Raw genomic sequence first — 144,179 nt, 5'->3', positions numbered from 1 at the left:
GATAGTCTGCCTCATGGCTGGGCCTGGGCATGTAGTTACGGTCGCCATCTTTGTTTTCATCCTGGAAGAACTCTGACAGTCTCCTCCTGGAACTTACTCTGTTCCACTGCTGTGACATCTCTGGACCTTCACCCAGCTTATTAGTAAAAAAGGGCTCACTTTAGGCTGCTAAATTTAGCTAAAATCGATGTTCTGCACGGAGAGCTGTGGAGTCAAGCAGCCATCAGTTCCACGCGCTAGCTACGCCCCTCCCCCATAGACTTACAATGCATTTTGGCAGAGTGCTTTTGCAAGTTTTCCTGTTGCTTTTCCTTGATGCAAAACTTTTTGAAGGTGTAGTGTTGGAAGCTAATTCTAATGCCATTTTTAATTTGCAGCCCTGACAACTTTCCAAAAAGTTACAGGTACTGTTAACCAAAATGCATTCCCATAGACTTACAATGCATTTTGGCAGAGTGCTTTTGCAAGTTTTCCTGTTGCTTTTCCTAGATGTAAAACTTGTTGAAGGTGTAGTGTTGGAAGATAATTCTAATGCCATTTTTAATTTGCAGCCCTGACAACTTTCCAAAAAGTTACAGCTAATGTTAACCAAAATGCATTCTCATAGACTTACAATGTATTTTGGCAGAGTGCTTTTGCAAGTTTTCCTGTTGCTTTTCCTAGATGCAAAACTTTTTGAAGGTGTAGTGTTGGAAGCTAATCCTAATGTAATTTTTAATTTGCAGCCCTGACAACTTTCCAAAAAGTTACAGGTACTGTTAACCAGAATGCATTCCCATAGACTTACAATGCATTTTGGCAGAGTGCTTTTGCAATTTTTCCTGTTGCTTTTCCTAGATGCAAAACTTGTTGAAGGTGTAGTGTTGGAAGCTAATTCTAATGCCATTTTGAATTTGCAGCACTGACAACTTTCCCAAAAGTTACAGCCAATGTTAACCAGAATGCATTCTCATAGACTTACAATGCATTTTGGTAGAATGCTTTTGCAAGTGTTTCTGTTGCTTTTCCTTGATGCAAAACTTTTTGAAGGTGAATGCCATTTTTAATTTGCAGCACTGACAACTTTCATTTTGATTCATTTCCCGTGTTTTGACAGAAAAAGAAATATTCCTTTTGTACCAAAAAGTTACAGGTACTGTTAACCAGAATGCATTCCCATAGACTTACTGTTTCAATAGTTTTTATTGGATTTTTCAAAGATAATTTTTAAACATTTCAAAAAGAAAGGTGTATTATAGTGAAATTAGTAATATTATTTACATAAAACTTAGAATTATATTGATAAGTTACAGCAACAGTAGCAAATAATGTAGATACAGACAATAAAGATATATGCAATAAGAACAATAATAATCCAATATCAACATCCGCATTAGTATTATAGTAACTTCAACATCAATGATTATGCCAAACATAGATTTGACATAGATATCTAATATTCAGGTTACTAACCACTACATTCCTATCTTTATATTAATATTGCAACCAACACAGCCGTGCTGGATAATAGAAATTAATATCGGCTTCTTTAAAGGAGAAGAACGACCTGGAAAATTGGAGGACCTAACCTCCCCACAAATATTCCAGGGACTCTCTCCAATTAAATTACTCAGCACAGTTGTCTACCACATTATTAAGATAGGTATTAATCAATAATTTCTTGTAGGGTATTGATGATGTTTATGGTGTTTATGAAATATCCAACAAATTATGTGTTAAAACTATAACACATATACTAAACAAACTAAACTAAATAACTTACTATTCTACAAGTCCCAATGTCTTGGTAAGTCTCATATTTCTCTCTGTATTGTTTTAACATCATCGCAGCTGGCATCCAATAAGGTTATGTATATCACATATATTGCCTCACACACCTATTTAGTCACAGAACTGTGAGAGGATACATGGAAATTTTTAAAGGATCTCAATTTCACTCTATAAATCTGAAAGTTTGGATTGTGTGTATACCAAAGGCCACAGACTTGCCTTTCTCAAGAAAGACTGGAGATTGCCACATCTTATTGCCCAGGCTTTTTCTGCTATAAGATTAGAATCAACGATTTTCAAGATCTCTTCAAGCTTAAGAGTAGAAGGTGACTTCCAATTAGCTGTTATCAGGTTTTTAGTGGCAATAAATATATGGTTCATGATTAGCCTTTCCTGGGGTGGCAATCCCATGGTTCCTATATGTAGTAATGCCATACTAGGAGGTATTGTCTCAAGTGACATTGGGAGATTTTTTAGAAAAACTTCCACTGCTTCCCAGAGTTTTTTTATTTTAGGACATTTCCAGAAAACATGTAGCAAAGAGCCTGTCTGATCGCAACCTCTCCAACATAAGGGTGAAGAATTTAAATCAAACCTGGAAATTCTCTCAGGGGTCATATACCACTGCCAAGTAATCTTGATTAAACCTTCAAGATGAGAGACACAATGTGATGTTTTCCTCAGGGATCTAAAAGCCATTTCCCATTCCTCTTCTGATATATCAATCTCTAATTTTTCCTGCCAGCTACTCAATTGCCACCTGGGTAAGTCGTTTGTTAGATCTAATAGTGTTCTATAAAAAATGGATGTACCTTTTTTATTACTGTCTTCTGGCCTAATTATTTTATTGATTTGAGGAGTAAAAGTAATAGGGTTAAAGGGATGTTTGGCTAGGAACTTATAGATTTTATCATATACTGTTTTGTCTGATGTTGGGATATTATAATTAGCCACCAAATCATGAAAAGGTCTGATTTTAGAGTCTTCTAATAAATCCTCAATTGTTGCCAGACCACACAACTGCCAGTGATCTAAATTAATATTCTTGATTACGTTATGTAATACTGATAGCGGTGTTGGTGTTTCAACAACCAAGATATCTTTTTTGCACAATTTCATCAAGTCCTTCCATACTCTAAATGTATTGGCTATAATAGGGTTTCTGACATGTTGTTGCACCTTCCAGACCACTCTGGATTCCAAATAGGATTTAAGAGTTCCTGAGGGCAATTGTTCCTCCTCAATGTTTATCCATTGTTTAGTGAAGTCATTTGCCCAGAGTGGTCTGGATTGTTCAAGTATGGCTTTGTAATACTTTTCAATGTCAGGGACACCAAGGCCTAGATTAGAAATATGTGGATTTTTTATTCATTAAGATAAATTTATTTAGTAATTTTTGGAGGGATATAAAAAATGTCTTGGGGACTCTGATTGGAACATTCCTAAATAAATATAATAATTGGGGCAAAATCATCATTTTAAAGGCTGCTGACCTTCCTAGCCAGGAGAATTCAAATTTTTCTAATGATTCTAATTTGGATTTTAATTTGGTTAGCCAGGGGACATAGTTCTCTTTATATAATTGGGCAATTGTAGATGTTAGTGAGATACCTAAATATTTTATAGATTTGTCAGTCCATATATATTGACATGAACTCTTTAAAGTATTTACAGTAGCTAAAGGTACATGGCAGGGAAGAATGACTGTTTTTGTTTTGTTTAGCTTAGAATATTCTCATATATCTTGAGAAGAGATCGAGTTCTAAACTCAAATTTGGCAGAGATATTTGCAAATAAAGTAGGATATCATCCGCATATAGTCCCAATTTAGTGCTAGATGTTCCTATTTTTATTCCATGAATTTGAGAGTTATCCCTAATTTTTTGAGCAAGAGGCTCAAGAGACAATATAAATATCAATGGAGAAAGTGGGCAACCCTGTCTGGTTCCATTGGTAATTTCAAAGGAAGGAGACAATGTGCCCACAGATAATACCTTGGCAGAGGGCTGGGAATAAAGGGCTAGAATAGCTTTAAACAGAAACCCAGAGATTCCAAATTTGCTCAAAACCTTGGCCATATATGTCCAGTTTACTCTGTCGAACGCCTTCTCTGCATCTAAAGAGACGAAGAGCGTAGGCGTCCGACAAAGTTTAATCTTATGTAATAAGGCTAATACTTTCCTTGTACCATCACAAGTAGTCCTGTTCTTAATAAAACCTACTTGGTCCTGATGAATTAATTGGGGAATTAATGGTGTTAACCTATTAGCAATAATTCTTGCATAAATTTTAATATCTGTATTCAGAAGGGATATAGGCCTATAATTACTTGGGTCTGAAGGGTCCTTACCCTCTTTGGGTATGGTGGTAATCAGGGTCGGACTGGGGGGCCCGGGGCCCACCGGGACCGCTGTCCAGGGCCCCCCTCTGGCCCCCGCTACCTACTTTGAGCCGAAGCGCCGACCAGCATACTCTGTCAAGCGGCGCATCGCGCATGCGCAAAAATCACTAAGCGCGCATGCGCAAAAGGCGCGGGTGCGCAAATGGCGCTGCGATGCGCCGAAATAGTTTTTCCGAAAAACTGTTTGGGAGAGGGGGTCTGGCCCGGCGGGGGCCCACTAGGGTCGGGGCCCACCGGGTATTTTCCCGGTGTCCCGCCGGGCCAGTCCGACACTGGTGGTAATGATAGCTGATAAGGATTCTTTGGGGAAGACTCCAAGGGTTGTAACTTCATTGAACATCTCTGTTAACGGTTTAGCTAATATATGAACAAATTTTTTATAATAATCATTGATAAATCCGTCTACCCCTGGTGCCTTATCCCTTTTCAAACTCCTAATAGCATCTTCTGTTTCTTGTTGGCGGAAGGGTACCTCTATTTGTTTTTGCTCAAATTCAGAAAGAACTGGTAATTCAATGCCTTCTAGGTATTTGTCTAGTTCTGAATTAGATGGAATATGAGTCTCTGGGTTTCTCTCAAGATTATAAAGACTCTCATAATATGAAGCCAATGCATCTACAATTTGATTAGGGTGATGTACTTCTGTTTTAGTTCTGGGATCTCTAATTTTGATTATTCTCTGATATATTCTCCTTCCTTTGATTTTTTGTGCCATAGCTTTCCCTGCTTTATTTTTTTCATGATACCAGGTTTCTTTTAACATAGACTGCCATTTATCATATTGCTGATACATGCAATCAACCAGTTCTTGACGCGTTTCCTCTAATTTTTGTATTAATTCAGTTTTGTTTTTATTAAAAATATCAAACTCAAGGATTTTGATTATTTTTAATAAGGAATTAGTTTTCTCTTTAAATTTTTTCTTTTGGATTGAGCTATGTTTTATAAATACTCCCCTCATAAATGCTTTGTGCGCATTCCAAAGTACAGTTTTGGAAACTTCCTTGTTATCATTGAGTACAAAATATTCCTCAAGATCCTTTTTGATATGAGGTAGTGTATGTTCAGAATGCAAAATATATTAGTTTAGTCTCCAAATATTGGAGTTAGAAGGAGGATCCTGCAGTTGCAGTCTGATCAGTAATGGTGAGTGGTCCGACCAAACTCTAGGGCCTATTTCAACTCCTGAGACCAGTGGCAGAGTAAATCTATCAGTCAGAAAGAGGTCAATTCTTGTAAATGATTTGTGAATTGGGGAATAATAAGTATATTGTTTGTCTGTGGGATGTAGACATCTCCAGACATCATATAATTCTGATTTAATTAAAGATGGTTGGATTATTGATGATGTTCTTCTACTTTTAGCTGTGGAATCGGTTTGAGGGTCTGTTATTGCATTAAAGTCACCTGTAATAATTAAACGGCCTTTTGTTATATTTTGAATTTTTTAAATTTTTTTATTAATAAAGTTGATTTGGTGTGTGTTAGGCGCATATATATTTGCAAATGTTATTTCCTCAGAGTTGACCTTTCCTGAAATCACAACCATTCTACCATCAGTACTGCTGAATTGATTTTCTTTATGAAGGATAGGTCATGTCAGACGAATTTGATTGCATTTTATGATGTGGTAAGTAAGATTCTGGATAGTGGGGGGGCAGTAGATGTGATCTATTTGGATTTTGCCAAAGCGTTTGATACTGTGCCCCACAAACGACTGCTTTCTAAACTAAGGTCTGTTGGGCTTAATGAAGTCGTTTGCACATGGATAGGAAACTGGCTACAGGATCGGGTACAGAGGGTGGTTGTTAATGGGACATTCTCTACTTGGAGTAAGGTTCTTAGTGGGGTCCCCCAGGGCTCAGTATTGGGTCCACTTTTATTTAACTTGTTCATTAATGACTTAGGGGAGGGTGTTGTAAGTAATGTATCAGTGTTTGCAGATGACACAAAATTATCCAGCCCAATTAATTCCATCCAGGATGTGGCATCCTTGCAACAGGATCTTGACAAACTGGCAATCTGGGCAGCTAAGTGGCAAATGAGATTCAATGTTGATAAATGTAAAGTCATGCACCTGGGATGTAAAAATATCCAAGCCACTTATACCCTTAATGGGACTGCACTAGGCAAATCCATTATGGAAAAGGACCTTGGAGTCCTTGTAGATGATAAACTTGGCTGTAGCAAGCAATGCCAGTCAGCAGCATCAAGGGCAAATAAGGTCTTGAGCTGTATTAAAAGGGGCATAGAGTCACGGGAGGAGGGGGTCATTCTTCCACTGTATAGAGCACTTGTAAGGCCCCATCTAGAATATGCCATACAGTTTTGGTCTCCATCACTCAAACAGGACATTATTGTATTAGAGAGGGTACAGAGAAGAGCAACTAAGCTGGTAAAAGGTATTGAAAATCTTAGCTATGAGGAAAGACTCGCCAAATTGGGGATGTTCACGCTGGAGAAGAGGCGCTTAAGGGGTGATATGATAACTATGTATAAATATATAAGGGGATCATATAACAATCTCTCTAATGCTTTATTTACCAGTAGGTCTTTCCAGCTGACACGAGGTCACCCATTCCGATTAGAAGAAAAGAGGTTCCGCCTAAATATTCGGAAGGGGTTTTTTACAGTGAGAGCTGTGAAGATGTGGAATTCTCTCCCTGAATCAGTTGTACAGGCTGATACATTAGATAGCTTTAAGAAGGGGTTGGATGGCTTTTTAGCAAGTAAGGGAATACAGGGTTATGGGAAATAGCTCATAGTCCAAGTTGATCCAGGGACTAATCCGATTGCCATTTTGGAGTCAGGAAGGAATTTTTCCCCCTCTAAGGCAAATTGGAGAGGCTTCAGATGGGTTTTTTGCCTTCCTCTGGATCAACTGGCAGATAGGTAGTTAATAAACAAAAAAAAAAAAAAGGTTGAACTCGATGGACATGTGTCTTTTTTCAACCTTACTTACTATGTTACTATGTTACTATGTTCTACCACCATTTCCAGGGAGTCTTTTATGGCCACTAATACACCACGTTTTTTTCTATTTTGTAGAGTAGAATGATATATGTTGGAAAAGTGGTGTAATTTTAGTCTTGAGGCCCCGAGTTTGTTCAGATGAGTCTCTTGAATACAGACAACATCTGCACACTCCTCCTTAATCATTTTTTGAATCAAGTACCTTTTCCTATAGGAATTAAGTCCCCTCACATTCAGTGAGATTAATTTAAGGTCCTTTGGCATTGTGTGTAAACAAATTGCTAAACAGTAGAATTAACATGACTATATTAACCTTATGGATGACACAATACAGACTTACGATCCAGAGAGTTTCCCCGATTAAATGTAGTCGCCTCCTTACTGCTTTCTTAGGAAAGAAATATATTAAATTGGGACAAACACGGTAAAAAAAACAAATTTTTAGAGTCCAAAAATAACCTAGACATTGGAAAAAAGAAGTTAAAGTAGTTACAGCAGTGGTATCCGCGTAAAAAAAATAAAATAAAAAAATAAAAAAAAATAAAGCAAGAAACAAAACAGTTCAGTTTTTGAATGTACAACAGGGCTCATACCAGATGAGCCAGATACCAGACAGACTCCTTAGGGATAAACGTATCCTAAGGGGAAAGTCTATTGGGGGGAAAAAGAAAAAACAGTTTGTGGCAAAGCACCACTTTATTCACCAGATCCTGAAGAAGCCTCTGAAAGGTTTATCCTTGTCTTTTTCTGGTTGTCCATGGGACCAATCCATTGGTTGTTGCTTTTTTGGACGAAATTGCTGGTTAGATCTGTCCTCTTTTTGGGGGATAACAGGGATACCCCATTTCTTCAATAGCTCATATCCCTCGGACACAGTTTTCACCGTATGTGTAATTCCTTGGTTAGTGATCCTCATGCATGTGGGGAACCCCCACGAGTAGGAGATATTTTTCTGTCTCAAGGTAGCAGATACAGAGGCAAATTCCTTTCTGGCTTTTAGTGTTGCTTGTGAAAGATCAGAGTATAAAACAAGTTTTGAGAAAGGCTCAGGTAGTTTCTGCCCTTTTCTAGTTGCAGCCAAAAATCTCTCCTTTATGTGAAAGAAATGTATTCTGAGAATCACATCTCTAGGGAGGTGTTCAGCAATATGGCTAGGTTTTGGAAGTATGTGAACCCGATCAACAATCAGTTCACTCTCCTTAATGTCAGGCAGAGTTGCTTGGATCACATCTGTCATTAATGCTTCGGTTTTTACTGACTCTGGGACCCCCCTGATTTTCACATTATTGCGTCTGTTGCGGTCCTCAGAATCAGTCTGCTTCTCCCTCAACCACTTCACCTCACCCAGTAACTCTTGGTGTGATTCAACAAGCTCATTATAAGCTGTTGTAATGTCAGCCACCTTTTTTTCCACCCTAATCACCCTCTGATCAGTCTCCCATGCGTGCTGAGTTACATGGCTTGCTAAGAGTTTCATGTTTCCTTTGATCTCTGCCACACTGTCTTGTAAGAGTCCGCTAAAGGATATCATGAACTCCTTAAAGAATTTCTGGGTAATTGGTACATCGGTGGCTGGGAAGTCTGCTAGGGGGTCTGGGGTGGCTGACACTATCGGGGCTGAGTGAGGAATTTGTCCTACCTGAGAACCATGAGCTTCTTGTCGATCTGGGTGAGGCTTGTGCTGGGGAAGTTTCAGTGGGCTGCGGTCCCTGCTGCTATCTGCTGTGTCTTCCTCACTGTCCTCACATAAGTCCTTTGGGTTATTCCTGCGGTGTGGAGTAAGCAAAGCAGTAAATCTGTTTCTTTGTTGGAGTGGAGTATGTGGTGATAGATACTCCGGGGTCTCCCTCTGCTGGGAGCAGTGTCCATCTTGTCCATATTGCTGTTGTTGTTGAAGGCGGTCGCCATCTTGTTTATAGTCCTCATAGAACTCTGTCAGCTTTCTGGGCACCTGAGAGGTTTTCTTCTTGTTATAACTCACTCTTCTCCAGTCCATGATGATCAGCAAATGTTTCCACACGATTTTAGTCCTTACAGGGACTTCCTATGTGCTTTTTTCGCTGTATTGGGTGCTTTTGGTAAGGAGCTATAAGCTTAAGCTGCCATCCAGCTCCGTATCCAAGCCACGCCCCCCCCCCATAGACTTACAATGCATTTTGGCAGAGTGCTTTTGCAAGTTTTCCTGTTGCTTTTCCTTGATGCAAAACTTTTTGAAGGTGTAGTGTTGGAAGCTAATCCTAATGCCATTTTTAATTTGCAGCCCTGACAACTTTCCAAAAAGTTACAGCTAATGTTAACCAAATGCATTCCCATTGACTTACGGTTTCAATCGTTTTTTATTGAGAAATTTTTCAACAGACATTAAAGGTCAAACTTTATATTTTGACATATCCATATTAGTAAGATAGTTACATTTTTAATACAAAGAAAGTTAAGAAGTTTTAGTATAATAGCATCAATTCTCTAAGTAATTCTGAAGGATCTAGTAAAGAATTTGTTTACATAGATGTATATCAGTAGTGCATCTATATATTGTATGCATCAAATATTATTAAATGCTATTAATATTAATAACTTTTGTAAAGTAAACTAAGGTTATGGTCATCTATTCTATGATATAAATTTACGTCTATTATTTCCAGATTTGGCAGAAGTGTTTTTAGCTTTTCTATCAGTTATCAGTTAACACAAAATCAGATGAGAATGCAAATATTAAGCTGTATGTTGCAGTTTCTGTTATTGTTGCCATAGTTCAGTGATGAAACTGTACTGCAGCTTATTAAAACAGTCTAGTATATCATATATATAGCTGATAAATTATTTTCCTTTGTGGATATGCATAAGGTTGTATATTCAGTTCTCTATAAAATATTTGTCTATATAACAACTATACAACTTTTTAACTAATCTATACTACTTGGTCCCAATTAGATTTTTCCAGAACATGAGAAATGTATATTTACATGCAACCTCAAGTGATGATTAAGACTGATCATGATGAGGCCTATGGATATGCACATTCAGTGAGAGAGTGTTAATACATCAGAATTCCAGCAGTTTGGATTCCTTATACACAGTGGGCCATAGACTTGCCCTTCCCAAGAAAGACCGCAGATTACCACATTTAATTGACCAGGATTTTTCAGCTAACAAGTTTAACTCTACCCTTTTTAAAATTTCTTTAAGTGTTGGAATAGTTAGTGATTTCCAATAAACGGCTATGAGATTCCTGATTGCCACAAAGATATGATTTATAATCAGTCTTTCCTGGGGGGCAAATCCATAGTACCCAAATGAAACAAAGCCATACCAGGGGGGATTGAATGAAGTGACATAGGTAATTGTTTAAGAAATTGCTCAATATCAACCCAGAGTTTACTAAGTTTAGGACAACTCCAAAAAATATGTGTCATGGAACCCGTCTGGTTGCAACCTCTCCAACATAAAGGTGATGTTTTAGAGTCAAATTTTGAGATTTTATCAGGGGTCATGTACCATTGCCAAATACTTTTAAGAAGATTTTCATGATGATTAACACAGTGTGACGACCTCTTCAATGACCTGACAGCCATTTCCCATTCTTCTATACTAATTTCAGATTGAAGGAAGTCTTGCCATTTATTCAGCTGCCATTTTGGGGCTTTTTCTTTCAAATCTATAAGTGTTCTGTAAAAAATGGGTGTACCTTTTAAATGTAATCCCTCTGTCTTAAGAATTTTATTGATTTTGGGAGTTAAGGTAATTGGGTTAGTCGGATATCTAGTTAAGAATTTATGTATTTTCGAATATAGGGGTCTATCAGATGTTGGGATATTATATGATGACATAAGTTCTTCAAATGGTTTAGTATCAGAATCTGTCAATAGATCTTCTACTGATGTTATCCCACAAGCAACCCAGTTTTCTAAATTAATATTTTTAATGACAGTATATAAAACTGTCAAAGATGTGGAGGATGGTATAGCTAAGGTATCTCCTCTGCACAATTTTATCATCTCCTTCCATATTCTGAGTGTATTAGCTGTTATTGGGTTTCTGATATTTTGATTAACCTTCCAAGTCAGTCTGGACTCAAGAAAAAGTTTATATGAATTATATGGTAGTTGTTCTTCCTCAATAGAAAGCCATTGTTTGAAAGTATCATTAGTCCAAATTGACCTGGATTGGTCCAAAATAGTTGCTTTATAATACAGCTCAATATTGGGGACACCTAGACCTAGATTAGAGGTATGCGAAGTCAAGATTTTATTAGAAAATCTAGATTTTTGTTCATCAGAACAAATTATTTAGCATTTTTTGGAGGGTAATAAAAACTTTTGAGGGATTCTTATTGGGAGGTTCCTAAATAGATATAGAAGTTGGGGGAGTATTATCATTTTAAAGGCAGCTGATCTGCCTAGCCAAGAAAATTCTAATTTAGCAAGAGCTTCTAAGTTATTTTTAAATTTAGTTAACCAGGGGTTGTAATTTTCTCTATAAAGTTGGGCAATTGTAGGGGTTAGTTGTATACCGAGATATTTTAAGGATTTATTACTCCATGAATATTGACATGATTTTTTAAGGGTATCTATAGCATGTTGGGGGACATAACATGGAAGAATGGTTGACTTATTTTGATTTAATTTGTAAAAAGATATCTTTGAAAAGTTTTCCAATTCTTTGTTTACATTTGGCAATGATACAAGAGGTTTTTGAAGATACAAAAGGATATCGTCTGCATACAAGCCTAGTTTGGTAGTAGATTTTTCTAATTGTATGCCATGTATTGATGAGTTGTCTCTGACTTTTTGGGCTAATGGTTCGAGAGTTAAGTTAAAGATTAGTGGCGAAAGTGGGCAACCTTGACGGGTTCCATTCTTGATATCAAAGGGGGAAGATAGTGATCCAGATGTCAATACTCTAGCAGATGGTTGTGTGTAGAGAGCCAGTATCGCCTTGTGCAGGAAATCAGGGAGACCAAATTTTGTTAACACCCTAGATAAATACAACCAGTTAACTCTGTCGAACGCCTTCTCCGCATCTAAAGAGACGAGGAGAGTAGGCGTTCGACAGAGCCCAAGTTTATGTAGTATAGCTAGAACCTTAGGTGTACCATCACTTGTGGTTCTACCTTTTATGAATCCAACCTGATCAGGGTGAATTAGTTGAGGCATGAAGGGGGCCAACCTATTAGCTATTACTCTAGCATAGATTTTTATATCTGTGTTTAGCAAGGATATTGGTCTATAATTGACTGGATCTGTTGGGTCCTTCCCTTCTTTGGGTATTGTTGAAATAATAGCTGATAGAGATTCCTTAGGAAAGGCACCATGGGTTGAGACCTCGTTAAACAAGTCTGTAAGGGGTTTAGCTAATATGCTTACAAATTTTTTAAAATAATCATTAACAAAACCATCAACACCAGGTGCCTTATCTTTTTTCAGGGATCCTATAGCAGATTCGACTTCTTGCTGATCAAAAGGGACTGACAAATAATTTTGCTCGAGTTCTGAAAGGGATGGAAGTTCTACATTTTCTAAATATTTATCAATCTCATGGGTAGATGGAATATGATTTTCTGGAATGTTCTCTAGGTTGTAAAGTTCCTCATAATAGGTGGCTAATGCGTCTGCTATATCTCTAGGGTGATGTACTTCTATTTTCGTCTTAGGGTGTTTTATTTTGACTATTCTTTGATAAATTCTTTTCCCTTTTATTTTTTGGGCCATAGCCTTACCCGCTTGTTTTTTTCATAATACCAGGTCTCTTTGAGTATAGTCTGCCACTTATCATACTGATAGTACATACAATCTGCTAGTTCCTGTCTGGTTTGTTCTAGTAATTGGGTTAAATTTGTTTTTTTATTGCAAAAAATTTCTATTTCTAGGGATTTAATTTTATTTAATAGAGAGTCAGTTTTTTCCCTTATCTTTTTTTTTCTGAATGGCGCTCTGTTTTATGAATACACCTCTCATAAAGGCTTTGTGTGCATTCCAGAGTGTGGTTTTTGAAACATCTTTGGTATCATTAATTTTAAAGAATTCTATCAAATCTCTTTTAATTAGGGGGAATGTATGCTCAGAATGTAATATATATTTGTTTATCCTCCATATATTAGGTTGTGGGAAAGAATTTTGGAGTTGAATCTTAACAGTTATGGGGTAGTGATCTGACCAGATTCTGGGGCCGATTTCAATACTTGAGATCAGTGGCAAGGAGAACCTGTCAACCAAACAGTAATCAATCCGTGTGAATGATCTGTGAATTGGGAGTAATAAGTATATTGTCTTTCTTCAGGATGAAGGCATCTCCACACATCAAATAACTCAGATTTAACTAAGATTGGTTGAATTAATGAGGGAGTTCTCCTAATTTTGGATGTATAGTCCATTTGAGGATCAACAACCGAGTTTAGATCTCCAGCTATAAATAAATGTCCTTTGGTGATGTTGGAGATTTTTTTAAGTTTTTTATTCAAAAAGCTTATCTGGTGTGAATTAGGAGCATAAATATTTACAAATGTGAATTCTTGGGAGTTTATTGTTCCTGTAACTATTACCATTCTTCCATCAACACTACTGTATGTGTTCTTTACCACAAGTCCCAGTGTATCTCTAATAGCTATACATACCCCACTTCTCTTTTTCTTTTTAAGATGGAATGGTATATTTTAGAAAAATGGTGAATCTTTAATTTCTCTGCTCCTATTGTTAAGATGGGTCTCCTGAAGGCAAATAATATCTGCCTTCTCTTCTTTTACCAATTTCTGTAACAGATACCTTTTTCTATATGAATTTAACCCTCTCACATTTAATGATAACAACTTACAATTTTGTGACATAGCTAATCAATAACCTGCTGTTACATGATAACAAAAACAGTACATTTACCCCATACACATCAGTCATCGGATCTTTAAATTGAGATGAAAGATATCCATATATCTCAGCTCTGGATAAAAAGAAAAAAGTTAGTTGGGACAGTAACAACAACAAACAAGAACAGATTATGATTAATCTTAACATCAACGTCGACAATTGTCGAAAGAGCAAAAAAAAAGAATCAATGACCTCACTGGCATCCGGTTCTGCCACTTGTCACTGAAAAAGAAGTTCACTAAAACAAAAACAAAAAAATAAGTGATTTCAAAAACTTCAAAAATTATTCCAAAGGTCTAACAGGCCAAGGTCCACCGATGTGGACTTTAGTTAAACTCTTCTCCTTAAGGGGAAGGTGTCACATCCCAAGGGGAAAGTCTAAAGAGGGGGAAAAGTTTATGGCTAGGCACCATGCAGTTCAGGTTCCTGCAGAAGCCACTGCAGATTCTCCATCCTCTGTTTTATCTTGGGAACAGTCCATCGGTTGTTGCTTGGACAAGGGTGTGGATCTAATTGGTCTATCCTTCTTGGGGTCTCCGGAGATGAAAACAGGAATGTTCCATTTGGCAAGTAGATCTTTACCTTCTTTTACACTTCTGATGACATGGGTAACCCCCTGGTCATTGATTATCATCTTTGGGAGGAAGCCCCATGTGTAAGGAATCTTCTTGTATCTCAGAGTTGCCGCTATTTGCGAGTATTCCTTTCTGGCCTGCAGAGTTGCCTGTGAAAGGTCCTGGTACAAGGTTAAGTCCCGAAATGGATCTGGGAGCTTTTTCCCTCCTCTAGTGGATGCAAGAAGTAACTCCTTTACATGGTAAAAATGTATTCTGGTGATAACGTCTCTTGACAAATGATCAGCTATGAAGCCAGGTTTAGGAAGCCTATGAGCTCTGTCTATTACCAGTTCATTTTCAGAGATTGTAGGTAGAGTGGTTTTCAGTAGGTCTCTCACATACCCTTTTAGGTCATTATTAGAAACTGTCTCTGACACCCCCCTAATCTTCACATTATTTCTTCTGTTCCTATCTTCTGCGTCAGCCATCTTTTCTTTCATCCATTTTACTTCACCCATAAGCTCCCGATGAGCATCAATAAGCTCATTATGTGCCCCAGTCATCTCTGATATCCTATTCTCCAGCTTAGTGACCCTCTGGTCCGTCTTTTTTGCAAATTGTGACACATGCCCTACCAGCTCCTTCATATCCACCCTGATCTCCGCCATGTTGTCCTGCATAACACATCTAAAGGAGATCATAAATTCTTTAAAGAATTGCTGGGTCATGGGCTGATCTGTGATCGGAAAGTTTATCAGGGGGTCTGGGGGCTTATTAGCTGGGGGTGTCTGGGGTGAGGGTTGTGAGAGTTGTCCTACCTGAATCTCTCTGTTCTCCTGCTGCGCTGCTGGAGGCGGAGTGTATAAAGGGAGCAAATCTGTTCCTCTGGGATAGAGGAGTATGGTAGGCAGAATCGTCCTGGTTCCCCCTGTTGTTGATCTCGGTCGCCATCTTGGGATTTCTTCTTCAAAGAATCAGCTAGCTTCTTAGGAAACGGAGATCGTTTTTGCTTCTTAGTTTTCACCTTTGTCCACTCCATAGTGTTTAGGAGATGTTCCCCTTACGATTTAAATCAAAACAAGGGCTTCCTAGGCTGCTTTAGGTAGCTTAAATTGGTGCTTTCAGCAGAGAGCTACAGGCTCAAACAGCCATACAGCTCTGCGTCTAGGCCACGCCCCCTCCCATAGACTTACAATGCATTTGGCAGAGTGCTTTTTGCAAGTTTTCCTTTTGCTTTTCCTAGATGCAAAACTTGTTGAAGGTGTAGTGTTGGAAGCCTAATTCTAATGCCATTTTGAATTTGCAGCCCTGACAACTTTCCCAAAAGTTTACAGCCAATGTTAACCAGAATTGCATTCTCATAGACTTACAATGCATTTTGCAGAGTGCTTTTGCAAGTGTTTCTGTTGCTTTTCCTTGATGCAAAACTTTTTGAAGGTGTAGTGTTGGAAGCTAATCCTAATGCCATTTTTAATTTGCCAAGCCCTGACAGCTTTCCCAAAAAAGTTACAGGTACTGTTAACCAGAATGCATTCCCATAGAGTTTACAATGCATTTTGGTCGAGTGCTTTTTGCAAGCTTTTCCTGTTGCTTTCCTTGATGCAAAACTTTTTGAAGTTGTAGTGTTCTGGAAGCTAATTCTAATGCCATTTTTAAATTTGCAGCCCTGACAACTTTCCCAAAAAGTTACAACCAATGTTAACCAGAATGCATTCTCATAGTCTTACAATGCATTTTGGCAGAGTGCTTTTGCAAGTGTTCTGTTGCTTTTCCTTGATGCAAAACTTTTTGAAGGTGTAGGTGTTGGAAGCTAATCCTAATGCCATTTTTAATTTGCAGCCCTGACAACTTTCCCAAAAGTTACAGCCAATTTTAACCAGAATGCATTCTCATAGACTTACAATGCGTTGGCAGAGTTTTGCTTGTGCAAGTGTTTCTGTTGCTTTTCCTTGATGCCCAAAACACTTTTTAAAGGTGATAGTGTTGGAAGCTAATCCTTAATGCCATTTTAATTTGCAGCCCTGAACAACTTTCCAAAAAAGTTACAGGTACTGTTCAACCAGAAATAGCATTTCCCATAGACTTACAATGCATTTTGGCAGAGCTGCTTTTGCAAGTTTCTGTTGCTTTTTCCTTGATCTGCAAAACTTTTTGAAGGCGTAGTTTTGTGAAAGCTAATCCTAATGCCATTTTTAATTTGCAGCCCTTGGACAACTTTCCCAAAGCTACAGTACTGTTAACCAGAATGCAATTCCCATAGTCGTCAGCACTGAAATGGCAGCATAGTCTGAGAACTTCTGTGAATCTACTCTCCCTCTGTGAGCACCTAACAACCTGCATTGAATCCTGCAAAGATGAAAAAAAGCATTTTGGCTAAAACCAACAACAAACTCCCAAACCCAAGACCTAGCAAATCGCTAGGAATTACCTGATCCAGACGAGATTTTTTGATCCTGTGATAGAGACACAAGGGGATCCCAAGATGGCGCGCCGCAAAAAAACGTGAGCTGCGCTAAAAAACACTGACATTAGTCAGTGAAAGCTCGCTTATGGCAAACTGCAAGGAGGGAGAAATCGGCAGACTAGATATTGCCCTATTTAACACTGAATGTGATACTGAGCACTCTGACTCTTGGAAAGTGAGCGAAGAGGAACGATATTCGCTTCATTATTTTAAAAATGCTTACCATGTAAAGCTGAAATCAAAGCATGCTGAAGAACTTATCTGTTGTCTCTTAACTGATGAAATGAGAGAGGATATAAGGAAAGACATATTAAACATAGCACGTGAGAACTCAAATAACATACTTGCATAAGACTGTTAACTGTAAAACTGTAAAAAAGCAGCCTCAACAATTAGCGAAGCCTTGAAAGGCAAATGCGAAGACTTTGAAAACAGAAGCAGAACGGGTTTAATCTGAGAGTAAGAGGGGGGGCATCCCTGAAATAATTACTCAAGTGAACTGAAACAAGCACTGCTGGCAAATCTTTAACAGCATTTCTCAATAGAGATACTGCAAACTGCAAATTAAAATGGACAGATTTCACAGAGTGGCTAAGAACCAAAAAATGCACCTCATGGAGCCTCCCAGCAATATGTCCTTTGCGCTCTGCCATAAATTTCACAGAGAAGCGAGGAAATCATCTTCTAAAGGGCAAAGAGAAATAAACAAACATCACATATGAAGATAGCAACAAAAGACGCACAGATAGCATCCACCCACAAGAAGAGCCCTCAAAGCAGCAAGGCACAAGCAATTACACAGAAGGAGAGGATACAAAGCCACAGACCTAGAAATACTAATTTCCAAGACATTCTCGTGGAATACCCCTCAGACAAGAGAAGAAATCTTAAACCTCTCACAAGCATGCTATAAAGGAAAAAGGCCTACATCTTTCAAGTTGGGAATTCCCTTCCCACCCCGTTCACATATCGGTGAGGAAAGGCAGGAAATGGATCGTACTGAAATCTCCTAAGGTGACACTGAAGGAACTTCTCAAAAAAGCTGGACATTAGAAAAACCACCTCTCCCAGGAATGGATGTCATCCCAACGGCCTAACTTCTCATTGCGAAAAATACCGGAATTTTGGATAACTCCATTGAAGCAAAGCTAAGAAGATGAGGCCTCTACACCTGATTCCCAGAGGTCATGAAAAAGACTTGACCTTTGCCATAAATAATGACACTTGAAGAGAACTCTTTAACAACCTTATTTCTTTATTTGGGGCACAATAGCACCTCCTCTTCATAAATCTTTAAATTGTGTTTAATATGTTAAATCAAATATTTTGTTGGTCTTTGGCCAGGTTTAGAACATTATATCTGGAATGTTTATAAACTTAGACTGAGAAGCCCACATGGGCTAAAGGAGTGCTGATTGGATGTAAGATTTACTTAATTAATTACTAGTTTTGTATTATCTGTACGGCGCTGACCTTCCATTTCCCCCAGTTAGGATAGGCACTTTGCCTTCTTTATACCTCTTATAACCTTTAAAGCAGAAATGGTCCCTTACGACAAAAAGCCCTATTTCTTATTGAGTTAATACCCTCTGTACATAGTTCTAAATTCCACACTGCCCAACCCCGATGCACTCTTTGATTTTCAAGTTTTCAATATGACAAGAGATACTGACGACTTTGATAATACAGCTTTAGTTGCGGAAAAAGTATTATGCAACCTTAATTTACACCAAAATGGCTAATTGTAAGATACTACATTCAGTAAATGTTTAACAGATGAAGCCTATTAAAAGAGCACAATTATTAAATCACTGCCCAATAAATCGGATCCAAAATCACTTTTCATTGCAGGAAAACCCATTTTAAAGAAAATAATTATCCCAATTATTAAAAACAATGAACAATTTGATAAAGATATTATACAAGGCAATAACTTGCTTAAAGAAAACAAATTAGCGTGTTGATTGCTATGCATAGAAAATTCCATTACAACAATTGACACCTATGCTAGAAGTGATGGGAGATGTATCATGGTAAAGGGGATTTTGTATGACACCAACAAATTAACTATGTGTAATGTTTATCTCACTAACACAAAGGTTCAAAACAAAAATATTGAAGAGTATTCTATTTAAAGCTTTAAATCCTTTCAAGAAGGAATAGTATTTATGGGAGGTGACTTTAACATCCCACTATAACTCCCTTTAATTGGACACTTTCATCCCAAAAAAATCCAAATTAACCATTGTTCACTGATCAAACGGTACCTTAATAACTTTTACATGACAAACTATTTGCTGATACTTGGAGAAAGCTTACCATGCAGATGAAGAGACTATTACACACTATTCCTGTGCTCATAAAAGCTATTCAAGAATAGATTATATTTTTCTGGAAACCACAGATTCCTAGAACTCCGATAAAAGGTTCAATAGAAAACTCTCCTTTTATCGGACCATTGCCCAGTGTTAACTTAGATATTTTAAACTTCCCCAATTTGCTGAAGCCTCATTTTAAACTGGGAAAATAAATGAACAATCTGATTAGCCAAGTAACCCCTTTAAAGAAAAAAAATCACCACAAAGAGCTCAACATATCTTCTTAGAAAATAATGTGAATGAATTACTTCTTTACATACACAGATGGGCAGCAACATTAAGTGCCACGATAAGAGTTTAGTAATGCTCCCTCCTTACGTGTTTATATTTTTCCATTTTTTTCACCTACGCAATGGTCCCCCCTTACGTCTTGATAAGTTTCAAACACCCAATACTCCCTCCTTAATGGTCAATATTTTTCCATTTTTTTCACCTGCGCAATGGTCCCCCCGTACGTCTTGACAAGTTTCAAACACCCAATACTCCCTACTTAATGGTCAATATTTTTCCATTTTTTTCACCTGCGCAATGGTCCCCCCTTACGTCTTGACAAGTTTCAAACACCCAATACTCCCTCCTTAATGGTCAATATTTTTCCATTTTTTTCCCCTACGCAATGGTCCCCCCTTACGTCTTGACAAGTTTCAAACTCCCAATGCTCCCTCCTTACGTGTTTATATTTTTCCATTTTTTTCACCTACGCAATGGTCCCCCCTTACGTCTTGACAAGTTTCAAACACCCAATGCTCCCTCCTTACGTGTCAATATTTTTCAATTTTTTTCACCTGCGCAATGGTCCCCCCTTACGTCTTGACAAGTTTCAAACTCCAAATGCTCCTTCCTTAATGGTCAATATTTTTCCATTTTTTTCACCTGCGCAATGGTCCCCCTTACTTCTTGAAAAGTTTCAAACACCCAATACTCCCTTCTTAATGGTCAATATTTTTCCTTTTTTTTCCCCTACGCAATGGTCCCCCCTTACGTCTTGACAAGTTTCAAACTCCCAATGCTCCCTCCTTACGTGTTTATATTTTTCCATTTTTTTCACCTACGCAATGGTCCCCCCGATAAGTTTCAAACACCCTTAATGGTCAATATTTTTCCATTTTTTCACCTACGCAATGGTCCCCCCTTACGTCTTGACAAGTTTCAAACACCCAATGCTCCCTCCTTACGTGTTAATATTTTTCCATTTTTTTACCTACGCAAATTGATACAATACATGTGCCATAGCAACCGAACTTTTTGCAAAGTTATTTTGATGTCGTTTCTACAATACATGTGCCATAGCAACCAAACTATTTGGCAAGTGAAATTTTTTTATGTAGTTGATACAATACATGTGCCATAGCAACCAAACTATTTGCAAAGTTAGTTTGATGTAGTTGCTACAATACATGTGCCATAGCAACCTATTTGGCAAGTGAAATTTTTCATGTAGTTGATACAATACATGTGCCATAGCAACCGAACTATTTGGCAAATTTATTTTTATGTAGTTGCTAAGTACATGTGCCATAGGAACTTGCATATTGATTACCTAATCTTTTACTATATGCTTCCATACATTTAGCTTTTCCATGCTAAATATGTGCTGCACACTTGAATGGGGTTATCTCATTAGAACATTTAATTGGTCTTTAGAAAGTAGACATCTGTGTATTTTTTCAAACTCTTTTCTATGTAGTTGCTACAATACATTTGGCATAGCAACCAAACTATTTGGCAAGTGAATTTTTTTATGTAGTTGATACAATACATGTGCGATAGCAACCGATTTGGCAAGTGATTCTTTTTGATGTAGTTGCTACAATACATGTGCCATAGCAACTGAACTATTTGCATAGTTATTTTGATCTAGTTGCTACAATACATGTGCCATAGCAACCGAACTATTTGCAAAGTTATTTTGATCTAGTTGCTACAATACATGTGCCATAGCAACCAAACTATTTGCAAAGTTATTTTGATCTAGTTGCTACAATACATGTGCCATAGCAACCGAACTATTTGGCAAGTGAATTTTTTTATGTAGTTGATACAATACATGTGCCATAGCAACCGCACTATTTGCAACGTTATTTTGATGCAGTTGCTACAATACATTTGCCATAGCAACATAACTATTTGGCAAGTGAATTTTTTTATGCAGTTGATACAATACATGTGCCATAGCAACCAATTTGGCAAGTGATTCTTTTTGATGTAGTTGCTACAATACATGTGCCATAGCAACTGAACTATTTGCAAATTTATTTTGATCTAGTTGCTACAATACATGTGCCATAGCAACCAAACTATTTGGCAAGTGAATTTTTTATGTAGTTGCTACATGTGCCATAGTAACCAAACTATTTGCAAATTTATGTAGTTGCTACAATACATGTGCCATAGTAACCAAACTATTTGCAAAGTTATTTTGATCTAGTTGCTACAGTACATGTGCCATAGCAACCGAACTATTTGGCAAGTGAAATGTTTTTATGTAGTTGATACAATACATGTGCCATAGCAACTGAACTATTTGCAAAGTTATTTTGATGTAGTTGCTACAATACATGTGCCATAGCAACCTAACTATTTGGCAAGTGAAATTTTTTATGTAGTTGATACAATACATGTGCCATAGCAACCGAACTATTTGGCAAATTTATTTTTATATTATTTGCATATTGATTACCTAATCTTTTACTATATGCTTCCATACATTTAGCTTTTCCATGCTAAATATGTGCTGCACACTTGAATGGGGTCATTAGAACATTTAATTGGTCTTTAGAAAGTAGACACCTGTGTATTTTTTCAAACTCTTTTCTATGTAGTTGCTACAATACATGTGCCATAGCAACCAAACTATTTGGCAAGTGAATTTTTTTATGTAGTTGATACAATACATGTGCCATAGCAACCGATTTGGCAAGTGATTCTTTTTGATGTAGTTGCTACAATACATGTGCCATAGCAACTGAACTATTTGCAAAGTTATTTTGATCTAGTTGCTACAATACATGTGCCATAGCAACCAAACTATTTGCAAAGTTATTTTGATCTAGTTGCTACAATACTTGTGCCATAGCAACCAAACTATTTGGCAAGTGAATTTTTTTTTTTTAATTTGAAATTTTTTATTAATTTTCAGATAACAAAGAAATTTCCAGTGGAGACTGGAGAGAAGAGAGAAACAGCAGTGAAGCAAGAAAGGTGAGTAGAGGTGGGGAAGGGGAGGGGAGTGAAGGGGATATGGCTGGCATTGTCCATGAATCCAAGCTGAGCATCCTGGGGGGGAGGGAGAGATAATTCGTTGATTGTCAGATAACCCGGTGCCGTTGGATCGACCAGTGGAAAGTTGAGGTAGTCATTGTGTGCCTCAGTTTTTAAGAACGTACTACTAGAGTGGTCAGGTGTTAGTTGTTGGATGCTCCTGTTTCCATTTCTCCCATAACTTGTGTGTTGCTAGACCTTTTTCAACTTGTGCAAGGGTCGTGGCAGCATATTTTTCATGTATAAGGTTATCTATTAGATTGAGTAGACTGTCTCTGCTAGGTACAGCCGTAGATTTCCAGTGCCGTGGTATCAGTAAGCGCGCTGCAGTGAGGATGTGAAAGGTTAGTTTTCTAGCCTCTGGGATTAGGTCGGGTATACCATGGTTTAAGAGTGCCATCGCTGGTGTAACTTTTATCGGCGTGTTGAATATCTCTGAGAGTAGTTAGTTGATTAGCTGCCAGAACAGCAATATTTTGGGACAGGTCCACCAAATATGTAGCATGTCGCCCTTCGCAGTGTTGCACCGCCAGCAAATGTCTGACTCGTTAGGGAACATCTTATGTAGCGTTGAAGGTGTTTTATACCATCTAAACAATATCTTTCGACTGTTTTCTACATGGTTTGTACATTTGGTGTATTTGGAAGCAATAGTTGCTATTCGGGTCCATTGCGTCAATGGGAGATCAATGTTGAGGTCCTGTTCCCATCTTTGAATGTGTAACGGTTTGGTTGGCCCTAGGCCAGGCATAATAGCTTGGTATACTTTGGACAGCCCTTTTCGACACCCAGCATTGCGAAAACATATGCGTTCAAAGGGCGTGGGTAGTCTGGATAGGCTTTCTACGTGGGAGTTCAGGAAATGTCTAATTTGTAGATATTTGTAGAAATCACGTTTAGGGAAATTAAATTTAGTTTGTAAAGTCTCATACGTATTCAGACCTTCATCCAGAAACAGTTGTGCTATACTTGTAATTCCAAGTGTTTCCCAATTGGCCAGAGAGATATCAGGGAATTCCGATTCTAGCATCCTGATAGGAGAGTGTTTTGTTGGAAATGTATGAATGTGCTCAACCTTCTTCATTGAAGTCCAAATTTTTAAAGCCGTCGAAGTGGTATGGTAGAGTGAGCTGGGTTCTGTTTTGTGTAAGGGAGATTTGGACCACATTAATTGTTGCAGCGTACGTGGATGGGTCTGTTCTTGTTCTATTTCTAGCCATTGTTTGCAGTTGACCGGGAGGTTCCATAGGGTGAGTTGTTCTAAGATAGTGGCTTTGTAATAGTAATCTATGCTTGGAACACCAAAACCCCCTTCTTTCTGGCTTAGTTGCATTAAACTTTGCTTGATTCTAGGCTTTGTCCCACCCCATATGAACGTATCTATAGTGTTTTGTGACTGCTGGAGAAAGGATTTTGGCACCATGATTGGGAGAGTCCGGAAAAGGTACAGGAACTTGGGCAGGAGCATCATCTTGACTGCGGCAATTCTTCCCAACCAGGAGATATAAAGAGTCTTCCACTTTTCTAGTTGCGTCTGGGTTGCTCTTAAAAGTTTTGGATAGTTACTGCTGTATGTTTTCGCCACTGTATTGCCTAGTTCAATACCTAGGTAGGATATCGTATCTTTCCTTTATTGGAATGGGTATAATTTCTGCAATGCATTCTTGTCATTTGTTGCGACATGTAATAGGAGGGCTTGTGTCTTGTTTACGTTGAGCTTTTATTAGGACACTTGGCTATATTCATTCAATATCTGAGTAAGCCTTGATAGTGATGTCTCTGGATTGGTAAGCGTTAACATGATATCGTCCGCAAAAAGCGATACTTTATGGTCTGAGCGGGCGCAGGTGATACCCGTGATGTCTGGTGAATCTCGAATTGTTTTTGCTAGTGGCTCCAGGATCAAGTTAAATATTAGCGGGGAGAGGGGACAGCCTTGTCTCGTCCCATTTGTGATACAGAAGGGTCGTGAGAGAAAGCCCATGTTGGTAACCTGCACTGTTGGTGTGGAATAGAGCACCAGGATAGCCTGTAAGATCTGTCCTCCAAATCCAAAAGCCTGAAGGGTTTCTTCCAGATATAGCCAGTGGACTCTGTCAAATGCCTTCTCGGCGTCTAGAGCTAGCAGGAGTGTAGGTGTATGGTAATGTGTGTTTTTTTCAATCAGAGAAATGAGTTTCCTAGTGTTGTCTGCACCGTGTCGTCCGAGGTGTAGCCAGATTGATCCTTATGGACGATGTCAGGCAGGATTCCCTTCAGTCTATTGGCAATAACTTTGGCATACAGTTTGGTGTCGCTGTTTTAACAATGAGATGGGCCGAAAATTAGGGCATTGGTTTGGGGTTTTACCCGGTTTGGGGATAGTTGATATCGTAGCTTTCAGCATCTCTTCTGGTATTTCGCCGTGCTGTTGTTTGTAGTTGAAGAGACGGGTCAGTTGAGGGACCAGTATAGATTGGAAAGCTTTATAATAGGCAGCGGACAGACCATCCGGTCATGGGGCCTTCCCTATCGGAGTGGAGTTGATCGCTTTCTGGATTTCTTCCGGTTGGATAGGTGTGTTTAGGAAATCTAACTGCGTCGAAGAGATTTGAGGGAGGTTGGCGCGTGCCAGAAAGTCAACGATATTCTGTTGTATCGGTTGAGGAGTATTGGCATCTCGCTGCAAATTGTAAAGAGTAGCATAGTAGTCCGCAAATTCATCTGCTATGGCTTTGGGATTCGTAATTTTCCCCCCATCTTTGCTCTTCAAGTGGTCAATAGCTTTGTTTACTTGTCTTTGTTTCAGTAAGTTTGCTAGTAACTTTGAGGCTTTATTGCCTTTCGTGTAATGGGCGAGGCGTAGTCGTTGGAGGTGGTATCGCATTTTGAATAGGTCTATTTCACATAGCTGATTCTTCACGTCTCTAATGCGTTGTGTCATTAGTTTGTTAGGGTGAGCTTTATTTTGCAGTTCAAGGTCTTGCAGTTGTTTTGTTAGTACTTGCCTATTGTTTTCATGTTGTTTTTTAAGCAGCAAACCATGTTTAATAAGTTGACCTCGGAGCACTGGCTTATGTGCACACCAAACTGTAGGAGTCGGGACCTCGCCATTATCATTAAGGGTGAAGTATTCTTGTAGTAGTTGGTTACAGTTTCGGGCTATTTCTCCATTTTGTAGCAGTGATTCATTAAATCGCCAGTGTGAAGTGAACGATGCCGATTTGTGGAAGTTACTTGTCCAGATTACTGGGGCGTGATCCGTCCATGTCATCAAACCAATTCGTATCTCTTCAGTAGCTTGAAGGGTGTCCTTGTCCGTAAATATATAGTATAGTCTAGAGTATCTGGTATGCGAGTGCGAGTAATGTGTATAGTCTCTTTCCGTAGGGTGGGACGATCTCCAGGTATCAAATAGATTATGTTTTTTCAAAAGGTTTTTCAAATTGAGTGCATGAGTAAGTACTTCTCAACTAGGAGTGTGGTCAGTTTCAGAACTGGTGTCTAATTCCTGTATGAGTGGTACATTAAAATCACCCACTACTATTGTCTTGCCTTGTTTCAGTTTGTCCAGTGACCTAAAGAAGGTGCGGTAGAAATAGGATTGCTTCACATTTGGGGCATAGACAGATGCCACTGTGTATATTTGGTCTTGTAGTTCAATTGTGACAATGAGGTATCTGCCTTGCGGGTCCGTCAGTTGTTTAAGCACACGGGGTGTGATGGTAGAGTGGAACCAAATTGCTACCCCTCTTTTCTTCACTGAGCTGTTCGCAGAAAGTTGCAGTGGGTAATCTTTGCATGCTAATCTATTAGGTTGTTCATTAGTGAGATGGGTTTCCTGGAGGCACAATATGGAAGCCTTAGACTGTTTAGCCCAAAGTAGAAGGTGGGACCTTTTGTTCGGGCTATTGAGCCCGTTAACATTTAACGTGGTAACAGTGATCGCCATTTGTATGTAGTGTGGGCATGGTGCTGTGGTTTGGTACTCACTGTTAGACGCTGCATAGAGTTCGATGTTTGAGGCCTCAGGAGTGGTGGTTGGGCTTTAGTTTCAGCTGTTTCCGCACCTGTCTTCGGCACTTTCCTACTAAGGGTCATCAAATCTTGGCCAGGATGGGGGGGGGGGAAGTAGGGAAAGAGAAAGATAGAAAAGGTAGGAGAAAAAAAGAACATTAGTAACAGTAATGTAAGAACTTTTACATAGAGAAACATATATACATCAATACTGTAAATAGCATCGAGTAGTGGCTTCTGGGTATTGATGGATGCCATTGATAGTCCTATCTGACTCAAGAGTTATATCGTGCGGTGTAGTGCACTTGGAAGCCATGATCGGGGGGAGACGGTCACATCATAGGGGTTCTTCCGTCGGGGGAGAGTGTAAAAATTGTTTGAGTGTCATCAGGTGTGGAGTTGGTCATCTTGCTCGTCGTCAGGAGAAGTCTACAGCTGGCGCAGGTCTTCAAGTGACATCTGAAGCTATCTCTGGTTCTCGGTCGGGAATATCTTGTCTGGCCTCCGTTCTGCGATGTGCATATTTTTGTACGTGCCAATCCTGTGGAATTTTGGGCTGTTTAGTGGTAGCCAGTGGCAGGTTGTCTTGATTCGGCAGGAGGTGCCATTGCTGTAACAGTTGAGCCCCATGCTGTGGCGTCTCCATGATGTAGGGTGAATCTTTGTACATGACCCGAAGTTTCATCGGAAACAGCCATCTGTAGGGTAAGTTTGCCTCTCAAAACACTGTGGTTATGGGAGTAAAGTCTTTGCGTTTCTTCATCGTATATCCCGAGAGGTCAGGATAGCATTGGAGCATATTGTATTTTTCAGGAATGTCCTGTTTGTCCCTAAACGCCTTCAGGGTGAGTTCCTTGATATGAAAAAAGTGGAGCCATAGTATCAGTTCCCTGGGCACATTGGGGGGAGCATTCTTGTTCTTTGGCAGCCTGTGGGCTCTATCTATGAGGAGGAGATCAGGAGTTTCTTCTGGGAAAATCTCTTGGAGCATGTTGCTAAGATAGTGGTGCAAGTCTTCCATTTTAACTTGTTCTGAGACACCCCTTAGCCTGATATTGTTCCTCCTGTTCCTGTCCTCCAGATCAGCCATTTTGCTGTTTAATTGGGATACTTCTTGCTCAAGCGCTGCATTGGAGTCTATCAGCTCATTGTGAGAGCTTACCAACTCTGCCATCTTTCCCTCCAGGTGATCAGTCCTGTCCCCTATTTGTCTCACTTCTCTATGAAGCTTTGTGATGGCGCCCCTGAAGTCTGCCTGGATATTTGTTCGCAGGGAGGTGAGTAGACTTTTAAGTATGGGCAGGGTGACAGTCTGCTGGGATCTGGCATCGGGTGGCGTGTGCGCCTCATTACTTGCCTCATTGACTGTGCGTGCAGGGCTGCTGCCGCGATAGTCGGCGCCATCTTGGAGGGAGAGACACGCGTCTGGCAGCGGTCCGGTTTTGGGATAGAAGGCCGTCATTTTCTTCGGCGACGGTCACTTCCTCGGCTTCCCCATTATGTCCGGTGGGTTTAGGTCGGGTTTCCGACCCTTTTGCTGGCGTTTAGGGTGCTCCAGCCTGCTTTGCGAGTTTCCCCCTTACGGAGCTCCCTAGAAAGCTTCCGTCCGCATCGGCAGTTAGCTCTGGCAAGTGATTCTTTTTGATGTAGTTGCTACAATACATGTGCCATAGCAACCAAACTATTTGCAAAGTTATTTTGATCTAGTTGCTACAAAACATGTGCCATAGCAACCGAACTATTTGGCAAGTGAATTTTTTTTATGTAGTTGATACAATACATGTGCCATAGCAACCGAACTATTTGCAAAGTTATTTTGATGCAGTTGCTACAATACATGTACCATAGCAACCTAACTATTTGGAAAGTGAAATTTTTTATGCAGTTGATACAATCCATGTGCCATAGCAACCTATTTGGCAAGTGATTCTTTTTGATGTAGTTGCTACAATACATGTGCCATAGCAACTGAACTATTTGCAAATTTATTTTGATCTAGTTGCTACAATACATGTGCCATAGCAACCAAACTATTTGGCAAATGAATTTTTTTATGTAGTTGACACAATACATGTGCCATAGCAAGCTAAATATTTGCCAAGTGATTCTTTTTGATGTAGTTGCTACAATTCATGTAACATAGCAACCTAAATATTTGGCAAGGGATTCTTTTTGATGTAGTTGCTATAATACATGTGCCACAGCAACCTAAATATTTGGCAAATTTATTTTTTTGTAGTTGCTAAGTACATGTGCCATAGGAACTTGCATATTAACTACCTAACCTTTTATTATATGTTTCCATACATTTCGCTTTTCCATGCTTCACACCTGAATGCCGTTGTGTTATTACAATAAAAATTTGCTCTTTATATAGTAACCACCTCCGTGCCAGTTTCAAAGTTGTCTTTTTCCCTTCACTATGCAAATGGCTGAGTATAGTCAGAAATGTTGGCATGTTGTCAACAAACGACCATTTATGTTCTGTTATATGTGTACATTTAATTACAGCAAACACTACCAAGTAACCACTTTATTGAGCATAACTGAAATTGCAAAGGTACAAATTTACATTTATAGGGTTAAATGGAGACAAATCATTTTCTAAAAGAAAACAACCAAAGCATAATGTGCAGAAAGACAAAGCTGTGTATGCTTGATATAAGCATGATGATCTTTTTGGAGTTCAAACACATTTTTACATTTTCAGAGTTTTAGGGTAAGGGCACACGAGGAGATTCGGGGAGATTTGTCTCCTGGCGACAAATAGCCGGCGACAATCGGCTCAAATGTTTTTGCAGAGACAATAATGTAAAATCGGCTGCACTAAAGAACACACAGTGATGTGTTTTCAATAGTCACCCATAGTTGCCTCACTGAGGCAACTTCGGGCGACTTTACAAAATGCATTGCAGTGGCCTATATGTATTCATATTCCAGTATCTTATTTAAACCAGTTATGCATGGTTGCTAGGGTCACTTTGAGACTAGCAACAACATTGCTGAAAAACAAAACTACAAAGCTAGTCAATGTTAAAAATGAAAAATACAAATTTCATAATGAAAACCAACTGCACATTGTCTATGAATATCAATATGTACATGATACTAAATAAGTGAAAGCACAACAAGTCCTTTAAGGTACCTCTATTCTTTCTTTCACATATCTTTACACGTGATTTCTAGGGATAATTTACATAAAAGACATTAAAGCCACAAGCCAGCCATCTGGCATGTTTTAGTAAACTATTTTTCCCTTAGGGTAGACTGTTGCAGGATGAATGAATCATGGGGCCCCTTCTTTTACCAAAAACTCCTTAACCTGGAGTTAACTCTGAACTCCTATACCTGGAGTTGTCTCTGAACTCCTATACCTGGAGTTTTCTCTGAACTCCTATTAAATCCCTCGTTAGGGATTTCCTTATATAAATAGCTCACCAAAAGCTGTTTCCCCAAAAAGCTAAGAATACAGCATTAAGCATATACGGATGGCAAGAAAAATATCGTCTAAAAGACAGATCCTTTGCTAACCTTTTCCGTGCCGCTTACTGTAACCGCTTACAGTACTCCTGGAATGGATTTCTGCTCTGACGTCACTGCCTTGTATTCAACTGCATGTTGTATGTGTCTGTTTTTAACTGTATGTTCTAACAACTTTTCAAGGTATTTAAGGCATATTTTTGTTTTGTATAAATTACATGTAAAACTATCGCTATATTAAGGACCCTTGCTCCCAAGACAGCCCGTAAATTGTCTGGATTTATTGCGATCGCTTTCCTCTGTTTCTTTTTGACATCTTGCTTGTGCTCAGTAGTAGTATTTGAGTTTAGAAACCACACGTTCCCTATAAATCACTATTAGTGCACATGAGCTCTGCCATCCAGAGACAGGCTGTATTTTTTTTATTATTTCTGAAATCTAGGATATAAGTTGTAATAACCACTTCTATAGTATTCTTTCAAATATGCAGTCTTCCTTAGGAACTCTGCAAGTTGCATGTAACACTACATACATTTTAATTTTAGTATTTCTATCCGCCCTTTCTTCTTTTCTCACTAAGAAACTCAATACTTACTTGGTGCAAGCAAACAGTGTGTTTTATTTTAATATAGAAAAAAAAATTCAAAGAAATTGCCACCACCCATTAATGGTGAAACCTGTAAATTCCAAGGAGTCGTGGTGGACTCACAGAGTTTTTAGTAAAGCTCAAGAGTTTGTAGTAAACTTAGGTTTTGCTACTTGAGACGGGTGAGCCTGTAAGGTTGCAGCGCTTCCGTACTGTTCTTTACATGTTGTTGTACATGTCATAATTGTCTTGTTATACCGGTAAGTGTTTTTGTCATTAATTGCAATATTTTGCAAGATTAAGGATTACCACTGAACTAAGTTGACAAGGTTTTGTCGGGACCTTCCATCCCAAAACAGCTTACCCTTACTAAGCTTTTTTGCACTATATTTACCAATTATCTAAATTTGTTGCAATATTAAGACTTATCTCGGAAATGGATAAAAGTTTTGTCGGGACCTCTGATCTCAAGAAAGCTTTATCTAGCTCCTGATTCATTTCAACCTATTTATACTGTAATTCTGTGAAATTTTCCCATCATCGGAAGTAAACGGAGAAATGTGTAAACAATATGTGTATAGGTGTAGCCCCACAGGGGGATTTTATGTAGACCCATAGGTAGATAAAATAGCAGGATGGGGAGAAGCTTTTTCTATACTGAACATCTTGTGTCAGTGTGGTTCTTCTGGTGTACACCCATAATCTAATTAGGACGGGAATAGATATCCTCAGGACTGTTTGTGTTCTTATCAATTTTAATGCCCAAAGTGGGGCTGCAGGTTTTGACTGCTCATCAGCCGATACAAAGGACACAGGTCGACCAATAGAGGACGGGACGGAGACTGATCACCTCCGGGACACGGGAAGACCTATTTTTTTTGTTTTTTTTGTTTCTTACTCGTGTCAAACCTGCGATTATTGTTCATACCTGTTGTCTAAATCGACTCCTGGCAGCCAGCAAAAACAGGTATTTTCTTGCCTGCAGCTCTTTATTGAACCTGTATAGAGCTATCTATTACCCGGTTTGTGTTTTATGTTTTGTGATATTCTCTTTCCGAGAGAGTAGAATTAGATGATTAATGTGTGTGGTAAGTGACATAGAAGGTCAGGAAAGTGCCGTAGAATCAGAGGAAACTAGAAAGAGAGAGAGAGAGAGGAACAAGAAAAGCTGCTAGTAGAAGGGTTAAGTTAGAAAATAGAGAATAGTGAGAAGAGACAATTTATCTTTCAGTGCTGAAAACAGCAGCGCTGATACAGGCAGTTCTCAGCCCCGCAGCCAAGCTCTACCCCGTCCATAGAGAAAAAGGGGGGGTGGAGGGCGTCCCTGCAGCACGTCTCATTAACACAAGACCGAAAGCTCATTCCATGGACAGCACCAAAACTTAGAAGGATTTTTCAAGACGTTCCACAGCCCCGTACTAAAGCTGGCCATAGATGCAAAGATCCGATCGTACGAATCAACGTACGATCGGACTTTCCCATCTCCCGACCTTCCACTAACCATTCAGATCAAAGTCTTTACCATTCCGATCAAATAAGAACAGATCACCCAATGTTTTGCCCCTGACAGCAATCGTACGATACTTATGTCTGACAACACTAGTGACAGTCTCCCTCTGAAAATCGTACGATCGGCAATACACGCAGAGATATTATCGGCAGGCGACAGAAATTTTCTAACCTGTCCGATCGACCAAACGACCGATCTCCGGAAGAAAAATGTCGGGACTATCCACGATTCGTACGATCGGATCTTTGCGTCTATGGCCAGCTTAATCCACACAAATTTGGACAGGAACTCTTGTTTATCCATAGTGCCCATAACACTAATTGGACTGATATGTTAGTTGTAATCATACATGTGTCTGGTCCAGCGGATTACCAACATCTGCTAGCTAAAATGAATTGGGACACTAACCCTGCTGACTCAGCCCAAGTAGGGGTCCCGTATCTACACAAGCTGCCTTTCTTATCAGTTATTTCATAGGTAGGGACATCCTTTGTAAACTAGGGTGCACCATATACTGCATTCCGGATTGAGTGTTTGTGTCTGTCCCACCCCAGTAAGTGTCTGAGATGACTAATGCCCCAGATACAGCAAATCTTCTGTCACTAAAAGAAATGTCTAAGGAGGAACCTTCCGTACCTCCTGAATTACAAGTGTCCTAGGTGATGTATGGACTTTATCACTGACGGATATCTAGTTGATGTCATCCATCCCACCTGTGTCCTAACAAGTAGACCCACGGCCCCCCTGCCCAAAATCCCATAGCACCCACTGTCCAGGGTGCAAGGAGAGGAGATCCGCCCAGTCATTCAAGGGTTACTTGACAGGGGAGTGTTAATTCACAAGATCAGCCCATCTTGCCAATTAAAAAGCCCGGCAAGAATGAGTAGCGTTTTGTTCAGGATCTCACAGCAGTTAAAGTTGTTATTGCATCCCATCCGGTAGTGCCTAATCTGACTACCAAAGCAGGTTGCAAAACTCCAGAAGGTGATGTTTCTTTTTGCGCTTAGGCAATTGCCCTGTTGCACCCCGTGCTCTGTTACCATATTTGGTTACTGCCTCACATGGTCTCACCCACATTTCAAAAAGGGGGAGGTGTGATGCAGTATCAAGAGTGTGGTTTTCCCCCGGGTTCTCATCTATCGCAGCCAAATATGTACAATAAATGTACCCATTTCAGATATTGCAGATAGATTCAACAAATCTGTAAAGACATTGGGATATATCAAATGCTTCACACACCCTCGCAAAGTGAAGTACATGGGTTTGATAATGTAAAAGATGAACCTTTGTTAAATCCTTATTGTGAATTGTTTTTTGATGGTTCTCGCTACTGTACTGAGGATGCTAAATATCATATGCTGTTGTAACATTTGTTTGATGTTTTAGTTCAGCAGAATCTACCTCCACATATGTCTGCTCAAGAAGCTGAGCTACAAGCACTCATCACAGCATGCACACTAGTGGAAGGTCAAAGGGCGAACATCTTTTCTGATAGCAGGTACTGTATTGGTATTTGTCTCGACTATCTTCTGATTTGGAGGGCCAGAAATTTTGTGACATCGGGTAAACCAAATAAGAATACAAATACAAATTTAGTAAAACAGCTATTGTTAGCATTACAGCTTCAACTGAGGTAGCCATTCTTAAAGTACAAGCGCACACAAAGCTTCAAACTCCAGAACCTACAAAGAAATGCAAAAGCTGATGAGAGAGCCAAGTCAGCTGCCCTCTTGCCTACAATGATAGTAAGTTGCATCCAGAAAGACCACAAAGGGCTGTTGCACATGGATATCCTGGCTACAATACAGGACTAGGCCCCTGAGATGGAAAAAGGAAAGTGGTCGAAGCTGGGAGCATCCAAGGATGACATGGGTCTATGGAGAAATGGCCTTTTAAACTGTCTATCAAAAACAGTGTATGCTATGATGGCACACCTAACTCATGGACTTACGCACTCAGGTAAGAATGCAATGGCTGCTTCAGTTCAGAAAAGTTGGATAGCACCTGGGTTTGCAGCATTTGTTGCAAAATATATCTTTTCTTGTGTTACCTGTTTATGTCATAATCCTGGTCAGGTACTCAAATCTCCGAGACAGCACTTTGCTAAACCAGAATAACCCTTCCAGTGATTACAAATAGACTACAGCCAACTGCCTAAATTAGGTACATATGAATATGTACAAGTATGTATTGACATGTGCTCAGGATGGCCTGAGGCATGGCCAAGTTGCTAAGGCTACAACAAAAGCAACTGCTAAACTTTAAATGAGGTAATGTGTAGGTATTCTTTACCAACCTACGTTGAAAGTAACGGGTACACATTTTACAGGACAGATAATGTCTTAAATAAAAATTTAATAGATTCTGAAGAAACATTAAAGTCTTGGGTTAACTTCCTTCCATTGATTTGTTCTCAATATGCGCCAATCCAAAAGGCCCTTACAAACTGTCACCCTATGACATTCTGTCTGGGTCAGCCCTATGAATGGGATTGTATATGTAGCTGTTGTACAGAAATGTCTAAATGAAATACACAAATATGTTTTTGATTCTGTTCCAGATCCAAATGTCAATACTGGTTCACACTATCTTAAACCGGGTGACTGGGTAGTGATTAAAAAGCATGTGAGGAACAGCTTGGACCCAAGGTTTGAAGGTCCTTTCTAAGTGCAATCAGTAACACCTACTTTAGTAAAATTACATAACAAAGATATATAGATACATGTTTCAAAATTGTAGTAGAGCAAGTGTACCCGATAAGCATGTATTTGTATTTTAAGTACTACTGATTTTTGGTTTCGTTCATATGTCCTCTAGCAAAAGAAATTTTTATGAACAATCAAATCATTACATAACTTTACAAAAAAAAGAATAACTAAGGGAACAAATAAAACTAATTGTTGGGTGTGTGGCATTAGGCCAACTGATTCAATGGGACTACCCATGGTAGTTTTCCCAATTTCTTCTCATAAACTAGTTTAACAATAACAATTATTATTTATATACGGCTTGGAAAATAGCACTATTAAAGCATTAAACACGTTTAAATGACACATGGGAAATAATGATTGGTCTAAGTGTGTTTTTACAGGCAACCAAAGATGACGCTAATGAATTTAGCATCAAGCAAAAGATGGTATTTATAAAACAACTGTTAATTTGACAGATACTAACTTTAAGAAAAGTATAGAGTTTTGGAACCTATTCTATTCTAAAATAAAATTAGCTATTTATGGATTAATAACATAGAAATCTACCTACTACTTTATATGTGGTACATGGCCTTATGTTTGGTTACCAGAGAATAGCTATGGTACCTGTATTTATGCTACTTCAGCTCCGGCCATAGCAATTGTAGATTAGGATAATGTAACAGCAACAGCAACTATTTTTTTTAATATCACGCCACAATCTTCTTAAGAGAATTGTTTACCATAGTAAGCTTTCATATTTTTTGTGGAATTGTAAATAAGATTAAAGAGTTACAATATGAAGCAAGGGAAATTAGGCATAAAGGGTGGAACCCTTTTAAAGGTTTCCAATTTAGTAATATATTTAGTTTTACTAAAGCAAGATAGTGTTTTCATGGTTTTCTTTATATTGCTATAATTTTATGCCCTTTATAAACTTACTGTGTTTATAATTTCTCAAAGTACAAAACCTAATGCTAAACATTGTCAGGATTCAAGATCTTAATTCTTAAATTCTTTATAAAAGTAGTTTCTAACATTATAATTTGTTTACTTCTATAGAACTGAGCATGTGGAAGATTTTGGCAATCTTTTTTCTTGCTACATGTTTATGATGATGATTTCAAATGAACACTCTTTATTGATAATTCGAAATCTGTGATAGATAGGAACCATTCCTATTTCACAGTTCCCTTTAATTACGGACATCTTTTCCATGTCTCTATCTAAAGCACTTTAAAGAAAATGTTTGCTGACACCTATCTCTACAAGAACATGACTATATCATGGAGATGCAAGTATACTAAGTTCATCACTTCTAAGAACTATACTTGGGACAATACCTTTGCAGATGCCTTTATTCAAACCATCTTTTCTAAACGGCACTGGAACATGGATAAAGAGACTTATGTTTACTAAACGCAATATTTCAAAATACATGGCATGGAATCTTTTGGGTGTTGGTTGAATTAGAAATGTAATACTTCATGTTAATTCTTTTAGTTTGTATAGTTGGGCAAATAACAAGATTGAGATGGATTAGGAATTCTCCAGCATGTAGTTGTGTTAATTCTGCTGGTCAAGAATGAGTTCTTGGTTTTGAAGACAGGCCTAGCCCCTCTTCAGAGCATAGTAGTCTCAATACGGTTATTTGCATTTAGGTGAGTTTATAGTTTAGGTTAATTTTACTTATTGCTACTTATCAACTCCCTGTTTCTCTGTGTCATTCACTTATTCATCATCATACTGACACTGTTGCTGCATATCGCAAAACACACTGATAAATTTTATAATACTGTTTTTAAAACTGTTGCTACCAAACACAGATTAATTTCTTTAGGTTCTCAGTTGCAAGATGATTTACAGCACCAATAGTATAATGTTTTCACTGGCTAGTCTCCTACTGGTTCTCAAATTATGCCAGCTATATTTTATCCTATTCTTGTTGTTACTGTTATACTGTTCTTGTTTTGTTTAATTTGTATCTCATTTGTTCTTTTCTTTCTCGTGTTAATTCTCTTATTCATACTGCTGAGCAATCTCAAACTATCCCTTCTTTATGACCACCTCTAGAACCCTGCTTAACTTTGTATTCTTTGTCTTATGATCATGTTATGATCAAAGGGGGGGTTGAAGGGTTGACATGCCTACGTGCCAATCCTTGCAGCCCTCTGTACTTGTTTTTCTGTACGACCCTGTACTGTCTCTTCTTAGACAACCTTGCAAAAGCAGCATCATGTACCATAAACAATGTTATCAGCTTGCCTTAGCCAAAATATCTTGGCTAATACGCATGCACACATTTGTCTGTTATTTCTCTCTTTCCAATCCTGAATGCTGAACCTATTACAAGACATATACTTTGCTAATACGTCACTATATTGGGATGTCTTTGCTTATACCCTATATAAGCCTATGTTTGGGCTATAATAAACGGAACTTGTTATTCTGATCCACTCGTTGGTATTTCTTGGTGCAAGTTCCCCGGATCCGGAATGCGAGGCATTGTTGGCCAGACGAAATCCATAGGCTCCAGTAGCAGTCGGTTCTGTTTCCCCAACATACAGTATGTGTGCCATAGCAACAAGTGTTTTATGTAGTTGTACATGTGCCATATGTAAACCAGTGTCCCTTTCAAATTGTTGGGGGTTTTTTTCCCCTTCACTATACAAATGGCAGTATATTCACAAATATTGGCATGTTGAATAAAATGAAAACATATATGCATCTCCTAAAAGCTGTTACATGTGTAAATTTAAACACAAACTTTGTTTTTTCAGATAAGTGAAAAAGAAACTTGCTGACCATAAAAGGCATATGATGGGTACTGGAGGAGGACCACCTTCACAACTTGAGTTAAGGGATTATGAAGCTGAAATTGCAAAATATATAGGTCCAGATACCATAAGTGGTATGGAAGGATCTTTCCTAGTCACCCCTGGCCAGCATTCACCAATGGGTTAACCTCCATCCAGACCAATGGACAGGACCTCCCACTAACAAGTTAAAATGATAGCCACACCCATACTTACTCGTCTTTTTTCGTCCTGTCCAGAGGCCGATGGATGGAAACAGCAGGCAGGGGTCAAGACCCTGTAAGTTCCCAGCGTGGGGGGGTCGGGCACTCTCTCTCAAGCCCACCTCATGGCTGGAAGTCCGAATACTCTCCTATATGGGGTAAGTTAAGGAAGGCCTGTTGATGGGAAGTATCCATTGAGGGCTAAGCTGTACCTCCCGCTATGTGGGTCAGGAAGGCGATGCTGCAATCTCTGTGCGCAAGAGGTCTGTGTACAATGAGCGCTAAACCGGAAGTGACGTCAGCGTTTCCGTTAGTGTGAGTATGGAACGGACGGAGGAGTCGCGTGCATACCTTGGGAAGGAGTGACTGCATCGGTAGTCAGAGCAAGGTAGGCAGGGTCGCTCGGTCATCCTGATTGAGGGGATTGGTGTTAGGGGCGAGATTACACGCTACGAAACCGGAAGTGCAAAATACGCCATTTTGGATAAGGGCAAAAAGCGCGTCTACTCGCAGCATCATGGTGAAACACGGAAGTGTTTCTTTTGGCGCCAAAACTGCAATAGTATGGCGTGGAGTCCCGGAACAGGCATTAAATAAGGTTATAACCCATATATATTGGGTAAATTTTTAGCATGCTTGTGGAGTTGTTGCTAATATAAGGAGACGGTACTTCCTGTCTGTGGCCTTACATTTACTGCTGTGATCCTGTCACTGTGTGATACAGTCCAGTGGATAGCTCAAGCATGGATACTGCTGTACCGGGCAAAACACCTCACCCCAAGGGGAAAAGGTTAGATTATGCTTTTTGAAAAAAAAAAAAAAAAAAAAACCTTCAGGTTTTATATGATTCTATTTATTGTATTATGCAGCCTTCCTGCCACAGAGAAAAAAGATAAAACCCCTGAGAAGACGACTGTTTTACAGACTCAGGAAGATCGAACACCTTCATGCTCTCAGGAGAGTCAGGCTTTTACGGATTCCTTAGCAGCTGTTATAAAACAAGCAGTAGTGCAAGGATTTCAAGAAGTGGCTAGTTCCAGGAAAAGGCCAAGGCATGCATACTCAAGACAGACAGACTCTCTGTCGGAGGTCTCTGAAGGGGAACTTTCAGATATTTCAGTCTTTCACTCTCCATTAGGCTCAGAAGAAGGAGAAGTTGACTCGGACGAGGAGTCGAATTTTGATTTATCCATAGTAGATCCATTAATTAAGGCAGTCCGTCAAACTTTGACATTTCCCACAGAGCCTTCTAAGCTATCTTCTGCAGACAAGCTTTTTCCTTCGTTAAAGAAAAAATCACTGTGCTTTCCAGTACATGCTTCCATAAAAGATATAATAACTACAGAATGGAAGAAAACAGAGAAAAGGCCACAGACGGCTGGGAAATTCCTAAAGAAGTATCCTTTTGATGATCAGGAGGCCAAATTTTGGGATTCTCCTCCCAAGGTTGATGCAGCCGTGGTAAGGCTTGCTAAGAAGACAACGTTACCTGTGGACGATGCAGCAGTATTCAGAGAACCTATGGAGAAAAAGATGGAATTCAATTTAAAGAAATCTTTTGCAGCTGCAGGAGCGGCTTGCAGGCCAGCGGTAGCATTAACTTCTGTGTCTCGAGCAGTGAAAGTATGGCTTCTGAATATCGAAGATGCAATTTCGTCTAATGTTAAAAGGCCTAAATTGTTAGAGATGCTGTCAGACTGCAAATCAGCGATTGACTTTATGTCGGAAGCTTCAGTAGACTTGGTGCATTTTATGGCCAGATCCATGGCACTCTCAGTGGCAGCAAGGAGAGCATTGTGGCTGAAGCCTTGGGCAGCAGATGTAGCTTCAAAAACGAATCTATGCCAACTTCCCTTTGAGGGGGATATGCTTTTTGGTGAGAAGTTAGATGCCATTATCAAGAAAGTCTCAGGAGGGAAAAGTGTGTTTCTTCCCCAGGAGAGAAGTAAGAGAGGCAGATATGACACATCATATTCCAGAGACAAAGACAGGCCTTTTAAATCTTCAAGGCAATATAGACCTGGAAAAGAATACACAAGGCAGTCATCCTGGAGATCGGGACATCCAGGTTCCAGGGGTAATCTGAAAAGATCGAGTTTTTTCTCTTCCTCCTCTTCCACAGCACAGCAACAATGAGGATACCTTGGCTCAGGCGGAAGTAGGTGGCAGACTGAATCTGTTAACTCAAGTCTGGGCCAGAACTATACAAGATCGATGGGTGTTCAAGATAATTCAAGAAGGTTTTCGTTTGGAGTTCGAAAGAGTCCCAAGAAGGGATTATTTCCTAGTTTCTTCGTTCCGGAATTCAGAAGAGAGTCAAAGTCTGGTTCAGGAGTATATGAAGTGAAGTTCAGGAGTATTCTTAGTAAAGAAAGCATCCGGCGCATTAAGACCGGTGTTAGATTTGAGAAAACTAAACAAGTTCTTAGTAAAGAAAAAATTCAAGATGGAGTCCTTAGCTTCCATCATTCAAGCCATCTCAGTCGGAGACTGGCTAACAAACATAGACTTAAAAGATGCCTATTTCCACGTGCCGGTCTGCCCAGAACACAGGAAATATCTACGCTTCGCAGTAGGAGAGGTTCAGGTGCAATTCAGATGCCTTCCATTCGGGTTGTCACAATCCCCGAGAGTTTTTACAAAAGTCCTCGTTACCATCATAGCAGAATTGAGGAAGGAAGGAATAGCAATTTTTCATTATCTCGACGACATCCTTGTGGCCGCAAAGTCAAGGGCGGAAGCAGAACGGCATACAGCACGAGTATTAGAAGTTCTGCAAACACACGGGTGGATCGTCAACATAGAAAAGAGTCAGCTAATTCCGTCCAGATCATTGCCCTTTCTGGGAGCATATTTCCAGACACAGGAGAATTTGGTAAGCCTTCCAATTCAAAAACAGCAGAAGATACCACAGGCAGTCGAAGAATTCAGAAGCCGTGCATCAGTGACAGTTCATCATTGTCTGAAAATTCTGGGCTTGATGTCTTCAACAATACAAGTAATAAAATGGGCAAGATGGCACATGAGAGACCTACAAAATTTCCTACTAAGAAGAGTAAGAAGTCCACAGGAGAATATGCACAAGATGCTAAAGTTGCCGCAGGAAATAATACGCAGCCTAGATTGGTGGTGCGTACAAGAAAATTTGATGAAAGGAACACAGCTGGAAGAACCGTTATGGGCGGTGCTAACAGACGCGTCGGGTTCCGGCTGGGGAGCCCATTTTGGAGAACATTTCGCCCAGGGGTCATGGGAGATGTTCTCTAACTAAGAGCAATAAGAAAAGCTCTACTGGCTCTTTCAGAAGTTCTAAAAGGAAAAAGTGTAAGAGTAATGTCAGACAATGTCACGGCAGTCGCATATGTGCAGAAGCAGGGAGGCACCAGAAGTATGACATTGTTGAGAGAATCCATTCCGATATTTCAGTGGGCAGAAAGGTGGCTAGAAAATCTGTCGGCAATACACCTTCCAGGAAAAGAAAATGTAAGAGCAGATTTTTTGAGTCGAGTCACCTTAGACCCCGGGGAGTGGAGTCTTCACGAAAATATCTTTCAAGAATTGGCAAATGCATGGGGCATGCCGGAAGTAGATGCTATGGCTTCGGTCCAAAACAGAAAATGCAAAAATTTCTACGCGAGATACCCCTGCGAAGAAGCACTAGCCATAGACGGTCTAAGTCAAGATTGGTCCAGGGGACTCATATATGTCTTTCCCCCAATTCCTCTTATTTGGAAAGTGTTGAAGAAAGTGGATCGGGAGGCAGTCGATGCAATAGTACTTATTCCCTTTTGGCCAAGAAGACCTTGGTTTCCTCTGCTTCACAAACTTGCCATAGAAGGTCCCAAGAAAATTTCAAAATTCCCAGGGTGGTTATCCCAGGGAATGTCCCTCTACCAGGAGAAGGATCACCTATCCTTGATGGCATGGAGGTTGAAAGGGAGAGGCTAAAAAAGCTAAATTTCAAAGAGGAGATTGTGGATTTTCTCCTGAAATCAAGGAAGTATTCCACTTCATCTCAGTACTATAAGGTCTGGGATAGGTTTGTACAATTTGCAATCCTCGAAAACCAAGACCCAGTTTCCCCGACACCTTCTTTGCTGGTGAATTTTCTGTACTCAGGCTATGAGAAAGGTCTCCAATTGAGTACTTTAAAAGTTCAAGTGTCAGCCATTTCGGCATTGACAGGAACAAGGTGGGCATCAGATTCTTTAGTCCAAAGATTTTTCGATGCTTTTGTAAGAGTGAAACCTTGCATAAAGAAAATTTCACCTCCTTGGGACTTACCATTTGTTCTGGATGTTCTCACAAGAGCTCCCTTTGAACCATTGGAAGAGTCTTCTTTGTGGAACCTTACTTTGAAGGTCATACTACTGGTGGCGGTTACGTCAGCATGTAGAGTAGGAGAGTTGGCTGCCCTGTCTGCCTTAGAGCCTTATACGGTCATCTTCAAGGATAAAGTTGTGCTTCGACCTGCATTTAAGTTTCTGCCTAAAGTTATGTCAAAATTCCATATGGAGTTAGAGATGGTTCTTCCTTACTTCTGTCCATCTCCGAAGTCAGAGAAAGAAAGATATTGGCACACATTAGATCTGGTCAGAGCCATAAAGATATACCTGGAAAGGTCCAAGATATTCAGGAAATCAGACCATCTGTTTGTGATACCCTGTGGCTTCAGGAAAGGTCAAGCTCCTTCTAAGAAGACTTTAAGCTCCTGGATTGTTTTGGCAATTGCGAAGACCTACAATATAGCAGGCAGGAAGGTTCCCCAGGGGTTAAAGGCCCATTCCATCAGAGCGTTGGCGAGTTCCTGGGCAATGGAAGCGAAAGCATCACCAGAAGAAATTTATAGAGCAGCGAGATGGTCGTCTGTCAACACATTCATTAAACATTATAGACTAGATGTCCTTGCCTCCCAAGAAGCTAGATTTGGGAGGAAGGTCTTACAGCCAGTAATACATTGCTGAATAAAGCATATTTTCAGTTCTGCAATATGTGTATCCCTCCCTTTTTTTCGTAGCTTTGGAAATCCCATTGGTGAATGCTGGCCAGGGGTGACTAGGAAAACAGGAAATTGTTTTTACTCACCGTAATTTGTTTCCTGGTCACCTTCCATGGCAGCATTCACCAGGGAATTACCCACCCTTCATGTCAGGCTTTAAACTAAGATGAGTAAGTATGGGTGTGGCTATCATTTTAACTTGTTAGTGGGAGGTCCTGTCCATTGGTCTGGATGGAGGTTAACCCATTGGTGAATGCTGCCATAGAAGGTGACCAGGAAACAGAAATAACGGTGAGTAAAAACAATTTCCTGTTTTTGACACAGATACAACAGGTAAAACTTGTTGGAATACATGCAACAGCATTCATGCTTAAACACAGGAGTATTAAAATGGTCACAAGGTGGCGCTGTGAATATTGTTAATGATCTTTGCTGTTTTACTGCACTCTGTTGTTTTTTCTTTTCTCTCCACCATATTGGTTTTGATCTTGCATACTGTTAAATGTGCTCTGTATTATCCCTGATTGATTCACAAGTAAATCCTTTTCCAAGTTGCTGTGCTGAGTGTTCCCTGTGTGATCATCATAAAGACCAACTCTGCCAACAGGTTATGGGCCCAGGCACAATCCAACTCAGTGAACAGACTGGCACAAGGAATCTTCCAGAGGTACTGTGAACTACAAAGCACAAGTAAGAATCACAGCTTTATACAAGGAAGTGAGTCAGACATGGCTAGCAGCTCAGAACTTAAACTAGCAGTGGCTAAACTGAATGAGAATTATCAACTGTGGAAGTTTAAAGTAGACATGCTGCTATCCAGAGATGACTTGTGGGAAGCTATAACTACTGAGAGACCAGATGTTAATCACCAGGAATGGGATAAGAAAAACAGACAGGCACGGGCAACAATAAGTCTGTTAGTGGAAGATGAAAAGCTTATTCATATAAGGCATCAGAATACTTTAAACAAACCGTCAGAACTACAGTGAATGACAATGATAGAGATCAGTGGCACGGAACTTTTAAAGTAACAAACACCCTTTCAAACCAGAACTGGTATATAGATTCAGGAGCAACAAGTCACATGACAAGCAACAAAAACTTCTTTACAGAGTTTGATCCAAATAACAAAGAAACTATTTACCTTGCAGATGGAAGTAGCACTACAGCTAAAGGAATTGGGCATGGAATTCTTATATGTCACAATGCTGACGGACACAGATTGCCTATACCGATAAAGGATGTGCTATATGTTCCAAAACTAGAAGGTGGGCTCTTATCTGTAAGGAAACTGGGATCCAAAGGACTTATCACAAAATTCCAAGGTGACAAGTGTACAATCCAGAATGGAGAAAAGGTCATCGCAACAGCCATAGTGGATAAGCATCTATATCGACTGGACACAGTAAAGGAGCAGGCAAGACTCTGCACACAGGGGCACAACAACTGCATTCACATGTGGCATAGACGTCTAGGTCACAGACATCCAGATGGCATACAAGAACTGATTAGGAAGAACCTGACAAAAGATCTAGTATTGTCAGCCTGTCCAACTACCGTGAGATGTGAGTGTTGTATCAAAGCCAAAGCTACAAGAGCAACTCCTCCAAAGGTAAGCCAGAACAGAGCTTCAAAAACACTTGACCTTATACACAGTGATGTATGCGGTCCTATGAGAGTGCCCACACCAGGAGGTAATAGATACATAGTGACTTTTACAGACGACCATTCAAGATACACAGTCACATATCTAATGAAAAACAAATCAGAAGTGTTTGAAAAACTGCAAGATTATGTGACAAAGGCAAGTAACAAATTTCAGAGAAAAACACTTGTGTTCAGAAGTGACAATGGAGGAGAATTCACTGGACACAAAGTAGTGAATTTCTTAAAACAGCTTGGGATAGAGCATCAAAAGACTGTCCCATATACACCAGAACAGAATGGGGTAGCTGAAAGGAAAAATAGAACCCTAACAGAAATGATCAGATGTATGCTGACTGATTCAGGACTATCTGAAAAATACTGGGGTGAAGCAGCAATGACAGCTACTTACCTACAAAACAGATTGTACTACAAATCTGTCATGAAAACACCATATGAACTGTGGCATGGTGAAAAACAAAGTGTTAAACATATCAGAGTTTTTGGGTGCAAAGCATTTGCTAACATTCCAGAAGAGAAACGCAGCAAACAGCAAAATCGGGCAGTGGAAGGTATCCTTGTTGGATATGCAGAAAATTCCAAAGGATACAGAATTCTGGATCCAAAGATTGACAAGGTGGTGATCATTAACAGTGTAACATTTATTGAAGACCTAAGAGATGGTGTAATGACTTCACTAGAACAAAGACGAGAAAAGGTGAAAGATACTGAACAAGAAACATTTACATCTCCAGAACAAATAGTTGAAGTTGGCACTGAATTTGACACCACAGATGAGCAGACACAACCAAGCACTGACAATGAACCAAGGCGTTCAACAAGAGAGAATAAGGGCAAGCCACCTGCTCGACTTTCATACAAAGCAAATACAGCCTGCATATGTGAACCTACATGTTGGAAAGACGTATCACAACTTCCAGAAGGGGAAGCCAATAAGTGGATAAAGGCTGCTGAAGAGGAGATAAAATCTCTGCATAACAACCACACCTGGAAGCTTACAGAACTACCAAAAGGAAGAAAAGCTATTGGCTGTAAGTGGACTTTTAAAATCAAGTATAACACTGATGGTACAGTTGAGAGATACAAAGCAAAACTAGTAGCCAAAGCATATTCTCAAAAATATGGAGAAGACTATGATGAAACATTTGCTCCAGTAGTTAAGCACACTACAATTAGGACTCTGCTCACTGTAGCAGCTGCAAAGAAAATGCAGATAAAGCACTCTGATGTCAAAACCGCTTTCTTACACAGCGAGCTAGCAGAAGAAATCTACATGGAACAGCCACAGGGATTTGAGAATCCACAAAAGCCAGACCTAGTGTGCAAACTCTAGAAAGGGCTCTATGGCCTCAAACAGTCAGCTAGAGCATGGAATATGAAAATTAATGATGTGCTCACTGTGCCGCCCATTGGGCCTTTATAGTTCTTTATATATATTTTGATAGCCCAATTATATTACTGTTACTTAGTTACTTCATTCAGAGCTTCTAGCCTTAAATTTGCTAGCCAATACCTCACTACCACTGATTCAAGGGAGTCATGTGATCATAGGGCAGCCGTTATTTCCCTTCACAGTGGCAGCCATTCATACTTGTTCAGCTTAGGGTGAGAAGGTATTCTGTTTTCACTCGAGGATACAGTTTTCTTTTGGATTACAATTGCTTGCAACAATTCTACAATTAAAGCCAAGGAATTAAAGCTCATCTAATGCTGTGTTCTTGTGAGTAAGCTACTGTCAAATGTAAGTTCATCCATTTCTACAATTTACTGGAGGCAGAATAGTAAAAACAGAGCCTTGCACCCTTTGCTAGTGAAGACAAAGGCTTGCACCCTGTACTAGTAAAGATAGCAAGATTGAGACTTGTTTCTTGTTATACAACAAGCCTGCTCACAGGATTGAATCAAGAATTGCTTAAGTCTGCTTATGCTTTGCTAACGTGGGACTGTTAAAAATCAAATGCCTATGTCTGTTGACAGCTGTTGCCAGCCTGCTATTTAATCTTGCTAAACTGAACTGTGGTTAACTTGATCTTTGCATCCCTACAATATCTTCAGAGACAGATATAATTTCTCTACTGTGGATTTCATTATCTATAGAAGTTTATATTGTTTTGAATTTTGAAAGCTTAAGGATTACAGTTTATTTGCTCTTATTGAGAGGATCAAGTTACAAACTTATACTGGACTCTTTTCGCCTGCAAGGTGGTAATAATTTTCATCACACCCAGCTTTCTGTCAAATATATATAATGTCTTTACAAGGATTTGAATGTTCAAGTAATGCAAATATTCAAGAAATGGCATCTGCAAAAGAATTAAATCAAATGTCTGTTATGCCAAAGCGTGCAACCAAACCTTCCCAAAAGGTGATAGAAAACTATGAGACCGAAAAAGATCTTATTTTAGGGAAGCTGGATGATATTTGGAAGAAGAATGTTCATTGTATGTCACTTTTTAATGCCAATTCTGATAATTCCAGTGAGCTGAATGATGTTCTAAAACGTTTAAGAAATGCCTTTTACTGTTTTCAAACACTGTCTGAGAGATATCTTGCATTTTTAAACAGATCAGGTATTAAAGGTTTATCTGAGGAGAAGAATAGAATTTATCTCATTAAAGAGCAACGGTGTAACACTGTTCTTGAGGTAATAATGAAGATTGAACATAGGATTGCGGATTTACATGAAGTTAGATCACATAGGAGTGTATCTTCAAAACACACATCCAGGTCCTCTAAATCTTCCAGATCCGCCTATTCACACCATTCCACAGTCAGTGAAAGGCTTATTCAAGCACGTGCAGATGCGGAAGTAGCAAAATTATTATCAAAGTTCTCTGTAAAAGAGGCTATGCTTAAAGCTTCTCAAACACAAATGCAAGCACAGCTCCAAGCAGATCTTGCACTTAAACAAGCTGAAGCAGAAATTCTTCAACGGGAAAGAGATGAGGCTGCAGCTTTAGCAAGGCTGAGAGTGTATGAGGAGGCTGTAAAAGGACAAAGTGGGGAGGAACCAAAAAGTATTGCTGCTTCACTTGCCTCAGAGGACCCACTGAAGTGTACTAGAGACTATCTTGCAAGCCTCAGCAGTAGGCAAGCAGTAGACAATGCCTCAGAGGAGCATGAATTTACACATAAAGTTCAGGAGCAGTCCCAACAAGAAGCATACATTTTGTCCAGTAACAAAGGTCAAATTACTGCGGATACAAATATTAATGCTAGAAGCCTCTACAGTGCTCAATCCATGCAGCTACAGATGGGTGCACTACAACAGGTTGGCATCACAAGTTTGGATACACCGCATGACACAAAGGCCTTTTCCCTGGGACAAACACTTCTAAGTGATATGGCTCCCTCGCAGAGACAAGCGAGAACAACACTCATTGAATCTCCTCCAGGACTGAACACCTTTGCACCTCCATACATTCCTGCAACCTCAAGTGTAACAAATACAGATACCAGGCTAGAACATGCTCCTCAGATCATTAAGACGGAAAGGTCAGATGTCTGAATTTGCCAAGTATATGATCCGACGTGAGCTTATAAGCACTGGTCTTACAAACTTCGATGATTATCCTGAAAACTACAGATCTTGGAAGTCAACTTTCAAAACAACAATAGAGGATTTGGGAATCTCTGCAAAAGAAGAACTTGACCTACTGGTAAAATGGTTAGGCTCAGAGTCTTCTAAACATGTTGTTCAGATCAGAAGAGTGCATGTGCACAATTCTACAGCAGCCCTCAGTGCTGCTTGGGAAATTTTAGAGCAGACATATGGCAGCTCAGAAGTTATAGAAAATGCCCTGTTCAAGAGAATACAGGATTTCCCAAAAATCTCCAACAGGGAAAATCTTAAATTTCAAGAACTGAGTCATCTTCTTCAGGAATTACAACTTGCTAAAGAAGACCCTTGCTTACCAGGCCTCAGTTATCTTGATACTGCACATGGAGTTAATCCAGTGGTTGAGAAACAGCCTTTCAACCTTCAAGATAAGTGGACATTTTTAGGTTCAAAATACAAACAGGAGCACCATGTCTCCTTTCCACCTTTCTCTTACTTCTGTAAGTTCATCAAGGATATAGCCGGAGCCAAGAATGACCCAAGCTTCATATACACTGACTCAAGAGTACCTACGTCTCCTTCTTCTAAGTCACAGAAGCCAGGTACAAAGAGAAAACTGGGCCAGTATTTGTTCAGAAAACAGATGTTATTCAAAGAGAAAAGGTTGAGAATCCAGACAGACAATGTCCTCTTCATAAAAAACCTCATGCTCTTAAGAAGTGTAGAGGATTCAGGGACAAAACCCTCAAGGAACGCAAAGAGCTTCTTCAAAAATATGGCATTTGCTACAGGTGCTGTGCATCAACAGAACACTTTGCCAAAGAGTGTAAGGCTGTCATCAAATGTTCAGAGTGTGAAAGTATTAAGCATGTTTCTGCCCTTCATCCAGAGCCTCTCAATCCTTCGTCTGGGCAACAGATAACCCCTGCAGCAGAGAATGGCGGGGAGGACGCAGTGTTAACCACTACATCTCCCATGGTTTCTTCTACATGCACACAAGTTTGTGGAGATCGCCTTCATGGCAAGTCATGTGCCAAAATATGTCTTGTTAATGTGCATCCTAAAGGGCATCCTGAGAAAACTGTGAGAATGTACGCTATCTTGGATGATCAAAGCAATCGATCACTAGCTAGATCTGAATTCTTTGAACTGTTTAATATTAATGGGAACACTGAACCCTACACACTTGGAACATGTGCTGGTGTAACAGAATCAATCGGAAGAAGAGCAAATGGCTTCATAATAGCATCACTTTACAACACTTTGAAGTTACCACTCCCAACTTTAATAGAGTGTAATCAATTACCAAACAAAAGAGATGAGATTCCAACACGTGAAGCTGCAAGTCTTCATCCCCACCTGATGCACATAGCTGACCAGATACCAACAGTAGACAAAAATGCAAACATACTACTTCTTCTGGGCAGAGACATCTTGCGGGTCCACAAGGTTCGTCAGTATTGCAATGGTCCTGGAAATGCCCCTTATGCCCAGAGACTCGATCTTGGATGGGTGATAGTTGGAAAAGTGTGCATTAGTAAGGTACACCCACCAGATAGAATCAGTACATGGAAGACTAACGTGCTAGAGAATGGGCGCACTTCTTTTTTCAAGCCATGTAAAAATCATTATTATGTGAAGGAAAAACCTAAAACTGGCTTTGAGTCATCCCTCTTCACTCAGGAACAGTTAATGTCCTCAACGTATTTCGATGACCAGCTTGAAAATACAATATTTCAAGTTACAGTGGATGACAACAAACCAGCTCCATCTATCGAAGATAAAGAGTTTATTAAGATAATGGACAAAGAATTCTTTAGAGATGATTCTAACAGCTGGGTAGCTCCTCTACCATTCCGTGTCCCAAGACAAAGGTTGCCAAACAATCGAGAACAAGCACTCTTGAGATTTGTTTCACTACAACGTTCCATGAAGAAAAATCCAGAGATGAGAGAACATTTTGTGAATTTTATGAAAAAGATCTTTGACAATAATCATGCAGAATTAGCTCCACCCTTGAAAGAAGATGAAGAATGCTGGTATCTTCCATCTTTTGGCGTCTACCATCCATGAAAACCAGGTCAAATCAGAGTAGTGTTTGACTCAAGTGCACAATATCAAGGCGTTTCCTTAAACAGCGTCTTGCTCACTGGACCTAACCTAAACAACAACTTAATAGGCGTTTTGCTAAGATTTAGAAAGGAACCTATCGCCATAACAGTGGATATCCAGCAAATGTTTCATTGCTTCATTGTTCGTGAAGACAGCAGAAATTATCTCCGATTTTTATGGTACCGTAACAATGACATTTATGATGAGGTTGTGGAGTATCGTATGCGGGTGCATGTATTTGGTAATAGTCCATCTCCTGCGGTTGCCATTTATGGTCTGAAAAGGACAGCACAAGAGGGTGAAAAGGAGTATGGAATGGATGCCCGTCAGTTTATAGAAAGACTTTTATGTGGATGATGGGCTTAAATCTTTGCCAACCACTGAGGAAGCAACTGACTTACTCAAAAGGTCACAAAATATGCTGTCTGAAGCTAATCTCAGGCTTCACAAAATTGCTTCAAACAGTTCAACAGTAATGCAAGCCTTTGATTCTGATGACCATGCTACAGATCTGAGGGACTTAGATTTGGGTGTCGACATACCTCCTATACAGAGAAGCCTTGGACTATACTGGGATCTAAAAGAAGACACCTTTATCTTTCAAGTGGTTATCAATGACAAAGCCTTTACCAGACGTGGAGTCTTGTCTGTAGTGAACAGTATATATGACCCACTGGGATTCCTTGCTCCTGTAAGTATACAAGGGAAGCTACTTCTTCGGAAGTTTACCACTGAAACAAAAGGATGGGATGATCCTCTCCCACCTGAAGAACTACGAAGATGGGAAACATGGAAATATTCTTTAGGTATACTCAAACAAATTAAAATCCCACGCTGCTATGTACCACTTTCACTTAAGCCTGAATTAAAGAAAGAAATTCATATATTCTCGGATGCCTCTACAGAAGTAATAGCAACAGTGGCTTACCTGAAAATTCTTGACTGCAACGGGCATGGACATTTAGGTTTTTTGTTTGGTAAAGCTAAATTGGCACCAAAATCTGGACATACCATTCCTAGACTTGAATTGTGTGCAGCAGTTTTAGCTGTGGAAGTAGCAGACATCATTCTGAGTGAACTAGACCTCAAAGCTGATGCGGTTGAATTTTACACAGACAGCAAAGTAGTGCTGGGATATATCCATAATGAAATCAGACGGTTCTACGTGTATGTTAGCAATAGAGTGGAACGTATAAGGAACTCTACTAAACCAGAACAATGGCATTATGTTCCTTCTAATCTCAACCCTGCAGATCAGGCCACAAGGTCAATTCCAGCAGCTATCCTTATAGAAAGCTCATGGCTAAAGGGACCTGAATTTTTGATACATCAAAAGGAAGCTCCCTCCAAGAGAATTTATAGTGTTATTGATCCAGATGCAGATTTAGAAGTGCGTCCAGAAGTTAACGCACTTATAACCAAAACTACTAAAAGCAAAGGCCTGACTTCTCATCGGTTTGAGCGGTTTTCAAAATGGACTGTTCTTGTGCGTGCTATAGCCCGATTAATCCACATTGCTTGTCATTTCCATAATAAAATTAAGGTACAACATGATTGCAATGGCTGGCATTTATGCAAAAGTTTACTTACGGTGGAAGAACTCTCTAAAGCAGAAGAAGTAATAATCCGGTGTGTACAACAAGAAATGTTCTCAAATGAGATCAAATGCATCTTGAACAACTCTGCAATTCCGAAAGACAGCTCAATAAAAAATTTAAATCCGGTAATTGATCAGCATAACCTTTTAAGAGTTGGTGGGCGCATAAATAAAGCAAACATAGGTGTAAGGGAACAAACTCCATTAATAATCCCTGGACGCCACTATCTTGCTACCTTACTCATTCGACATTATCATGAACAAGTTGAACATCAAGGTAGACACTTCACTGAAGGAGCAGTAAGAGCTGCAGGATTTTGGGTCACTGGAGCTAAGAGACATATTGGAACCATTATACGAAAATGTATAAAATGTCAAAGACTCAGGGGTAAATACCAAACACAACAAATGGCAAATTTACCATCTGACAGATTAAACACTGATCCTCCATTTTCTAATGTTGGTCTTGATGTCTTTGGTCCATGGTCAATTACTACCCGACGAACACGAGGCGGCCAAGCCAACAACAAAAGATGGGCTGTATTATTTACTTGCATGAGCATAAGAGCTGTACATATTGAAGTAATTGAATCAATGGATACATCAAGTTTCATCAATGCCTTTCGTAGATTTGTCTCAATAAGAGGGCCTGTAAAACAACTGCGCTCTGACCGTGGAACCAACTTTATTGGAGCATGTAAAGAGCTGCAAATTGACACACACCTTTTCAACAAATATATAACTGAGAATGGCTGCACATGGATATTTAATCCACCTCATTCTTCTCATATGGGTGGATCATGGGAAAGAATGATTGGCATTGCACGTCGCATTTTAGATTCAATGTTGCTGGATGTCAATGCTACACGACTTACTCATGAAGTCTTGACTACCTTCTTGGCAGAAGTAGCAGCTATAATAAATTCAAGACCTTTAACCCCTATTTCATCAGACCCAGAATGTGCACAAATCCTAACACCAGCGATTATTCTTACACAAAAGATGGCAACACTCCCGACCCTATTTGGAGACTTTGACTCAGACAATCTTTACAGAAAACAATGGAAACGTGTTCAGCATCTTGCCGATTATTTTTGGAACAGATGGAGGAAGGAATACCTCTCTACTTTACAAGACCGCAGGAAATGGCAGAAAGACCAACCAAATTTAAATATAGGAGATCTAGTTCTTCTAAAAGACGAGCAAAGTCATCGCAATGAATGGCCAATGGGACTAATAAACAATGTATTTCCCAGTGATGATAAAAAGGTACGCAAGGTTGAAGTAAAGACTGTTAAAAATGGAACGGCAAAGACTTTCACCAGACCTATCACAGAAGTAATACTTTTGCTGCCCAATAAGGACAACTCAAGGTCAACTCATGGGAATATCAAAGAAGGCATGAATGACAAGGGATAGTGACTGTTTATCAAGTATTCCCTTTATGGATTGTTGTTGCATGTTCTCTCTTTTTTTTTTCTCTTTCAGGCTCCTGTGGAAGATGCAGAATTGAACTATTGTTTGTTTTATTGGTTCTTAAATGTACATACATATTTATGTTGATATATCTAAAAAGTTTAATTAGATATATAATTTTTAAATAATAGTGGTATCTACAGATACCAAGCGGGGAGTGTGCCGCCCATTGGGCCTTTATAGTTCTTTATATATATTTTGATAGCCCAATTATATTACTGTTACTTAGTTACTTCATTCAGAGCTTCTAGCCTTAAATTTGCTAGCCAATACCTCACTACCACTGATTCAAGGGAGTCATGTGATCATAGGGCAGCCGTTATTTCCCTTCACAGTGGCAGCCATTCATACTTGTTCAGCTTAGGGTGAGAAGGTATTCTGTTTTCACTCGAGGATACAGTTTTCTTTTGGATTACAATTGCTTGCAACAATTCTACAATTAAAGCCAAGGAATTAAAGCTCATCTAATGCTGTGTTCTTGTGAGTAAGCTACTGTCAAATGTAAGTTCATCCATTTCTACAATTTACTGGAGGCAGAATACTCACAAAAGAAAAATTTCAAAGGAGCAAAGTAGATCCCTGCTTGTATACTAAGAAACTGACTGGTAGGTGGATCTTTGTACTCATATACGTGGATGATCTGTTAGTATGCTTTGAGGAAGAAGGGGATCACATCAAACTACTACAAGCTCTAAATAAGGACTTTGAGACCAAAGACTTAGGTGACATAAAACATTACCTTGGCATACACATTGAAAGAGAAGAAATCAGTTCTCTTCTGAACCAAAGTCACAAAATACAAGAAGTAATTGAAACTTTTGGGATGAATGATGCAAAACCAGTTAACTCTCCTATGGAAACAAATTACTTAAAAGAAATGAACAATGAAGTTGATTTGCTACCAAATAACTGTCAATACAGAAAAGCTATAGGAAAACTGCTTTACATTGCTACAGTTGCAAGACCCGACATCGCTACAGCAGTGGGATTTTTATGCAGAAAGGTGTCTTAAGCCAAGTCGGATGGACTGGAATGCTGTTAAACTGTTCATACGTTACTTAAAGGGAACAATACATTTCAAGTTAAAGTTGCCTGCAAGGGGCAAATGTAACCTGATTGGATTTGTTGATGCTGACTGGGCTGGAGACTCAGGTGATAGAAAATCTACTAGTGGTCACTTGTGTCTACTCTCTGGTGGACCCATTAGCTGGACCAGCAGAAAACAGTCAACTGTGACACTTTCTTCAACGTAAGCAGAGTATGTTGCAGCAGCACAGGCAAGTCAAGAGTTAATTTGGCTAAGACAACTCTTAGCAGATTTGGCTCAAAAGCAGATGGAACCCACTCAGATGTTTGAAGACAACCAAGGGTGCATTGCACTTGCACAGACAGAACGAGTCAACCCAAGAACCAAACATATTGATGTAAGGTATCATTTCCTAAAGGACTTGCAAGAGCAAAGACAGCTTGACTTAAAATATTGTCCAACTGAGGACATGGTTGCAGATATGCTTACTAAGCCTCTACATGCAAAGAGACACTTGGAACTGTTAAAGAAGAGTGGATTATCAGTTTAAGCCTTTCACTGTTGAGAAGGGGTGTTGGAAAACATGCAACAGCATTCATGCTTAAACACTGGAGTATTAAAATGGTCACAAGGTGGCGCTGTGAATATTAATGTATGATTGCAATGATCTTTGCTGTTGTTTTACTGCACTCTGTTGTTTTTCTTTTCTCTCCACCATATTGGTTTTGATCTTGCATACTGTTAAATGTGCTCTGTATTATCCCTGATTGATTCACAAGTAAATCCTTTTCCAAGTTGCTGTGCTGAGTGTTCCCTGTGTGATCATCATAAAGACCAACTCTGCCAACAAAACTAATGTATGCTAATTGTATGGATCTTATTTTTCTTTTCGCTTAAAGGCACACACTACAATGGAGTCTTGTATGTTAAATATTTTTCAAGTGTTTGGATCAAAAATGTTAAACTAAAACTTTCAGCTGTTTTAATAAAGGTTTTTGTAGCACTACTATTAGTGACTTGTTTGCTTTACCCTGTTCCTAATGTGTCATACATGCTTATGGGTAAAATATAACTAGTATTTTTCACTTAGGGGCAGATAACACACTGGACTTGCAGCAGAGTCAAAGTAATGTTGAGGAGGATGAATCTGAGCAATGTGAGCAAACTGTAACCAGTGTTTTTTATTTATTTTTTTTTGGGCCTGAATAAAATGTCAAAGGTCCAAACTGACCTTTATAAGGTTAAATATTGACTCATCCCTTTTTTTATTCTAAAAAAAGTGCAGAAAGTGTACATGCTGTATATATGTGGTATCTTTTTGTCCTGCCAAATTTTTTTTTTTTTAACAGTTGCGTGTGTCATTCTGCCTGGAAGACCTTGAAACACAGCCAGCTGAGCCACATGAAACCGTGGAACCCACTGAAGGTGAAGTAGGTGAGCTCCAGGAGGAGGATGAACTTATCCCCAATGAGGAAGATCTATTTAACCAATCTATTAAACAGCTGACTGCGAGGCTTTCCTCAAGTAGTGTAGAAAATCAAAAAAGCCAGAAACGGATAAAAAGAACATTAAATATGATACATGAGGACTTAATGTGCCTAAATAATAACTTGCAGCAGATGCTTCATGGAGTTTAAAAAGACAACACATACATCTCTAATCAAAATCAGCTAATGAAGCAACAAAATAAACTCTTGATGGAACAGAACCAGCTACTCAAGCAACAGGTAATTGAGCAACAAACAGCAGTTACCCTCTACACAAACTATGGAGTGTACTGAAGATCAACCTGCCACTGCTTCAATCAGTGGTGCTCCTTCTGAAAGGGTTTGCCGTCCAGTTAGGTCAAAGGCCGCAAGAGGTCACAAAAAATGTTAGATTGGTGGCAGCTAGATGCAAATCTCAAATTATTCTATCTTTTCTTTTTTTTTTTTTTCTTTAGCAAAGGGCTAGCAAGATTGCGTGCAATGTCTAAAAGCTGTGTATGTTTAAATAAATTCTATTTTAAAAAAACTTGTGTTTGTATGGTTTTGATGTTGTAAAAAGCACCACATTCTAATTAGTAATATAAACTAGTTTGTTAATTTATTTCAAACTTATGGGAATAGTATATGTGAAGACTAACATGTTATAGCTAGAGCATTTGTTAGGCCATATAAGTAACTGAAGTGCCACATGTTTTACTTAAAATCTAAATTTAAGGGAAAATAAATCTGAAAGTTATTAGGCAACAAACCTGAGTTTAATCTCAAATTATTTTCCCATGGTCAGCATTCACCCATGGGTTAATTACCCTCTGCAGGCCAGCGGACAGGACCTCCCCCTACAATTTAACAGTTCCACCTGTTCCTCCCTTCCCTCGTCTATTTTGTCCTGTCCGGGCCAGGGATAGGATGTTAGTTCAGTGGAAAACGAGAAATCTATAGGAGTGGAAAGTGAGGGCCTTGAAAGCTCCCCTTTCGGGGTTAGCAGGGGCTTACTTACGCATGTAAAAGTGCAGAAAGACAAAATTGTACATGCTGTGTCTCTCCTCCCGTTCTGCGGGTCAGGGGGATGCGGAAGAAGCGTGGCTATGGCAGCAGCTTGGAGGTATGTCTGATCCTCCCGCAGGGCGGGTTAGGAGAAGTCCGGAGCCCTCAGGAAAGAAAACACGCCAGAGACGTGGTTTAGCAGTCTAGTTGCTTCACGGCGGAAGTGCACGAGAGGCCGTTTTGGAAAAGGGCAAAATGGCGTTTCTGCAGGAAATGGTTAGGAAGGATGCTGGAAGGGGTTTTTTGGCGCCAAAACCAAGCGTTTTTACCTGGAATGAGCATGGTTTATACAGGTATGTCTATTATCCATAATGGAATGTAAATTATTCAGAGGGCGGCCTCCTTTATTTAAAGAGGTATACACTTCCTGTTAGTGCCATTTTGCCATCATTTGAGACTGAGCATTCAGGCACGCAGAGCAGGTATGTCTTGCAGATCAGCTAAGTTCCTTTTTTTGTATTATTAAGGAAAAGTGCTGATTATTTGTTTACTCTCTTGACTAGTTACCAATGGAACCTGGTATGACGGGGAAAGCCTCTCATCCTAAAGGGAAAAGGTGAAGTATAAGTCAGAGAGACTTTGGCAAATATAAGGCTCAGATTCTAACAATTTGTTGTTTATGTGCAGCCTTCCTGCAACAGATTCGAAAAAGGACAAGTCTCCGGAGAAGACAGCTTCAGCAGAAAAACAAGAACCTGGAACTTCGTTGTCACAGGAGAATCAGTTGTTCGCAGATTCCCTAGCTTCTGTAATAAAACAGGTGGTGATACAGGGATTCCAAGAAGTGTCAAGCTCCAGAAAGAGACAGACATCATCATAGTAGACAAGGAGAATTTTTGTCGGCTGTGTCAGAGGAAGAACTATCTGCTGATTCGGACATCCTGTCTCAGGCAGGGTCAGAGGAAGGGGAAATTGAGTCAGAGGAAGAATCAACGTTTGATTTAACGATTATTGACCCATTTGATTAAGGCAGTTAGGCAGACCTTGACATTCCCTACGGAAGCTTCAAAGTAGACTTCATAGACTTTTTCCCTCTTCAAAGAAGAGATCAGTATATTTTCCAGTGCATATTTCGATTAAGGAGATTATTACAACAGAATGGAAAAAGATGGGGAAAAAAGGGCTCAAACTGCAGGGAAATGCAATAAGAAGTACCCTTTTGATGAACAAGATTCTAAGGCCTGGGAGTCTCCACCTAAAGTGGATGCAGCTGTGGTTAGGCTTGCAAAGAAGAATACACTTCCAGTGGATGATGCAGCGGTCTTTAGAGAGCCGATGGAGAAAAAGATGGAGTTTAATTTAAGAAAAGCCTTTGGGGCTGGCGGAGCAGCCAGTACACTGGCGGTGGCCCTGACATCGGTGTCAAGGGCATTAAAAGTATGGTTGTCGGATCTTGGAGTAGCAATATCATCTAATGTCAAAAGGCCGAAGTTGTTGGAAATGTTGTCCGATTGTAGAATGGCAACAGAATTCATATTGGAAGCATCACTAGACATGGGTGCATTTCTCAGCAAGATCAATGGCATTATCAGTAGCAACCAGAAGAGCACTGTGGCTCCTGGGCAGCAGATACAGCTTCAAAAGCTAATTTATGCCAGTTGCCTTTTGAGGGAGAGATGCTTGTTGGTCAGAAACTTGATGCAATTATAAAGAAGGTGTCAGGAGGCAAGAGTGTGTTTCTTCCGCAGGAAAATCAGCCCGTCTTGGCGATCAGGACGTCCAAGTTACAGAGGGGCAGCTAAGAGATCTGGGTTTTTCTCTTCTACCCCATCAACTTCCAGCCAACAATGAAGGTGGCAAGGCCCAGACCATGGTGGGTGGCAGGTTGGCCGATTTCTCTCATGTCTGGGCCACAACAATTCAAGATGTTTGGGTACAAGGGGTAATCCAATCAGGATCTCTCCTGGAATTCAAGGCAGTACCCAAGAGACTTTTTCATAGAGTCGAAGATCAGAGGAACAGATAGATGGCTTAAGACAGAGTTGGTCAGAAGGCCTAATTTATGTGTTTCCTCCATGTCCATTAGTGTGAAGAGTGTTGAAGAAGATAAAGAAAGACAAGGCAGAAGCCATTGCAATTATCCCTTTCTGGCCCAGGAGGCCATGGTTTCCCCTGCTTCAGAGATTGGCCATAGAAGAGCCGATGCAGATTCAGAACTTCCCGGGCTGGCTGTCACAGAATTCCATTCAGTTTCAGGGACACAATAATCTGTGTCTGATGGCTTGGCGGTTAAGAGGGAGACATTGAAATGGTTGCTGCTGAAGGATGAAGTCATAGACTTATTATTGAAATCAAGAAAGAGAAGCACCTCCCAGCAATACTATAGAGTGTGGGAAAAGTTTGCGGATTTTGTTTCAAAAAAGGAAGAGAATCCGTTGTCACCATCACCTTCAGTGGTGGTAGAATTTCTGTTTTAAGGATATGAGATGAAATTGCAGTGCAGTACATTGAGAGGTCAAGTGTCGGCAATTTCAGCAATGACTGGTAAGAATTGGGCAGAAGAATCGTTGGTAAGAAGATTCTTTAATGCCCTTGTGAGAGTTAGACCAATGAAAAGAAGGTGTCATCCACCGTGGGATCTGCCTTTGGTCTTAAAGGTCTTGACCGAGGCTCCATTTGAGCCGTTGGAGGAGGCGTCAGTATGGAATATGATATTGAAAGTGATTCTTCTAGTGGCGGTAACATCAGCCTGTAGAGTTGGAGAAATAGCAGCTCTGGCGGCTTCTGAGCCGAATACAGTTATTTTTGAAGAGAGTTCTGTTGAGACCCGCATTTGGATTCCTGCCGAAAGTCATATCTAAATTCCATATGGATTTGGAGGTCATCTTGCCTGCATTTTTCCATGTTCCTACATCTACAGAGGAAGAAATTTGGCATACTTTGGATTTAGTGAGAGCCATAAAAATATACTTGGAAAGAACAAAAGAGTGGAGAAAATCAGAACATTTGTTCATAATTCCGAATGGATACAGGAGGGGTCAAGCTCCTACGAAGAGAACAATTAGCTCCTGGATTGTAGCGGCCATTGCTAAGGCATATAATGTGGCAGGAAGGAGTGTCCCAAAAGGGTTGAAGGCTCTCTACCAGGGCGAGTTCCTGGGCGGCACAAGCCAGAGAGTCGCCAGAAAGCATCTGCAAGTCTGCAAGATGGTCATCTTTAAATACATTTGTTAAACATTACAAGCTGGATGTTCTGTCCCCCAAGAAGCTAAATTTGGGAGGAAAGTTTTACAGTCTGTAGTGTATTCTACCAATTAAAAGTTCTGTTAAATATATTTTGTGTCCCGCTCTCTGTTTTAAGCTTGGGGATTTCCCATGGGTGAATGCTGACCATGGGTGACTATGGGAAAACAGGAAATTGTTTATACATACCGTAATTTCTGTTTCCTGGTCACTTCCATGGCAGCATTCACCGGGGAGTTTCCCACCCGAGATAGGGGACAGCTTTAGTATGAAGACGAGGGAAGGGAGGAACAGGTGGAACTTTTAAATTGTAGGGGGAGGTCCTGTCCGCTGGCCTGCAGGGGGTAATTAACCCATGGGTGAATGCTGCCATGGAAGTGACCAGGAAACAGAAATTATGGTATGTATAAACAATTTCCTGTTTTTGTTTAATCAAACTCCATATTTATATACTGTTAAAGGGGTTGTCCCCTTTCCTCACTGCTACACAAAACATCATAGATTATGTTCCCCTGAATATGTGTTATACATGGCCTGTGTACCTATGTTGGTGAGTATGCTGTTCCAAACTTACTGTAAAGCTGCAATTCACACAGAGGCATTATAAAGCTTTCAGGGGGAGGAGCATTTCTTCTCTCTGTGGTGACATCAGCAGGCTTTCCCTTACTACTCACAGATTGGCTAGCAGAAGAAGCATTTTCATTGGCTGTGTTTCTCTTAGGCCACCATAGTAAATGATCAGTATAGCTGGCATCTTCAGTGTACAGAGCTAGTACATTACAATCCGCAGTAATCCTACCACATCCAGCCTCATGGTAGCATCATTGGTAGGTATTACATGTTCCCCAAAGCCTGATAAAGGCAGACTGTTATTTGCATGTTTGATACGTTTAGGGTTGCCACCTTTTTAATACAACTACTGGCTGGTGGTGGCGGGAGCAAATGGGCGGGCCTTGATATAGGTGTGCTGTAAAAGGGCGGGTCATGACATAAAGGGGCAGGGCCTACACACATTGGGCCTGGAGAGAGCAAAAAAATGAACTTGAGCGGGTTGGGATGGCCGAGGGCTTTTGTTAGGAGTATTACAAATTTACCGGCAGCTACGTTGCCGGTACACTTGTAATACCGGTCCCGGCCTTGCCAGGTGTTTTACCGGCTAGGGTGGCAACCCTAGGTACGTTAGGTGCCAGTTGACAGTTTATACATACAACTACCTTCATGGCCCTGCTATACTGCATGTACTCTGCCCGGTATCTAGGTCCTGTCCTATTATATGCAGATGCATCTCACCCCTCAGTTTGATATGCATTTATACAGTGTTTGTTTGTTCTACATTTTGCTATATTTCCTACTCTTACACCTTGCCCTTAAAGTTAAGATCAATACCCTTTGTCAGTGGCTTAATGAAGCAAGGAGTTTAGCTGCATAGTTACATAGTTAAATTGGGTTGAAAAAAGACAAAGTCCATCAAGTTCAACCCCTGGTGAGGACACAACACTGGAGAGGGTCCAAGAAGAGCAGTATCTCCTTCTCCTCTAGTACCCCTTCATAGGGCTCTTGCTTTTTCATTTGCAGAGAACACCTTATTGGTGAATCATGTAGTGGGCCACTGGGCCAAGTTGTTTGCCAAAGACTGTCAGCGCACCTCCATGGCTCCTATGGACAAATTGTCTATGCAGTGAATGCCGTGGGGTGCCACAATCAAAGCCGCAAGAATTGGCCGAAGCGTTTGGCTGTATTAGATATGTTTGTCATATTTAAAAAAGAAAACAAAAATGTACTAATTGACTTTATAATGTAACAAAAATGTGTTAAATGTTTCTCCTAAAAACAGAATTTCGTTGGTATGGTATATGTCGTTTACAAAACAAACCATGCTGTGGCCAGTGTTTTTAAATGTAGTTGCTAGAGTACATGTGCCATAGTAACTTGCATAACAAATATTAATTACCTAAGCTTTCACTATATGCTTCCATACATGTAGCTTTACCATGTCCAAAATGTGCTGGACACCTCAATGTTGTTATGTAATTTGAAAATGTAATAGCTGTTTATATAATAACAATCTCAAAGACATTTTAAAAATATTCCTTTTCCATTAACTATACAAATGTCTGAGTATAGTCAGAAATGTTAGTATGTTAAAGAAAAAACAACCTTTATGCATCTCCGCAAACCTGTTGCATGTGTAAATTTCAAACAAAAATAATGTTTGTTTTGCAGACAAGTGGAAAACAACTAGCAGAACAGGTATTTGAGAGGTACTGGAGGAGGATCACCGACAGAGCTGTACTTGAGGGAGTACGAATAACAATTGTTATAATTGCTAGCAGGGCCGCCATCAGGGGGGGACAGGGGGTACTCCTGTACCGGGCCCGCGCCTTAAGGGGGCCCGGCTATGCACCCGGGCCCGCCAGAGCCATGTTAAAATATCGCAGGTGGCTGGGCAATGAGAGGGGAGGAGCGGGTTGTGACGTGACATCCCAGAGCTGGCTGCTTGGGAGAGAGAGGTGGAGCCAAAGGCAGAGGGAGGAAGGGAGGGAGGGGGCAGCAAACGAGCAGGGAGAGAGCTACACACACAGCTCCTACAATTACCTAACTCCAATCCTTCCCCCGCTGCCTAGACTACAGTGGAGGTAACGGGAGCCGCAATGAAATTCAATAGGGAAAGGGGCAGTGCGCTGCGAGTCCATGTTGTACTGAATTCGCAGTTTGGCAAACTTGGAAGTGGAGGGGGCTGGCCCAGGGGTATCAAGGTCAGGGGGCAGTGTGTGTGATGTACCTGGGAAAGCCTGTGCCAGTACTGGGGAACCAATGGGCCCCAAGACTCAGGGCTTAACCTCGTGGTGCCAGCAGGGGTTACCTGGAAGCATGGAGCTGGGCAGGTACCTCTAATATGTGTATACCCTGTGTATGGAAATGGCAGCTTCCCAGGGGGGCAGTGAGTGCGTATGTCTTGGGCCCCTCGGCCTTCCATTAAATACATCAATGATATCTAGCTGGTTGTACTACAACTTCTAGCATCCCCTGAAACACTTCTGTCCCATCTCTAGCAATTCAGCAGCAGTTCTTAATAAATACTTTTCCTATCGCGAGGCAGTGTGTGTATACGAGGGTGTCTGTATAGTAGGGGGTGAGTTTGTGTAGGGGGTGTGTAGGAGATGAGTTGTTCTGAAGTAGGAGCCAAGTTGGGCTGAAGTTGGAGCCAAGCCATGCCAAACACAATTTTTTTTCCAAATTGCTGGGGCCCTGGCCACAAATATATATATATATATTTTTTAACTTGTGGGGGGGTCTGGCCACCAAGGTATTTTTTTTGACTTGTGTTGGTCCCTGGCCAGTTTTTTAACCTGTAGGGGGCCCACGCCACCATTTTTGGTTTTTTTTCTAGGGGGGCCCAGAAAATATTGTTGTATGGGGCCCCAAGAATTCTGATAGTGGCCCTGATTGCTAGGGCCACATATGTGGTATGGAAGGCAGCTTTGACACTGATGCAACAGCTAAAAACAATATATGTTAATTGTATGGATCTTGCAGCTTTTGTCTCCCATTTACCTAAAAGTGCAACTTTAAGGAAAAAACACTTCAATGGAGTATTTTTGATTTTATAAAAAATGTAAGCGCTTGGATCAAATGTTGAACTGCTACAATCAAATATTTTAATAAAGCCATTTCTAGACCTACTTTTTTGTCTTTAACTTGCTCCTATGTTTGATATTTGCTCATGGTTAAAATATCACTTGTGTTGTTCACTTAGGAGCAGATAACACACTGTACTCCAACCAGCAACAGAGTCAAACTAATGTGGAGGATGAAGAATCACACCAAACATTACAACGTGAATATTTTTTAGTCCAAAAATTAAATGGCAAAGGTACAAACTGACATTTCAAGTTTAAATAGAGAGTCAGCATTTTCTTTAATAAAATAAAATGTGCAGAAAGAGCAAGTTGTGCATGCTGGATATAAGCCTTATTATATTTTTTGAGTAATAACAATTGTATTTCTTTTTTCCACAGTTGTCGATGATGCTGGTGATGGTCACATTCTGCCTGGAAGCCATTATTTCACAACCAGCTAATCAACCTGCAACCCTGGAAGCGATTAAAGTGAAGTAGCTGAACCATACGACCAGGAACAAAATATCCACTCTGAGGATGAAGAAAGACAGATCAGTTAAACAGCTGACTGCAACTCTGTCAAGTAGCGATGAAACCCAAAAAAAACCACCACAAAATTTTGAGCATTACAGCTGATTCATGAGTACTTTGTGGTTAAATGAGCACTGCAGATACATCATTGCGGTTGAAATTACTACGTGTAGATGTGATACTACATCAGAATATGCTTATTAAAGAGCGAAATCAATTGTTGTTGACTCAAAACCAGCTCATCAAGCAGTAGCTACTTGTCAAATAAAAACAGCAGTCAAATGTGGAGACTACTGGAGGTGAAGTTGACACTGGTTCAAACACAACTCCTGGTGGCTCAGATACTTCTAAAAGGGGTGGCCGTCAAGTTAGGGGCAAGGCTGCAAGGGGGAGAAACAACTAACTTTGTATGTATTTCTGTAAAGGGGCAACCAAACACAAATTTTGCACCTTTGTTTGCCAAACGCCATAGAAATGTATAGATGAATGTCATGGTTTTTTTTTTTTTTTTTACTTATGTAATGTTTATTTTTAATTGGATGAAGACATTTCTTTGGTTTATGTAAAAACCACCACATGATGCTTAGTCATATGAACTCAATCATCAGGTCTTGTTAATTAGTAAAAATATTTTATCTTAATAGTGTGTATGTATATGTGGAAATATAGATGGATAGATATTTTTTTTTTTTTGCATGGTTTCAGCCCATACAAGTAATTGAATTGCCACATATTTTACTTACAATCTAATATTGTTAGTAAAATAAATATACTTACCTGAAATTGTTTTATTATGGAACAAATGAAAGTTTACTCTCCTAAAAACAAAATACTTTTAACATTGATTCAAATGATTATATCCTGTTTAAAGTGCAGTTAATGAATAGCTTAGTAGTAAAAACTGTGGCAAAGAGTTGTGCACGAACTCGCCTTCCAGCCTCAGTTGAATCACCCGCTATGGCTGTTTGGTTGGGAAACTAGGCATTATATCATCCGCAACCTCCATTGCCATTCGGTGTTTCAGTGCCATGTTGTGCAAGATGCAACACACTATAATCATGTTGGCTACTTTTTTGGGGTTGTATAGTAGCCACCCTCCAGACTTGTCCAGGCAGCGGAATCTGGACTTGAGCACGCCAAATGTCCGTTCAATAATGCAACGTGTTTTGTGGTGTGCGGTGTTGTAGAGCATCTCAGCCTGGGTTTCTGGATTTAACAAAGGGGTCAGCATCCATGGCTGACACCCATATCCTGAATCCCCTAAAATACACACAAGGTAAATGTCCTGTTTAGTGCAAACAGAAAAGGATAACTGACAGACAAATGTTACTTCCTAACTGGTTTAAAATATCAACTACTTTTTACACCCAAAGCTATATTTTTTAAACATTTTTTCATTTGTGTACATTAAGCATTAAAGGTCTGCTTGACCTTGAAATTAACCATTTATGTCATTGAATGTTCAATATGAACTAAATTTGCAGCTGGTTTTTTTTTTTTTTAACCCTATGCTTTTTTTTTCTTGACTCTACAGCTTTGAAATGTGCATCAGTGAGGTCAATAAAAATCAAATGTTTTGCAAGGCTACAAATGTGCTTTCTATTGAGGGTTATTATATGTATTGATATTCCAGTATCTTTATCAAATCACTGCATGCATGGTTGATAGATTAACTTGGACCCTAGCAACATGCTGAAAACATAAGCTGAAAAGCTAAAGACAAAAAAAAAGCATGAACCAAAAAACACAAATCTAATGAAAGGCAATTGCACATTGTCTGTGAATATCAATATGTATATCATACCAAGTTAAATGAAAGCACAAGCCCTTTAGGGTACCTGTTTCACATATTTACACACTTGATTGTTGTTCAAAATGTAATAGAATTTTTTCCCTTAGGGCAGATTGCTGTAATATGAAGGAATCGTGGCAGCTACCTGGAAAGCCTGAGCAGACACTCAGAATTTGCATATTGGAGTCGCACATGACTTGAACATTTAAGGAATGTGTATTTTTACGATTCCGAAACTGTTCCTCAGTTGCCCTGGGTGGTACAATCATGACATGTGTGTAGTCTATTGCCCCAAGCACATTGGGCATTCGCCCAAGCTGATAAAAGCCTACATTAAGTGCTTGCCACGCTTCATTATTAGATGGAAAATATATATAATTGCATGTTAACTTAAGGATAGCGTCAAATACTTGTGGAATGATTCTAGACATGGTTGTCTGGCTGATTCCCATTACTTGGGATATCACATGCTGGAAGCTGCCATTAGCAACCAAATACAATACTGTGAGAAGTTTACACATCCCTGGCACTGCATGACTTCTACCCATCAAAGGTTCAATGTCTTCACTTATATGAGCATATAGCTCCAGAATTGCCTCACGTTTTAAGTGAAACATTGACACCATTTTAGCATCAGAAAAATTATCAAGTATTGCCAGTCTTTCACAAAACATTCTTGGCCTTCTGATGGGCTCAATAGGTGCCAATCTGACATTTCCCCTTTGCCCCACACGATGCCTCCTTCTCAAAATTATAATTCCAAGAGCAGCAACCAAAATCTCCTGAAAAGCATTCATCTTTTGACCAAATCCACTAACCCAGCAAAAAGGAACGTTTGGCAGCCTTTTCAAATGCTTAGAGGCAGGCGGCTGAAATCACGCGCTAACGCGTTACATTGTGCGCCTGCGCGTTACATAATGCGTCTGCGCAATTACGTCAGATAAAAACATCAATACACAGGCAATATTTCATGCTATCATTCTACATTAACATTAGATTTTCAAGATTGAACATAATAAACATCTAACTAAATTAAAAATATACTCCTTTCTTTCATGTCACATTGGGAAACTCCCTTCACTGGTCACATGTCAATCTCTGAAAGTTATTGTTTTCTTACTTTTGCAAGTGAGGAAAATGCCAGGCCTAGGAGGCCTGACTAATGAGGCTGCATATGAGTTGGTCAGCTATTTGCTGACCAACTCTTATGATAATGTGCCTTTATGGGTCCCCCATAAAAGGGCCGACAAAAGGCACCTTATGGTGAGGCTGCAGCGGCGAATCCGGCGCCTCTGTGGCCTGTCTTTTGAATTCCACATCATGCAAAGGATGTGGAGTGATATCAAGCGCAGGAAGCCAGAGTTCGTCGCTCAAGTGGAGCTTAACGCACAGAGTAAGTAGTTACACGTTTATTCCGAAAGGGTTAATGCTTTAAAGTAGTTGGTCACCTTTGAGTGAAGTTAGTATGATGGAGAGTGCTATTCTGAAGCAATTTGCTATTGGTTGTCATTGTTTTGTGTTTTTGCAGTTCTTTATTTGCTAATTCAGCAGCTATCCATTTTGCAAATTAATGATTTGGGTTGCTAGTGCCAAAATTAGCCTAGCAAACATGCCTCATTCACAACAGAAAGATGAGTACTAAAAAGTGACAAAAACAATAAATGCTTTGCTTTACTGAGCATTTCTTTTAACACAGGGTCAGTGCTCCACTTTTGAAAGACAGAAAGATTCAGGAGAATAACGGAAATAATTCTGAAAAAAAAAATAATGAAGACCAATTGAAAACGTGCTTAGAATTGCCTATTCTATTACATAGTAACTGAACCTGAAGTTGAACGTCCCCCTTTAATGTAACTGATTGACTAATAATTCATATTTTGACATCAGGAAGAGGGCTTGCACAGGCAGTGCAGCAGGAGGCTGCCCAACAGGAGGGACAACACCCCCAAAATGTGTCTCCACAAGGAGAGGTGGAGGAGGCAGAGGTGGAGGAGGGAGAGGAGATTGTGGGAGAAGGTACATTTTCAACAACATGAATGTATATGACTATCCCTGTACATATATTGTAATGAGAAATGGCCTAGATTGAGAGTACATATGAAGTTATGTTGTGCAAAAATTAGAACATGTGTGATGCCCTAGTATTTGTGTATATTTCTTAACATTGCTTTATTTTATTTGTCTACATACCATTTTTCTATCTTTTTATCGTAGATTTATGGTTGGAAGAGGGATCACCTCAACTGATCCCCCCCCAACTGAAGGTAATTTCTATTATGAATGTGTTCCTTGATGCTTGTTTTTGAATCACTCTCTTCACGTGTTAATGATGTTAAAGAGTGTAAAAAATGCGAAACAATGAAATGAAGGGAACAATAACAATTTTTTTTTATGACAAATCCACACACCAGAGCCACAACCAGGCCCAGCACAGGAAGAGGCAGAAGAGGGGAGAGCCCCGGGACCCAGCCAGGAGGCCATCCTTCTTTCAGGGGTGTTGCAGTGCATGGACACCATAGAGAAAAGGCTCAACACCCTTGAGAAAAGGATGGACCTCCTGGAACAGGCTGCTCATGCTGATGCCTGATTTTCTTTTTTTATTCTATTTTAAAAAAATGTTTTTAAATAATTCATATTAAAAGAATTTTGACAAATTCGAAATGGTATGTTCTTGATTATGAAAATGTGTGTGTTGATGCTAAATTTATGTAGTAAAAAATATCCATCATTGGATATTGTTGGAATGCATAGGCCTTAAACATTGATAAACATAAACAGCATACATATAGAACAATCTTGCCTTTTCACCTATGTGAAAAAGCAAAACATGGGAAGCTGAAAACCAACATGATTGTTATAGCTGAACTACAACAGTACAACACTTTGCAAAAACTGGGGGTCCAGTTGTGAAGGCATTGGCCGGGCAAATATAAACATATGTAAATGTTACACACACAATGATAAATTAGTCCACACCTCCCAACTGTCCCTTGTTCGGAGGGACAGTCCCTCTTTTGACAGCTCATCCTGCAGTCCCTCATTTGCACTGGAAAGTCTCTCTTCTCTATGCACTGAACAGCCAGAAAAACAAAGTTTCGAACTTAATTGGCTTTTGGCAGAGAGCCCAGAACAGCTAACAGGTGCAACTAAGATGCTTTGTAACAATTTTGAGATAAGAAAATAAGTAATTTCAAAAGTTTAGATAAGGAGAAATATTTTCTACATTTTATAACCTGCCAAATTTGGTCAAGTGAACATTTGTGGCCACAAAAATAGGTGTGATCCAAAAAAAATGTGCCACACTACATGGCAAAAAAAGATTTGTCCCTCTTTTTACTTCCAAAATGTTGGGAGGTATGAACTACACATCACATGATGGTTGTGGGAGGAGCTACATTGTGGAGTCATCTTGCAGGTGAATATGCATAGGCCAGCTAATCAGTTGTATAAACAACTTTCAGGTGGAGTAGGATTCACACTAGGCAATGCAATTCAAGTATACAGAGGCCAAAGCAGCGCCCACCACCAGCCCAATAAATAGTGATTGTCTATGGCAACATATAGCTGCCCCTCTGGCATTTGCCACAGCCCACATATTGTCAGTCCAGGCCTGACGTCTTTCTTTTGTTGGTGCCAATACTTTACATTAAAGGGGTTGTTCACCTTTAAATGAACTGTAGCATGATGAAGAGAGGGATATCCTGAGACAAATTGCAGTTGGATCTAATTTTGCAGTATTTGTGGTGTTTCACGTATTTACCTTTTATTCAGCAGCTCTTCATTTTGCAGTTTCAGCAGTCTGGTTGCTATGGTCCAAATTACCCTAGCAACCATGCATTGATTTCAATGAGACTGCACTATTAATAGGAGGGGTTTGAATAGAGAGATGAATAAAAAGTAGCAACAACAATAAATTTTAAACCTTACAGAAAATAACATTTGGGGTCAGTGACCCCCCCCCCATTTGAAAGCTGCAAAGAGTGACAAGAAGAAGCCAAATAATTAAAAATATCTTACTACAAAATAACGATGGTGATTTTTAAAGTTGATTCCAATTACATATTATTTTGCAAATTAAAGTAAACCTGAAGCTGAATCCCCCCTTTAAATTGTATGTATACATCTCCTGGCAGCCTTTAGAAACAGTATAATTGACATATATACTGTCAATTTGAAGTTCCACATGTGTGACAATCTCAAAAAGAGGGACAACAAATTTTACAAAAGTATCTTATTCGCACCTGTTAGCTGTTCTGGGCTCTCTGCCAAAAGCCAATTAAGTTTAAAAGTTTTTCTGGCTGTTTCATGCAGAGAAAAGAGGGACTTTCCAGTACAAATGAGGGACTGGGGGTTGAGCTCACAAAAGAGGGACTGACCCTCCAAAAAAGGGACAGTTGAGAGGTATGCCTGAAAGTTTTGATGGCACACTATATGAAAAAAATGAAAAAACGCCAATTCCTGTGTAAAATTACAATGTAAGTAACATAGTAACATAGTAAGCAAGGTTGAAAAAAGACACATGTCCATCGAGTTCAACCTTTTTTTTTTTATTTTTTTTTTTATTAACTACCTATCTGCCAGTTGATCCAGAGGAAGGCAAAAAAAACCCATCTGAAGCCTCTCCAATTTGCCTTAGAGGGGGAAAAATTCCTTCCTGACTCCAAAATGGCAATCGGACTAGTCCTTGGATCAACTTGGACTATGAGCTATTTCCCATAACCCTGTATTCCCTTACTTGCTAAAAAGCCATCCAACCCCTTCTTAAAGCTATCTAATGTATCAGCCTGTACAACTGATTCAGGGAGAGAATTCCACATCTTCACAGCTCTCACTGTAAAAAACCCCTTCCGAATATTTAGGCGGAACCTCTTTTCTTCTAATCGGAATGGGTGACCTCGTGTCAGCTGGAAAGACCTACTGGTAAATAAAGCATTAGAGAGATTATTATATGATCCCCTTATATATTTATACATAGTCATCATATCACCCCTTAAGCGCCTCTTCTCCAGCGTGAACATCTCCAATTTGGCCAGTCTTTCCTAAGCTAAGATTTTCAATACCTTTTACCAGCTTAGTTGCCCTTCTCTGTACCCTCTCTAATACAATAATGTCCTGTTTGAGTGATGGAGACCAAAACTGTACGGCATATTCTAGATGGGGCCTTACAAGTGCTCTCTACAGTGGAAGAATGACCCCCTCCTCCCTTGACTCTATGCCCCTTTTAATACAGCTCAAGACCTTATTTGCCCTTGATGCTGCGGACTGGCATTGCTTGCTACAGCCAAGTTTATCATCTACAAGGACTCCAAGGTCCTTTTCCATAATGGATTTGCCTAGTGCAGTCCCATTAAGGGTATAAGTGGCTTGGATATTTTTACATCCCAGGTGTATGACCTTACATTTATCAACATTGAATCTCATTTGCCACTTAGCTGCCCAGATTGCCAGTTTGTCAAGATCATGTTGCAAGGATGCCACATCCTGGATGGAATTAATTGGGCTGGATAATTTTGTGTCATCTGCAAACACTGATACATTACTTCCAACACCCTCCCCTAAGTCATTAATGGACAAGTTAAATAAAAGTGGACCCAATACTGAGCCCTGGGGGACCCCACTAAGAACTTTACTCCAAGTAGAGAATGTCCCATTAACAACCACCCTCTGTACCCGATCCTTTAGCCAGTTTCCTATCCACCTGCAAACGACTTCATTAAGCCCAACAGACCTTAGTTTAGAAAGCAGTCGTTTGTGGGGCACAGTATCAAACGCTTTGGCAAAATCCAAATAGATCACATCTACTGCCCCCCCACTATCCAGAATCTTACTTACCACATCATAAAATGCAATCATTCGTCTGACATGACCTATAATTCATAAGTGAAGATTGAGGTTGTTCTATGCACTCCAAAGCACTTCACCAGGTCACAGCGTCTGTGTTTAATGTCAGGCGTTAGAGTGCCAAACAATGCTAGCGTCTGATTCCCCCCCTGAATTAGCGAAGTTACGTCCGTTCGCGTCTGGCGATAGCGTGCGAATCATCGCTAGCGTTTTCTCTTTCGCTAGCGTTGGTACTGCTGCGCACATTAGTGAATGTGCGAATTTTACGAAATGACGTCACGCTGGCGAAATTGCGCCAGCATTAGTCACATCGAACTTTAGTGAATTTGGAAAATAGTATTTGTATCCCTGCCAACTTTCTCAAAAGTTACAGCTAATGTTAACCTGAATGCACTCCCATAGAGTTACATTGCATTTTGGCACAGTGATTTTGCAAGTGTTCATGTTGCTTGTCATTGATGAAAAACTTGTAGAATGTGTAGTGTTGGAAGCTTATTATAATGCCAAATTGAATTTACAACCCTGCCAACTTTCTCAAAGGTTACAGCTAATGTTAACCTAAATGCTCTCTCATAGACTTACATTGCATTTTGGCACAGAAATTTTGCAAGTGTTCTTGTTGCTTCTCATTGATGAAAAACTTGTTGAAGGTGTAGTGTTTTAAGCTGATTCTAATGCCATATAGTATTTGTATCCCTGCCAACTTTCTCAAAAGTTACAGCTAATGTTAACCTGAATGCACTCCCATAGACTTACATTGCATTTTGGCACAGTGATTTTGCAAGTGTTCATGTTGCTTGTCATTGATGAAAAACTTCTAGAATGTGTAGTGTTGGAAGCTAATTATAATGCCAAATTGAATTTACAACCCTGCCAACTTTCTCAAAGGTTACAGCTAATGTTAACCTAAATGCTCTCTCATTGAATTACATTGCATATTGGCACAAAGATTTTGCAAGTGGTCTTCTTGCTTCTCATTGATGAAAAACGTGTTGAAGGTGTAGTGTTAGAAGCTAATTCTAAGGCCATATAGTATTTGTATCCATGCCAACTATCTCAAAAGTTACAGATAATGTTAACCTTAATGCACTCCCATATACTTACATTGTATTTTGGCACAGTGATTTTGCTAGTGTTCCTGTTGCTTATCATTGATGAAAAACTTGTAGAAGTTGTAGTGTTGGAAGCTCTTTGTGATGCCATATTGAATTTACAACCCTGCCAACTTTCTCAAAAGTTACAGCTAATGTTAACCTAAATGCTCTCCTATAGACTCACATTGCATATTGGCACAGTTATTTTGTGTTCTTGTTGCTTTTCATTGATGAAAATTTTGTTGAAGGTGTAGTGTTGGAAGCTAATTCTAATGCCTTATAGTATTTGTATCCCTGCCAACTTTCTCAAAAGTTACAGCTAATGTTAACCTTAATGCACTCCCATACACTTACATTTTGGTACAGTGATTTTGCAAGTGTTCTTGTTGCTTCTCATTGATGAAAAACTTGTTGAAGGTGTAGTGTTTAAAGCTAATCCTAAGGCCATAGTATTTGTTTCCCTGCCAACTTTCTAAAAAGTTACATCTAATTTTAACCTGAATGCACTCCCATATGGGGGCGTGGCTTGTCGTCAGCACTGAATGGCAGCATAGTCTGAGACCTCTGTTAATCTACTCACCCTGTGAGCACCTAACAACCTGCATTTGAAACCTGCAAACATGAAAAAGCAATGGTAAGAACCAACAACAAACTCCCAAACCCAGACCTAGCAAAATTGCTAGGGAATTACCTGATCCAGACGAGTTTTTTGATCCTGTTGATAGAGACACGCGGGGATCCAAGATGGCGGCCGCAAAAAAATGTGAGTCTGCTAAAAACACTGACATAGTCAGTGAAAGCTCGTTTGGCAAAGCTGCAAGAGGGAGAAATCGGCAGACAGATATGCCTATTTTAACTGAATGTGATACTGAGCACTCTGACTGCAAAAGTGAGGAAGAGGAAGATATTCGCTCATATTTAAAATGCTTACCATCTAAAGCTGAAATCAAAAGCATGCTGCAGGACTTATCTGTTGTGTTAACTGATGAAATGAGAGATATAAGGAAAGACATAGTAAACATAGCAGTGAGAACTGACACTATAGAAAAAGCGCAAGAGAAATTACTTAAACACAATACATATCTGCATAAGATTGTAAAAAAGCAAGCTCAACAAATTGAGGAGCTTGAAAGGCAAATGGAGGACTTTGAAAACAGAAGCAGAAGGGTTAATCTGAGAGTAAGAGGCATCCCTGAAATAATTACTCAAGGTGAACTGTGGCAAATTTTTAACAGCATTCTCAATAGAGATACTGCAACTGAAATTAAAATGGACAGATTTCACAGAGTGGCTAAGACAAAAAATGCACCTCATGGAGCTCCCAGAGATGTCCTTTGCGCTCTGCATAATTTCACAGAGAAGGAGGAAATAATCTCTAAAGCAAGAGAAATAAACATCACATACGAAGATAGCAAAATAATAATTTTCCAAGACATCTAGTGGAATACCCTCAGCAAGAGAAGAAATCTTAAACCTCTCACAGATGCTATGAAGGAAAAAGGCCTACAATTCAAGTGGGGATTCCCTTTTAACATAGCGGTGAGAAAGGAGGGACAATGGATTGTACTGAAATCTCCTATGGACACTGAGGAATTCTGCAAAAAGCTGGACATTGAAAAACCACCTCTCCCAGGATGGGATATCATCACAATGCCTGACTTCTCATTGGAAAAATTACCGGAATTTTTGATAACTCCATTGAAGCAAACTAAGAAGATGGCCTCTACACCTAAACCCAGAGGAGAAAAAGACTCGACCTTTGCATAAACAATGACACTTGAAGAGAACTCTTATCTACCTTATTTCCTTATTTGGGCACAATGCACCGCCACTTCATAAATCTTTAAATTGTGTTTAATATGTTATAAAATTTTGTGTCTTGCAGGTTAGACATTATATCTGAATATTTATATACTTCGATGAGAAGCTCACAGGGTAAGAGTGTGATTTGGTGTAAGATTTATTTAATTAATACTAGTTTTGTACTATCTGTATCGGGTTGACCTTCAGATAAGGTCTTTCAAGAGTTATAAGAGAAAAGAAAAGATTTAAAAATACTTCTAGATACAATCTCTAACAAAGCCTACACAAGGATTAAACAATACCTATATGAAAATAGTAAGAAATGTGGCAAATATCTAGCAAACAAGTTGAAATCTCAATTTATAAAATCGTACATTTTAAAAATGAAAAATGATAAGCAACAAATGGTACATACAACTACAGATATAGCAAAATTTTTCAAGATTATTATACCAGACTATATAATTTAAACAAACAATATGCTAATAATTCTAACAGAGAAATAAAGAAAAAACAAATTAACCAATTTCTTTCCCAAATTAAAATACCTTCCTTAGATTAGTGTATAGTTGAAGAATTAGACAAACCTTTTAAAGAGGAGGAACTGCAAAAAGCAATAAAGAATCTTCCCCTGGGCAAAAGCCCAGGCCCAGATGGATTCTCGACTAGCTATTATAAAATCTTTGATAAAATCTTATTCCCAATATTGCTGGAGTTATTTAACTCACAGAATAGACACTCTCAAATTCCAGAACAATCCCAAGAAGCCCACATTACAGTTATACACAAACCAGGAAAAAATGCTACTGAATGTGCTTGTTATAGGCCAATTTCCCTTATTAACATAGATCAAAAATTATTTGCAAAATTACTTGCCAATAGAATTAGTGAACACTTACCTGACCTAATCCATTTTGACCAAGCGGGTTTTGTACCTGTCAGAGAAGGGAAAAATAATACAATTAGAGCTGTAAACATAATAAAGTATATGAAAAAGAAAAACGAGGAGGCCCTAATATCTATGGATGCTGAAAAAGCCTTCGATAGAGTAGAATGGTTATTTATTGAACAGATGTTGGAAAAAATAGGATTTTTAAAAGTCTCTAAAGAACAGGCTAAAGATCTTCAATGGAGACTAAAAACCAGAGGTTATTCCAGAAAAATAGTTAAAAGAGCATAGAATAGGGCTCTGCGTACTGAGAGATCAGAACTTTTGAAGATTAAAAATAGAACACAAGAGAATAATAATACTTTACGGTTCTTCACTACCTATAACACTAATATCTCTCAGATTCAGGGGATTCTGAATAAACATTGGCCGATATTGTTGGAGGATGAGACTTTAGGAGGTATACTGCAAGATAGAGCTGCTATTTGTTATAAAAGGAGTCCGAATTTAAAAGACATTCTTACGAGAAGCCATTTTCACAATTCAAACCCCAAAATCAAAAGAAGAAATTAGGGCTGTTTCCCTTGTGGAAATTGTAATATGTGTAACAGGTTGATTAGAGTTGACTCTTTTGAAGATCGTTTCGGCAAAGAGCATAAGGTCAACGGTTATATTAACTACCGGACCCAAGGTGTGATCTATTGTCTTGAATGTCCCTGCCGGAAAAAAAACATTGGCATGACAACTCAAATGCTCAAACAGAGGGTACAGCAACACTGTAGCACAATAAGAACAGCAGGAAATGCAATTAAAAACGATAAAACATTGTCAACAGTAGCCCTTCATTTTTAAAATGTCACAATATGAATCTGTCCCTTTTAAAATTCTGGGCTCTGGAAAAAATTGACCAGGAACATCTGTGATAATTGGTCGGCACCCAGATGGTCCCTGAGAAGGTTTTCAAGGATAGTTCAGGAGCAGCGCCTTCCTGTTTTTCGGGTATTCCAACAATGCGTATGTTATTGCGTCTCTGCCCCCCCTCTATGTCATCCGCCGGTGTCTTGCAGAGTTTTAGCTAGTTCTGGAGTTCAGCGATCGCATGTGGAACCTCTCTCGTAGTGTCCTCTAGGTCCGAAATTCGGTGCTCCGACTCTGCTGTTCGCTCTCTCAGATTTTGGAGATCTTGGCGGAGCAGCGCCAGATCAATCGTCACCTACTCCACCCTAGTGTCAATCTTTACCTCCACTGCTGTCTGTATATCCCGAATCGCCTGCAGGACCTCCTGGAGTGTCGGTTCTGACAGCTGTGGAGGTTCAGGCCCGGCCGGATCAGGAGGGGGTGGAGGCGGCGGGTCAACTATGCACAAGCGGGCGCCATCTTGGTTCGGATGTCGCACATATTTGTTCAGCTTCCTGGTCGCCGTGTCGGCTGTTTTTTTAATGCTTCCCATCTAGTAGCATCTGGGGGTACTCCGGCACCCTCAGGGATAAATTGGTGCCCATGGGGTCCACAGGATCGACTGTAACAGATCAACTGAACCGGAGCTCTGGCTAGACGCGTTTCACTACATCAGCGGTTAGGCCACACCCCCAAGTCTCTTACGTTTTTAGTTCATATACTGGGATTGATATTATCAATATTAATTTTTTTACTTTATATCATTCCATTGTTTATGCAAGAAAATAATACCCAGTGCAATGCCCTCAATCTCTATGTGGCCCTTTTCAGTCATTATAAGTGCACACCCCACAGGCCCACCCTGGCTGTGGTTTTCCCTGTTTTTTTGTGTACGCCTGGTTGAAGAGTTAATTTCCCTGACATTCTAATGGGGTACAGTGTTTTAAATTGACATTCCCGCTACATTTATCAAAGAGAAGAGTTTTAGGTTTGTTTGTTCTTTTATTTTACAAAGTAGCCATAAAATGTAACCAAGAGACACATAGAATAAAAATATCCATTAAGTGACATTTCCATTGGGTGTCAATGGGCCTAATTGAGGGTTAGCAACTCGCGGCTCCGGAGCCTCATGCGGCTCTTCATCCTGCTTGCTGCGGCTCGGTCTTGCGGCTTTGCCTGTCACATCGTCGATACATTGCTCGCACTTGCTGGCGGCTTCTTTAGTGTGCGACCGAGGTAAGCTAACGGTAAGCTTACCACACTCAGGAAGCCAGCAGCAGGTGCGAGGGCTGTATAGACATCCCAGGAGTGACAGGCAAGACCGAGCTGCAGCAAGATGATTCATCATGGTCCTTACCGTGGTCACACTCAAGACAAGAGAGGGAAGATCATCATGGAGCTTTAGAAACAGAAGTTACATTAGACAGATAAGAACACTAGCATTTAATAGGGCTATTCAGTGTTTAATTTATTTCAAAGTAGGCCTACACATGCACACTGCACTTCTGTTTGTTGTATTCTGTTGTTACAATACAATACAGTTACAATTAAAAAAAGGTTAAAGCTTTTAAAATTGTATAAACTGTGTTGTGTAGCTCCAGATTATTTTACTTTAGTGGAAGAGGGGGGCAAAATTGCTCTTTTGATAGTAAAGGTGCTGACCCCTGGTCTAATTGATGCTGATAAACGATTAATGGATCCCTGATGTATTCTGTTACAGGAGGCTGTATTCTTCAGAATGCTGTTGCTTTATGTACTTCAGGATTTCTTGTGACAGCAAGTGTTGGCTGTGATCCTTAGCTTCTGGAAAATAAAGCAATATGTAAATTAGCTTGTAGTCTAATTCTTTTTGTTGTCTTAACTGTATCTCTGCTAATGTAAATACACATTTATAGCCAAGGCACCATGGCACTGTTGTGCTTTATTTATCAGTTGTTTATGTGTGCATTGCATACAGGCTTGGTGTTAGAAGCAGTGGCCCTATTTCAGACTGCTGTTTCAAGAGGTAGGCAGAATGGCTCAGCAGTTGGGGGTGCTGAGTATGTATCTCTGGTGCACAGAATCCCTCCTGCACTGCTGTGTCACTGTAGGGAGAACTCAGTGTGCAAGTTGCTGGAGGACATCTGGTGGGGGTGTTTTGTGAATTGGCAGAGGTGGGATGTACAGGGTGCAGGGGCTATTGGAAGGGTCTAGCCTTGTGTGACACCCTGTAGGCCCAGTACAGCTTAAGGTTGATAAAACTGAACCTCCCATCTCTCTTTCCCTTATCCATAGATTTACCACTAAATGCCTATTTTACAATATAAATAATTCTGTGCATGTTCACTTGAATTAAAATACCTGTCCATCATGTAGCCACAACTTCTAAATCCCACTTCCTACATTACACCCCCCCCATGTTTTTATTATGTGTCCTGTTATTACAAAAACTCAGAAGGATCATCTCCTAAAGATTCCATTTGAATGAAATGATTCATTTTTTTTTGGCTTACCATACATTGTCTGTTAAAAATCATGTAAATATGAAATAAATCCAATAGAACTGTTTTGTCTCCAATTGTAAGGATTCACAGATAGGAGCCTATGTGCTGAATAACTTCAAGGAGTTTATTAAACAAAAATGTGCACAGACATTTGCAGAAAGATTTAAATGGCAGCAAAAACAAGTCCAGGTACAGGCCGAAATTCCAGGGCAGGCGGCAGACAAACAGATGAGGGACAGGCCAAAGGTCAGGACAGGCAGAGTTCATACAAGGTCAAAAACAGGCTTAGGTCAATACCGGGAGTAACAGGGAGCAGAGATGAAACAGAGCAGGGAAACAAGGCAGGAACAAGACAAGATTTACCAGAATATTTCAGGAACAGGCGTACATGATCAAGCACACGATCAGGCTATCACAGGGCTTGGAGTCAGCAGTAGGGCCAATAATCCAGCCCAGGGTGTTGGGGGAATCATGGTTAAATAGCCCTCAAATGAGCAATTGCCTGCAGCTGAACAGAGGGTGTGTACTAAGGAAGGCTGACCTGGAGGCAGCAAAGCAATAGGCATCTTATCAGAGCCAGGCCACCACCACCACACTTACTCCTGTGGCTCAAGCAGGAGGAGCAGTGCCTGGAACATAACAGGTCCCTGGTTTGAAACCAGGGAGTTCCTCACACCAATATGGATTTTTGCAGGTTAGTTAAGTATTACAATCAAAGTACATTTTTCAAAATTAGAATGCTTTGCTGAAAATGTACCCTATGGGAAATGGCCTTACTGAACTTCCCTAAATATGGGTTTACAGATACATTCATATTTTAAAAAGTAGTTTTTTAGTGTCAGTATTATAGTTCAGATGTTTTATTATAATAATATAAATATATATGTTTTTTGTTTATACATTACTGAGATTACAGAACAGCACTTAAATTTAACTTGCCTTCATAGACTATTAATCGATAGGTATTTCGTAATTCATGTGCATTTTCTAAGATATCCTTCAGTGTCCGATAGAAAAGTTTTGTTTGTTGTAGTCGATCCTCTGCACTAAAGGCGGCACTTGGAATATCTGTCATTTTAAGCAAGGATGCCAGGGGTGTAGCATATTCCACAACACAATAATATGGCTGAAATAAGAAAGGTAATTGGTGAAATGATTGTATTGTATTACTTGATATACTGTACAGCTGTATATAGTAAGGTAAATATGAGCATAGAGCTTTAGTCATTAATATGTAGGGACCTATAGGATCTATTAGGCTCCTATAGAGTTAATCCCCTACCTTTCTTTAAGTTCTCTTATCCCTTGTTATTGGGCCCAGCCCTTTATACTGGTTACGTGTAACATCTTCACCTATTGGACAAAGAGTGTAATGACACTCCCCTGCCACACTGCTATATAGTGTTGTGCAGGGAGTGGCCTCTTCCTCTTTGGCTCCTGGTGTCTGTGCTGCTAGGTGTTTCCCATTGAGCCTGGGATCACCAAGGCCCCAGTAAGCCATTTACCCCAAAGGGACCTGTACCTTTGGTGCTGAAGTCGGGAACCAGGCAATCCCGTGAACGAGGATTAGCTATCATTAGGGCAGATTCTGTAATAGTCTCTCTAGGAGAAAGAGATAGCCAGATTTATGTAGTATGAGCAGTTGTGTGCTCCATCGAGGAGAGTAGCAGGGAGTAGCCTCCCAAAGGCTTTTAAAGGTTGCCTTTAGTGTAGGGAACTCAGTGATAGAGAATTCAGTTTAGCAGAGCACTGCCTGACCCCTAGTTGATTGATCCTGTTTCACATTGGTCACTGGTCTTTGAGAGTGATCTATTCTTCCTACTGTTTGACTTGAGGAGTGACATCTGTACATGCTGCATCATCATCATGCTATCCTTTCTCCTCTGTGATATGCTAACTCCTACTACAGCTCCTGCGTGAGTAAACCTGTGGTCAATTGCCTTTGCATTTTCTGTTCAATAAACCATCTCACCTGTTTTACTGCATAAAGAACGTCCTGACGTCCATTATTCTATCTTTCACACTAATTAGCCTGTGGGTTGTAGTTTTACACCATCTTAAAGGGGAAGCTTCCATTTGGCGAAGGCTCTGCCCTGGGTGAGGATTCGCAATGTAACCCATGCTCACTACCTAGCTGGTCACCCTTAACTCCTAATTGGCAGAATAGGCCAAGAAAGCGTTACAAATATAAACAATGACACCATATGGGTTATTTAAAATGACCCCAAGGACAAATGTTAGAGCACTAATTGCTTCCCTTTAGTGCTCATTCACACTTCTGCCCAAGGTCTTGTTGCTCTCTATCCTTGCAGCAGACATTTTATCAGATGCAGGGTGCAAAGGGAATGGGTACAAGGGAGCCCTATCTTCTATGTCTCCTATGGCTGCTTTGCAGCCTGTGCCCACCAGCATTTGTAAGCATCTGAATGACATGTAAGTAAGGGAACGGGTGGAGGGTGGGGGGTGACACCCCCCATACCCCATGAATGAAACACTGATGAATGCAGGTGGCGTTTTCATGGGACAATTTAGATCCTTGTGTTCCATTCTAGAGTGCAAGGACATTGAGCCGGAGTCACTGATGACCGGTCAGGTCATAAAGCAGCTTTGCTATTTTTGGTCTTGCACCCTACTCCGTAAATTACACCTCCTGTTTCCAGCATAGTTTTGTATTATCTCCTTGTGTGGAAAATAATGAATTAACAGTCATTTAGGCTTGGAAAAAAAGACATGTCCCTTAGGGTGGGGGCAGATGGGGAGATTAGTCGCCCATCGACAAATTCTGCTGCGGGTGACTAATCTCCCTATATGCCTTCGCACCAGCAAGAATGCAAATCACTGGCAGGATGGCTTCGGATTTCAGAAGTCGCCTGAAGTTTCCTCGTGAGGCAACTTCGGGCGACTTTGGAAATGCCATCCCGCTGGATCCCGTATTCTAGCCGGCAGAAGGTATTTTGGGGAGATTAGTCACCCGCAGTAGAGAAGATTCTCCCTGTCTGCCACCATCCTTAAGCTGTCTTTTTCGTCTTTCTTGCTAAATAGTCATCCAACCCTCTTGAAGTCATCTTATATATCTGCCAGTACAAACACTTCAGGGAGAGAATTCCACAACAGCTGTCACTGCTGTGCCTAGTTATCATATCTTAAGCATCTCTAAGCATCTCTTATTCAATGTTAACGTTCCCAACTAGGCCAGTCTTTCATATATATATATATATAATATATATATATATATATATATATATATATACATCCACCATTCAAACCCGCACACGTCATTCATAAGTCATTAGACGGGTGCTGTGTGTAGATTTAATTTATTAGAAAAACTGTTGATTATGCGTCGCATCGACGTTTCTGTTCATGGTTTAGAACCTTTCTCAAGATGCTTTTCCATACAAATGTCAGCAAACAAGTTACAATATATAAAATGTACATAATTCAACCCACATGATGACATAACTCTTGATTGGATAAATGTGTATAGTACCATAGTAATAAAGTGCATCACATATCATTAAAGGGATACTGTCATGGGAAAACATGTTTTTTTCAAAACGCATCAGTTAATAGTGCTGCTCCAGCAGAATTCTGCACTGAAATCCATTTTTCAAAAGAGCAAACAGATTTTTTATATTCAATTTTGAAATCTGACATGGGGCTAGATATATTGTCAGTTTCCCAGCTGCCCCAGTCATGTGACTTGTGCTCTGATAAACTTCAGTCACTCTTTACTGCTATACTGCAAGTTGGAGTGATATCACCCCCCCCCCCCCACCAGCAGCCTAACAAAAGAACAATGGGAAGGTAAACAGATAACAGCTCCCTAACCCAAGATAACAGCTCCCTGGTAGATCTAAGAACAATGCTCAATAGTAAAAGCCAAGTCCCACTGAGACTGATTCAGTTACATTAAGTAGGAGAGATAACAGCCTGCCTGTTGTTTGATTCCCACCATCCGCTGGAACACAAACTGGGTGTCATTAGAATTCTGCACCACTGGGCGGAATGTGTGGCAGCTGATACAGAGTCCAAAGACAAAGAGCAAAAACATCTTAGAGGAGCTTTGAAAGCATGTGGCTACCCAGACAGGGCTTTTGTCAAACAGCAGCGACAAAGCCCAACAGGAACACCAATAGAAATAACCACCCGGGGGCACATAGTAGGCGAAACTCAGGAAGATTTTCAACAAACACCACGTCCCTGTGTTTTTCAAACCTAGCAACACCACCTGTCTGCTACATACAATGCTGTTCTAACATCTGTACCACGGCGGTTTCAGAACACTTTACACATCCATTCATGCAACCTGTTTCTAGGAGTTGCATGACACATTGGATAATCCTATCACAGTAACTACACAGAATCAAAACTTCTGTGAATTTCTTCAGATGTCACCTCTTTGAAGAGTTACAATGTGCCATTGTGATTGGATTAGTGGAAGAGTTTATATGCAGAGAACTTCCCACACCATAGTTACATAGTTACATAGTTAAATTGGGTTGAAAAAAGACAAAGTTCATCAAGTTCAACCCCTCCAAATGAAAACCCAGCATCCATACACACACCCCTCTCTACTTTTAATTAGATTCTATATACTCATACCTATACTAACTATAGAGCTTAGTATCACAATAGCCTTTGATATTATGCCTGTCCAAAAAATCATCCAAGCCATTCTTAAAGGCATTAACTGAATCAACCATCACAACATCACCCGGCAGTGCATTCCACAACCTCACTTTCCTGACTGTGAAGAACCCCCTAAGTTGCTTCAAATGAAAGTTATTTTCTTCTAGTCTAAAGGGGTGGCCTCTGGTACGGTGATCCACTTTATGGGTAAAAAGGTCCCCTGCTATTTGTCTATAATGTCCTCTAATGTACTTGTAAAGTGTAATCATGTCCCCTCGCAAGCGCCTTTTTTCCAGAGAAAACAACCCCAACCTTGATAGTCTACCCTCATAATTTAAGTCTTCCATCCCTCTAACCAATTTAGTTGCACGCCTCTGCACTCTCTCCAGCTCATTTATATCCCTCTTAAGGACTGAAGTCCAAAACTGCACTGCATACTCCAGATGAGGCCTTACCAGGGACCTATAAAGAGGCATAATTATGTTTTCATCCCTTGAGTTAATGCCCTTTTTTTTGCAAGACAGAACTTTATTAGCTTTAGTAGCCACAGAATGACACTGCCCAGAATTAGACAAAGTGTTATCTACAAAGACCCCTAGATCCTTCTCATTTAAGGAAACTCCCAACACACTGCCATTTAGTGTATAACTTGCATTTATATTATTTTTGCCAAAGTGCATAACCTTGCATTTATCAACATTGAACCTCATTTTCCAGTTTGCTGCCCAGTTTTCCAATTTAGACAAATCACTCTGCAAAGTGGCAGCATCCTGCATGGAACCTATAGTTCTGCACAATTTAGTATCATCTGCAAAAATAGAAACAGTACTTTCAATGCCCACCTCCAGGTCATTAATAAACAAGTTGAAAAGCAAGGGACCTAGTACAGAGCCCTGCAGTACTCCACTAACAACACTGGTCCAATTAGAAAATGTTCCATTTACCACCACTCTTTGTAGTCTATCTTTTAGCCAGTTATCTATCCAGGTACAAGTACTATGTTCCAGGCCAACATTCCTTAATTTAACCAATAACCTTTTGTGTGGCACTGTATCAAATGCTTTAGCAAAGTCTAAGTAAATCACATCTACTGCCATCCCAGAATCGAGGTCTCTACTTACCTTCTCATAAAAAGAAATTAAGTTAGTCTGGCAAGATCTATTACGCATAAAACCATGCTGGCACAAACTCATAGTATTATGATTTGCTATGAAGTCCTTTATTAACCCTTCGAAAAGCTTTCCTACCACTGACGTCAGACTAACTGGCCTATAGTTTTGAGGCTGAGAACGGGATCCTTTTTTGAATAGAGGCACCACATTAGCATTTAGCCAGTCTCTCGGCACTATGCCAGATCTCAATGAATCCTGAAAAATTATATATTAAGCAACCTCGTGTTGGTGCACTCAGCAAAAAACAAATCAATGCCTGTGTGCAGGTTCAGATGAACATCATATTAGACAATTTGAAAAAAACGCACCACCCAGGGCTTTATGAAGTGAAAAAAAACTAATTTATTCTCAACGTTTCGGCTCTAGAACTCGAGCCGTCCTCAGGAGAAATGTGCATACAAACAAATAGCTATTAAATACTCTAAGAAACCGCCAAAAGATCAAAAACAAGTGATAAGGGGGTGTGGAAAACGTGACACGCTCCATGACGTGTTATGTCAAAGTTCATTCTAAATCGTATGTATCATCTTCAATGAATATATATTGTGCAGAACAACTTGTGTACATAGTGTTAGCGGGCAATTGCCAGCTTAAACTTTGTGTTATGTAATCACTGAGAAAATTAGTTAAAACACAATCTCCGTGTCCATCACTCAACCCTCATGTGGGAAAGTGAAGCTACACCTATATACACTTCTAATCGGGAGAGACCCGACTTGCACATACCTGCCCATCTGTCACCCCCACTGCAGGTACGGATTGATGCATCAGAGCAACAGATCTGTTTCGCAACATGTTGGTCATGTGTCACGCACGGCTTCTATCCTTGCGAGAGTATCCCTTAGCTCCCGGGTCTATGACGTCATGGACATTCCTCAGCAGCATACTGCCATTAACCCGTGCAGGGTTTTCAATTCAGACATAATGTCGTGGTGCTTGTCAAATAACCTCTCAATGTTAGTGGAGCAATATGAGAAGACGTTACTGTTGCCCTTAGGGGGTAGCCACACTCTATTCTATAAAGGTTATATCGATGATTTGTTGATGTTCTGGAGGGGGACTGAGACTGAACTTTTGGCCTTTAGTGGGACATTGAACTCCATGGACTCACCCATTAAGCTGACAATGACGTATGACAGACAGAGCATCAATTATTTGGATGTGAGTATATTCAGACAAGGGGATAGGGTAGGGACCACCCTATTTAAAAAGGCTACTGATAGAAACAGTCTCATCCATTCCAGTTCCCACCATCCTCTTCACATGTCCCGGGGGGTCCTGTTTTCGCAATTCCTATGGGTAATAAGGAACAACACAGATCGAATGACAGCGGAATGACAGCGGAATCCCAGCTGGCGGATTTAGCAATACAATTTGTGGCCAGGGGTTACTCCACCAGATTGATTGAAGAACAACTGCAGAGAGCCAAATTGACTACACAAGATGAACTTCTATCGCCAGGGAAAGTGACAAGACCTGATATTCAACACAGAGTGGAGTACGCTGATTACATGCCTGCTTGCCCTGGACACAAAGAGATCTGATGATCCACACTACACCATTATGAGATCCATTACAGAAATCCTTGGATAACCGGGTTAGAGGTGAAGAGAAACCCCGGCTACTAACATTGAGTTGTTATTTGACAAGCACCACGACATTAAGTCTGCATTAGAAACCCCTTCACGGGTTAATGGTATGCTGCTGAGGAATGTCCATGACGTCATAGACCCGGGAGCTAAGCATCGGCTACGAGCGTGGTATACTCTTGCAAGGATAGAAGCCGTGCGTGTTGTGTTGGATTATGCATACTATCGCCAGGAAATATTAGTTACAGTTATCTGATACCACTTGTTACCAACCATTGATGTTTGATCCTACCTCCAAATTTCGATTGCAGATTAAAAAAGTATTGGATATGGCAGTCACACATGGATGGATACAAGGGACTACCTATATGTGACACAATCGGTAAGGCCAGTATTTTACACCCTACCCAAAATTCATAAAAACCTTACACACTCACCTGGGAGGCCCATTATCTCGGTGAGAGGGTCCATAGGGGAATGCATTGCAAAGTCTGTAGATGAATGGCTGCAAACAGTAGTACGGGGATTAAGTACATGTCTGAGGGATACTAATGATTTTTTGCAGCTAATAAACAGCATACAATGTGAGCAATTCATTTTCTACTTTGTAACCATGGATGTGCAAAGTCTTTACACATGCATTCCCCATGTCCAAGGACTGGAAGCGGTTAGAGACCTCCTGAGTAGTTGTAACCAGTATGATGGTCCACCCATTGAATTTTTAATCTCTCTTTTGAGGTTTATTTTATATAACCACTACTTCAGGTTTGAGGACCAATTCTATATCCGGCTATCTGGGACAGCAATGGGATCCAACGTAGCGCCCACCTACGCGAATATTTTTATGTATACGTATGAATCTTTTAGGCCATCCTTTATTTTGCCGGTTTGGAGCTTATTACAGGCGCTATATCGACGACCTGTTTTTCATATGGTATGGCACCCCTAAAGATCTTGTGACGTTTACAAATGATTTGAATGCGGTATCATCCGCCATTAAACTAACATTGAGTTATAATAAGTTGATAATGAATTATTTGGATGTCACGGTTTATAAGAATGAGGTCAACAAGAAATTACAGACCAGGATCCACCAGAAATTAACCGACCGGAACACGCTGCTTCACTTTAATAGTAGTCACCCCAAACATTTGGTACATTTGCTTCCCAGATCGCAAATGATCCAGACAGTTAGGATAACAAGTGACCTTGTAGAACAGAAAAAGGAACTGGAGGCCATGTCAACACATTTTCTCGAAAGAGTGTACCCTAAAGAGCTAATTATGCAGGCTATGGAGTGGGCCCTTACTTTGGATAGAATCAGTTTATTGCAAGACAAAACAGAGACACGTGAGTGGGACCGGGATAATTTGTTTTACATGAATACTTATGGTCCATGTTCTTCACTAATCAAAAAATCTCTCTTACAGCATTGGCCGCTGATCAGTACCGATCCGGACATATCGAAAGTGGTAAATAAGAAACTTTGTTTTGGTTACAAACATAATAGAAATTTGAGAGAAATATCACCAGCAGATCCAGTGAGTAAATATGTACATACAACAGAGGGGTTGTAGTGAAGTCAGGAGTGTTCAAGTGTAACAATTGTGTTATGTGCAACACACTGATTCTGGGGGACCAATTTTTTGATCCACATAGTGGGAAAGCATATAGGATCAGGCATAGATTGACATGCCGATCGCAAAATGTGGTATACCTGATTAAATGCCCATGTGGGCTGTGTGTGGGAAAACCACAAGGCAATTGAGAGACAGAATTAGCATGCATAGATCAACAATATGGGCAGCATTGGATATAAACTATGAAAACAAGAAGGTTAAACAGGATATTTCTAAACAACCCATGGCCCAACATTGGCTGAAAGCTAAACATCCAATCAGAAACGGAACTAGAGGGGGGTGGGCCCTGGCGCAGGACGCGCAGCCGGGCCCCCGCCCCCCTCTGTAAACCCAGAACTGGCCGGGATATGCATGGCGCTCGGACTGCCGGGGGGGCCCTCAGGGGGTGCGGGCCCTGGCCCGCTCGCACCCCCTGCTCCCCCGGTAGTTCTGCCCCTGCATCCAATCTCTGCGTTTAAATGCATGCCCATTGATATGGTCAAAATTCCGCATAGAGGTGGCGATGTTGAACAAATCCTATTACAAAAGGAAGCATACTGGACATTTGAACTTGGCTGTGTGGCTCCCAAAGGACTGAACTATACCCTCCAGCTTAATGCGTTTCTTGATCAAAAGATAGTATAATTTGTTTGAATGTTGGTAAAACAATGTAACCAGTATTGATATGTTTAGAGGCACAATGGATATTGTAGCAGTTGACAGATATCAACAAAGTATAAAGTATATATTTAGGCAACAGTAATATGATAAACGTATCTAAAATTTTAATATGCTGTAGGTGATACAACAGGTATGGCTTAAGTGGTTTTAAGGTCTTTTTAACTTAATCACTAACCAAAGCACTTGGCACTTTATGGAATAGAATCACTTTTTAAGTAATTTATGGGAAAATGTTTTTAAAGTGAGAAATAATGAGCACACTAAGCACTTGTGCTGAACTATACAATACAAGGAGTTAATTCACACATGAATGTCACAGGTACAGACACGTGATGTGGGTGGTATCTATTTAAAGAAATGTTTGTGTATGTATAATTACCTTGAAAAAGGCCCCAAAAGGGACCGAAACAGCGGTTTTGCATACAAATGTAACAAATACAGAACTTTTTTGCACAAGAAGTCCCTTGGTGCTGTTTTTTTGTTCCAGTTGTGTATGAAGTTTATACCAAGCACAGGGGCAGCTACAAGTTAGCTTCTTTGGAGGAGAGGTGCTGTCCGTCTACACACACACATATATATTTATATATATATATATATATATATATATATATATATATATATATATATATATATATATATATATATATATATATATAATATATATATATATATGTTGTTTTTTTTTGTTTTTTTTTACCTGCCTAGAGAACTGGGTAGAGTATAACAGTGCTTTATTAGCAGGTTCATGTAGCCATGCTGTATAAGAAAGTACTGTGCATGCTCAGCACAATTCATGTGCACAGTGACACCTACAGACCATTTGTATAAACACCACATATTCCCCCTGTAGTAGGAAAGCATTTGGGCAAATGTAATAAACAACAACAATGAATCTTAAAAGCAAGAATATACATTCTTCACATAGTCCTTGGTCCATGCAGGTAGTTTTCTGATTCTCTCAGTACGCCTTATAGGTTCACTTTCTTCAGGCCTATTGCAGTTGGCATCAGGAGTAGGAAAATGTCCTTCATCAAATGGAGCTTCTCCAAAGTCATTCCTAACAGGAGCAAGATGACTTGCATTCCATATGCGTCCATCAGACAGTTCATATGTGTATGGTCCTTGCTGGCGTCTCAATTTAAGTGGTGTAGTAAATTTAGATTGTCCTTGTTTCAGTATTCCTGGTTTCTTAATTCTGACTATAGATTCAGGCTGAAAGTGCACTTCTCTGTAGTGCTTCTTTCAGACTTCTGTTGAATCACTTGATTTCTCCATTTGCTTGTGGGTAATACACTAAAGATTTCCTATGCACAATATTCCGCTCTCTCTGAAAGAATTCAAACTCAGATGAGACAAACTGTGGTCCGTTGTCTGATATTAACTCCTTTGGATTACCTTCTCTGCTGAAGACTGTAGAAATAAATGTCATTACTGTAGCTGAAGTTAAATGAGAAACAAATGCAATTTCAGACCATTTACTGTAATAGTCTATCAAGGTTATAGCAAATCTGCAGTCTATAGGCGCATCTGTAAAAGGACCCACAATATCAATGGCAAGTTTTTCCCATGCTGAATTAGAAAATGGTACTGGCTGAAGTAGTGGTGTATGTGTGATAGCTGTTTTTTCATGATTCTGACAAGTAACACAAGAATGAATGGCAGTTACCACATCGGCATCCATTGCTGGCCACCAGTATAGTTCTCGTAGTCTTTGTTTTGTACGTACAATTCCTTGATGACTCTCATGTGCAAGTTGTATGAGCTTTTCTCGCAAGGTCTCTGGTACCAGTAAGCGGTGAGCTCCACGGACAACATAGCCATCTACTAAGGACAGTTCAAGTCTAATCCTGTAGTAAGGTTGAAGATCAGAACTGAGTTTCTTCTCAGCATTTGACCATTTGCTTTGTAAGATGTTTTACTTGAATTGGACATGTAAGGCAAGTTTGCTCAAAATCAGCAGATATAACTGACTGTAAATCAGTCAGTGCTACAACTTCTATGTCCTCATCTAGTGTATCAGAAGCTGCAGGTAAAGGTAAACGTGACAAACAATCAGCAGTAACATTTTTCAAACATGGTTTGTATTGCATTTTGTAATTGAAATTCAGTAGCCTTGCTGACCATCTAGCTATAAGCATTCCAGCTCTTCCTAGTCCCTTTGTTGTAAGCAGTATAGTTACAGGGCTATGATCAGTGCAACATTCTCTACCCCATTGGCAGGTTCTCCATTTTGTTGTTGCCAAAACACATGCTAGGGCTTCTTTTTCAACAGTTGAATACTTACGCTCTGTCTCTGTAAGTGTTCTGTATGCAAATGTAGTTTTCTCTGCATGATCAGCATGGATCTGTGTGAGAACTGCACCAACGCCATAGTCTGATCAAATAAATCTAGCGCTGGACTATTCACAATTAACTGTTTCACTATTTTGAAGCTATGTTGAGCTGTCTCTGACCAAACCAGGCTTAAAGTTCCACGTTGTAGTGCTCTAAGTGGCTTCACAACTGAAGCATATTTGGTAATGAACTTAGAATACCATGAAGTAAGACCTATAAAAAAGCTTGTAAGCTCTGAAAATCAGATGGAGTACGTGCTTGTGTAACAGCGTTGGCATGGCCAGGGTCAGTTTGTAATTCATCTTGTGAAATTATATTACCCAGAAATGACAGCTGAGTTTGTCTGAAGTGGCATTTGGAAAGGTTCAGTTTCAGTCCTGCAGAATCAATGCATTTTTTAGGTATTTGTCATGAAGAGCCATAGTTGGAGCGTAGACAATTATATCACCCAAGTAGCATTGTACACCAGGTGTGCCATGGAGTATAGAAGACATCAGTCTTTGAAAACAACTCGGTGCTGAAGGTACACGCTTGAACTGAAACAAACCATCATGGGTGATAAATGCAGTGAGGTCTCTGCTTTACTAATGCAGTAATACTTGATGATAATCATTCTGAAGATCCAGAGTAGAAAATAATTTTGCTCCTTGGAGTTCTAAAAATCTTTCCTCTATGTGTGGCAAAGGATGATTATCCATAACAACTGCTTTATTAGGTTCAAGAAGATCAACACACAATCGAATACCTCCAGTTTTCTTCATTGGTACAACAAAAGGTGAAACCCATTTGGAGGATTGTGATTTTTTCAATCACATCTTGCTCTACCAGTTTCTTTATAGAGTAGGGAAATCGCCTTAATTTCTGGCGTACTGGTTTTACATCTGGTCTCAACTGAACTTTGTGTACAAAGTTCTTTGCACAACCAAGTTGTGATGAAATTTTAGACACTGGCTGTGTGGCAGGCCCTGGTGCTGTAGCAATGAGACCATCAACTAATTGATCCCTTCCAAGTATAGCAGCACCCTTATTCACAATGTAAAAGTCACATTTTGCACTGTACGGCACTGTACAGCTTTTGTAGGACATGTAGCATAATTTGCAGTGTGTTGTGTTGAACCACAGTGAAAGCAGTATTTTTTATCTGTATTTGCTGCACGGTTTTGCAGTGTAGGTGAATCACTTTCCTTAGCACTGTATTTTGCCTGTGACTGTGCATTATTAGGCCACTATTATTAGGCGACATTGCTGGATTCACAGTCTGTACATTCCTGACAGAGCAACTGTAATAGCCTTTGCAAGGGTTAAATTCTGCTCTAGGAGCAGTCTCTCTCTAATGCGAGGTGAGTTTATTTTTTCCACTATTTGGTCTCTTAGCATGTTAGATTCCCAAAGTCACAGGTAACAACCAGCTCTCTCAAAGCTGCTATACATTGTTCTCTGGATTCGGCATTACGCTGTCCACGTTTGTGGAATTTATATCTTTCAGCCACCACATTTACTCTTGGCACAAAAAAGTTCTTTATAGCAGTAAGAGCAGTTTCATAAGTATCATCAGCTAATGGTAATGTTTAGAATATACGCTGTCCCTCTGCTCCCAGGCAGTGAATAAGTAAAGCACGCTTTCTAGCAGCAGAAATCTTCCCTTGTTCAGCAGCAATAATGTAATTTTCAAACATACGGATCCAAGCAGTAAAAGGTATGGTAGGCTCACCAGGATTTGGGAGAAAAGCTGCAGGCTGCTGCAGAGGTAGAAAAGACACATCGTCGCCAAGATGTTATGTTTTGGTTCCCGAGGATGAGTAGAGTATAACAGTGCTTTATTAGCAGGTTCATACAGCCATTACACATCAACAGTAGCTTCACTCTAACACCCCAAGCTGTATAGAAAGTACTATGCATGCACAGCACAACAGCACAACTCATGTGCACAGTGACACCTACATTCCATTTAAATAAATGGTTGTGGAATACCCTGCTGAGTTATGTTGTGATGTTGTGATATATATATACTGGGGATCATTTGGAGGGGATGAACGCGATGGATTTTTTTTCAAAACAAATCAATTCTGTTGCTAATAATGTCAGTATACAGTACACTTTTTTATGAGTCCCATTCATATATTTCTATAACTCACAAAAGGTTTCTGAACAAATTTAACATGATACCTTTGAAAAAGTTCCAAAAAAGATGGAAAAACTTTGGAGCAAATATTCTTTATTTTATTTATTATTTAGCCAATAAGTTTTACATTTGCTCAGTAAAACCAAGAAATAATTCTATCAATTGCATTACCTTCTAGAATAGAGTTTACTCTTGTATATGAGACCCATGATGGCAGTGCCGATGGTGCAGATGAAGTAAGAAGTCAAAAGGACATGGGAGAAGGAGTCAAAAAAGTTGAAGGGAGGATAAGGGAAGGGAAGAACAAATCATACAAACTACAAAGCATGAGATTAGAGAATGTAAGGAATACATTGAAGAGTTGCATGCTTCAGATTCATTATGGGAACCCTTTTGATACCTGAGTTCACAAGCAGAAAAATGAGGACTGTTAAGGTAAAATGTTAAGGTAAATTAAAACCTACCCGACCATCTTCATCCAAAATACGATACACGTTATTTTTAAATACTCTTCCCTTAATCCCTGCACGGTCAAGGCAAAGTGGGGGAATCTCCTTGAGAAATGTGATGTTCTCATCTATATCTTTTAGATCTCCGTATAGTCTGCAGCTTAATGGAATCAAGATATGCAGCCTGCAGGTTTCTGGAAATTTCAATAAGTTGTAGTTTTCTTTGTTGAATTTTTGTATGGATTCTTTTAATGCTGTAAATGATACGGATAATAAGTATTTGCATAGAAAACAGTCTAGGCACTTAAAATTAAACATTTCCTATTCATACATGCAACAGTATTTTATTGGGTGCCCAACTGGTTGCCAGGATCGCTGGGAGCCCTCCGTTCCAGAGCACTCTGCTCCCCATCCAAGATGGTGGCGCCCAGTGCCGCACACTAACGTCTTTGCATCGCACCGGCTGTGTGATATCGGTATGCCGAGGAACACAGTGAAATTTCAGGTCACAGGTTCAATGCCCGATAATGGGAATTACTGGTTTGTATTCCTGGGTGTTCCTAAATTGTTTGGAAGTATTTTCCTGTACTTTTGACTCTGCCTGAATCTATTGACTTTGATCCTAGCCGCCTGAATTACTGCCTGAATTCTTACTACGATTACTCTTGATCCCCCTGGTTACCGCAAACTTGAACTCTGCCCTAAAGCTTCCTCCTTGGTCCAGACTACCCTGCACTCGGAACTGATAGGTCCCTGACACTGGTTTAGTTGGACAGTCCTAAAGGACACTTACACTTATTCCTTATGATCCAGGTCATTTTTCTAAATGAACAGCAGTAGTTTTTATTTCATTGTTCCCTTGTACCTACCTGGTAAGACAAACTGCAAATATCCAACATAATAGGACCATGCTAGCCCATGGGCAACATTCAGTTGTTTCATCTCAGTTATTTCTGAAATTGCTGCAGGTGTTGGGCCCTGGACAAAATACAATGTTAATGTTATTTTCATCTTTTTTTAAAGAAACATGTGAGTGTTGCAGCTCTTTCAACTGCATGTCAGCTACCCTTCACCTGGCTAAATGTATAAAGAACCACAACCAATACGGGTTATCAGACCTGGTCATAGTAACAAATAAGCCTGCTAAATGTTAGCAATGTTAGTTGTTGCCGAAATATCGATATAGATTATTATACATTACTAGTCTAAATAATAATACGATCCCTGCCAGGAATTACAGTTTTCAAAACAATAACAGCAATGGTTTGTTATGACTAGAAACAGGGGTCAAACTCAGCTGAAGATGACTTTCTATGCTCTTTCTTAACGGAGGTTTTCAGTAGATCTTCACAGATCTATCACCCTGTCAGTGTCATGTTTAAGTCAGATGCCAAACTCTGAAAGTGTCTGAGTAGCATAGTATGTTAGCTCTCTATTTAAGTGTGTTCTCTTAATGGGTTTCATACAAAGTATCAGTGGCGTAAATAGATGATATTGGGTCCCCCAGCAAATTAATTTTAGATCCCCCCCAACCCCAAACATATCCAGAGGTTGTCCTGTTTTACCAGTATGTATTGAAATTGCTCATTAATTATGGCCTATTAGGGTCCCCTACAGTGGCATAAATAGATGTTGCTGGGCCCCACAGCAAATTAATTATAGGGCCCCCACATTAATAAGATTTTTTTTTAACAGTATATGTTGAAATTTCTCATTATGTAGGGCCTCATGGGACCCCTACACCTCCTGAGCTCCATTTGTTCCTTAAGTCTGGAATGGGATTAGGTTTCAGGAAACATATGGAATGTCTTATTGGTAGGTTGGGTCGAGGTGTATCCCACAGGTTTTGAATATATCCCTGGACAAAGAGAGGTTTGCTCTCTCTCTCTCTCTCTCACACAGAGGACACAGACACATACACACTTACTCACACAATACAGACAAAACTTTTATACAACATATTAATATATACATACATTTTTGTATTATTTTGTATTAGTCAATAGAGCATTTTACTAGCTAAATATCTGATAATTTTTATGTATCTTCTGTAACAAATTTTTACACATTAAATATACTAAAATATCACCTTTGTGAGTGGTGTTTGTTAACCATAGAACTTACACAAATTATTTAAACAGACTGAATTTTCCACAAATGACGAGTCTAGTCAGATTATAGACCTGGACACTATATATATACATACACATTCTGTCAGCTTCAAAGGGGGACAGGAGTGTGTAGCTGAACTAAAGCTTCCAGATGTCTATATGAGTAAAAGAGTAGAAGTGTTTTTTGTAAGTATTATAGGCGTTGACATAATCGCGGGCGCAGTGAGAAAGATTCTGCTTTCTAGTGAGTATGGATTTTCTTGATAATTTGCCTAGTAAGAGCAAATTCAAGTTTGATATCCCACATAGTATTATGTCTGATGCAGAGATATGGTCAGATCTGTATACTCAATATATGAATGCTAATATGTTGGTAAAGAAAAAAGATATTTCATTTTCCAGATTGAAACATAAAATTCATGTAATTCAATGTAATGCAATTGGTGAAAACGTTTAATACGTCAATGTGCTCGGAGAGGAAGGAAAATGATGTAGGAAAATTTACTACTCCAGATGAGGAAAAAGTGACAGGGTTAGTACTGATTATTTGACTAAGGAGATTTCTAAGCATGAACTTAGACTGTCAGAAATAGTTTTTGCAGTTTTGCAAAGGAATAATAACCAGGTTTTGGTTATTACAAAGGAACAGAGATCGATATTTGTCCCAGATCTCAATAATCCAGAATTAGACTATGAAAGGGCAAAACTGCAATTAAAAATTAATAAACAGTTGTTTAAAATTGTGGAAAAGATTCCACATTTCAACCCAAAGTTAAATGTCCTCATGATTTCTGATCTATTTGAGTCTCATATAGAAAAATATAATTCAAGCGAGGAACAAAAGAACAAAGTGTTTAAACTTTGGGTGCCAATAAAGATTTCCCATAGGTTATCAATACCACTGACTGAGCTAGAGGTTGATATAGATGGGAATCTAATATATGGCACAAGAAGGGAGAGGCTTTTGCAGCTTAATTATATAGATAATGGAGAAGAGTTTTTTTAACACTGCACTGCTTAATGATCTGAAAGGAACAGTAACACCAAAAAATATAAGTATTTTAAAGTAATGAAAATATCATGTACTGTTGTCCTGCACTGGTAAAACTGATCTGTTTGCTTCAGAAACACTATTATAGTTCATATAAACAATCTGCTGGGGAGCAATGGCGGAAATTGAAAAACGGCTATATGGCACAGGATAACTAATGGATAAAAGATCACACCATTAGACAGACAGAGCTTATTTGCTATCTGATGTGTAACCTGAGCCTTTTCTCCTTTGAATGGCTGCCTCCATTGCTAAACAGCAGCTTATTTATATAAACAATAGTAATGTTTCTTAAACAAACACAGCAGTTTTACCAGTGCAGGGCAACACTGCATTATATTTTTATTACTTTAAAACACTTTTATTTTTTGACGTTACTGTTCTTTTAAGACCACCATAGATGATGACCCCTTTGTGTTTATGGGTATATTTGAGCCAGCTTACAGGCTGGTTATGGGTATTAAAGATGATCAAGTGCCTGAAGAAATGGTGCTTTTGTAAATAAGTTTCAATACTTAGATACAGGAGCTGTTGTCCATGCTTCAATGTTTAACACTCTTACAGAAGCAGCTGCTACATTGATAAGTATAGGAGACATCACAGCATGGCCACTCCCAATGTCCCATAGACAGACTAGTCTGTCGTTATAAAAGACCCAGGATGGAAGACAAAAGGAGTGACTCCTTGTTAATGAAAACAAGGAATAATTACTGAATAGGGCCAGAGAAATGTTAAAGGTTCCTTAAAGGTTTGAGAAAGTTTGAGTAAGCAATTTTTGAGAAAGTAATATTTACATGGAAATATGCAGTCATTTTAAACTGTAATTGTTATTGGGGTGTGTTTTTACTGTATAGCACAGAAAGAGAAGTTTAATATGTATTAACTGTTTTATACTGTAGAATATCTTCGACTCCCAACTCCAGGGTAAGATTATTAAATAGCTATTTTGTCAGTGGAATTATAAATATCAGAAGAATTATATCTTGTTTTATTTCTAATATAAATTGTAAATTGTGTCTATAGATGGTTTAGCATGGTTTCTAATGTATAAGCAATATTTTGTATATGGCCCAAACATTAGAAAGTAAATTTTTTACAATAAAAGCCAAATTTTGTATTGGTTATTAAAGAGACAGGGAAGATTTAAAGGGAATACAGTGAGTAAGTTGAGAATAATTTTTTATAGATTTCAAAGTTTTAGATCAATTTGGTGCATTGTGGCACCAGCACTGTTTTCCTGACTGGCTTCCAATCTACCCACCCCATCCTGATCTAAATATCTTAAATAGTAATATCCATAGAAGTTTAAGTGGGACTGATGATGTTTCGTAATCAAATAAGGTTCACAAATGATTAGATGTAGATTTGGTTTTTCCCAAATAAAAAATCTATACAATAAATAGCTTGTAGGATTTGGCTCTAAATGGCACACTGGGAGTGATTTGCACAACTGTTTAACCAGAACATGGTGTTTATGTTATGAACATATGTCTACAGTATAGAAGTTGGGACAGATAAACAAATCTTATTTCCTAAATGTTGCATTAATTATTTCCATGAAAATTGCTTAATAAATTGAGGGACAATAATTACAGTGAAGTTTGATATATTTGCCAATGATGGCAAATATACCAAAATTAAAGTGAGACGCCAGCAAGGACCATACACATATGAAGTGTCTGATGGACGTATACAGAATGCAAGTTGTCTTGCTCCTGCTAGATATGACTTTGGAGAAGCTCCATTTGATGAAGGACATTTTCCTACTCCTGATGCCAACTGCAACAGGCCTGAAGAAAGTTGTACGGCGTACTGAGAGAATCATAAAACTACCTGCATGGACCAAGGACTATGTGATATGTGAATAATGCATAATATTGCTTTAAGATGCATACTGTTTAATTGTTGCTGTTTATTACATTTGCCCAAATGCTTTCCTACAATAGGGGGAATATGTGGTGTTTATACAAAGGGCCTGTAGGTGTCACTGTGCATATGAGTTATCCTGTGTATACATAGTACTTTCTATACTGCTTAAGAGTGATAAAGTTGGAAGTTACTGTTGTGTAATGGCTGCATAAACCTGTTAATAAAGACTGTTAAATTCTATTCATCCTTGGCTACCAAAACATAATAACCTCAAAGTGTAATTTGCCTTATGTGCTGCTATAAATATCCAGGTACACAGGGTCGGACTGGGCTGGCAGGACACTGGGAAAAAAACCTGATGAGCTCCCCCATGCTGCCAGGAGGGGGGGGGGGGTGGAGGAAGGTTGCGGCTATTGAGGGAATGCCCTGGAGTTGGAAGAGGGATGGTCTGGAGCCCAGGGTGAGTGTGTGCAGGCCCTGATGCGTCTGCTCAGTTGGCCCAGACCCCCTCAGTTCGATACTGCTGGTGCTTAATTGCATATTGGTAAAATGAATCTATAATATCAATTTTAGCCATTTGGCATGGAGCTGCAAAACAAAGCGGTATTTCTGCAACATGTTGTTGATCTTGAGTTGATGCAACTCCAGAATAACCCACACCTTAATTTCTATCACTCTCTTTGTAGAATGTATACACTGTTGTTTTATTCTATCATTTAGCTGTTTTTATAAATAAACTCTCTGACAGCAACCACAAACTTAAAAGGAATTGTTCAGTATAAAAATAAAAACTGGGTAGATAGATAGGCCGTGCAAAATAAAAAATGTTTCAATATAGTTAGTTATCAAAAAATTTTATATATAAAGGTTGGAGTGACTGGATTTCTAACATAATAGCCAGAACACGACTTCCTGCTTTGCAGCTCTCTTGGTTTTCACTGATTCGTTACCAGGCAGTAACTAATCAGAGGCTTCAGGGAGGGCCACATGGGTCATAACCAAGGATCAATTGCAAACTCACTGGACAGTTATGGCCCATGTGGCCCCCTTAAAGTCGCTGACTAACTCAGAGTTAGCAAGCTCCAAAGCAGGAAGTTTGGTTCTCTTTTGCTATGTTAGACATTCAATCACTCCAGCTTTTATAGATTACATTTTTACCAAGTTTTTATTTTTACACTGAACTGTTTAAGTTCTGATTTGTGGTTTCATGCATTAATGACCATATTTATTGAGCAATTCTTCAGTATTATCTCCAGCACAATGCACACCATATATTGCTAGAACATGTGTTACCATTTGAGTTAATGATGTGTCTTCACAGTAATTTGAAACAACTTAGTAGTGTTTGAACAAGATATTTTAAATATTTCATACAAGAAAAATGAGGACTGGTTAATTTTTAATTCATGGATTTGTTCAACTCAATTGAAATTTATATACATCTATACACAAAAAGTAGCTGCACCCAATTTTAATTGAGATTGCTAGGTGCATGTAGCAAAAGAATTTATAGAAATGTAAGCAGATGCATGGGACTGACAGGTCTTAATATAAGTGTGACCTGATAATGGCTCACTAGCCTAGAAAAGGGGGTCACTGACCCTGGCAGCCAAAGAACGATTGTTCTTTAAGAGTACAAATTTATTACTTATCTTTCTTCACCTATTTATCTTCTAGTTTCTCATCTTTTCATCTTCCATCATGTTTCCATCCATTTCTGATGTGGCATTAGTGTGCAGAGCTGTTTGTGGGCAGCTTGACCAGATATTGTATTCCCTTTGTCTGTTCAGTTTTCTTTCTGTTTTTTAGATGCAAGAAGTTCCTCCCATGAACTATTGCTTTGGTCACGTTTATTATTTTGGTTGCTTTACACCCTCAATCTGGGTAGTATTTTTGCCTATAAAGTCTGGTATTGGTTTTGTTGTGTGGTCCTGTGTACTGATAAAGGTTGTATAGCAGTAGAACATTTAATTTTCTTTATGAGCTCTCTCATAATTGTTTTGATGGTCACCCTTACTCTCTGCTGTTTTATTTCCAGGTAGGCAAATTCACTCTTATTTAAAGTTTGTTAACCTGGAGGTCTCAGTCTTGGGAGTCTTGGGGTTTTTCTGGAATGCAGATTCACTATTTTGTCACTAGATGCCTGAAAGCTTTGATGAATATTGGGGCAGGGCTATATCCAGTGCTGACATGGACAGCAAAGAATAATTATAGTAAGTGTCATAAAAAAAATTCCCTTTTTCTCTTTCCCATTTTCTGTCCTCAATATGCTTGGAAGTATAGGTAGGGGACCGGTTATCCAGCATGCTTTGTTATACAGCACTTTGTGTGTTTTAATTTTTTTCCGAATGGAGCCATCTGTAGGTGTATTCCCAGATCCCCTTAGGTGGAGGCACTGCCATGAGAGGTAATTCCCAGTACCCTTTCACTTTGCAAAGGGGACTCAGGACCTGAAGTTGGTAAGACAATGTGTGATGTTTAACCTTTGGCACATGGGGTGGCCAAAAAGGGCTTACACAGGTTTCCAGATAATTGGTCCTATACCTGTGTAACAATCTATACATTGCTTTTACATGTGAAAGCTTAATATGCCTAAATCTTGGACCACAAATGGACACTTGAATGGACATGTGAGGGAGGCACATACTGTATGATTACATAACTACTAGTTAACACATTCTTTATACAGGAAAGGCAACTACTTTTTTTTAAGCAAAACAGCTTTCATGTTCCAAGCACTACAACCTGCTTTCAGATAAAAATTAAGAACATCTCCTTGTCGGGAAACCCCAGTAAAATAGCAAACCAATTTGCCCAATTCTATGAAACCCTTTATGCAGCTCCAGTATCCGTGCCTGAATCGGCGTTCGATACGTTTTTTTCTACGATTAGCCTTCCTGAATTGTCCCCTGATCAGGCTCAGCTTATTGACCGAGATATCTCTTTAGAAGAGGTTTCTCTTGCTATAAAAACCTTAGCATCTGGTAAAACTCCGGGGCTTGATGGCTTATCAAATTTATATTATAAGAAATTTGCTGAACAATTGGGCCCCCACCTCACCTCTATGTTGAACGCATTGAAAAATGGAGAGTCATTACACCCTGAAACGCTCAAGGCTAAGATTTCAGCTATCCCTAAACCCGACACTGATCTATCTGCATGTAAGAACTATCGGCCCATATCAGTGTTAAACACGGATGTGAAGTTGTTGGGGAAAATTCTTGCTCAACGCATTAACTCCTTTTTCCCTCAAGTGATACACAAAGATCATGTCAGGTTTGTTCCTGGATGCCAAGCCTCAGACGCTATTAGACGTCTTTTGTTGTTAATGGAACAAACTGTAAACTTAAAGCTATGTTATTGAAGTTGGACATTTGTAAAGCGTTTGACTCCCTAAACTGGAGTTATCTGTATTAAACTTTGGGTAAGTGGGGTTTTGGTAGGGGGTTTCTGCAATGGATCCGCTCACTTTACCGTAATCCCACTGCGATAGTTGGTATGATTGGTTTCTCCTCCCACACATTTTCAATTCATAGGGGCACCAGACAGGGGTGCCCATTATCACAGGCTGAAAGCTATAGAGTAAACCAAGTGTTGCATTATGCTCAATCTTTATGGAGATCTTTAGGGGTGGTGAACGGTTCTCAGACCTTTTTTGAACATTGGTGTTGTAAAGCGCCCAAATCGCGGGGAGTGATTTCAACATTGTACAATAACTTTTTTGTCCTGACTGACACCCGTCAGGTTTCGTATACACAATTATGGCAAGAGGACATAGGCTGTCAAATAGGTTTAGACGACTGGGAAGTAATTTGGTCTAATATCAAGAAATCTTCAAGGAATGTCTCACTCCTAGAAACAAATTCTAAGGTTTTACTCCGGTGGTACCTGGTCCCCGCACGTATAGCGCGATTTATACCTTCAGCTGATGATAGATGTTTTAGGGGTTGTACCCACAAGGGCACTATGTATCATATTTGGTGGCTATGTCCTTTAGTTCAAAGATTTTGGATAAGAATATATAATATGATTTATTCCATTTTCAATATACCTATTCCAAAACACCCTAGCACGGCCCTATTATGTAAAAAACCTGATGCTTTCACGTCACACCAATTCCAACTTTTCCTGTTGATAATGACGGCTGCAAAACAAACAATCGCAAAGGCTTGGAAAACCAAGCATATCTCTATCGAGGTCACGAAGGGTAAAATTGATTGGATAATGGTCCAGGAGAAGATGTCTAGCATCTTACTGGATACTCACCAGAAATACCTGTTGGTTTGGTCCCCTTGGATTGAATATAGATTTGGTACTAATTATCCGACTTCCTTGCTAAGCATTTGAATCGTTACCACTGTCTTATCTCACTTGTAACTATTTTTATAGGATTTTCAGGACTTGTCTGCTAGTTCAATGGTTAATTTGATTTTCAGTATTTTGCTTTCTATTCACCAACAGTGGATGTTCACAGTTTAACTATAAGCTATGTGTAAATTTGTGAGTATTTTGATGTAACTACACGTGGAGACTATATGGTATATTTGAAGACTCAATCTGTACTGTCTCTTAATGTGCTACTGTAAGCTACTGTCAACTTTGTTTATGTTATGTAAACTCAATAAAAATATTGGAATATAAAATTAAGAACATATTTATCTTGACTGTAGTACTAGATTAAAATATAAAAAAAATTATAATAGTGAGTTTGAATAAATCAATACCTGAATCCCAAGAATCCAGCATAACAACCAACAGATCAGAACCAGGGCTATGTCCATGGTAAGAGGCAAACTGGTCATCAAGTCTGGTTCATAGAACACATAACACAGAACAGCAGTGACAAATGCAGCATAGCTTGGGTTGAAGCTTGCTTTCAGCGCCCTCCAGTAATGCCCATCGTATCTTAAAAGAAAAGAAGACACGTGTTAGGGGCTTTTGTATATACTTGGATGACTACTTTGCTGCATGAATTCATTCATTTGGGCAGTGACTCTAATGAGTGGATCTGAAGAGAAGTGAGAAAGGTCCATCTCAGATACAGATCTGACAATACCACATCTACCTGGCATCAGAAAAGAAAAGTTCTTTTTAAGGAATTGTGATGCTAAAAAAATTAACTATATTAGAAACATTTTTTATTTTGCACATACTATCTATTTACCCAGTTTTAATTGTACACTGAACTGTTCCTTTAAAGATAACCTGATAGGTACACAGGACATTCTGCCAAAAGTTTCCATACATGACCAGACAATATGTTTGCCCAAATACAGTAGAACCCCCATTTTACATTTTTCAGGGGAAAATTTAAAATCTGGGAAATGTTTAAGCAACTTATTCTTCAAGTACTTAAATTATACTTGAAATATTAATTCTGTCCAGTATTTACTGTGTTAATAACAAGGCTTGTGGGCAAAGGCTGCATCTCTTAATTTCACTAATAATAACAGATAATTTTGGGAACATCGGCACTAAATTTTGGAGTAAAATTCAGGACATGTAAAATCAGGGAAAAACACCCACTGAAATGGTAGGACCACAAAAAACCATAGTAAAATGTGGGAAAATTAAAATCAGTGTTGATTCTAATGCAGTAGCTTCCTGAAGCGGCTACTGCAATGTCGCCCCCGCTTGTGGTATGTATTTCAAAATTAGGGAAAGACCCCCATATCCAGAAAACCCCAGGTCCTGAGCATTCTGGATAACAGGTCCCATACTCCAAACTGCAATCACATGACAATTCAAGTGCCCAAAATGACAACAGCAAATATTTAAGTATCATTTTCATTGTTATAATGCATTAAATGCAATTATGTCTGCATTTATACTGGAATTATGAGCTGGAAATGCTGCTTTGTGGGTATATAAAACATGGTGCTTTGTACTTGAAATTGCACTTGCTTACACTGTACTTGCACTTATAAATGATCCATCATTTTCACACAGAGGGACTAAACCACTGCATTAGGCCACAGCCTAATAACTTTTCAAATTTGGGGGGATGAATCCTATTTAAACCTCATGAAGAATGGCTATGAAAATATTGGCACATGTCAAATGTCATGGTGCTCTTATTTAGATAAATAAATGTAATTGTCAAAGTGGTTATATTTTGCATTCAGCCATCTCAGGATATTATGCTACTAAACCTGTTTTAGCTTACTTATGTTAATGCTAATAAAAGGCACGAGCCATTTCTGTTTTCAACCTACAAAATATGGCATGAGGGTAAGGCAGTGGCGGCTTCTGTCCAGTTCTAGTAACCCACAGCAACCAATAAGCAATTAACATTTACTGGCTTTGTATCAAACAGAACCTTTTAAACATACATCTGTCAAGCGCAGGGAAGGCACCTGGGAGCTACAGGAGTATAACTGTAATGGGCCTTGAAAACCAATATTTATTATATGATAGGAAGCCCCAAATATCACACTTGTACTGGGCCCCTGTACCTCAGCATGAGATACTGAAAACTTTTGGCCAGTTCTGTTATGATAACAATTCAATTCTATTCTATAAATGACTCTCACCTGGTGTGCAAATGATTAATTTCTTCTATGAATTCACATATACATATTGTAAAACAGCAGCCTTGACTAATGGCAAAACGAGTTGCCATACTGTATATTATCTGGGCACATGAATATTTTTCTTTCCCAAGGCTCCACACAACTAAAATGCTGACTATGACCAGGATGCAAGCCAGTATGGCAGCTCTCTTTCCTCTTCTCTCAGGAACGAATTGGTTGTTTGTCATCTGCAAAATCAACATATTACAATTATTAATGAGAAGTAGCATACATTAATTATTAGTGCTGAATTCCCAAACATTGGTTAATTTTTCTTTTATGGCTTCATTTACTAATGCAGTGCAAAGTGCACAGTTCCAGTGCTCCATTTGCATATTGATGCTACACACACAACTATCACATCAAATACTGTAACCTTCCTCAAGAACATAGAACAAAACTTTTTGCTTGTTTTGCTTTATGAAATGATGCATCAATGATTGTTTCTGTTTTTTTTTAACTTGACCTGTTGAGTGCAGTGCCACTATTTTGAGCTTATTTATTTGCACCCAGGCATTTTATTTGTGTTTGGTAATCAGAAGTGCACATCTGTGCTCATGTATATATACACAATGGTATAAGGATCCATTATCCAGAAACCTACGAATTACAGGCAAATTGTCTCCCATAGAGTCCATTTTAATCAAATAATTAAAAATTTTAAACCATATTCCCCTTTTCTCTGTAATAATAAAACAGTACCTTGTAGTTGACCCCAACTAAGATATAATTTATTTTTATTTGTAGGAAAACAAACCTATTGGATTTAGGGGCATATTTATCAAGGGTCGAATTTCAAATTAAATAAAACTTCAAAATTCGAATTTAAAAAGACCAACCGAAATGAAGTTGAAGTTTTTTTTGGTCAAATAGGTCCATTTTCGATCGATTAGGTCCGAATTATGCAACCACTTTATGGTCCACTTTATGCAACCAAACTGTTGGATTTTCAATAAAAATACTAGCAGCTAGGTCCATTAAAAGGTTGAACTTGATGGACGTGTATCTTTTTTCAACCTAAGTTACTATGTTACTATGTTATTTTGCTAAGACCTGTGAGTTTGGTATGTGTTGCTAATTTGCTCACAGTTTTTAACCAGCACTCTCCCACCCTCTCTCTATTTTGTGATTTAAGCTATAGTGATCAGAGCATTTTATGGCAAAAAAACTTAGGTTTGGTGCTTCATTGAAGTGTATGGTGCAACAGCGGTGGACCCTTGTTGATCCCACATTTGATTATTAATATACAGGAAGGGGCCAAAAAACGAATGAAGCACACAAGCTTTAATCTCCATATTTCTGCTACTGCTAAACAGAAAGGCACATTTATTCAATACAATGGGCTTGAATGAGGTAGATAGTGTCACATCAACAGCTTTTAGTCACAGCTTATCAGTATTTACAAATGGGTGAATGCAAAAAATATTTAACAGAAAAAAACATTTTCAATGCAGATTTTCCAGACACAGTCCGTTTAGATGATTTCCATCATGCCATATGGTATGGTATTTCGTAACTAGTGAAGCACATGTTCTTCTTAGGAATAACCCTTGCACAAGCAAGACTCTTTAAGCAGGTACCTAATCTAACCTAAATTGCACTCAGTTTTAGATTTTCTGCATTTCTAATGTATAAATAAGAGTCATTTGGTTTAACCCCTTGGTCAAAAAATAACCAGTCCTAATAAGGGCAGTGAAAGATGGAAATGTGTCTCTTTCTGAAAATATGCACCACTGGTGAGCAAAAAGCTAAAAACAATTACAAAATAGCCTTGTGGCCAGGGGCAGGGTCCCTTTAAAATTACCAAAAAAAAAAAAAACATTGGTGGCCAGGGGCAGGGCCCCTTTACAAATCACCAAATAAAAAAACATTGGTGGCCAGGGGCAGGGCCCGTTTACAAATCACCAAAAAAATCATTGGTGGGCAGGAAGGGGTAAAATTTGTGGCCAGCAGCAGGTCTGGACTGGGAATCCACCCTGGTTTCTCCTTAGCGAAGTCTTCTTCCTGGGTTTTCTCTCCTCCTCAGGTGGCTTCTTCTCCTCAGGCGGCGGATCCTCTCTTCAAGCGGCAGCGGATCCTCTCTTGAGTCGGCGACGGTAGCAGGTCCTCCCTTCAGTCGGCGGCGGCAGCAGATCCTCTCTTCAAGCAAGTTGTTCCACGATGCAGCACCCTCTTACTTCTTCCGGCAACAAGCGACGGCATCTTATTTAGGGCTGGGCCCATGCGTACTGACGTCACACATATGCACGGGCCACAGCCAACCGGGTTAGCCCCAATTAGCCGCTGACCACCAATGGAAGGGCCCTATTGAATTGGTTAAAGGGGGCCCGGCTAATCAGAAAAGTGTGGCACGGCCAGGCCCCCCTTAAACCAGCAACTGCTCCAGACCCGGGACGACTGTCCCCCCTGTGCCCCCCTGATGGCGACCCTGCTTATATATATACCTTATAATAAAATTGAAGCAAGCAAAAAACAATGCCAACCTGGCACCTCTAGAAGATGTCTCCAGTCCTCAAAAGCCCATTTTATGGCCAGCAATTCCCTGTTGCCTATATCATAGTTACCCTCTGTGGGGGAAAACTTCCTAGAGAAAAAGGCACAGGGATGGATTTTACCGTTAATAGTATGTCGTTGCGATAATACCACACCGGTTCCAATTTCAGAAGCATCCACCTTGACCAGCAAGGGGAGAGTTGAGTCTGGATGCTGGAGAACTTGAGCGGAAGTAAACTACTCTTTCAAAAGATCAAAGGCTTTTACAGCCTCCAATGACCCCATACTGGGATCTGCCCCTTTCTTAGTGAGAGCAGTGATTAGGGCATCCAGAGTAGAAAAATTCTTAATAAAATATTGGCAAACCCCAAAAATCTTTGAATAGCTTGTAATGAAAGGGGTTGTGCCCAGTATAGGATAGCATGAACCTTTGTTGGTTCCATTTCTAGGCCACTTTGAGAAATTATATACCCAAGGAAATGCACAGAGGTGACCTCGAAAACACATGTTTCCAGTTTGGCATATAACTGATTGTGTCTCAACCTACGCAACACCTCCTGCACATGAACCCGATGATCAGTTATATTAGAAGAAAAGATAAGTATGTCATCTAAGTATAGCACCACCTACCGACTTAGAAGATCACAGAAAAGACTGTTTGCAAATTCATGGAAGACGGCCAGGGCATTGCATAGAGTTCAGAGATCAAGGGAAGGGAATATTGATTCTTGACCGTGCTCTTCTTAAGAGCAATACAAGGTCTCAACCCTCCATCCTTCTTTTCAACAAAGAAGAAGCCAGCACCTGCAGGGGACGAGGATGACCTGATAAACCCTCTATTCAGATTTTCCCTGATATAATCCTCCATGGCCTGGGACTCTGGAATCTAGAGAGAATAGGTTCAATCCTTAGGAAGTGAGGTGCCCAGCATTAAATCATTAGCACAGTCATGTGGTCTGTGCGGACGCAGAGTTTCAGCCTTTTTAGAAAAAACATGAGAGTAAGAAGAATAAACTAAGGGTAACCCCTCAAGAATGGTTGCTGCCAAAACTTGGGGAAAATCAGGACACAAAGGCATACCTCCAGTACCCCAACCTAACAATTCCCCTGTGATGTAGCAACCTAGTGGGAATGCCATGCATGAGTACAAAATTGACATCTAGGAAGTTCCCAGCCGCCCAGAATCCAAAAAAGTGGGATACTCTAAGCAACTCTTATCCCAACTTAGGAGCACCGGAAAAAATAGCTGTTGGGAGTTGAAACGGCATGACCCAAACAGGACTCCCCAGACCTGGTTAGGCTCTGTCGGTTCCGGCCTCTTAGGACAAGAGTTGCGCCAATGTCTCTTATCAGCACATAAGCCATTGACCCATCTACAAATCTTTTCCTCATAGCAAATTCTGGTAGAACCCAATTGCATGGGTTCCTCTAGGGGCAGTGAATTCAGGCTTAAGTACCAAATCCATGGAGGACCTAGAGGGAACATCCATAGGGGAATCTTCTTGGCAGGAGGGGAAGAGAAAATTAACTAGGCTATCTTTGATAGCTGCTGAAAGGTTCACACTAAACTGACTCCTTAGAGCAGAATCGCTCCAGCCTATCTCTACCACCCCACGATAGAACTCAGTACAATACTCCTTGACCCGCCTCTTGCCTTGCCTGAAATTATGTATGGCTGCATCGGCAAAGGCAGCGCATTTTGGATCATCGTAAATTACAGCCATTGCGTTGAAGACGGCTTCTAAGGAAAGATGGGGTGGATCGCTAGGGGATAGGCTAAAAGCCCAAAGCTGGGGATCTCCTTGTAATAATGTTATGACAAAATTAACCCTTGACTCCTCAGTTGGGACAGCATAGGGCAAAACCCCAAAATGGAGCTTACACGCCTCTTGAAAAGCAAAAAACTTGCTTCGATCCCCAGAAAACTTTTCAGAAAGAGGAGGAAGGTAGAGGTCTGCTTGCCATGTTTGAGGATGAAGCATTAGGTACTGGCTGCTGTTGGATAGTGTCCAGTCTTGTAGTAAGTCCCTGGAGACACTGGACAATTTGATCCTCCTTAGCATCCTGCTCTCCAATTCTTTGGAGCAGACTTGCCAAGATTGCCTCAGTCATGGCTGTGGAAGCAGCTGCTCTGACAGCGTCCATGTTGTGGCCCAATGTACTGTAATGAATGGAATCCCAAACCCAGAATTAACTCCAAGGTTCTGGTCTAAGCTCGCTCTTCTGCCTGTAGCAGCCTCCTTTGGCTTCGGGTGGAGCCCTCCGCTATGCTGTCAGGTCTTAATGCGGGAGAACCAGGGAGAGAGTTCTGGGCGAGCACAGGAACCAAACGTGTATGGATGGGATGGAGGAGCAGTTAGCGCATTCAAGGAACAGGCGGGTCAAACCACACGGTTAATGAGGTCTCAATGTGGCTCAAGAGCCAAGGTCATACACAGACAGAACAGCACAGTACCAAAATGCAATACAAGAGAGTCATCAGCCAGGCAGGGGTCAGTTTCGGCAGCAAGAAGCAGTATCAGGGACTGGCAAGGGTCAATACACAGCGAACACACTCAGAACAAGCAATTAGGAAGCACCAGGAACTTGGAAAGAACCTTTACATTTGGGCAATGTATTACAGAAAGAGTGTCCTTTAAATATTCGAAATTTGCGTCACTGCGCGATGACGTCACGCGGCCCTCAGGAATTTCCGGAACTACTTGCTGGGGCACAATGAAATTCCACACAGTGGGCAATGCATTCATATATTATGCTTAAACATCATCATTATGGATTATGGAAACATTAAACCAGAGTATGCAGTTTTGCTTTCCTCATAGTGACCAACAGAGAATAAAAAGAGCTTTTTATCAATAAAGACATTAAAGCCAATTACATCATAATTCTAAATTTATCTTTTCATATTTATCAGATTTTCATACCAAGAAAAAAAACTAATTTCTGCTTTGGAAAGGATGGTGTTGAAATGCACATTTGGGGTTGGTTTTGAATTGCCAGTCAGGGCAGCTCCTTGCCTCAGGTGCCATGGAGCGGCCATGTTACCAGGGGCGGCAAAATGCTGCCTCTGGTAACTTTATGAGCCAAATTTCCATTTATTTCCCTGAGGCAGCAGCCTGTGAAAAGCCCCTTTTGCCAATTACTCATTTTGCATTTGAGAATGCATTTAGAACTCTTTTTTTTTTTTAGAATTTTTTTTTCTTTGTAGCCAGTAGTGCTGCTGTTAGATGCCTAATCAACAGATCTGTGCATATTGTAATAAGGGTAGGAAACTAGGAGCCTTTGCTTAGTGGCTAGTTGTTTATAAAAAAAAAAAAAAAAAAGGACATTGTTTTAATTTGTTTTTCCACAATGTGTATACTGCATTAAAGTGGTCATATACATAATCCAAAAGTGAATTGCCACCCCAAGAAAGGTCAGCAACAACATATTAAAAAGCAGTCTCTTTATGAAGGGGCAACCTTCATGCTTGGACTGGCAATCTGTCCATTTGTGCAAATGCCCGAAGGGCTGCTCCATTTACTGGTGAAATGGCACGCTTTGCGCTGTTAAACCTCTAATCGGCTGCAGCCTGTGGCACCACTTGCCTGTAATCTCTCAGCCTGCCCCTATTTGACACGACCAAGCCTCACTATCCAACTGAATATCCGCATAGCGGGACTGTGCATAGGCCTCGGAGCGGGAGTGGGGACCTTTCCCCAGCAGTTGCCTGATTTAAATAGCTCATTCTCCCTAACTCAGTAAATCACATCCTCTGGATGGAAAGAACATTTAAAACACATTAAATATATAATATCTTGTAATGGAGAGCAGTGCCATAGTGCTTGCGGGAATGGACATTTTGCAGAGTACTGAACTTTAAACCTCTACACTCACTGTCCAGCCACATGACACAGAACTGCAGAACTGTTTCCCCACTGGTGTATCACATGATTTAGTGTTGATTTTATGTCTGTGATGGTTTATGCTTGTGCGCAATTTTTGTCCTGTTTCACCAATGTATAGCACCTAGTACATGTAATCATGTATACCGCATTGGATGAAGCATGAATAGCATGAATAGTGGTCCAGAATGGTGTAGACTTTTTGTGTATTCGGAATTGCAACTTGATCTTTGCACAGGATGTATTCGCAGGTTTCACATCTGTTGCTGTTGCAGGGAAATGTACCTGCTTTAGTTGTTTTAGGAAGAGCACTTCTGACAATCATTTTCCTCAGATTAAGACAAGAGAGGTAGTTTCGGGAATATTTGTTTTAGTCGGGTATCTGTATGGATCATGGGTTGCAGGTCTCTGGCTATTTTTGTAATAATGTTCAGTTGTGGGTTGTAGGTAACTACAATAGGTACCCTGTTGTTTTCTGACTTTTCTTTGTAATGTGTCTCTGGGTATTTGAGTTGCTCTGTGGATTTGATCATCAATAACCTGCGGATGGTATCCCTGATTAACAAAAGTTTTCCGTAAGGAATGGAGATGTTTATTTCTGTCATCAGAGCAAATCCGGTTGTATCTCAGAGCCCGGCTAAACACAATAGATTTTTTTATGCGATGAGGATAAAAACTGTTCCACATAATATATGCAGGACGGCCTGTTGGTTTTTGGTATAGGGATGTTTGTATGGTTCCATTTTTGATGTAGATGGTTGTATCCAAGAAGTTGATGTGTGAGTTAAGGTGGCCATACACGGATAGATCCGCTCGTTTGGCGATGTCGCCAAACGAGCGGATCTCCCTCCGATATGCCCACCTTGAGGTGGGCAATATCGGGCTGATCCGATCGTGGGCCCTAGGGCCCAACGATCGGATCCTAGCGTTCGCCAAACGGGCGGTCGGATCGCGGGACCGCATCAACGAACAGATGCGGCCGCGATCCGACGGGATTTTTAACCCCATCCGATCGATCGGGGAAGCCCGTCGGGGGCCCCCATACACGGGCCAATAAGCTGCCGACTTGGTCTGTCGGCAGCTTTTATCGGCCCGTGTATGGCCACCTTAAGAGTGGTTAAGGGTAAAGTTGATGGTGGGGTGGAATTGGTTAAATCTTTGGTGGAATGCCAATAGTTCTTTTTCTGATGCTGTCCATATGATAAGTATGTCATCTATATACAGTAAATAGGTTAAGGGCCTGGTGTTGCAGGAAGCCAGGTAATTTTCCTCTAACTGGGCCATAAACAGGTTGGCATACTGAGGTGCCATTTTGCTTCCCATAGCACTTCAAAAATCTGTTATCTGTTATTATCTGTTGTCCACTATTTTAACCTGTGCTATATAGCCTTTTTTCAATTTCTGCTATTACTAAACAAACAGCTTGTTTATATGGACTATAGTAGTGTTTCTGAAGCAAACAGATCAGTTTTACCAGTGCAGGGCAAAACATACATGATATTTTCATTACTTTAAAACTTTCATTTGTTGGTGTTACTGTTCCTTTAAGCCAAAGCCCATTGAAATTCCTCATATATTTACAAGTTCTCTGATAAACAGGAAAAACACAGCTCTAAATGTCATGTCACTTAGAAAGGGAGACTATGTGGCTACAGACCCAGCAAATCCAAAAATTGTCAATTGCTGCACCTCCATTCCTACGATTCTCCTGCCTGGTGGTGCTTACCCCTCTAGACAGTTGGCACAGCCAGTCACATGCAATTCCAAATTCTGAAGAGGAGTCGCACAACACCAATTTTTGTTGCAGGTGGGGGGGTTGCCGCTTTTATTGTCACACCATGTGCATCAACGTTCACCCCCCCAGAAATGTTGATGCACATGGTGTGACAATAAAAGGGGCAAGCCCCCCTCCTGCAACAATAATTGGTGTTGTGCGACTCTTCAGAATTTCGAATTGCATATATATATATATATATAGACCCAGCAACCCACAATCTGCTGCTCTTGCTGCTTTGCTTCCTAAGCATTGTACTGAAACAGTTTCTCTATACAGCACCACAGAACAATTCAAAAGAGAAGGAGTATACTGTATATGTAAATATAAATGCACTTCTAGGCTAATATACTGTCACTGTACACATTTCTTAGTCTTACCTTTATTGTACTGAGGAATACTGAAAAAGAGCCCAACTTACAGACAGTTCCGCATAGTTATAATGGGAGGAGGGTGCAGTAGTCTCAGATTCTGTCCTCAGGCTCCTGCGAGAAATGAAACCAAAACTAGATGCTGCATTCACATTTTTTAAATAAAGCAGGCTGCGTTTTGAAGAAGCTTTAAAAATGATAAATATGTTACAACATACATATGCCATTTGCCAAACACAGCAATTCAAAAACGTCACCACATTATCCTGCAAAGATTTTTTTAACCATGCCCACGTTTGCATCACACCCATAAATAACACACTCATTTTACCAAAACAATAATCCAGATATGCCAGTGTAATTGCTACATACAATGGATAATTATGGTGAAATGTAATAAAAGTCAGTAACGGGAAAAATATTCGCAATGTGAAAAGTTATGTCTCTGTGCCTTTGTGCAAATTTAATATAGCTTTTGCGAACCTGGAAACTGTAAGATCACTGAAAAATAGCCAATGAGCACTCCATTAGCTCCACACATACCAGTAAAATCAATGGATAGACTCATAGCATTACCCTTACGTTCACAAGCAGAAAACCAGTAGTAAAGTTTTCATCTTTCCTTTTGCTCCCAATCTGCTTCGTTGTATGGTTGTATTACAGGCAATTATTACTGCTGCTAAAAAAAAACGGGATGCAAGTATTGTACTGTTTCAGGTTTCCATGAGCTGTCTGTCCAGCACAGAAGGAAGGAGGGTGAGAGCTGACGCTGCCTGTTCAGGACCCTGAACTGGCAGTGTCAGCTCTCACCCTCCTTCTCCACTGGTGCTGTGTGTGCCTGGTGTGGTGTTTGTTTGGGTCAGAGGAGAGTCGTGCCTGCAATTAACCCTCGTAGCTCAGACCCACACAGATCTGCACACTGTATGGGCAATAGCAGAAGCAGGTGTCATGCTCTGCAGCCAAATTATTTAAGGGGAAACCACACAAAATATGTGTGTACCAAAGTTCTCTGTTCAGCTTATATTAGTTGGCATTCCAACTTCTAATTAATATTCTACTTCAAACCAATAAACTATGGTGAACTAGTACATAACAATTGTTATATGTGTATTAAGTTAGAGAGGCAACTAATGTAGGCTGCTCATGATCAGATAGTTGTAGTTTTACCTCGTTAGATATACCTTATTACTTCATCATTAAATATAAGATGTGCTAGTAGTAGTATCATTTAGTTTTTGCAAAATTTACTATGATCTTTGTTCTTACCCTCAATAATCCATTTCTGTCAAACTAATAATAAGGTCACAAGATCCATATTTAAGGACAATACGTACATTGCAGTTTAAAGGGGTTGTTCACCTTTAAATTGACTTTTAGGGCTCTTACTCATGAGCGTTTTTACCTGCGCTCCCCTGCGTTCCGTTTTTCGGCGTTCAGCCGCAGGGGAGCGCAGGAATAGACGCATTTCATTATTTCAAATGGGGCTGTACTCACACAGGCGCATGTAGGCGCCGAACGCAGGTTGAGACGCAACATGCTGCACTTTTCCTGCGTTCGGCGCCTACACGCGCCTGTGTGAGTACAGCCTCGTTTTAAATAATGAAATGCGTCTATTCCTGCGCTCCCCTGCGGCTGAACGCCGAAAAACGGAACGCAGGGGAGCGCAGGGAAAAACGCTCATGAGTAAGAGCCCTTAGTATGATGTAGAGAGTGATATTCTGAGACAATTTGCAATTGGTTTCCATTTTTTATTTATTTAGCTTTTTATTCAGCAGCTCTCCAGTTTGCAATTTCAGCAATCTGGTTGCTAGGGTCCAAATTACCCTAGCTACCATGCAATGATTAGCATAAACGACTGGAATATGAATAGAAGGGGGTCTGAATAGAAAGACAAACAATAAAAGGTAGCAATAACAATACATTTGCAGCCTTACAGAGCATTTGTTTTTAGATGGGGTGAGTGACCCCATTTGAAATTTGTAAATAGCCGTAAAAAGAAGTCAAGTAATTAAAAAACTAGGGATGCACCAAATGCAGGATTCAGTTCAGGATTCTGCCTTTTTAGGCAGGATTCTAATTCAGGCGAATCTAAGTGCCTGGCCAAACCAAATCTGAAATAATGTGACTTTTCATCACAAAGAAGTAAGTCAAAAAGATAATTAATTTCCTTGTAATAGATATTTACTCACTTTTACTCATTCGTTCTAGGAGGTGTAGAGGTATATAAACCAACCAAAAACCATTTAGAAAAGAGCAGCAGTAAAAACCCCACACTCCCTTACCAGAATTGATTAAAATATAATTATAAGTGCTTATAGAGTGCTTAGTGCCATTGTAAACACGTGCTGAAAATTTCCAATCAATTCTGTGCCTGGACACTGCTTATAATTAATTGCAAAAATCAATTGCACTTGTGTACCATAAATTAATTAAATAAAGTGCTTGTGCTATTAATATTTGTTTCACAGTGAGTTCATAATTATGGGTTTCATAATAATAATTTTGCTCTTGATCGTTGCTTTAATGAATTGTTGTTTTGTGGTCCCATCTATATATTATGCATAATATATTTCCCTGATTTTACATTTTCCTGGATTTTACACCATTTCTGGTCCCTTGAAAAACGTAAAATGTATAAATATATTCCGTTCTCTGTTTAAAGACCTTAGTAGCCAGGTACTCCATTCCCTGGTTCCAGTCCAGCGATTGGAGCTCAAGAAAGCTGTCCTATGGAAAAGTTATTTGAATATAATTAGAATTGAGGAGTATGTCTCTCAAAAGGGCTCAGCGGGTAGGAGACCTGGCTGTGTAAAGAACTCCCAGAGGAGCTGGGAGTGCTGCCTGTGACTGCCTGAAGCAGAAGGTGACCGTGAGTTTGTTAAGCTAGTGAGTCTGGCTGCAAGAGTGAGGGAAGCCAAAAAGCTGGACTTTAACAGGAAAGAGTCCTGTGAATACAGTGGTGAGCCAAACTACTGTATATTGTTTTGCTGTGCTGGTCCACAAGGGGCCCAGTTTAGTCAGGGGACTACTTTAAAAGTGTGAAGGTAGTACCCAGTGGTCAAGGTTGTTATTTTATGATTTGTTTGTTTACTACAATGGTCACACCTGTGCACGATTGATTATGTTTGTTTAATCTCGGGAAAATAAACCTGTGTTTTCCTTGAAGAGCCAGGTGTGTTACTGTCTTTCTGCTTACTTGTCCTATGCTGCCTGCCTACCATTGTCTAATTCTCCCAAAAGTTCTGTGTGCAAGCTACCAGTTTGCCACAATATATATACATATACAGGTATGGGATTCGTTATCCAGAAAGCTCCAAATTACGGAAAGGTCATCTTCCATAGACTTAATTATAATCAAATAATTCAAATTCAAATAATTTTTCTCTGTAATAATAAAACAGTACCCTGTACGCGATCCAAACTAAGATATAATTAATCCTTAATGGAAGCAAAACCAGTCTATTGGGTTTATTTAATGTTTACATTATTTTCTAGTAGACATAAGGTATGAAGATCCGAAAAACCCAATTTAGATTTTCTGGTATTTTCTGCATTACCATGGATTATTTCTAATTGTTAAGTGTCTCATAGACACTTGGGGGCAAACTCACTAAGGCGCGAAGCGCCGAACGCTAGCGTTAATTCGCTAGCGTTTGGCATGTTCGCTACTGCGCAAATTCACTAACGAACGCTGGCATAGTTTCGCTAGTGTTACTTCGCAACCTTACGCCAGGCGAATCTTCGCTAGCGACGAAACTACGCAAATTCACTAACTTGCGCAGTGTAGTGAACGCTACCTTTTACGCTAGACTTCCTTCGCCACCTCAGACCTGGCGAAGCGCAATAGAGTAGATAGGGATTGTTTCAAAAAAAGTCAAAATTTTTTCTAAGTCCCAAAAAACGCTGGCGTGTTTTCTACATGATGGCTGATAGGCTGAAAAAGATCGAAATTTTTTTGGGGCTCCCCTTCCTCCCCCCTACATTTCCTGACTCATGGCAACTTACCTAGACAGTGGGCACATGTGTAGGGCAAAATAAAATTTTTATTTGCAGATTTCAAGGTTTTCTAGGCATTTGTAATGCAGATACGTGTTCCTCCATTGAAATTTGAATTTCGCCGTATGCAAATTAGCCTTCGCTAGCTCAACTTCGCTTTATATAGCGAATCAACGCTAGCGCAACTTCGCAACCTTACGCTACCCCTGTGCGCAACTTCGGATTTTAGTGAATTTGCGGAGCCCTGGCGAAACTACGCCTGGCGAAGTGTGGCGAAGTGCGGCGAAACTTCACCTGGCGCAACTTCGCATCTTAGTGAATTTGCCCCTTAGTCTCCTAGACAAATCCATTTTAACAAATAGTGTTAAAATGAGTTAAATGAATGCTTGTTCTTCTCTGGGGAATTACCAGATCAGTAGGGTGTTATAGCACCTCATGGGGAAGAACTGAACTGGACTGCTAATTCCTATTAGTTGTGTCATATGGACTCATTTAAATGTTTAATTCATTAAAAGTTCACAATAAAGTCTTGACTGCTAGGAAGTCATCAGGTTTCACGTATTTGAATTTTAACAAATGTGCCCTAAGTTGCTGGTTGAGGGGCTAGATTCTCTTCAGTCCTAGTAAATTAGGTTGAAAAAAGACACATGTCCATCAAGTTCAACCTTTTAACTCTTTTTTTAATCTGCCTAACTGCTAGTTGATCCAGAGGAAGGCAAAAAAAAAACATCTGAAGCCTCTCCAATTTGTTTCAAAGGAGAAAAATTCCTTCCTCACTCCAAAATGGACTTGTCCCTTGATGAACTTGTACTATGAGCTATCTTCCATAACCCTGTATTCTCTCACTTGTTAAAAAGCCATCCAACCCCTTTTTAAAGCATTCTAATGTATCAGCCTGTACAACAGGATTAAGGGAGATAATTCCACATCTTCACAGCTCTCACTGTAAAAAAACCTTCTGAATATTTAGGCAGAACCTCTTTTCTTCTAATCGAAATGAGTGACCTTGCGTCAACTGGAAAGCACTACCAGTAAATAAAGCATTAGAAAGATTATTATATGATCCCCTTATACAGTGCTTGAATTGAAGTGAAAAAAGTGCAGGGATGCTGTGTGGTGAGCATAGCTTGGCATGCTAAAACAAGCCCCTCCCACAACCATAAGCCACATCCATTGTTATAATAAGCCTCACACACTAATACTTTCTGGTTTTACCTACTTTAAAGAAAAGCCATTTTGCTATTTCCATTTTGGTATGTGATGCCCAGTCTGTGTAGATTTACCTGTATGTGACCTGTAGGGACCCCAAATTTCTTTCCTTTTCTCTATAACCCTCCACTCCTTTATCTGTGTAACACTACTCTCTCTCTTCTCTACTCTCTCCCATTGTCACAAAACCGCCTCACTCAACCACACTTAACTCTTGGGTTTGGCTACAAGGGGTTACAATCCGTCTCTCAATCACCTTACACACAGGTTAGACTAACATCAGACACCCCAAAAACACACCAACACCCACAAAGTTCATTCGCTGCCACCATCTATCATTAACAGGCGATAGAAACCTAATGTGATTATTCCCCTGCCCTCTTTAACAGGTAATAACTCACACTACACAATGCCTCAAACACTCTCTCCTATGGTCAGTTAGTTCCAACTGACTCAACAAGTACTTCAGCATGCAGAGGGTTAAAGCTCACAGTTACACTCTTTCAGGCTAGGTTCGTTTAGAGCATCAAAGACAATCTTATTAAATTCTCTTTAATATCCTAAAGCTTTATATCTACTACAAGTTCTTCCCATAGATATCCCTCGTATGTGCTTTAATACATTAAGATCGATTCTTATTAGATTTATTTGGGGAGGGAAAACAGCAAGGCTTAGTTTTAAGCAATTAACCCAAATAAAAGAAAAAGGAGGGATGGGAGTACCAGATCCCTATTTATATTGTTTAGCAGTACATCTGGTGAGAATGTGGAATTGGACTAGGAGGGTAGGAAGAAAAGAGTGGTGTGAGTTAGAAGAAGGCTGGTGCCCCTACCCGTTAGAAAACTCGTTATGGGATGAGAAGTGGGCAGTTCATAAGGCGATGAGCCAACACCCGATAATTAGAGCAACTTTAAAAATATGGCAAAAGAACAAAGTTATATTGAATTTGACGAAAGCCCCTTATGTACTACAACCCCTAAGAAACAACCCAAATTTCCCACCGGGAATGGAAAAAGGTGTATTTACAGCCTGGGAGAAGTGGGACGAAAGACCTACGAGGATAAAAGATCTGATTAAAAGGGGAAAAATGAGCCCACTAGAAGACCTACAAAAGAGGTGGGGGAAACACCCAAGAGATATCTGGGGATATTACCAATTACAATATTTTATAAAAATGAAAAAAGAAAGGGAATGGGATAGACCCCTTACAGAGTGGGAGGAGATACTTAACCAGAATAAAGAACTGACTAAACCTTTATCTAAAATTTATAAGATTGTATTAAACACAGAGGAATTTAAATTCCCAAGTTTTTGCCACTCATGGGAAAGGGAACTGGGATATAAATTCTCAGAACAGGAATGGAGTAAGATCTTTAAGCATGGGAATAAGATGACAAGGGCCGAGAGAATTAGAGAAGCAGTATATAAAATGGTGACAAGATGGCACTATACTCCAGTTAAACTCCATAAGAGGCATCCACAGACTCGCAATGTATGTTGGAGATGCTATAAAGAAGCGGGCTCACACATTCACATTTGGTTAACTTGTCCAAGTTTGAAAGATTTCTGGACTCAGGTATTAGAAAGCATTTATAATATAACTTCTATAAAACTGGAGGTTACCGATTACGCGATAATACTGCTGAATGTATTTCCTGGAAAAAATAAGATGTTAGAGGATCCACTTACCTTTCACCTAATGCAAGCAGCCAAGGTCTTGATTCCTAGGAATTGGAAGAATAAAGAGGCGCCGACATATAACAATTGGGTAAATTCTGTGGAAGAAATAAGAACATTAGAGGAATTAACATATATTTATCACAATAATAGTGGCATTTACTGGAAAATATGGCACCCATGGCATAGGTTTATGGGAGAAATGGCTAAGCCTGGTATTGGGATTTTAAATAAAGCATAAGGCGGTGCAAAGTATCCCCCCCTTACCCCCTTTTTTTTCTGTATCCCTTTGTTTGTTTTTTATTTTTCTGTTTTTTTTGGATATTGTTTGTACTATGTATTTACTTTGTATGTTTTGTTCCGTGGTCTTTTTTTGGAAAATTTTGATTAAATAAAGAAATTTAAAAAAAAAAAAAATTCTCTTTAATATTATAAAAGGTATAACAGTGCAAAATACAAAAAAGGTGTTACAAAAGAGACATACATTCAATAATACAATTACAAACAGTTGTAAAATAAAAGGGAAAACATGGAAAACCTATACTTAACTCCAAAGATATAGAATTCCTGGTCCTGGAGGCAAGGGGAAACAAACAGGATAACTTCCAATCGCAATTGGTCCTCCAAAGTAAATCCAAAATTTAGTCAGAAGAGCTGACTATTTATTAGTGATTTCAGGGCATCAGGTAACTGCACACTCCCCCCTCTCTCAGGAATGTAAGGGGGCGTGGCCTAGCAGGACACAGATTGAGTTTTTATGACCTCCTGTGAGTAGGAACTGGACCAAGAATATAATGACCATAACTCTCAATTGGAACATAGGAGAGAGATGATATTATATTCGTTGGTTATTAATTCTCTCAGGGATTCCATAGATACTAAACATCAATACTGTGTGACCTGCCCCTGCCCAGATATCCATATCTAATACACAGAGTACCAAACCTAGTCATGTTTGGACTCGTTGGAAAGATGAAATTGCCTTGAACCCATCATCAGTTTTTTATACTGTTCGTACAACAGGTATGGGTTCTGTAAGGATAAATATATTTGAGTATACCTTATATGTGACCTTCACTTCACCTTTGAGGGTCTTCCTGGGAACTTTACGTTCTCACTCCTTGGGCTTCCCCCTCCCCATGGAATGGCTCTTATCAGCCAGGGCATGGAGGAGGGCATTACAGCTCTGACCCCTCTGACCATAGTGAACAGAGGCCTGTTATGTGTCTGATTTAGATGCTGGTAGAAATATTTCTCATGATACCTTGGCCTGTTTTATTAACTATTACAGGCCTGTATCATGACACCTCCCCTTTTTAGAGTGAGCAAGGGGAGATTGACTTACAGGTCACTCTTAACCTTGCCAAAATAAAAACATAAATCCATAGCCATAGCCAGGTCATTATCGAAATATCCATTCATATTATACAGTATGAGGGATCAGGCTACCTCCCAGGCCTAAAGTCTTGTTCCTTGAGGGCTGTATCAGTATAATCCCAGGTACTGGACTGGTTTGATGTAGGTATACTTCCCGTTTTGCCTCTATCTGCACTGTCTCTGGACAGAGTGCAGGTTTGCATAGTAGGCAATGGTCTATCACTGCTCTCCTCAGGCACCTGACCTATTCCTCCCACCTTGTTCACTGAGGGGCCCTCCAGCCTATCTCTAATCTCCCATTCCCTGAGCCTAGACATAGAAACTAGCTGGCGGCCTCCCACCCTGTTCACTGAGGGGCCTTCCAGCCTATCTCTAATCTCCCATTCCCTGGGCCTAGACATAGAAAGTAGCTGGAGGCCTCCCACCCCCTTGATGCCACCCAGGTCTCCACTGACCTGCTTAGTCTTGGGTTGGCATAAACCACTGGGCTCGTCCTTAATACTCTGGACTTCTGGAAAAACTACTTTGTTGCTATCTGACTTGGGAGCAACTCCTGGTACTGTCAGCCTTTCCTCCTTAGTACTGACCACCTTAGTCCCCCTCAGTACTGGTTCTGGCATGATGGCTATTCCTGGCCCACCACTACCATCACTCTCCCCAGTCTGAGTGGCACTATCCACTAGGACCCTACTCTGAGTCCTAACCACCTGTCCCTCATGCTTCTGCACTGACTCCTGAGCTTGGCGTAGCTGCTGACCTCCACTCAAGACCTCAGGCAGTTTGGGTACAGGATCAGGGATTACACGCTGGAAATCCCTCACTGCCGGTATACTACCGGGCTGCACCAGGGAGACTCCTAGGGGAAACCTCTCCTCCCCCGCTCCCTTCTTATCCCTACTTTGGGATAACACTGGTTCAGGCACTGGTTGACTCTGGCTCCTGCCTCCCAGTCCTCCCTCCCAGTTACTTTGCTGCATTGTACTTTTTACAATTACCCGTTAAGATGGGTGGCCACACTCCAGCGCGGCTGGACCTAGTGAGACCTGGTCATAGGGCACAAAAGCAGTTATCATGTAACCCAAATCATTCCCCAACAAGACATTTACAGGAATTTCATTAGTTACACCCACTTCCCTTAGACCTCTCCCCGCACCCCAATCCAAGAAAACTTTTGCCACAGGCACCTTTGGGTGGCTCCCACCCACTCCCTTTATGGACAAAGTCTTTCCAGGAATAATGTCCCCAGTGTTTATCATCTCTGGACGCACCAGAGAAAAATTAGAACCTGAGTCTCTTAGTCCCTGAGTCACTTTGTCCCCCACAATCACAGACTGCATATGATGATGTAGATTCTCAGGCTTACCAGACACAAGCATCACAACAGGCTGTCCAGGTGAAGTTGGTTCCTTCTTTTGTGGACAGTCAGTCCTCACATGGCCCATCTGGTTGCAGGAAAAACATCGGCGGGTATCCTTTTGCCCAACAGCTGCAACAGACCCCCCAAAATATGAATTCTCACCAGACTGTGGACTGCTGTGTGCGGTTCCTCCTGTTGATCGCTCCTTGTAGCTTGGTACAGATGCTCTGCGGTGCTCTGGCATCCGACTAGCTGCATAAGTATCAGCAAGCTTGGCAGCCTGGTCTGCTGTTTTAGGCTCCCGGTCCATAACAAACTGCCGTACTTCCAATGGACATACGTGTAGAAACTGATCTTTGACCATCAAATCAGTTAAATCCTCAATTGTGGTAACATCCAGTCCAGAGACCCATTGCTTAAAGGTAGTTTTCAAACTACTTAGGATATCTGCATAGCTGTCAGCAGGACCTTTTTGAAGGGAACGAAACCGTTTCCTATATCTTTCTGGAGTAAGATTATACCGGTCAATTAAGGCTTGTCTGATAGCATCATAATCCCCATCGAACTCTGGTGGTAAATCCACAAAGGCTTCCAGGGCTTTGCCTTTTAACCCTGGGGTAAGGTACTTTGCCCATTGTTCCCGGGGCAGTTGGTACTGTCTACAAGTCCTCTCAAACCCACGCAGGAAGGTGTCCATATCTCCATCCTTCTCCATGGTCGGGAATTTGTCATGGGAAATATGGAAAGGATGGGCCACCCTGGGTTCCATGGACGGTAGGTGTGAGTTTTGTTGCTGGAGCTTTGCTAACTCCAGTTGATGCTGTCGTTCTGCCTGCCTTTCAGCTGCTGCTGCATCTCTTTCTGCTGCTGCTGCTGCATCTCTTTCTGCTGCTGCTGCTGCTGCTGCTGCATCTCTTTCTGCCTGTTGATATTGCAGGATAAGTTGAAGACGCAGCTGGGGGTCATCTGAACCCAACAATTGCAAAACTGCTTGCAGGGATGAATTCCTGTCATCCTGCCCACTGCAGCTAGAACTGTCCTCTCGCTGATAGGATCCAGGAACAGAGTTCATCACTGGGACATCCTGAGTTGCATAGTCTCCTGACTCAGGTGTGTAGTTCTGCTGCTCCTTTTCCACCAAGGCACAAATCAACATTTCCTTCGATTTGTCCGCTGCATCAATTCCTTTGCTCACAGAGATTGATGAGGGTCTCCTTGGTCTGCCTCTTGTAAAATGCTGCCATCTTGCAACACTTTTCCAAAATAAAAGATAGAAAAGAAAAACAAGAAGGGAAGGGAAACTGTTTGCAAGTATGTCTTAATAAAAATAGTATGCACTGAGTTTGTCTTTGAAGACTGTAAACTCCTCGCAAGGATTTACAGTTCTTTAGTGCAAGGTTTAATGACTTAACCCAAGCACTAATGCTCTAAATAAATAATATGCCACCGCTGCCTACCAATCTGTCACGGACACGGTACTCCCAACCGCACGTGACTTTAGGTGTGGCTATTAGGGGTCACTCACTCAGTCTCTCACCCACCTTGCACACAGGTTAGACTAACACCAAAGCACCCCAAACACCAACCAACACCCACAAAACTCATGCGCTGCCACCATCTATCATTCACAGGCGATAGAAACCTAATGTGACTATTCCCCTGCCCTCTTTAACAGGTAATAACTCACACTACACAATGCCTCAAACACTCTCTCCTATGGTCAGTTAGTCCCAACTGACTCAACAAGTACTTCAGCATGCAGAGGGTTAAGGCTCACAGTTACACTCTTTCAGGCTAGGTTCGTTTAGAGCATCAAAGACAATCTTATTAAATTCTCTTTAATATTATAAAAGGTATAACAGTGCAAAATACAAAAAAGGTGTTACAAAAGAGACATACATTCAATAATACAATTACAAACAGTTGTAAAATAAAAGGGAAAACATGGAAAACCTATACTTAACTCCAAAGATATAGAATTCCTGGTCCTGGAGGCAAGGGGAAACAAACAGGATAACTTCCAATCGCAATTGGTCCTCCAAAGTAAATCCAAAATTTAGTCAGAAGAGCTGACTATTTATTAGTGATTTCAGGGCATCAGGTAACTGCACACTCCCCCCTCTCTCAGGAATGTAAGGGGGCGTGGCCTAGCAGGACACAGATTGAGTTTTTATGACCTCCTGTGAGTAGGAACTGGACCAAGAATATAATGACCATAACTCTCCATTGGAACATATGGGAGAGATGATATTATATTCGTTGGTTATTAATTCTCTCAGGGATTCCATAGATACTAAACATCAATACTGTGTGACCTGCCCCTGCCCAGATATCCATATCTAATACACAGAGTACCAAACCTAGTCATGTTTGGACTCGTTGGAAAGATGAAATTACCTTGAACCCATCATCAGTTTTTTATACTGTTCGTACAACAGGTATGGGTTCTGTAAGGATAAATATATTTGAGTATACCTTATATGTGACCTTCACTTCACCTTTGAGGGTCTTCCTGGGAACTTTACGTTCTCACTCCTTGGGCTTCCCCCTCCCCATGGAATGGCTCTTATCAGCCAGGGCATGGAGGAGGGCATTACAGCTCTGACCCCTCTGACCATAGTGAACAGAGGCCTGTTATGTGTCTGATTTAGATGCTGGTAGAAATATTTCTCATGATACCTTGGCCTGTTTTATTAACTATTACAGGCCTGTATCATGACACCCATCAATCTTTTTTCTCCTTGTATCCAATTATATATCTATATATTTAACTGTATTATATTTTACCTCTTTATTTTATTTGCATGCAACAGTGGAGAGGAGCAAAATAAAGTTCTGGGATTCAAACTCTTGCATCCCAACTGAGGGGATGCTATTTCACAGAAATAATGATTACAATAAAATGTAGAGATGGCATCCCTGTGTATCCCTCTGTAAGAAATTGCCATCCTGATTTTGTTATTTAATATGAAAGCTGTTGTTCAGGGAACTTACATGAAGCCCTGATTATCATAACAAAGGTTTTCCTGTGACTACTTAGGCCTATGTCTGCTGTGGGGACCATAAAACTGATTTTGTATGTGAGAAAACTTGCTCAACAGGATGCAGGCAAGTTGGGGGTTTATAACAGCATCTTGGCAGTTGGGAGGGTTTTCTGTGGGGGCAGGTGAGAACCCAGGATAAAAGAACGCGGGACAAATGTGAAGGAGAGCTGGGCAGCTGAGAGGAGGCAGATAGAGAGCTGGAAAAGCCGGAGGAGCCTAGGACAAGAGAACATGTGAGGAATGAAGACCAGAGGGGACGACAGTGATGAAGCTGAACTATATTCCACTGCCTTTTTGGTAACATCAATGTAGATTTGTGTAATGTGTAACTGTAAATATTGTAATTATTGTTTAGTCTTAGGGGCAAATTCATCAGGGGTCGAATATCGAGGGTTAATTAACCCTCGATATTCGACTGGGAATGAAAATCCTTTGACTTCGAATATAGAAGTAGAAGGATTTTGCGCAAATACTACGATTGAAGGAATAATCGTTCGATCGAACGATTAAATCCTTTGAATGGAACGATTCGAAGGATTTTAATCCAACTATCGAAGGATTATCCTTCGAATAAAAAAAAGGTAGGCAAGCCCATGGGGACCTTCCCCATAGGCTAACATTGGGTTCGGTAGCTTTTAGGTGGCAAACTAGGGGGTCGAAGTTTTTTCTTAAAGAGACAGTACTTTGTCTATTGAATGGCCGAATAGTCGAGCGATTTTTAGTTCGAATCCTTCGATTTGAAGTCAAAGTCGTAGTCTAAGGTCGAAGTAGCCCATTCGATGGTGAAGTAGCCAAAAAACACTTCGAAATTCGAAGTTTTTTTTCTTCTATTCCTTCACTCGAAGTTAATGAATTGGCCCCTAAGTGTAATCGTTGATGTATAACAATCAATTGATTTATTTTACAATATATCACTTTACTATACATTCATTGGTGTGGATTCACTGTCTGCTTGCTCAAAAGAACCAGAAACCCTAGTAAGTGGGTTGAGGTATATTATTAATATTGATATATTATTATTAATCATGATATAATATACTATATAAACTTACACCTCCCCAATTCTAGCACTGCCCTTATATATTTAAGCACCTCTTCTCCAGCGTGAACATCCCCAATTTGGCCAATTTTTCTTCATAGCTACGATTTTCCATACCCTTTACCAGCTTAGTTGCCCTTCTCTGTACCCTCTCTAATACAATAATGTCCTGTTTGAGCACTGGAGACCAAAACTGTACGGCATATTCTAGATAGGGCCTTACCAGTGCTCTATACAGTGGAAGAATGACCCCTTCCTGCCATGAATCATTAATGCAGCTCAAGACCTTATTTGCCCTTGATGCTGCTGACTGGCACTGCTTGTTTATCCTTTATCCTCTACAAGCACTTCAATGTCCTTTTCCATAATGGATTTGCCTAGTGCAGTCCCATTAAGAGTATAAGTGGCTTGGATATTGTTATATCCCAGGTGTATGACTTTACATTTATCATTTGCCACTTAGCTACCCAGTTTGTCAGTATGTCAAGATCCTGCCGCAAGGATGCCACATCCTGGATGGAACCAATTGGGCTGGATAGTTTTGTGTCATTTGCAAACACTGATACATTACTTACAATACCCTCCCCTATGTCATTAGTGAACGACTTAAATAAATGTGGACCCAATACAGAGCCCTGAGGGGCCCCACTAAAAACCTTACTCCAAGCAGAGAATGTACCATTAACAACTACCCTCTGCACCCTATCCTGTAGCCAGTTTCCTATCCATGTGCAAAAAACTTCATTAAGCCCAACAGCCCAATCAAATTTGTCTCACTTGACCTATCCTTCATAAAGCCACGCTGAATGCTGCTCATAATGTCATTCACCAGGACAAAATTTTGAATGTGATCCTTTAACAAGCCGTCAAATAATTTGCCCACCACAGATACTTACTGGCCTATTGCCAGGCTGAAATCGTAATCCCTTTTTAAATATTGGAATGACATCAGCTTTTCTCCAATCCATAGATACCATACCACATGAAAGCAAATCTGAGAAAATCAGAAATAGGGGCTGGTATAAAACTGAATTAAGCTCTATTAGAACCCAGGGGTGTATGCCATCTGGCCATGGTGCCTTGTTTACATAAATTTTTATTAAAGCTTTATGAATCATATCCTGAGTCAGCCACTGACTAGATTGAGAGTCATCAGTGCAGCTTTAAGGTGAGCCTGGAAACTCAGACTCCTCTATTGTATACACTGAAGAAAAGAACTGATTTAGCACATTTGTCTTTTCTGTATCTGTTGCAACCATAGTTGTACCATTATTTAAAGGATCAACCGGAATCATTTTACTATTAATATACTTATAAAAAGTTCTTGGGGTTAGTCTTAGCCTCAGCTGCAATGCACTCTTCATTTCCTTTCTTTGCCTTCCGGATTGCTGTTTTACAACATTTATTATAGTGTTTATATTCATTAAATGCAGCTTATGTCCCAACAGACTTGTAGTTTTTGAATGCCTTTCTCTTCTTTCCTATTAACTTTTTTACTTCTATATTAAGCCACATAGGGTGATTCTTAGGGCTTCTACATTTTTAGTTTGTTGCATTTATTTGTTGGTTGCATCTTCAACATACAGACATAAAGGATAATTTTACAATAATATTAAAAGTGTACATTGATTATTCACATGGGTTGAGCGACTCTTCACCAAAATGAGAGTCATCGCTGAAACAATGGTTTCCACAGTTGAAGAACAAACCCCTTTTTTTCAAACAGTGGTACACGGAGGGGGGGGGGTTATTTGGGCCATGTGAACATGTGTTAGCTTCTGTTCCCATACACAGTATGAAGGTAATTTTACTAAGTGGAGTCCTGGGGTGTGTTCTTATCTGTCATATCACACCATGCACCCCAGACTTTCTCAAATTTATTCGGGCAGCCTCTACTGATATACAGGTATGTTAACTTGTAAAAGGGAAGTGCTTGGTTTATTATAGATTTCCATCTCTTTAGGGTGGGTGGGAGAGGTGGCAGCTGCCGATACCAAATTTCTACATGTCAGGGCAATTCCAGTGTGCAATGACATCACCATGAGATTGCCAGAAATCTTGCGAAATTTTCTACTGGTGAATTCCACAGCCATTCTGAGCTCCTTCAACTTTGCTCACAGTTAGGGAGAAATGATTAAACTACTGCAAGGTAATCCCAGATGGATCCACTCTTGGACACCTACACCCAGTCACTGGTTTACAGAAAAAGGGACTGAAGAGAAAGGAACTATACTGCAAGTGCTTTATTAGCTCATATAATATATTTAAAGTTATCCTGTAAAGATTCTTAATAATAGAGTATTTTCTTGTAAATTGTGCCATGTGGTGTCTGCTGCTCGGAGCTACCCTAATAGTAGTGTGTTTTGGATCCCTAGATTTGTGCTACATTCAGCATTCTTATGAATGCTGAATGTGTGATAGCAGACCCATGTTACTTCCCATAAGCACTGAAACTAGAGCAGTGGGAATTGTTAAAACTAGAGCAGTGGGAATAGTTAAAGAGGCTGATTGCATAATTCAGAGTGAAAGGCATAGTAGTCCAGTCAGTAAAAAATGAAGGGGAATTAGGCATAGAGGAGGGGCAGACAATATTTGATTGACAGCTAGGATTTTTAAATGAGCTTACAACAGCTATAAATAAATGCTTTAATAAAAAATGGATTTCATGTTTAATTTGAAAAGGACTTTATTATACAGATTTTTGTTTCTGGATGACAGGTCCACTTTGAAGCAATTTTCTCCTCCCTTTCTCTAACAGTTATTAACTCTTTGAGCTTTAACTCCTTGATTAATCTTTATGAATTTTAACAGCTGAAGTATTGTACATGGAATTTCATTAATTGTTTGCGGACACCCCAGCCACTCCAGCTCCTGTTACTTCTCAATTTAGTTGGCTCTGCTTGTGTTTCAGGTAGTTGGTATACATGGAATTAACCCATACTACTGTGAATTCTGGGGGTATTTATACATGGAATTGATCCTGTGGCATCCTACTGTGAAATCTGGGGGTATGTATACATGGAATTGCCCCTGTGCCATCCTACTGTGAATTCTGGGGGTATTTATATATGGAATTGCCCCTGTGCCATCCTACTGTGAATTCTGGGGGTATATATACATGGAATTGATCCTGTGCCATCCTACTGTGAATTCTGGGGGTATTAATACATGGAATTGCCCCTGTGCCATCCTACTGTGAATTCTGGGGTTATTATACATGGAATTGCCCCTGTGCCATCCTACTGTGAATTCAGGGGTTATTTATACATGGAATTGCCCCTATGCCATCTTGCTATGATTTCTGGGGGTATTTATACATGGAACTGCTACTGTGTTCATCCTTCAGTTTTTATAGTTTTTAATTTATTTGCCTTTTTCTTCTGGCTTTTAAATAGGGGTGGTAGAGTAGTCACCTGGCAGCCCTCTTTTGTACTATAGGCTGTATACAAAATGTTGTTGTTATTTGTATTCATTACTAATCTTCTATTTAGGTATCTACTACTCAAACTACAGTTTCTGATAAAACCACTACCTGGTTAGTAGAGTCATTTGGACCCTAGCAACCAGATAGCTGTTAAAATTTTAAACTGGAGAGCTGATGAATAAAAAGCTATACAATTAAAAGCCACATATAATAAAAAAACTAAAAACCAATTGCAAATTGTCTGAAAATATCACTTTCTCCATCTTACTAACAGTTATTTTAAAGGTGAACAACCCCTTTAATGAACAGGGAGCTCCACTTCCACAGTTTCACTACATACTCAGATTTATGTTTTCTTAAAATTGCTTCTCTCTTGGCTCTGCCTTACTGCCAATCTTTCTGTTCATTGGCCATGTTTTAGTAGTTTTACTTGCTTGTCTGGGATCAATGAAGTGCTCATTGGTCATTTCTACAGTGATTATACAACTAGGGTTAATAGGCTAATTATCAATTTTTTTTTGTAGTAAATGTAGTATACCGTCAGATCTGTGTTTTAGATTCTGATTGTCCATTTAATACTGGCATAACTGAATAATGTTTTGTTAAATAGGTGTGGTATTTTGGGGGTGTGGCCAAAAAGTGGGCGTTGTTTCACAAAAAATGTTGGCGCGCTGTGCACGCCAGAGTATGGGGGCCCACTTGTTGACACTTTGCCAAGGGCCCACCAAGGCCTTAAAACAGCCCTGATCACTACCTTCCATCACAGCCGTGGCTCAGTAGCTGCCCAGTGCCTATTTAGTTGGTAAAACAGACAGTGTCCAGGTCCCCACAACACAGGCAGTTTTGGCAGTCTGGGCTCAGGTGTTAAATAACCTTCATGCAGCAACTTGTGGGTTCAGAGGAGAGTGGGTGCACAGATGTTCTCCTGGGGGTTATGTGGGCTGAGACTCTGTAAAGCCTCACAGTCTTCCTCAAATTACACTGTCATGGGAGGGGGTGCTTGGCTCACAGCACAACTTAAGATGTGAGCTCTGCTTATGCTGCAACTGGAGATTACTGGCTGCTAAACCTCTATTTGTATAGTGGAGGCGCCCCTGGGGTCAGATGTTTAAGTTTTATAAAGAAGGGGGCACCCAGGGATCCCCTCTCACTGACCGGATTCGGTTATATAGTCTACATACCACCTTTGTGCCTCCTGGGCGCTTGCGCTGTTTCCCTTCCCTTCCTTTTACATTTACTCCTTAAAGGAGAAGGAAAGGTTAAAACTAAGTAAGCCTTATCAGAAAGGTCCATCTAAATATACCAGTAAACACCCAAAGTAGTGTTGCTCTGAGTCCCCTGTCAAAAGAAACACTGAATTTCTTTCCTTCTATTGTGTACACATGGGCTTCTGTATCAGACTTCCTGCCTTCAGCTAAAACCTCATTGCCCTGGGCGTGAGCATGCTCAGTTTGCTCCTCTTCCACCCCCCCTCCCTTCTCTACTGTAATCTGAGCCCAGAACAGGGAAAGACTCAGGCAGGAAGTGATGTCACACCACATTAATACTGCAGCTTCTATTCTAAACAAACAGAGAGTTTCTAGAGCTTTTTACACAGGTATGGTAAAGCATTCTACAGAATAAATATAGCATTCTAGCTTGCACTATTGCAGCTAATCTATTGGCAATAAAATGCCTCCGAAGCTTTCCTTCTCCTTTAAGGCAGGCATGTCCAAAGTGCGGCCTGGGGGCCAATTGCGGCCCGTTTTCAAATTTACACCGGCCCTCAGCCCCCCAGCACAGTGCAATCAGGAATCCCATAGCAGTAATATTAAGGCACATTAGTGAAATGATCTTCCACTTGGTCTATACTGCTGCCTGTGTGCTGAAGGTATTGGCAATAGACACGTAGGCACGTAGTGATGCGTCGCTTCACATACTTCTTTAGGGCAGAAGGTGTCAATAGACTTACTGACGTGCCAGTACAGTAAACTACATGCCACTACGTGGCTATTGTTAACACCTTCAGCACACAGGCAGTAGTATAGACCAAGTGGCAGATCATTTCACTAATGTGCCCAAATATTACTGCTATGATTACTTTATTCCTGTAATTTAATGTTAATGGTTCAAAGAATGTTGTGATGAATGGTCGGCCCCCACAAATTTTCACCTCACCAAATCTGGCCCTCGTTGCAAAAAGTTTGGGCACCCCTGCCATAAGGGAATAAATTTATAACATTAATGATTTAATATAATTTTAAATGACAACCATTTCTGTTCTGTGTTTACAACAACCTGTGCCATAAAATTGTCATGCAACAAGTTTATAAACTTGTTCCATTAAATGATCTGGCAGTACTGTTGCTCCAGTCAATATCTGGGTAATAAAAATCCCTCATTATCATTACATTACCCAAACTAGTAGCCTTTTATATTTGCATAAGGAGTTTAGCCTCCTCCTCACTTACATTAGGGGGTATGTAGCATACTCCTACAATTCATTTGCTGGACTCTTTACAATTGGTGAAGAACTCCACCCATAAGACTTCTGCCCCCTCATTTTCTAACATTACCTCCTCCTTTATATAAGCTTTTAAATCCTGCCTAACAAACAGACATACATCCTCCTTTTCTATTGCCTCTGTCCCTCAGAAACAAAGTATAGCCGCTGATCCTAACTGCCCAGTCATGCGACTCATTCAGCCATGTTTCGGCCACACAATCACATCATATTTTCCCTCCAGCACCTCCAGCTCCATTTTATCAGTCCGATTCCTTGCATTTGCAAACATACATTTAATACTGGTACCACATTGAACAAATGACATGTGGTCTTCCCTATTCTTAACAGTACCCCCAACCAAATCTCCTTAGCCATTTTCCCATCCTTTGCCCACTATCTCATCTAGCCTGTCTTCCACTGAATCCTTTACCCCCACGCCTAGTTTAAAAATCTCCTCCAACCCTCTAGCCATCTTCTCTCCCCAAACAGCTGCATCATCATCATTGAGGTGCAGCCCATCCCCAACAAAGAGCCTGTAGCCGACTGAGAAATCAGCCCATTTCTCCAAAAATCGAAACCCCTCCTCCTTACACCAATCTCTCAGCCACACATTAATCTCCCTAAACTCCCGCTGTCTTCTTAGTGTTGCTCGTGGCACAGGTAATAAATATTTCTGAAAAAATTACCTTGGAAATCTGTTCTGTCCTCCCTGCTGCAGTGTGCAGTTCGACATGCAGCTAAACCTCCCCGACACTCCAATAAAGAGACTGAGAACTGAAGTCTGTAGATTTTACTGGATGGCAAGGGGAATAGGTGAAACTGGAACAAATAACAGAAAGTATAATAAATGAATTGCAGAGAAAAGCGCAATATAAAATATATGTTGGCACAAATGTCTATGCACAATGCCTCTGGGGTGCTGGCAGCTGTGGAGGTGATTTGGTGCAACTTTGAGCCCATTTACTTACCAGCGATGCTACCATGAGGAGAGAATGAAACTGTGTGCTTCTTCCACACAATGAGTTGTAAAATTGAGTCTTGGCTTCCACAAGGCATTGCACTAGGTCACATAATAGAAGTACGGTAACCAGATAGGTTCAATTGCTCTGCTGTAACTGGCCTTATGAAGGTGCTAAATATACATTAAGTGGCCTTGTGTAGTTACAACAAGCATCCAGCAGAGGGAGCTCCCAGCAAGTGAATTGTAAAATATAACATGGTAGAAGCTTATGCTGGAGACATAACACTCCCTGTCTGGCATCTATGGATGCCACCACTTTATTCCTCAGGGGACAACAATAAAGTCAGTTCAGTTACTGGTCTGAGGAACAATTTGTTTTCTCCTTGCTTGGAGGTCTTGACCTCAACTTTGCAGACTCTCCCATCCTCACTTGAAAATGTTTTGGTGACAAGACCTAAGGGCCATTCGTTTCTCTGTGATTGACAGTCTCTCACCGGGTTTGAGATTGGGTTTGGTAGTTTGCCACTTGTTTCGTGGATGTAAAGTGGAGATGTATTGCTTTCTCCATCTATCCCAGAGGGTGTTTGCGAGACACTGTACTTGTCTCCACTGGTGTTTGTACAAGTCTTTAGTGGTAAACTCCCCAGAAGGAACACTAATTGTCTCAGTCTTTTGAGCAAGCAGAGTGCCAGGTGTAAGCAATAAAGGGTCTTCTGGGTCATTTGAGACAGAAGTAAGAGGTCTGGCATTTATAATAGCTGAAACGTAGCCATGAATGTGGTTAGAGACTCGTGGGTGAGCCTTGCAGTTCCTACTTCCAAAAATATGGTATTTAGGATCCTTCGGGCTATGCCAATCATTCTTTCCCAAGCTCCTCCCATGTGAGAAGAGTGAGGTGGCTTGAATGTCCAGATGCAGTCCTGATCAGTTAGGTATCTCTCCACATCTATAACATTGATGTTCGAGGGGATATGCAGTTCCTTGGTTGCTCCAACAAAGTTAGTGCCTCTGTCAGAACGAATGTGCTTCACAGGTCTTCGTACTGCGATGAAGCGTCTCAGGGCGTTTATGAAATGAAGTGTCCATTGACTCAATGACCTCTATAAGGACAGCTCTGATGGTCATACAAGTGAATATGACTGCCCAACGTTTACTGTTGGCATGCCTGCCCCTCGTGTGTCGTGTGGAGACGGACCAAGAGCCGAACACATCTAGGCCAACATTGGTGAAAGGTGGGTCTAAGCTAAAGTCTGTCAGCTGGAAGATTAGCCATCTTTTGTGTTTGTACCTTCCCACTGAGTTTACGGCAAAGAATGCATTTGAAAATGACACTGTTAAGGCATCTTTTTGCTCCAATTATCCACAATCCAGCTGCTCATAAAGCTCCTTCTGTAAATAGACGACCCTGATGTTTGACTTGATTGTGGTAGTGGCACACAAGCAAACTTGCAATGTGGTGGTGACCAGGAATGATTAGAGGATGTTTCTCTTCAAATGCTAATTTAGCACTTTTGAGATAGCCTCCTACTCTCAACAGGCCAGCTTAGTCAAGGTTCTTTAAAGTGCTTTCCTTGAGAACAGGCTTGTCTCTTATGATGCAGTCAATCTCTTTGAAATAGATTTCTTGTTGTACAGTGCGGATGATGACATATTTTGATTGCTGAAGTTCTGCCACTCTGTAGACATTCTTACAGTGATGCCATTCTTTGCAAGTACTTACATCTGTTGGCTAAGTATGTTTGAAGGAGTGAGCTATGTGGACTAGACAGGTGATAGCTCTAACAAGTGATTTCCAAGTTGAGAACCTTTTAACTGCTGGATTTCAGTTGTTTATCAGTAGTCACTGTGTGACACGTAGACACTTGAAGACAAATTTCAGCATCTGAATTAGCATCCACTAGCTCGAATGCTTCAGTCTCAGAAGCAGTTTGTTCTGTTTTATGCAAAAAGGCAGGTCCTTTGAAACAGGTTGTGTCTTTGAGCTGACTTGCAGCAACAGCTCTGACTACCTTGCTGTCTGTATAGAAAACAGTCTCTTTGAGCTCTATACCTATCTCCATTGTGATAAGCTCAGCTAGTTCCACGACTAGAACCGCAGCACAGAGTTCTAGTCTGGGTATAGTGTGTTCAGGAATTGGTGCCAGTTTTGCCTTGCCCATAACAAACCCAATATGACATTGTCCATAGATATCCACATTCTTAAGGTATGTAATGGCAGCTATGGCTTTGACAGAAGCATCAGAGAACACACAAAGTTTTGCACCTCTATAGAAGGAATTTGGGCATATGGGCGTGTCACATAAAAGCTGGAAAGAGCTGTTAAGGAACTCTTCCACTCTGCCCACAAATTCCTTTTGTTAGGGGCCAGTGGAGTATCCCAATCAGATGTCTCAAGGGTTAAGTCTCTTAAAAGTACTCTAACTTGTATAGTGACAGGAGCAGCGAATCCGAAGGGATCATACAGGCCCTCTGCGAGTAAAGGGTTTTTTCTCTGTTTACTTGGAAGGCAAAGGTATCAGACTTTATGTCCCACTTTAGGCCCAAGGCTCAGTTGCACTGGTAAAGAGTCAGCCCCTAAGTTTAGGTCTCTTAGATCATTTGAATGGTCTTGAGAAGAGAAGGCTTCCATCAGTACTTTGCTGTTAGAAGCTATTTTGTGAACCCTTTGGTTGGAGCAGGCAAGTGCTTCCTGCACTCTTTTGAGAAGACTGATTGCAGCTTCACTTAAGGGTAAGGATTTTAGGCAGTCATCCACATAGAAGTCCCTTTCTACCAATTGTGTGACATCTGACCCATACTCTAACTCACATTCCTGAGCAGAGCGTCTGAGCCCGTAGATTGTGACTGCAGATGAAGGACTATTACCAAAGATGTGCACCCTGATGCTATACTCTGCGATGTCTTTAGAAGGATCATTATCTCTGAACCAGAAGAATCTCAGAAAGTTTCTGTCTTTCTCTCTGACAAGAAAACAATGGAACATTGGAACATTTGGAACATTTGTAGTACGTCAGCAATAAAGGCTATAGAGTCTTTGCGGAAATGAAGGAGTACTCCCAGAGGTTTGTTATTGAGGTCAGGGCCCATTAGGAGAACACCATTTAGGGAAACGACTTTGAATTTGGCACTGGAATCAAAGACCACTCTCATTTGTCCTGGTTTCTTTGGGTGGTATACCCCAGATATTGGTAGGTAACAGCACTCCTCTGAGTCTTTGAGGGTGGGTGCTATCTCTGCATGGCTATTTTCAAATATTTTCCCCATGAAAGAAAAGAAGTGATCTCTCATCTCTGGTTTTCTTTGAAAGTTGCATCTGAGAGAAGAGAAACTTTAAGGGCTTCCTCTCTGTTATTAGGCCTCTGAGACCTAAAAGTAGAGGAGCAACCCAACTGTTTGAATTGTTTTTAATTAGTTCTTGTTCCATTATTTTTAGTTAAGAGTTTGAACAAGAACTCAATAGACATTGCCAAATGGTTATCCTCTTTTGTTCTATGGAACACTGTGCATCCTAAATGATCTTGATCACTATCGCAGGTGAGATTATCATCAAAAATGTTTAGGGGTGTGTGTACCAGGCTGGTGCTGTAAGGTTTTTCCTTTATTAGGAACTGGTTGTGGCATGGTGGGAAAATGGAGGGGCGTCCATTTTCTAGTGTGTTTGTCAGCATGCTGTTTATGCAGACTGGTTTGTGTACATTTCCAAGGCAAGCATCTCCTATTATGACCCATCCGAGGTCTAGCTTCTGGGCATAAGGTGCATTGTGAGGGCCATTTATGTGGTCCTTGATTCGTGGTCCCGTAGCATATCCCTCCCAGGGAGAAGCATTATCTGAACTTTAGGGTCAAGTTCGGGTATTAAGTGCATTATACGTTTCAAGTGTACATGGTGCTTAGCTACGTCCGGTGTAGGGATTTCAGATCTATTATCGGGGATCTGGTTGCATTCAATTATAGTTGGTAAGAGTAGGCATACCTTTCCATCGATGGACTCTACTCGGTAGAGGATGCCCTTCTTTCTGCTGTCTCGACAACTCCTGCACCTGTTTTTAGAGAGTAAGGAGTGCTTGGGCCCTTGACATTAAATGCATCAAAGAATGCCAGGGCAGGCTAAAGATCTGTTGCTCTGGTCATCCAGGATTGCATAAAGCTTAATGCCTTTATCTGTTTGGACTGTCAGGTATACTCTGACCAAGCAAATTTTGGAGCAGGATCTGCCGCCTATGGCACCATTGCAGATTTCTGTGCATTGAGAAATGATCTCTGTAGCAGTGTTGCCTTCCTCCCTCTTGGTGTGAGGCAAAACCCATGTGGGTGACCCAGGGTGTAACGCTGTGTTGTGTTGTGATGTGCACATTCTGTGCATTTTACACTAACCTTACAGTCCTTGGCAAGGTGAAACGTTGATGAACAGCACTTGTAGCAGATGTTGTTTTCCTTTAAGGTAGGCTTTGCGGTCCTCTATGGACTTCTCTCTGAAGGCTCTGCATTTCAGAAGAGGATGAGGCTTTTGGTGTAAAGGGCACTGCTTCCCAGGGTATTTGATAATTGTTGTGCTGAAAGAGAATCTGTGCCCTGCTTGGAGTGCTGGTAGACATACTCTCTAGTGTGTTGTAGTGGGTCATGGGGTTCAGTCTCAAGATCAGGTACCTTGCTGTGTCTTTCACTGTTAGGGTACACAATCATCTATAGAGCTTTTGCTTCTGCTAAGGCTGCTGCAGCTTCCCTTTCTATGGCCAGTTGTTCTAGGGATGCTTCCAAGCGAGAGCTTTGAGCTTTTGCCTCCACTGCTAACCTTGCATTGTCTGCTCTCCTTTCTGCTTATAAGAGTGCACTCTCTGCTTCCCTTTCTGCTTCTAAGCGAGCACTCTCTGCTTTCCTTTCTGCTTCTAAGCGTGCACTCTCTGCTTCCTTTTCTGCTTCTAGGAGTGCTTTCTTTACTTTTGCCTCCATTTCCCTCTCTGCAAAGGCAGCACGGGCCTTTGCTGCTTCTGCTTTTGCACAGGCAATGACGGCTGCATTAGTAACAGATAAGCATTGAGAGGATCCTGAAACCTAGGATCTAGTTATTAATGAAGATGTATTTTTCTGTGACATTACGGAACAGTGGATAAGCCTTTGTCTGTTTTAGCTGTCGTGGCTTTCTGTGCTGCAATGACTTGATAGCAGTGGCTGTATCTGAATCACTATAATATGATGTTGTATGTGCTTGCAGTGTAGCTGGTTTAGTCACTTGTGTGGCAGCTGCAATTTTACTATGCATGCAGTGAGTTATAGTTCAATCTACCAGCTTGGTAGCTGCTGTGTCACTGCTTGCAGTGAGTTATTGTTTAATCCACCTTTGTTGCAGCCACTGTTTCACTGCTTGCAGTGAGTTATCATTTGATCCACCTTTGTGGCAGCCGCTGTTTCACTGTTCTGTCCTCCCTACGCATTATCCTGGGGCAGTGTGTAGTTCGACAGGCAGCTAAACCTCCCCACACTCCAATAAAGAAACTGAGAACTGAGTTGTAAAATGGAGTATTATCCAAGAAAGTAAAGTTCACAAGGATCGACCAAAATGCAAGGTTAACTGCTCAAACTTCTGTGTTTATTGTTTAACACAACATGTTTCGAGTCTTGTGAGACACTTTGTCAAGTGCATAACAATACGTCTCAAGGCATATAAATTAGAACTATACAGGAAGTCACATAATGAGGTAAGTACCCTCCCCCAATTGAAGAAAAAATGGAGAAAAATTGGAGAAAAAAACCTACAAATAAGTACAAAAAAGTCCAGTACGTATCCAATAAAGTTCTTTTTAAATGTAGTCCCAATGAGTGTGTGTTTTCTTTCAATCAACAGTCATTTGCGGTTTACAGGTATCATAATGGTTAAAAATTGCTGTGAAAATAAGAACATATAACCAATGAGCTACATCCGGTACTGCCTATTAAGGCCTACCTGCCCAATCTGTTTTAGAATAACTGAATATACTGACTTAGAGTACACAAAAACTCAAGGAATTCTGCATTGTAAGATTAACATATTACCCATAAGTTACCATAAGTAGTATTCTGAAAATCTCTTAGAGCTTGACTAGGGCAAGAGGTCAAAATCTGGAAAAATAAGTTTAAACATTGTGTTAGTATATGTACTAAAAAACAGGTTACAGGAAACTTTTCACACTCCATAATTCATTTAAACCTTTTGGATTTAATGAGTTTAATTTCCTAATCCAGTACATTTCTCTTTGTAACAATCTCAGTTTCAGATCTCCTCCTCTTGGAGGGTTATTTACGACCTCTAGGACAAGCCATTTCAATTGATTTAGATTATGCTTCATAGCAGAAAAATGTCTAGCCACAGCTGTATCCGTGTAGGTATCCTTTTTAAAATTTCTAATATATCCCCGATGTACTTTGATTCGTGATTTAACCTGTCTAGTTGTCTGTCCCACATATGCCATCCCACATGGGCATTTTAATAGATAAACTACATTATAGGTGTCGCAGGTGGCGTAGTGGTGTAATCGTATAGGGGTCCCATAACAAGGGTGATTGATTGTGTCCCCTTTAACAATAGATGTACAAAAGATGCAGTTCAGACATGCAAAGGTACCCTTTTTCGGTTTCCCGATAAATCTTTGTATACTGGCATTTGGGGGGTTAATTTCTGACGGACAAAGTATATCCCTTAGGTTACTTCCCCTTTTATAGCTAAATATAGGAGTGCTAGGGAAACATTTACCCAAAATATTGTCTTGCTGGACGATTGGCCAATATTTGCAAAATGTTTTTTTCTATGGCATTACTGTGCCATAGGTGGATACGAAAGGTAGCAATCTATTCTCTTAGTTTTATATGTTAGTAGTTTTTCTTGTCAATCTTGTAAGATTCTTCAATACATTTATTGATGGACTTATGATTATAACCCCTGTTTAAGAACCTTTTTTTCAAATTCATGGTAGCTCACCGTGTAGGAACTGTCCTTTGGGTATGGCTTTAAAGGAGAAGGAAACCTAGTCGGTGCAAAAACCCTTCCCCCCCTCCCCTGTGTTGCTTCCCCTCCCTCCCCCCCTGGCCTACCTGTCCCGCTGGGCAAATGCCCCTAACTTGTTACTTACCCTTCTGCGCAGGTCCAGTCTACAGAGTTCACCAACGCCATCTTCTTCCAAGCAATCTTCTTCCTGCTTTGTTAGGGGCATTTGCCCAGCGGGACAGGTAGGCCAGGGGGGAGGAGGGAGGGTGGGCAACACACGGGAGGGTTTTTGCGCCGACTGGGTTTCCTTCTCCTTTAATGACATTGGGGGGGGGGGGGAAAACTGGTGGCATGCAGTACATTATTTCTATCTGTGTCTTTTCTGTAAAGGCTAGTGTGTACTTGGCCTTCTATGATTGTGAGGTGTACGTCCAAAAAATTAAGTGTATGGCCCCCGACTTCTAAATTTAATGGTATTATGGGCTTTATTTGCTTCTAAGACCATTCTTTCAAAAGTATCGACAGAGCCCTTCCATAGAATGAGGATATCATCCACATACTGGAAGTACTGGACAATATGATGTTTATTTTCCCCCTCTAAAAAGACTTTCTTAAGGTTATGCACAAAAAGATTAGCAAATGCCGGTGCAACTGCAGAACCCATTGATGTACCCTGTCGCTGCCAGTAGTACTCACCTCTGATGGCCCTCCACTTCTGATGTAAATTTAATGGTATTATGGGCTTTATTTGCTTCTAAGACCATTCTTTCAAAAGTATCGACAGAGCCCTTCCATAGAATGAGGATATCATCCACATACCGGAAGTACTGGACAATATGATGTTTATATTCCCCCTCTAAAAAGACTTTCTTTTCAAAGTTATGCACAAAAAGATTAGCAAATGCCGGTGCAACTGCAGCACCCATTGATGTACCCTGTCATTGCCAGTAGTACTCACCTCTCATGGCCCCCGACTTCTGATGTAGATTTAATGGTATTATGGGCTTTATTTGCTTATAAGACCATTCTTTCAAAAGTATTGACAGAGCCCTTCCATAGAATGAGGATATCATCCACATACCGGAAGTACTGGACAATATGATGTTTATATTCCCCCCTCTAAAAAGACTTTCTTTTCAAGGTTATGCACAAAAAGATTAGCAAATAACAGTGCAACTGCAGCACCCATTACTAATGTGCTGCCAGTAGTACTCACCTGAAAACATGAAATAGTTATTTTGCAATACAATTGTTAAACAGTCGAGTATGAAATATAGCAGTTGAGGTGATAATTTAGTGTCTAAAAGTGCCTCTTCTATAACCCTTATACCCTCGTCTTGTGGGATAGAGGTATATAAACTTTGTATATCAATACTTACAAGTATAACATCAGGGTCTAACCTCTCTAAGGCGTTAATTTTTACTAACAGATCAGTGGTGTCCCTCAAATTTACTGGTATACTCAAGGTTAATGGTTGTAGGTAACTGTCCACGAATTTAGATAGGGGTTCTAAAAACTGACCCAATCCCAGAGACAATCGGTCTACCTGGTGGGTTATCAAAATTTTTGTGGATTTTTGGAAGAAGGTACAAAACAGGGGTACGTGGAAAGTCAGTAGTTAGAAATTCTTTCTCTTGAGTCTGGATAACCACGCTTGTGTAACCATTAGGTCAATGTTCTTTTTGATCTCTTGTGTAGGGTAATATTCTATTTTCTCATAATGCCTTGGTGTAGTTAGTTGGTTGAGGGCTTCAGTTTTATATTTAATCATGTCCATTACTACTTTTGCCCCCCCTTTATCAGCTTTACGTATAATAAAAGCATTATTGCTCTTAAGGCTATCTAAAGCTTTTTTTTCTTTAAACATAAGATTAGGTCGAGGTCATTTACCTTCTCGCATTATCCAAAGTTTTCTAACTTCATGGTTTACTACATTTTCAAAAGTTAGTAAAGATTCATTGACAAAATCAGGTACAAAGGTACTACGTTTCTTAAGTTTACACGTGGGTTCAACTGCCCTAGAACGTTCTTTTGGTTCAATTACAGAAAAATGAACCTTTAATTTCAGGTCTCTCAGAAAATTCTGAAATTCAATTTATGATTGTATCATGTCTGCATTGTAACAAGGGATAAAGTTCAGGCCTTTGTTAAGGACACTTGGTTCAGGGGCAGACAGTTCGAAGGAGGATATGCTGATAACAAGATTCTTTACCTGGTTTGCTTGCGGTTCAATTTCGGATAGCGTCCTCTGCCAGCTACAGACCCTTTGCTGCAGTACTGTCTCTGATCGTTGCCCTGGACCGTGTTGCGCGGATCTAAAAAAGAGGACGAGGACGCTTGTGTAGATGCTACCGAGTCTACGCTGCTGGTCACAGTATTGATATACAAAGTTTATATACCTCTATCCCACAAGAGGAGGGTATAAGGGTTATAGAAGAGGCACTTTTAGACACTAACTTATCACCTCAACTGCTATATTTCATACTCGATTGTTTAACAATTGTTTTGCAAAAGAACTATTTCAGGTTTCCAAGTGAGTACTACTGGCAGCGCCAGGGTACATAAATGGGTGCTGCAGTTGCTCCAGCATTTGCTGATCTTTTTGTGCATAACCTTGAAAAGAAAGTCTTTTTAGAGGGGCAATATAAACATCATATTGTCCAGTACTTCCGGTATGTGGATGATATAGTCATTCTATGGAAGGGCTCTGTCGATACTTTTGAAAGAATGGTCTTAGAAGCAAATAAAGCCCATAATACCATTAAATTTACATCAGAAGTCGGGGCCATACACTTTTTGGACGTACACCTCACAATCATAGAAGGCCAAGTACACACTAACCTTTACAGAAAAGACACAGATATAAATAATGTACTGCATGCTACCA

At 40.2% G+C, this 144,179-nt stretch overlaps 2 protein-coding genes and 1 long non-coding RNA gene across 10 annotated transcripts; 1 reads left to right on the top strand and 2 right to left on the bottom strand.

Moving 5' to 3' along the window:
* The first annotated feature begins 62,573 nt into the window (after positions 1-62,573).
* Positions 62,574-64,250, top strand: LOC121402121. Its single transcript, XR_005966564.1, has 3 exons — positions 62,574-62,727; positions 63,849-63,965; positions 64,111-64,250. It is a non-coding gene; the product is annotated as an uncharacterized LOC121402121 (long non-coding RNA).
* Positions 63,435-124,988, bottom strand: sting1.S (stimulator of interferon response cGAMP interactor 1 S homeolog). Of its 8 annotated transcripts, XR_005966563.1 has the most exons (12): positions 120,659-120,938; positions 113,774-113,878; positions 105,204-105,430; positions 103,395-103,575; positions 94,509-94,617; positions 93,655-93,893; positions 79,981-80,167; positions 78,221-78,361; positions 75,672-75,707; positions 73,901-73,951; positions 73,661-73,783; positions 72,699-73,581 (listed from the first exon to the last, which is right to left on the bottom strand). XR_005966563.1 is itself a non-coding variant. In XM_041588052.1 (8 exons), the coding sequence occupies exons 3-8, from the start codon at positions 105,428-105,430 to the stop codon at positions 78,273-78,275; spliced, it is 1,032 nt and encodes a 343-aa protein (XP_041443986.1). In that variant the 5' UTR covers positions 113,815-113,878; positions 120,659-120,939; the 3' UTR covers positions 77,541-78,272. The 8 variants fall into 8 exon arrangements, 2 of the variants coding, with proteins under 2 accessions (XP_041443986.1, XP_041443985.1); XR_005966562.1 differs by having other exon boundaries at positions 73,901-75,707; XR_005966561.1 differs by lacking the exon at positions 72,699-73,581 and adding an exon at positions 63,435-64,242 and having other exon boundaries at positions 73,661-75,707.
* On the bottom strand, positions 122,092-123,000 carry LOC121402120. Its single transcript, XM_041588054.1, has 2 exons — positions 122,390-123,000; positions 122,092-122,305 (listed from the first exon to the last, which is right to left on the bottom strand). The coding sequence occupies exons 1-2, from the start codon at positions 122,998-123,000 to the stop codon at positions 122,092-122,094; spliced, it is 825 nt and encodes a 274-aa protein (XP_041443988.1).
* Positions 124,989-144,179: the final 19,191 nt, after the last annotated feature.

The sequence above is a fragment of the Xenopus laevis genome, chromosome 3S (assembly GCF_017654675.1).
Source record: "Xenopus laevis strain J_2021 chromosome 3S, Xenopus_laevis_v10.1, whole genome shotgun sequence".
Taxonomy (NCBI): Eukaryota; Metazoa; Chordata; class Amphibia; order Anura; family Pipidae; genus Xenopus; species Xenopus laevis.
This window is presented reverse-complemented; position numbering and strand designations above follow the sequence as displayed.

What these genes read in the sequence shown, in the direction of transcription:
- LOC121402120 (XM_041588054.1), bottom strand. Translation starts at nt 123,000, where the DNA reads ATGCAGCAAAGTAACTGGGAGGGAGGACTGGGAGGCAGGAGCCAGAGT. An exon ending in GAATGGGAGATTAGAGATAG is followed by an intron (nt 122,306 to 122,389) that starts GCTGGAAGGCCC and finishes GATTAGAGATAG; the next exon opens with GCTGGAGGGCCCCTCAGTGA.
- sting1.S (XM_041588052.1), bottom strand. Translation starts at nt 105,430, where the DNA reads ATGACAAACAACCAATTCGTTCCTGAGAGAAGAGGAAAGAGAGCTGCC. An exon ending in ATTAATCATTTGCACACCAG is followed by an intron (nt 103,576 to 105,203) that starts GTGAGAGTCATT and finishes TTTTCTTTTAAG; the next exon opens with ATACGATGGGCATTACTGGA. An exon ending in TTTTGGATGAAGATGGTCGG is followed by an intron (nt 80,168 to 93,654) that starts GTAGGTTTTAAT and finishes TTCTTATTTCAG; the next exon opens with CCATATTATTGTGTTGTGGA.